General features: G+C 41.9%; 5 protein-coding genes, 3 long non-coding RNA genes and 5 other non-coding genes across 14 annotated transcripts; 6 read left to right on the plus strand and 7 right to left on the minus strand.

Moving 5' to 3' along the window:
* The first annotated feature begins 16,607 nt into the window (after window positions 1–16,607).
* On the plus strand, window positions 16,608–18,577 carry LOC139377256 (lactosylceramide 1,3-N-acetyl-beta-D-glucosaminyltransferase A-like). The gene has a single exon (XM_071120262.1). It carries the CDS (start codon window positions 16,929–16,931, stop codon window positions 18,078–18,080), a length of 1,152 nt encoding a protein of 383 aa, XP_070976363.1. The 5' UTR covers window positions 16,608–16,928; the 3' UTR covers window positions 18,081–18,577.
* A 7,287-nt stretch (window positions 18,578–25,864) lies between these two features.
* LOC139375878 (uncharacterized) lies at window positions 25,865–31,499 on the minus strand. The gene is made up of 8 exons (XR_011627857.1): window positions 31,434–31,499; window positions 29,376–29,538; window positions 28,908–29,086; window positions 28,169–28,309; window positions 27,636–27,770; window positions 27,433–27,522; window positions 27,097–27,166; window positions 25,865–26,991 (listed from the first exon to the last, which is right to left on the minus strand). It is a non-coding gene; the product is annotated as an uncharacterized lncRNA (long non-coding RNA).
* On the minus strand, window positions 27,857–28,036 carry LOC139377790 (small nucleolar RNA SNORA81). Its single transcript, XR_011628260.1, has one exon. It is a non-coding gene; the product is annotated as a small nucleolar RNA SNORA81 (small nucleolar RNA).
* Window positions 28,382–28,562, minus strand: LOC139377789 (small nucleolar RNA SNORA81). Its single transcript, XR_011628259.1, has one exon. It is a non-coding gene; the product is annotated as a small nucleolar RNA SNORA81 (small nucleolar RNA).
* Window positions 29,158–29,228, minus strand: LOC139377792 (small nucleolar RNA SNORD2). Its single transcript, XR_011628262.1, has one exon. It is a non-coding gene; the product is annotated as a small nucleolar RNA SNORD2 (small nucleolar RNA).
* LOC139377793 (small nucleolar RNA SNORD2) lies at window positions 29,610–29,684 on the minus strand. The gene has a single exon (XR_011628263.1). It is a non-coding gene; the product is annotated as a small nucleolar RNA SNORD2 (small nucleolar RNA).
* LOC139377791 (small nucleolar RNA SNORD2) lies at window positions 30,610–30,680 on the minus strand. The gene has a single exon (XR_011628261.1). It is a non-coding gene; the product is annotated as a small nucleolar RNA SNORD2 (small nucleolar RNA).
* A 1,350-nt stretch (window positions 31,500–32,849) lies between the features above and the next one.
* LOC139375880 (DCN1-like protein 1) lies at window positions 32,850–36,305 on the plus strand. Its single transcript, XM_071117827.1, has 7 exons — window positions 32,850–32,951; window positions 33,789–34,002; window positions 34,436–34,604; window positions 34,850–34,980; window positions 35,084–35,166; window positions 35,314–35,410; window positions 35,657–36,305. Exons 1-7 carry the CDS (start codon window positions 32,850–32,852, stop codon window positions 35,731–35,733), a joined length of 873 nt encoding a protein of 290 aa, XP_070973928.1. The 3' UTR covers window positions 35,734–36,305.
* Window positions 36,306–36,513: 208 nt separating this feature from the next.
* LOC139375879 (coiled-coil domain 39 molecular ruler complex subunit) lies at window positions 36,514–56,048 on the plus strand. The gene is made up of 20 exons (XM_071117826.1): window positions 36,514–37,074; window positions 37,321–37,440; window positions 37,687–37,833; window positions 38,045–38,203; window positions 38,380–38,472; window positions 38,713–38,841; window positions 39,239–39,430; window positions 39,725–39,828; window positions 40,088–40,220; window positions 40,657–40,851; window positions 41,484–41,648; window positions 41,929–42,066; window positions 42,215–42,423; window positions 43,138–43,261; window positions 46,552–46,711; window positions 47,921–48,027; window positions 48,442–48,582; window positions 48,842–49,021; window positions 50,006–50,094; window positions 55,697–56,048. The coding sequence occupies exons 1-20, from the start codon at window positions 36,985–36,987 to the stop codon at window positions 55,875–55,877; spliced, it is 2,856 nt and encodes a 951-aa protein (XP_070973927.1). The 5' UTR covers window positions 36,514–36,984; the 3' UTR covers window positions 55,878–56,048.
* A 773-nt stretch (window positions 56,049–56,821) lies between these two features.
* Window positions 56,822–58,421, plus strand: LOC139377257 (uncharacterized). The gene is made up of 4 exons (XR_011627990.1): window positions 56,822–56,970; window positions 57,475–57,585; window positions 57,684–57,760; window positions 57,996–58,421. It is a non-coding gene; the product is annotated as an uncharacterized lncRNA (long non-coding RNA).
* An 11,000-nt stretch (window positions 58,422–69,421) lies between these two features.
* Window positions 69,422–71,154, plus strand: LOC139377258 (uncharacterized). Its single transcript, XR_011627991.1, has 4 exons — window positions 69,422–69,595; window positions 70,102–70,212; window positions 70,311–70,387; window positions 70,729–71,154. It is a non-coding gene; the product is annotated as an uncharacterized lncRNA (long non-coding RNA).
* An 8,393-nt stretch (window positions 71,155–79,547) lies between these two features.
* Window positions 79,548–101,963, minus strand: LOC139375881 (receptor-interacting serine/threonine-protein kinase 2-like). Its single transcript, XM_071117828.1, has 11 exons — window positions 101,166–101,963; window positions 100,194–100,347; window positions 97,411–97,566; window positions 96,680–96,837; window positions 92,715–92,764; window positions 92,228–92,389; window positions 91,705–91,790; window positions 90,877–90,984; window positions 88,974–89,070; window positions 88,465–88,680; window positions 79,548–83,982 (listed from the first exon to the last, which is right to left on the minus strand). The coding sequence occupies exons 1-11, from the start codon at window positions 101,360–101,362 to the stop codon at window positions 83,597–83,599; spliced, it is 1,770 nt and encodes a 589-aa protein (XP_070973929.1). The 5' UTR covers window positions 101,363–101,963; the 3' UTR covers window positions 79,548–83,596.
* A 1,278-nt stretch (window positions 101,964–103,241) lies between these two features.
* Window positions 103,242–111,092, plus strand: LOC139377259 (sorting nexin-16-like). 2 transcript variants are annotated; one of them, XM_071120264.1, is made up of 8 exons: window positions 103,242–104,406; window positions 104,496–104,838; window positions 105,974–106,060; window positions 108,930–109,078; window positions 109,282–109,351; window positions 109,746–109,882; window positions 110,119–110,313; window positions 110,583–111,092. In XM_071120264.1, the coding sequence occupies exons 2-8, from the start codon at window positions 104,512–104,514 to the stop codon at window positions 110,680–110,682; spliced, it is 1,065 nt and encodes a 354-aa protein (XP_070976365.1). In that variant the 5' UTR covers window positions 103,242–104,406; window positions 104,496–104,511; the 3' UTR covers window positions 110,683–111,092. The 2 variants fall into 2 exon arrangements, with proteins under 2 accessions (XP_070976365.1, XP_070976366.1); XM_071120265.1 differs by lacking the exon at window positions 103,242–104,406 and having other exon boundaries at window positions 104,434–104,838.
* The last annotated feature ends 10,804 nt before the right edge of the window (window positions 111,093–121,896 follow it).

The following is a 121,896-nucleotide window of genomic DNA, read 5'->3' on the forward strand; positions in this document are numbered from 1 at the left end:
GTGATTGTGTTAGCTGTGTTGTTGGCTACTCTGAACAAGTGTCCTGACGAGAGAGCTCATTTTCTACACCAGGCGAAATCGCTCATCATTAGCTCATAGCCAAATAAATGCCACTAAGAAACAGCTTAAACGCAAATGCAGCTACTGTACTTTGTTATTTTGGCTTCACTGTTTGACATGACTGTAAGTTAGCCGTAGTTGGCGAGCTAGCAAGCAAGGGATAAGAACCTTGTCAGCCAGTATGGCAATGAAACATTTAGAATAAATGACTAGGTCACGTCCATAGATACAGAACAAAAAGACTGAACGACTGGGTCGCGTCTATGGCAACCAAACCAATAGAACGAATGACCAAGCCCGCTTGGGTAGCAACTCTAGAATTGTGTCGGGACTATATCTTGAGGAAGGATGAATAGTAGGAATACATTTATTAAAATATGTATAGAAATTATATTAATGAATTCTATTATCAATACCTTAGCAATAGTTATTACAGAACGTATTCATACCCATTGTCTTATTCCACACTTTGATGTGTTAGGCTACAACATTTTTTCTCTCACCCATCTATGCACAATACCCCATGATGACAAAGTGAAAACATGTTTATAGAAATGTTTACGCATTTATTGAAAATGAAATACAGAAATATCTCATTTACATAGCTATTCACACCCCTGAGTCAATACATGTTAGAATCATCTTTGACAGCGAATACAGCTGTGAGTCTTTCTGGGTAAATCTCTAAGAGATTTGCCCATCGGGATTATTATTTTTGAAATTCTTCCAAGCTCCATCAAATTAGTTGTTGATCATTGCTAGACAGCCATTTTCAAATCTTGCCATAGATTTTCAAGCCGATATAAGTCAAAGCTGTAACTAGGCCACTCAGGAACCGTCAATGTCATCTTGGTAAGCAACTGTAGTGTATATTTGGAATTGTGTTTTAGTTTATTGTCCTGCAGAAAGGTGAATTTGTCACGCCGTGTCTGTTGGACAGCAGACTGAACCAGTTTTTTCCTAGTCCTTCCCAATCTTTATTTCACTAGGCAAGTCAGTAAAGAACAAATTCTTACCCCAGCCGACACTGGGCCAATGGTGCACCGTCCTATAGGACTCCCAATCACGGCCGGATATGATTCAGCCCGGATTCAAACCAGGAACTGTAGTGACACCTCTTGCACTGAGATGCAGTGCCTTAGACCACTGCGCCCTTGGGTTAATAACTTCACTACGCTCGAAGGGATATTCATTGTCTGCTTGTTTACATTTTGATCTTTGTTGTTTAATCTGTGTTTGCAATTCACTGCTCGATTGAAGGACCTTGCAGATGATTGTATGTGTGGGGTACAGAGATGAGGTAGTCATTCAAAAATCAGGTTAAACACTAATGTTGTACACTGAGTGAGTCCATGCAGCTTATTATGTGACTTGTTAAGCACATTTTTACTCCTGAACTTTTAGGCTTGCCATATCAAAGGTGTTGAATATTTGACTTGATACATGTTTTTATATATATTTTTGTATACATTTGTAAAAATGTATGTGTACGCCAGTGACACAAAATCTAAATTCAATCCAAATTCAGGCTGTAACGCAACAAATTGGAAAAAGTCAAGTGGTGGGAATTATTTCTGAAGTTACTGTAAGGGTGACTCACTTCTTACTGACACTCCAGGAGGAAGTGAATGCAAGGCACACAATGTACAGATTCCTGTAGCACATAGTCAAACATATGCTGTCATGTGCGCACACGCAGATGCCAAACTGATTTGGTCAGATCTACAATAAAGATAAAACCAACATTCACTTAATTCCAGGCAGCACTTTTACTCCAGTGTAAACATAATACGCCAGGAGTCAGGACACAGGTGCAGAAGGTGAGTTTAATAAAGAAATTATTCAGAACGTGAGAAAAAACAATATTACCTAATGACAACTCAGGGCTAAATTAAGAGGGAGTAATCACAGAGTAAATGACCAGGTGTGCGTAATGATGGACGTTGAGCACCTGAGGGAGCGAGGCAGCAGGAGTAGGCACACCCTGCCAAAGGTGCTTCAACAAAGTACTGAGTAAAGGGTCTGAATAATTGTGTAAATGTGATATTTCATATTTGGATTTGTTATACATTTGCTAAAAATTCTAAAAACCTGTTTTTGTTTTATCATTATTGTGTGTAGATTTAGGCGATTACATTTTTTTTTTTACAATAAGGCTGTAACATAACAAAATGTGGAAAAAGTCAAGGAGTCTGAATCCTTTTCGAATGCACTGTATGGTATTTGTGTTTGGTCCACAAACATTGCGACAAACATTGGATATAAAAATGCTTTGTTATAGACAGAGGCCTGTGATTGGTCAGATACAAGTGTCATATTTTCCTAATAAAACACCATAGTTAAACTGTGCTCAACCAGATATTAGCATTAGCATGTAGATTCCGTAGAGCGAAATGGCTTGCGTTGAGTCCCGGGTTCCCACGGACACAGTAGTATTTTTCCTGAGCCTGTGTGACTTAGGATGTGAAATCTGAAAGCACTTGAAGCTAGGATGTCCCTCCTACAATTTCATTTTTTCTTCTAACTGTCCAACTACTGGCTGAAACCTAAACATCACAGCCACTGACAAAGCACATGCTTGCAATCGTTACATCGTAGCGCAGCAGGAGTGTGTTTTTTCATCACGAGTATCACATTCAGAGATTGATCTATAGCCATTCATCTCAAATAATGAATAGATTTGAATCAAAAACAGTTTGTTTGTCATAGAGGGACAATATTAATATGAGATGAAAGGCGAGTTCTTGAGGAGTTCAGGAAGCTAAGCTAGAGCTCTGTGAAACATTCACAGCGATGGGGGCAGACGTTTTGATCAAGAGAGACCTTTAGAAAATATGCACATTTTCTCTAACACTAAACATACAGATATGTATTTTACAGTTATAAGGAAGTTGAAATCGTATACTTAGTCGTGTTTTATAATCTGATCATGCCATATTTAGAAAGCATATAACCTCATTTCAAGCCTTATTCATACACAGTTTTGTTGAATAGGAAATACATCGTATAAAATATTTTCTATTTGTACTGTGTACTTGAACTTGTGTCCTCAAACGTAACTATACCGCAACAATGTATAAACTATGTTTAAGAGAAAGGTGAGATTTTAGCCTTTCTTTGAGTAGGCCTATGCAGCATTACTAGTTATTGTTTATGGCCCTCTCATGATAAATGAAGATTCCATTTAGTTACATTTAACTGGTTAACAAAAAGACCCAGCCGCCCAGGACAGGACTAGACTAGTAGAACACTGAACATTCATTTTGGTGAGAGAGAGAGAGAGAACAGGAAGAATAATAGATGCATGACAGATAATTTCCTTTGTCTTAAAAAAAACAAATATTAGATCAGTATTATTTGTTGGGAAACTCAGATAATTTCCTTTGTCTTTACTTTTACTATATGATAGATGACTTTCTCTATATGATTGGGGCGGCAGGTAGCCAAACCGGAAGATTGCTGGATCAAATCCCGGACCTAGCAAGGTAAAAAAAATATGTCGTTCTGCCACTGAACAAGGCAGTTAACCCACTGTTCCCCGGTAGGCCGCCATTGTAAATAAGCATTTGTTGTTAATAAAAAGAACGGTACTATAGATGATCTAGGGGACATGTTTATGGATTTGATATCGTCAGGGGAAAACCTCTGGTTGAAAATGTTGAGGTGGAAGCAAGCACTTCAAGAGTCTTTCACTCCCTCATATGGCTTCCTACCTCCCTGTCTACACACCCCACAGTGTGTGAGGGCGGGGAGTGAGCAGAGAGCCGTATTCACACGCTCTTGACAGAGTGATGCTGACACACTCAGTTGAACTGGCAGCTGCTGCCGCTGCTGCTGCTTCTAGAAAGAGGAGTGTGTGTGTGTGTGTGTGACTCCACTCCAGGGAGAGTAAGACAGAAACATTTCCAGAGCTATACAAGGAGAGAATCTGTACAGGAGGGGAGAACTCAACAGGAGTCGGTTGACATTGGGATATTATACATAACAGCGGTAAGTGCTGTGTTGCGGCGCGTGCTCGGCAGTGATTCTTTCCAGTTTGAGATCTATTTATACGACTTGTGACCATAGCGGCGGGAAGATGTTTTGTTATTTTATGTAGAATACTAATGATATATTATGTGATCTTCCAAGACATTGATTCAGCTTTGATCTAACTACTAAAAGAGCACCATTGTGAGAAGTGGCAGAGCCAAACTCCATGCGCTCCGGACCGCTGCTGTCCGCTGCACCTACCCAACTATTTTTGCCTCCACATATTTGGCATTTTTATGAAAATCTTAGAATATTTGGCCAAGGAAATGTTTCTGGTTGATCTAAACCAGTAAAACAGGAAAAGAAACAGGTTAAAACGGGATTGAGTGCAGTAGCAGCAAATATGTTGAATGAACAACTAATAAGCATGGAGAGGCTCATACATTTGACCAAATTACCTTATAATCTTTCAGTTTAATACCGCCATTTGCTTATTTGTCATCAGAACAACATATTACACTGCACCGACCTGGTGACAAAATATTTCTATATTTTTTAAAACATGCTTTTTGAAAGTAGTTAGGCCTACTGTCCTCTAAGTTTAGCTGGAGCAAATATTATGGATATACTGACAAGATACAGGTCTCTCCGCCCTAACAAGGGCTATATCAGACTGCTAATACAGGACTACTGAAGGCCCAGTGCACTACATTTGTGAATATTTTAATATATATATATATATATATATATATATATAGTACCAGTCAAAAGTTGACACCTACTAATTCAGGTTCTTTATTTGTACTATTTTCTACATTGAAGAATAGCGAAGACATCAAAACTATGAAATAACATATGGAATCATGTACTAACTAAAAAGAGTGAAACATCAAAATATATTTTATATTTGAGATTCTCCAAAGTAGCCATCCTTTGCCTTGATGACAGGCTCTTGGCGTTCTCTCAACCAGCTTCATGAGGTAGTCACCTAGAATGCATTTCAATTAACAGGTGTGCCTTGTTCAAAGTTCATTTGGGGAATTTCTTTCCTTTTTAATGCGTTTGAGCCAATCAGTTGTGGTGTGACAAGGTAGGGGTGGTATACAGAAGATAGCCCTATTTGGTAAAAGACCAAGTCCATGTTATGGCAAGAATAGCTCAAATAAGCAAAGAGAAAACGACAGTCCATCATTACTTTAAGACACGAAGGTCAGTCAATTCAGTGGCAAAATCCATCAAGCGCTATGATGAAACTGGCTCTCATGAGGACAGCCACAGAAAAGGAAGACAGATTTAACTCTGCTGCAGAGGATAAGTTCATTAAGAGTTATTGCAGCCCAAATAAATGCTTCACGGAGTTCAAGTTACGGACACATCTCAGCATCAACTGTTAAGAGGAGACTGCGTGAATCAAGCCTTCATTGTCGAATTGCTGCAAAGAAACCACTACTAAAGAACACCAATAATAAGAAGAGACTTCCTTGGGCCAAGAAACACCAGCAATGGACATTAGACCAGTGGAAATCTGTCCTTTGGTGATGAGTCCAAATTTGAGATTTTTGGTCCAACTGCCCTGTCTTTGTGAGACGCAGAGTAGGTGAACGGATGATCTCCGCATGTGTGGTTCCAGCCGTGAAGCATGGAGGTGGTGGTGTGATGCTTTGCTGGTGACACCGTCTGTGATTTTAACCAGCATGGCTACCACAGCATTTTGCAGCGATACGCAATCCCATCTGGTTTGTGCTTAGTGGGACTATCATTTGTTTTCCAACAGGACAATGACCCATCACAACTCAAGGCTGTATAAGGGCTATTTGACCAACAAGGAGAGTGATAGAGTGCTGCATCACATGACCTTGCTTCTACAAATCACCCGACCTCACCCCAATTGAGATGGTTTGGGATGAGTTGGACCGCAGAGTGAAGGAAAGAAGCCAACCTGTGCTCAGCATTCCAGGTGAAGCTGGTTGAGAGAATGCAAAGCTGTCAACAAGGCAAAGTTTGGCAACTATCTAAAATAGATTTTGATTTGTTTAACCTCTTATCACGGCAACTACTTTGATACATTCATCCTGGAAGGTAAATAATGTACTTACATTCAGTAATCTTGCTCTGATTTGTCATCCTGAAGGTCTCAGAGATAAAATGTAGCATAGTTTTGTTAGATAAATACATTTTTATGTCCAAATGTAGGCACTGGGATCTACAGTTTGACCCCACTGCTGTCTCTGGCTCCACACCCACCACCTAGATGTGTGAAAATTAGTGTATAAGCTAATGATCTATAATTTATGACATTCCTGGGGGTGTGTAAACTTAAATGTTTTATTACCATAGCATTTTGTATGTTCTCTATAGTTATGTACTTGAAAATGTATCAATTCGGCACATTTGGGCAAACATACAACATTTTGTGCAGTAATGTAATTCTTCACTGGATCAGTTGGAAACTTTGCACACACTGTTGCCGTCTGGTGGCCAAAACATAAATTACACCTAGACTCCTATCTGAAAGTATAGCCTTTCTCTTGCATTTCAATGATGATGAAAGAAAAAAACGCACCTCAATGAGCTGTAAGCTGTATACGTATATGTATATGCACCTCAATGAGCTGTATACGTCCATAAGCAAACAGGAAAACGCTCAACCAGAGGCAGCGCTCTTAGTGGCCGGAGACATTAATGCAGGGAAACTCAAATCTAATTGACCTAATTTCTACCAGCATGTTAAATGTGCAACCAGAGGGGAAAAAAAACCTATAGACCAGCTTTACTCTCCACACAGACGCGTACAAAGCACTCCCGCCATTTGGCAAATCTGACCATCAAATCTGACCATCAAATCCAATTTTATTAGACACATGCGCTGAATAGAACAGGTAGGCCTTACAGTGAAATGCTTACTTATGAGCCTAACCAACAATGCAGTTTAAAAAATACAGATAAGAATAAGAAATAAAAGTAACAAGTAATTAAAGAGCACCAGTGGAATAACAATAGCGAGACTATATACATACCTGTACAGAGTCAATGTGTGGGGGGCACCGGTTAGTTGAGGTAATATGTACATGTAGGTAGAGTTATTAAAGTGACTATGCATAGATGATAACAGAGAGTAGCAGCAGTGTAAAATGGGGGGGGGGGGGGTTGCAAAAAGTTTGGCTAGTCATTTGATTAGATGTTCAGGTGTCTTATGGCTTGGGGGTAGAAGCTGCTTAGTAGCCTCTTGGACCTAGACTTGGCGCTCTGGTACCGTTGCCATGAGTTAGCAGAGAGAACTGTCTAGGGTGGCTGGAGTCTGACAATTTTTAGGGGCTTCCTCTGACACCACGTGGTATAGAGGTCCTGGATGGCAGGAACCTTGGACCCAGTGATGTATTGGGCCTTTCGCACTACTCTCTGTAGTGACTTGCGGTCGGAGGCCGAGCAGTTGCCATACCAGGCAGTTGCCATACCAGGCAGTGATGCTACCAGTCAAGATGCTCTCGATGGTGCAGCTGATCCTTTTGAGGATCTGAGGACCCATGCCAAATATTTTCAGTCTCCTGAGGGGGAATAGGTTTTGTTGTGCACTCTTCACGACTGTCTTGTTGTGCTTTGACCATGTTAGTTTGTTGGTGATGTGGACACCAAAGAACTTGAAGCTCTCAACCTGCAGCCCAGTTGATGAGAACGGGGGAGTGCTCGGTCGTCTTTTTCCTGTAGTCCACAATCATCTCCTTTGTTTTTATCACGTTGAGGGAGGGGTTGTTGTCCTGGCACCACACAGCCAGGTCTCTGACCTCCTCCCTATAGGCTGTCCCGTTGTTGTCGGTGATCAAGCCTACCACTGTTGGGTCATCGGCAAACTTAATGATGGTGTTGGAGTCGTGCCTGGCCGTGCAGTCATGAGCGAACAGGGAGTATAGGAGGGGACTGAGCACGCACCCCTGAGGAGCCCCTGTATGGAGGATCAGCATGGCAGATGTGTTGTTACCTACCCTTACCACCTGGGGGCGGCCCGTTAGGAAGTCCAGGATCCAGTTGCAGATGGAGGTGTTTAGTCCCAGGGTCCTTAGCTTATGAGTTTTGAGGGCACTATGGTGTTGAACGCAAAGCTGTTGTCTTGAGGATTGACCACAAGTTCTCAATGGGATTAAGGTCTGTGGAGTTTCATGCTGAAAGACCCAGCCACGTTTCATCTTCAATGCCCTTGCTGATGGAAGGAGGTTCTCACTCAAAATCTCACGATACATGGCCCCATTCATTCTTTCCTTTACACGGATCAGTCGTCCTGGTCCCTTTGCAGAAAAACAGCCCCAAAGCATGATGTTTCCACCCCCATGCTTCACAGTAGGTATGGTGTTCTTTGGATGCAACTCAGCATTCTTTGTCCTCCAAACACGACGAGTTGAGTTTTTAACCAAAAAGTTATATTTTGGTTTCATCTGACCATTTGACATTATCCCAATCTTCTTCTGGATCATCCAAATGCTCTCTAGCAAACTTCAGACGTGCCTGGACGTGTACTGGCTTAAGCAGGGGGACACATCTGGCACTGCAGGATTTGAGTCCCTGGCGGCGTAGTGTTACTGATGGTAGGCTTTGTTACTTTGGTCCCAGCTCTCTGCAGGTCATTCACTAGGTCTAGGTGTGGTTCTGGGATTTTTGCTCACCGTTCTTGTGATCATTTTGACCCCACGGGGTGAGATCTTGCGTGGAGCCCCAGATCAAGGGAGATTATCAGTGGTCTTGTATCTTCCATTTCCTAATAATTGCTCCCACAGTTGATTTCTTCAAACCAAGCTGCTTACCTATTGCAGATTCAGTCTTCCCAGCCTGGTGCAGGTCTACAATTTTGTTTCTGGTGTCCTTTGACAGCTCTTTGGTCTTGGCCATAGTGGAGTTTGGAGTGTGACTGTTTAAGGTTGTGGACAGGTGTCTTTTATACTGATAACAAGTTCAAACAGGTGCCATTAATACAGGTAACGAGTGGAGGACTGAGGAGCCTCTTAAAGAAGAAGTTACAGGTCTGTGAGAGCCAGAAATCTTGCTTGTTTGTAGGTGACCAAATACCTATTTTCAACCATAATTTGCAAATAAATTCATAAAAAAATCCTACAAATGTGATTTTCTGGATTTTTTTTTCTCATTGTCTGTCATAGTTGAAGTGTACCTATGATGAAAATTACAGGCCTCTCATCTTTTTAAGTGGGAGAACTTGCACAATTGGTGGCTGACTAAATACTTTTTTGCCCCACTGTATATAGTGACGTATTTAGCTTGATATTTTCCAGTACCTTACAGAGTACAACATGACTTTAAACCCATTCCAATCCTGACATTTCCTGAGTAATGTATTTGTATTTATTATGGATCCCCAGCAGCTACTCTTCCTGGGGTCCGCCAGAATTAAGGAAGTTATTAAATTTGAAAAACATTACAATATATCCATTACAGAATTCACAACATACTAAATGTGTGCCCTCAGGCCCATACTCCACTACCACATATCTACAACACAAAATCCATGTGTATGTGTGTGTATAGTTTGTATGTTATCATGTATGTGTGCCTTTGTTTGTGTTACTTCACAGTACCCCTGTTCCATAAGGTGTATTTTTACCTGCTTTTTAAATCTGATTCTACTGCTTGCATCAGTTACCTGATGTGGAATAGAGTTCCATGTAGTCATGGCTCTATGTAGTACTGTGCACCTCCGATAGTCTGTTCTGGACTTGGGTACTGTGAAGAGACCTCTAGTGGCATGTCTTGTGGGGTATGCATGGGTGTCCGAGCTGTGTCCTATTATTTTAAACATGCTGAGAGATTGTCATGAATGTCATTAATGTTAGTTGAGGTTTAGGGTTTAGTGAATGATTTGTCCCAAATAGAATGATTTTAGTTTTGGAAATATTTAGGACTGCAGCTCTTTGTTAAGTGTTGCAGACATTTCAGTCGCTGTAGTAGCTGACGTGTAAAGTGTTGAGTCATCCGCATTCATAGACACACTGGCCTTACTCAAAGCCAGTGGCATGTCGTTAGTAAAGATTGAAAAAAGCAAGGGGCCTTAACAGCTACCCTGGGGAATTCCTGCTTCTACCTGGATTATGTTTGAGAGGTTTCCATTAAAGAACACCCTCTGTGTTTTGTTAGACAAGTAACTCTTTATCCACATTATAGCAGGGGGTGTAAAGCCATAACACATCAGTTTTTCCAGTAGCAGACTATGATCGATAATGTCAAAAGCTGCACTGAAGTCTAACAAGAACAGGATCCCTCTGCCCAACTTTCTCCCCTTACTAGCTCTGACCTTGTTGATAGCTATTTTCTTGAGGAAAAATGGACTTACTATGACATGTGGTTTTCCTACCAAGTTACTGTACCTTAAGATGAATGCCCTAACTGTCAGACTAAATGACTAAAATGTTTAAAAAAAATATATATATATACAAATAATTACTTAAAAGGTTAAACATTAGTAGAAAGTAGCCTAAGTAAAGGTATGGGTCACAACACATATTACAAACCAAACACACCTGTGAGGTAAAGCATATTTGACTTTCAAAAGTCAACAAGAAAACTTGCAGAACAAATAGGCAGTTTTACTGGCAGATGTCAATGATGAGACTTGAGAGGCGAGACACACCTTTGTCTTTGTTAGATGGACATGGTATCGTGGTGATGACACCATTGGCAGGAAAGCCATTAAAGCCTTGTATTTACAATGGAATACCTAAGTGCCTGGGAAGTATACTTAAGCAATAAGGCTCGAGGGGGTGTGGTATATGGCCAACATACCACGGCTGTTGCGTCGTGCATAAAAACATCCATTAGCCGTGGTATATTGTCCATAAACTATAAACCCCGAGGTGCCTTATTGCTATTCTGAACTGGTTACCAACGTAATTATATTAAAAATTAAATGTTTAAAAATTAAAAATAAATGTTTTGTCATACCCATGGTATGCGGTCTGATATACCATGGCTGTCAGCCAATCAGCATTCAGGGCTCAAACCACCCAGTTTATTATCAGTGTCTTATGTCAGACACCAGTTCACACACACGTACATGAAGCAGAAATTAATACATCAAAGTAAGACAATACTGATATCCAGAGCCATTTATTTTAGCATGTCTCTACTTCTAACTGTTGTTTAATTTACCAATGCAAAATGACCCCAGTTTCATATACGGTAAGCGGTGGTGAGTGGAGTAGTGTAACTGAATGTCCCTTTCCAGTTAACTCCAGATTTACTTGAATCAGACAATTTGCAGACGATTGTTTCTTGAACCATTGTCCTTTATGAGAAAATGACACTTATTTAGTAAACACAGATTCATGCAGGCGTGGACTTTACTGTAACACACAGACAGTCAATATTCTCATTAACACACGAGGGGGGGGGGGGGCTGGGGGAAGCTGAGGTTTAGACAAGACAGCAATACCTCATCTTACTCAGGCAAAGAGGGAGTCACAGGAAGAGATAAGGATGGAGAGAGGGGGACATGGAGAGAGGAGACAGAGATAGATACGAGATTCTGAGCAAGTGACCCTATTAGGCAGTGGGTAGCTAATGATAAAAGCGTGGCGATGTGCTGGGAGTCCCAGGCCCATCCATGATCCCCCTTGGTTTATACCCAGGCCAAACGGGCGGAAACAACCTATTCTCATCCCCGCTCTCTCACTGTCATTGTGCTCCCAGAGCTATCCTGATGCCCTCCATTGTGTGCCGAACGCTTTCCACAGCTCTCAGGAGTTGATGGATCGTCGCCATAAACCCCTCTATAATGGGAGAACCCCCAGCACCACATTTGCTGCGTTGGCTTTTACCATTTTGGACTTCTCAGCTAATGTCACACAAAGCCACACTAGGAAATCAGAGGAGAAGCACACAACAGAAGTACTTGTTCTTATGATATGAAACTGATTTAGTTTAAATGATAAGCCTATAGATTTAAAACAGGTATAGAGGGATTGGGTGACTGGAAGGGCAGCTTCTCTGAGGTGTGTGTGGGGCCTCGACTCATCTCACTTCAGTCTCTCGGCGGACCCACTCTCCCCAAGTAGAACCCCACCAGCCACTATATTTTAATTTACGTTTTAGTAATTTAGCTGACGCTCTTATCCACAGCGACTTACAGGAGCAATTAGGGTTAAGTGTCTTGCTCAAGGGCACATTGACAGATTTTTCACCTAGTCATGTCAGGGATTCGAACCAGCAACCTTTTAGTTTCTGCTCCAACACTCTCAACCGCTAGGCTACCTGACCACAATACTCAGCGTGTGTCCGTAAATTCAATCTGGAGTGCCAGTGCGCTCAGAGTGCGCTCTGGGCTTTCATAAATTCCCGAGCATTGTCAGATTGTCCAGAGTGTTTCGCTCTTGGAGCGTTCAGAATGCACACTCTAGACGCGCTGGCCGAGGAGGAGGGCTGATCCGAGCGTTCTGACCTCACATCAGCAGTCAAGCTAACTGGCTAACGTTGGCTAGCCACTTCCAGACACGAATGTGAGAACCGCACTGACCATTTTACTCACCCTAGCAGAGCTGGTTAGGCTGCTTTCATGTTATCCAGAGCGTTGGTGACTAACTGTGCTGCTGGCAACAATTTAAGTGCGCTTTGTTTTACTGATGTTTACCGGCACTGGCCGTATTCAACGGGTGTTGAGCATTCGTAAATTCATCAATTATTCTGCACTCTGACACAGTCAGACGAGAGTACTCTGAAATCAGAGTAGATGGCCAGAGTAAATTTACAAACGCACCCTTAACTGACAGTCTTCCTCCAATATATGTACAATAATACACAGATTGCTTCTACACCTGCATTGCTTGCTGTTTGGGGTTTTAGGCTGGGTTTCTGTACAGCACTTTGAGATATCAGCTGATGTACGAAGGGCTATATAAATAAATTTGATTTGATTTCCGGTACATTAGGAGAGGAGTTGGAGTTTAAAAGTGCGTCAAAGTACAAATAATTGCTAGATTTTTGTGTTGTGTGTTCTGTTAAATGTTTGCTCAGCCCACATGCTCTATATATGTAATGTATACAATAACTATCTCCTGATATACCTGACCATATTGAAAACTCAATGCCACTCTTGCTAAATATAGTTTCAGAATACTCAAATCTCAGGATATAAAATTAACTTGGAAAACCCTAAAATAATGGCAATAGGAAAAACAAACAAATAAAGAAATGTGTCTCATTACTCAACAATATGAAAGCAGATCTAATTAAATGGAAAAAAATCTTCCCATAAATCTTACAAGTAGAATATTTCCTCTTCAGAATGGCATGGCTCTCGAAGTTGTTAATTAATTTCTCGGTTACCACACCGAAGACATTCTTATAAAAAAAAGTATACTCTGTCATAAGACTTTATATGGGCAAATAAAAATAGAATAAAAAGGAAAGTTCTACATCTTAAGTCTGAGGGTGGTGTTACGTTCCCCCAGAAAGAAAACCAAACAGGTCACTCAAACAGAAAAGGGAACTAACAAAGTCACTGACAACAACCAGGTGGGGTTTTAGGAGGGGTTATAAAGACTCTCATAGGGGTGTTCATTGAAAATTGCATAGCAAGAACAACTATGACCTAAAAGACACCCACCGTGAACGCCCACTAAATTTGCCCACACAAACTTAGACAGGAAGCAAACCAAAAAGTTTAGCAAAATGAAAAACAGGGAAGATCAGACAAAGGAATGTTTATCCAGAAATCAAATAGGGAGCGCCAACTAAAGGTGTTGACCCCCCCCCCCCACATCTTTCAAGACAACTGAAGCACTGGGCCAGTCACTCTTAAATGTCATGTCAGCACAGGTGAAACACCTGTCGACTAACGATATGGACAGGCCAGCACAGGTGTAATACATACTGACTAACGAGGTGACACCAATCGGCATACCTTACCTGCAGCCTCTAAATATAATTGGAAAAACCAATACTTGTAACAGTGGTTTTAACCTTCCAGACATGGAATTTAATCAACACGCCACCACCCAGGGCTTTTACTTACAATACATAGGCTCGTTAAATGCACTAAAGAGGAACACTGTACATATTGAAGATGTGCACGCTCATCCCCAGAAACTTTTCACATGTGAAGTTTCAAAGGATAAAGCTAAGAACATATCAATCCCTAAAAACACAACCCTATGGAACAATCATTGGATCATAGCGTTTAAGAATCTACTGATAAATTGGTCCACATTGAAAAGTAAAGGCATATAAACTGTAAAAGAGATCTCAAAAGAGCCAAGATTAAGAATTGTTGCCCTGCATAAAGCTGGAAAGGGTTGCAAAAGTACCTCTAAAAGTCAGTCCACGGTAAGACCAACTGTCTAGAAATTGAGAAATTTCAGCACTGTTGGTACTCTCCCTAGGAGTGGCCGTCCTGCAAAGATGACTGCAAGAGCACAGCGCAGAATGCTCAATGAGGTTAAGAAGAATCCTAGTGTCAGCTAAAAACTTACAGATATCTCTGGAAGATGCTATCTTCTCTGTTGACGAGTCTACAACACATTAAACACTAAACAAGAATGGTGTTCAGGGGAGGACACCATGGAAGGAGCCACTGCTGTCAAAAAAAACATTGCTGCACATCTGAAGTTCGCAAAAGAGCACCTGGATGTTCAACAACACTACTGGCAAAATATTCTGTGGACAGATTAAACTAAAGTTGTGTTTGGAAGGAACACATAACATTATGTGTGGAGAAGGAAAGGCACAGCACACCAACATCAAAACTTCATCCCAACTGTAAACTATGGTGGAGGGAGCATCATGGTTTGGGGCTGCTTTGCTGCCTCATAGCAAACTGTCCAGGCCCTCAGACGGAAAAATGTTTATCAAGACATTTTGCTGGAGAATGTAAGGCTATCTGTTCGCCAATTAAAAGCTCAACAGAAGTTAGGTGACGCAACAGGGCAACAACCCAAAAGACAGAAGTAAATCAACAACAGAACAGACGCAATACGCCTTCTGGAGTGGCCCAGTCAGTCCTGAACTCAACCTGATTGAGATGCTGTGGCGGGACCTCAAGAGAGGTTCAACACCAGACATCCCAAGAATATTGTGGAACTAAACGTTTTTTTTTAAAGAGGAATGGTCCAAAATTCCTCCTGACCGTTGTGCAGGTCTGATCCGCAACTACATAAAACGTTTAGTTGAGGTTATTGCTGCCGAAGGAGGGTCAACTTGTTATTAAATATAAGGGTTCACATACTTTTTCCCAACCTGCACTGTGAATGTTTACACTGTGTGTTCAATGAAGACATGCACAATTATAATTGTTTGTGTGTTATTAGTTTAAGCAGACTGTGTTTGTCTATTATTGTGACTTAGATGAAGATCAGATACAACTGTACGATCAATTTATGCAGAAATCCAGGTCATTTTAAAGGGTTCACATACTTTTTCTTCCCACAGTATATTTATATTTCATCATACTATTTTGTTGAGGTACTATTTCATTATTGGTTTTGTTAATGACATCACTATTGCATGTTAACCTCCCCAGTAATGAATCATCCTTGAAAGCCCTGGCAGGAAATCTATTTATGACTATTAGACACAGTCAGAATAGACACAGCTCAATATATATATATATATTACCTTAACATACATACCGTGGCTTGGACAATGAAACATGTATCTGTGTGCCTGCATGACTAAATGGCCCCACAATTCATCATTATGACACTTTATTAGCCCGACTAGCTTTTTAAAAAATCATGGAGATTATAGAAGCAAAAACTATGCTAAATAAGAGTAAATACTACAACTTTACATTAAAAAAAGAATAGTCAAGTCTTTACATTAAGTTGCTTTTGTACCTGTGTTGTAATTGCTCTAGTAATGATGTTGTATTCAAGCTGCAATATGTAACTTTTTTAGGGAGACCGACCAAATGCACATAGAAATGTGTGAGTTATAGAGCTTTCATTCTCATCATTCGCTATTTCTATGCATCCTGTTCTTTAGTTTAGTTTTTGCATCTTTTACTTTGGGTTTTGTACAACAGCTTCAAAACGGCTGAAAATACAATATTTTTGGTTATGGAAAATATCTTTCACAGCGGTTTAGATGGTATAATATAGTTCAGTGGTTTAGATGGTATAATATAGTTCAGTGGTTTAGATGGTATAATATAGTTCAGTGGTTTAGATGGTATAATATAGTTCAGTGGTTTAGATGGTGCAATGAGTCTCTTCACAATGACTGCTGGTTTTGTCACATCAACTGAAGTTAGGCAAACTATTAGAATTTTATCAACTAGGAAATGGCAGAGCGATTTCTGCACATTGCATCTTTAAATAACAACATTGTATTAAGAACTTAATACATTCTAGTTAGAGTAATTACAGAGTAACTATACAGGTAGAAGAGCAGTCTAACGTAAACAGTTACCAGATGTTTAAGAACTCTATCACACCCAAAGGCAAAATTGTAAAATTCCGTTTCAGACTAGTTGATTGATCGGTTTGTCTGCTTTTCTCTAAGGAGGATTTTATTACACTTAACTCTCACCACATTGGGCCATTAGAGTAAAACGTGTACTCTGTTCCATTTCAGAGCAATGCTCGGCACCCTGGGGACGCTGGATGAGTCTGAGCAACTATGAGGACGGCTGTGTGTGAGTCAGTAACAACAGGAGTGTGAGTGACTTGCCGGACGGAGGCGATGGTTTCCGGGAGGCTCCTCATGTGATTCTCCCTGACACACCCATGCCTCCTGCTCCATGTGGGATACCTAGGATGGAACACACACACTGCTATGCACAGTCACTGGGACAACTGCCTGTGCAGCCACTCTTTCACACACTCTTGACACACATCACCGCCGCCACCACCGCTCAGACTTGACAGAGGAAGAACCCCGGAATTTTCTAGAACCAATTTTCCGGTATGTTTGTGAATCTTCGGCGGATCCGCAAGTGCCAGTGCTTGCAGCTAATGACCACGTGCCTGGTGCTGTCGGTGGTGATGGTGTGCTGGGATGGCAGCGTGTTGAGCCACGTCAAGGCCTACTCCTACCGCTACCTGGTCAACCGTTACACCTTCATCAACAAGAGCTTCACCATCCCGCGGCAGGAGGCCCACATGTTCAGCAACCACCGCTACCTGCTCAACCACCCATATAAATGCTCAGGAGAGAAGAATGTTTTACTGCTGCTGCTAGTCAAGTCCTCCCCAGAGAACATCGAGAGACGGCGAGCCATACGGTCGACGTGGGGCAACGAGACCTACATCCACCAGACCCTGGGGGTGACGGTGAAGGTGGTTTTTGTGCTGGGCCTCCCCAAGCAGCAGGAAGCTGCCCATACTCGGAGGAGCCGAGGGGGCACCCAGGACAACCTTGTCCGTGAAGACCGCTTGAATGGCGACTTGGTCCAGCAGGACTTTGTGGACTCGTTCCACAACCTAACCCTCAAGCTTCTGCTACAGTTTCGGTGGGCGCACGCCTACTGCCCGCACGCCCGCTTCCTCATGACGTCTGATGATGACATTTTCGTGCACATGCCCAACCTGGTGCGCTACCTTCAGGACATAGACAGGAAGGGCGTTACAGACTTCTGGATCGGTCGCGTGCACAGAGGCGCGCCACCCATCCGCCGGAAGGAAAGCAAGTACTATGTCCCATACGAGATGTACCCGTGGTTGGCATACCCGGACTACACGGCAGGGGCGGGTTACGTTGTCTCTAGAGACGTGGCGAACAAAATCTACCAGGCTTCGTTGACCCTCAACGCCTCGCTGTACATCGACGATGTCTTCATGGGCATCTGCGCCAACGCCATGGGCGTGTTGCCGCAGGAGCATGTGTACTTCTCAGGTGAGGGCAAGGCGCCCTACCACCTGTGCATCTACGACAAGATGATGACGTCGCACGGCCATGTGGCCGACATATACGAACTCTGGAAAGCCGCCACAAATCCGGAGGTCAAACGGGTCACGTCAGGACTCTTTGGGAGGTTGTATTGCACAGCTGTGAAACTCACCCTTCTCTGTAGACCTTATTTCTTAAACAGCTACCCCTGCAAGGCAGCCTTGTTGTAGTACAGTAAACCTATGTACTGTGTTTGGTCCAAAATAGAGTGAGGGATCATTTTGTACCAAATTTCTTTCATCGGTCTCCCGTCATTTGAAAAGGATGAAGGAGGGAAGGCCTGTTTTTTTGTGTTGATGGAGGAAGATACTCATGAGTCATATCTATTGCTGTAAATGTGGGTTTTACAGTGACCTATCTATATGGCTTTATAGTGACCGTCTATCTATATGGCCAGCAGTGGTCCAATTCTTGATATCTTTACGATGTATTGAAGAGCAGAGACTGAATGTGATGAATAAGGAGATGCTATCCAAAGATAAGGATGACAAATAGGATTCTAAGTGAATTTCCGCACCCACATCTCCTTCCATTAAACTAATTGAGAGAATGGCCTAAAATGCTGTTATTCTGTTGGTTATGCTGCTGTGGTTTAAAACTAACTGTGGATGGACACAATTGGCTCATAGTCTGTCGTTTCACAGTAAGGTTTGCTAAAGTTAAAAGGAAAATATATATTTTTTTTCAAAACGTACCCAATGTCAAGGATGCATTTGAAACTGACAGCAAGCATTTCAAATGGATGTTGGGGGTTAAATAAGTCTTCAAAACTCTGCAGCCATAAGGTGGCAACTGTCTTAGGTGAAGCAGTACATTAATGTGTAGCATATGTTGGGGTTATTAGTGGTGACTAGTGACATACTGTGCCCGTGGTTGGCATACCCAGACTACATGACAGGGATGGGTTATCATGTGTGAGTGCCAAAAGTGTCTGTTACGAGGTGGAAAATTCCACAGAGATTAAAAGTATTATGCATATCAGCTGATCTCTTATCATTAATGAACATTTAAATGAACATTAATGAATTGTTCTGTAAATTAAAGGAGGATGCAGTTGGGAAATATACAGCTTGTTTCAAGCAATTTCTTTGTATTACATTTGGAAACCCTAACCAAAGCATATAGGAAGCCTTTTCAACCTGTCGCAAAGCAAATAAGAAACAAACAATGAGGTGATATAGACTAACTGTGAAACAAATTAATCTCAGAGAAAGGTTGTTGAACCACAGATCATATCCAACCCCTTTCATGGGTTCTCTCTCTTCACCATAGCAACTGTATGTTGAGCAGCGGGTGGTGGAGTGGGTTAGATGAGTGACACACAAGCCTCACCACAAAGCTCTGGGTTGTGTTCCTGTGGACATTCTGCATGATGGCTGTTGACATGAGTTCACTCTTGATATACAAGCCAGTGGAGGTTCTTCCAGGATGTACGTCTGTAGAAATATTTAATATAATGAAACATAAGCCTGTAAATTACATAATTGTAATCATTATAGCTGTGAACTATTGAGGGCAAGATGAGAATATTAAGCAAACAAATGCCTCATTGCCAGTGTCTATATACAAAAGTATGTGGACACCCCTTCAAATTAGTGGATTCGGCTATTTCCACCACACCCATTGCTGAAAGGTGTATAAAATCGAGCACACAGCCATGTAATCTCCATAGACAAACATTGGCAGTAGATTGGCATTGCCGAGAGCTCAGTGACTTTCAACGTGGCACCATCAGTTCGTCAAATTTCTATCCTGCTAGAGCGTCCAACTGTATGTGCCGTTGTTGTGAAGTGGGAACGTCTAGAAGCAACAACGGCTCAGCCGCAAAATGATAAGCCATAAAAGCTCACAGAACGGGACCGCAGAGTGCTGAAACGCGTAAAAATCATCTGTCCTCGGTTGCAACACTCACTACCGAGTTCTAAATTACCTCTCGAAGCAACATGAACACAAGAACAGAGCTTCATGAAATGGGTTTCCGTGGCTGAGCAGCACACAAACCTAAGATCACCATGAACAATGCCAAGCATTGGCTGGAATGGTGTAAAGCTCACCGCCATTGGACTCTGGGCAGAGAACGCTACCTGCCCCAATGCATAGTGCCAACTGTAAAGTTTGGTGGAGCAGGAATAATGATCTGGGGCTGTTTTTCATGGTTTAGGCTAGGCCCCTTAGTTCCAATGAAGGGAAATCTTAACACTACAGCATACAATGACATTCTAGATCAGTGGTCACCAACCTTTTCTGAGTCAAGATCACTTTTGCAGTCAAAAAGCAAGCTGAGATCTACTGCTCAGATTCTCATTCCTACAAACAGTTGTGTAGGAATGAGGTTTTGGCAGTAGGCCGAATATATTATCACAGCATATTGGCTATATGATGGCCTACCAATATTGTTAATCGACCATATTATATTTCAAAACTTGAGCTTTGATAACAAAATAGATCAATTGGTTTACCATTGTGGAGCATGAATTGAAATAAATTGCTTTTTATTTTACTGGACTGATGGTACCTGCATCTGATGTTCAAGGAGGTCAAATTACGACGCTAGTTATCTTAAGGTCAAAAAGTCGGAGCTCTAGAAAGATGCCCGAGTTTCCGACTTGGAATGGCCGTTCAAAACTATTTTTCCCAACCTCCTCTCACGGTCCCTGCTCTCTCCTTCCTTTCCTCCGGTGAGACTGACCAGAGAGAGGGGACACCGTCTTCCACCAAATGGTGAAATTCAAGTCGCACCGTATCTGCCTCATGAACAAATTAATGCTGTTCCTATGACCAGAGAATGTTAAATATTCCTTAATATTAAAATCAATATGAAAAGCTGCTCATAATAATAAAACGCAGAGCTATCGATACTTGGCTACTCATTCATTGCAGCTGCAGCATGAGAAGCGCGTTTTGTAATAGTGTTGAATAAAAACTGTGACAGTCCTGAATATAAACATGAACTCACTCAGAAAAACAGCAGCTCTTTTCTGTATTCGTTGACAGTCTCTCTGTGGCCATGGTTTTAAAAGTTATTAAATCTGACATAGGCTAGTAGCCTACTAAACTTGGCTGTAGTCAGAGTCATGGAAGCTCTGTAGCCACGGTGATTTGAGCTATCTGATTGGGCAGCACAATAGGTGCACTCGATTTATTCACAGATTTGCCGGTCCGCCGGGTAGGCGGAGTTTGTCTCATGGGAACACTTTGCTTACCCGGTGCGCAGGACTTTTGAATCTAGTGCACCTACCGACAACAGCTCAACGATATTTTTTAAAAACGAGCGCAAGACTTTATCGTTTGTTGGTTTTTCTACAGAAATATTTGGTTATCGACTAGGAATGCCTTGAAGTGATCGACTGGCTGGCGACCACTGTTCTAGACGATTCTGTGCTTCCTACTTTTTGGGAACAGTTTGGGGAAGGCCCTTTCCTGTTTTAGCATGACAATGCCCCCATGCACAAAGCAAGTCCATACAGAAATGTTTTGTTGAGATCGGTGTGGAAAAACCTGCACAGAGCCCTGACCTCAACCCCATCGAACACCTTTGGGATGAATTGGAATGCTGACTGCGAGCCAGGCCTAATTGCCCACATCAGTGCCAAACCTGACTAATGCTCTTATGGCTGAATTGAAGCAAGTCCCAGCAGCAATGTTCCAACATCTCTAGTGGAAAGCCTTCCCAGAAGTGTGGAGGCTGTTATAGCAGCAAGGGGAGGGGGGACCAACTCCATATTAATGCCCAGGATTTTGGAATTAGATGTTCGAGGAGGTGTCCACATACTTTTGGTCATGTAGTGAGTGTATCAGCTTCAAATGTTTTTGTCTTTCCAGATCAGGCTGACTCAAAGATTTGTGGGGGAGAGTTGAAGAGGCACCTAGCCTATTGCTACAGCATGATGTCATGCATGCCTCAGAGACAGTAGCCTCAAAACTATAGCTCTATTGTTGTTGATGTAAAACTTTAACAATTGGGACTGTTCTGTCTCCATAATGTCAGTTACAAATAGTTTTGAGGAAGTGCATTTCTGATCTGTTGCATAAGTAAGATAAGAATTGGTTGAATCGTTCAAAACCAAATAAATTGGTCAGTGCTATGAAGGATACTTGGGACGCCCCTATCCTAAACCATATCCTTAACTTTAAAATGTCAAGTTCAATAGGGGAGATATATCCCAAAATCACGGACCCCAAAAAATCCGCCTTTCTTTTTGTTTTGGGCATATTTTCTCATGGGCCTTTTTCCTTATTTGTGCGTTTTCTTTGTATAATGGCCCACAAGTAGGAATATCTTTGGGATTAGCCATTCTCCAAACATCTGGCCTGTTTCCAAGGCAACTGCACAACAGAATAATTCACACAAATGATTAAGAGGGGCCCAAAACACGGTCCAACAACCTACCTCTCACAATTCATAGCTACTACTGCAGTGCACGTGTAACTTTCATTTTGCCATTGAAAGGTCCTGTTCAGAGTGACACAACTACCCAAATATATTCCATTTTCTTGTTTTTATCACTTTTAAGATATTATCGGAGCTTTACAAAGGTCAACCAGTTTTTCTCCAGCCCTTTGGAAGACTTGATTCTCAATCCGAAAAACATTTAACAATGCAGCAGAACTGGTCCTTGTGGAATCAGCCAATCTCTATCCAAATGTCCAATTAGTTTATTTTTTCTTCTCTCTACCCTCCCAATGCGGTCCTGCCAGCATAATTGCATTGACTTCTGTGAATGTGGGAGTCAAAGAACAAAGTTCATGTGCTAAAAATACATGCATTTACCATATCATAGCCAATTACACATTCACTGAGGTGCTCAGTGCCCCTGAGGTAGACTATAATTATAACTAACCTGCCTGCCTCCAATTTACACAGAGGTACTGAGATATGGAGAATTTATACAAACATGCCTGAGTGCGTATCCACCTAGCTAAATTCAACAGATTAAACTAAAGGCCATACAAACTTGCCTGCTTTATTGCTACAAACGGAAACAGTACTATTGTGTTCTATACAGTGCTTTCAGAAAAGTATTTACACCCAAGACTTTTTCCACATTTTGTGTTATAAAGTGGGATTAAAATGGAATTGTCATCTGTGAATGATCTACACAAAATACTCTGTAATGTCAAAGTGGAAGAAAAATTTTAACATTTGTAAAAAAGTAATGAAAAATAAAACATGAATATATCTTCATTAGATAAATATTCAACGCCCTGAGTTAATACATGTTAGAATCACCTTTGACAGAAATTACACCTGTGAGTCTTTCTGGGTAAGTCTTCAAAAGCTTTCCACACCTGTATTGTGCAACATTTGCCGATTATTCTTTTCAAAATTCTTCAAGCTCTGTCAAATTGGCTGTTGATCATTGCTAGACAACCATTTTCAGGTCCTGCCATAGATTGTCAACCAGACTTATGGCAAAACTGTAACTCGGCCACTCAGGAATATTCACTGCATTCTTGGTGAATAACTCCAGTGTAGGTTTGGCCTTGTGTTTTGTTATTGTCCTGCTGAAATGTGAATTCATCCCCCAGTGTCTGGTGGAAAGCAGACTGAACCAGGTTTTCCTCTAGGATTTTGTCTGTGCTTAGCTCAATTCCATTTCTTATTTATCCAGAAAAACTCCCCAGTCTTTCAACGATTACAAGATGCAGCCATGATGCAGCCACCACTATACTTGAAAATATGGAGTGTGGTACTCAGTAATGTGTTATATTGGATTTGCCCCTAACATAACACTTTGTATTACACTGTGAATTAGATCAGTGCTATGGAGTAACTACAATGTTGTTGATCCATCCTTAGTTCTCGTCACAGTCAATAAACTCTGTAGCTGTTTTAGTCGGCCTCATGGTGAAATCTCTGAGCAGTTTCCTTCCTCTCCGGGAACTGTTAGGAAGGACGCTTGTGTCTTTGTTTGTTACTGGGTGTATTGATACACCATCCAAAGTGTATATTTTACCCATCTACAATGTCTTGAGTGACATATCAGCTAACAGGCACAGTCACTGTAATTTTCAACTGTGCCTTGTCCCAGTCTAATCCCCACATTTTAACATCACTCCAATCCTTCCTGTTCCCAAACTGAGCAATCGGGGGAGAAGGGCCTTGGTCCAGTTTGAACTCTTTGGCCTGAATGCCAAGCATCACATCTGGAAGACTCCAGGCACCATTCTTAAGGTGAAGCATGGTGGTGGCAGCATCATGCTGTGGAGATGTTTTTCAGCAGCAGGGACTGGAAGACTAGTCAGGATCAAGGGAGATGAATGGAGCAAAGTACAGAGAGATCCTTGATGAAAACCTTCTCCAGAGTGCTCATGACCTCAGACTGGGGCGAAGGTTCACCTTCTAACAGAACAACAACCCTAAACACACATCTAAGACAACGCAGGAGTGGCTTTGGGACAAGTCTCTAAATGTCCTTGAGTGGGCCAGCCAGAGCCCGGACTTGAACATCTCTGGAGAGACCTGAAAATAGCTGTGCAGCAACGCTCCCCATCCAACCTGACAGAGCTTGAGAGGGCTCTGTACCGGTACCCCCTGTATACAGCCCCGCTATTCTTATTTACTGCTGCTATTTATTTGTTTTTCTTTACTCATACTGTTTTTTAAATTGCATAATTGGTTAAGGGCTTTTAAACAAGCATTTCAAGGTCTGTTGTATTCGGCGCATGTGACAAATAACATTTTATTTGATCTGCATAGAAAAATGGCAGAAACTCCCCAAATACAGGTTCCAAGCCTGTAGCATCACACCCAAGCAGAAAGCCACATTCTCCAACTCTGACATAATTGACAAACAAAGCATGGGTTTGGTGAGACTGCCAGATCAGAGGCAGTAGGGATGACCATGGATGATCTCTTGATAAGTGTGTGAATTAAAAAAAATTGCCTGGCCTGCTAAGCATTCAAAATTAAACACACTGAGTGGCAGGGAAAATGTATGGAGTAAAAAAAAAAGGGAAGTAGGGAAGTAAAAGTTGGCAAAATCACAAAAAGTACAGATATCCTAAAAAAACTACTGTAGTACTTAAGTATTTAACTTAATTACTTTACACCACTAAGGGGGAAAAACAATCACAATAAGTAACATAAAATGTGGATCAAGTCAGCAGGTCTGAACACTTTGATGGCACTGTATATTGTAGCTGAGTGTACGTTGTGTAGTAAGCTGCTATCTTTGTGCACAGCCTATATGTGCACCAATATTGTAAGAGCTTTCGTTGTCTGCTTATATGCCCCCCTTACCCTACGGTTCTGACTTGGGGTACAGGTAGAAAACTGACGTTCTGAATTCCGGCACTGTACATTTCACAAGTGCTGCCAAATATAGTTGACCACATCCGGCCTAGCTCGCTCATGTCTTAATCAAAATGAACCGTTAAGTCTCTTTTCCACTCATCCCCTTATGCAATAGTATGAACATCAATTGTCAGTAGAAAACACATTTTCCATTAGAAGGTAGTATATGAGGCTGCTATAACTTGCCGTCAGACAAGGCTCCGCTGATAACCAGGTGTAGTAGTCGTAACGATTCACTCCATTTTGAAAAGCTCTGCAGTTTTGTCTTAACAGTTTGTCACCATAGCACAATGCATTGTTTGTGGCTTTGCTGGCACACATCTTTAAAAAAAAATAATAAGTACATGCTAACAGTCAGAAGCCACAATGTCAGCCTGCAACTCCACTAGTTATTTTAATCCGTTGTGTAGCCACAGTGACCCAGTATCCCTCTGTAGATGCCTTGTGTTTTAGACATTTTTCTTAACTGCATTGGTGGTTAAGGGCTTTTAAGTAAGCATTTCAGTTGTATTTGGCACATGTGACAAAAAATATTTTATCTGCAGAGAATGGAGAAACTCCCCCAAAAACAGGTGCTCAGCCTGTAGCGTCATACCCAAGATTCAATGCTGTAGTCGCTGCCAAAGGTGCTTCAAAGTACTGAGCAAAGGGTCAGAATACTTATGTAAATGTGATGTTTATTATAAATTAGCAGAAAAGGCAACCTATGTTTGCTTTGTCATTATGCTGTAGACTGAGGGGCAGTAGTGGGTAAGTACCCATTGTCACTAAATAATTTCCTTAAAACTGCATTGTTTGTTAAGGGCCTGCAAGTAAGCATTTCAGTTTGTGAAATTGTTGGAACCACTGGTCTAGAAGGCTCAAACAACATGCAAATTGTCATTGTAACAAGTAGGTTATTCAAATATTTAACACTACACGGTATCATACGTAGTACAGTGAGTTGGTTTTATTAAGGCTTTCAGTTTTAGGGATAATGGCTACACAAAACAAGTTGAGCAGGAAAAACATTACAAAATAGTCAAACTGAGGATTTGACAAAGCGTGATTGGTACACTCACAAGTCAAAATAAAAACATCCAGGTGAGCCAAATCAATAACACTGGAGCAGACTCATTACACCGCACATCAAATCAAATTTATTTGTCACATACACATGGTTAGCAGATGTTAATGCGAGTGTAGCGAAATGCTTGTGCTTCTAGTTCCGACAATGCAGTAATAACCAACGCGTAATCTAACCTAACAACTCCAAAACTACTGTCTTATACACAGTGTAAGGGGATAAAGAATATGTACATAAAGACATATGAATGAGTGATGGTACAGAATGGCATAGGCAAGATGCAGTATGTTACCATAAAATAATTGGCAGACATAATACCACTTATACCGGTTAGTCCACAAGTAAATACCTAAAACCACACACCTTAACTGTAAAATGAAATAAATTACTGGTAAGAACCATATTGTTTAGTCTTCATAGCTTGTGGTTTCAATCAGAAACTCAAGGTTAGAATCAACTGTCCATGAGACCACCATATCTTACAAAATCAGAAGTCTGATTCAAGATACGCAAATGTATCACACTCACACTCAGTGTTCATTTGAGCATTAAGACCTCTAGCAATGATTCAAAATCCTCAACACCCAGGTTCAAATCAGGTCAGCCACATTCAAAGGCATCTCATCCACTGTTGTATTGTGAAACGTCTTATATCCCGAAGAATACGCTTGTCCTCCTCGCTCAGTCTTTCCTGCCAAAACAGCCACATCGACCAATTCTAGAGAAATGGGGGAGGAACAATCCTTAGGTCCAGGTCTGCTTTCCAAATACAAGACAGTCTGAGCAGGTCTACCATTTATATTTATGCAGGGACTGTACATACCTGCGAATATTATTCTCCCTCTTTGTAGGAAGGTGACCAAGGAACCTGCTGCTGCACATCAATTCCAAGCCTGGATATCAAAGCAAAAAGATATTAAACTCAAGTATAAGTGTAATCAGATTTATAAAACATTTCTGTAAATGTAGTCTGACATTAAGTAACAGATTCCTACAGAGAGAGAAGCCCGTGGTGGAGAACAGACATTTCATCTCCCAAAAGGTGTTACTGCTAAGCCATGAAAGGGCAGTTGCAGAGGAAAACCCATTTGGGATAACAAATACATGTAGCCATGTGAAGTCACGCATGACAGTTAGATAAGAGTGAGATTCTACTCACCAATAAGTCCGTAGCGATGAGTACTCTGCTTGAGCCAGGCCTGAACTCCCTCATGACGACATCCCTCTCCTTCTGGTCCATGTCACCATGCTGGAAAACAAAGTGTTACTTCAACCTACATTTTAAATTACAACCCCATGCCAAACACAACAGTCGTTTTAAATGCATTATAATTCAGGGAGCAATGTGTCTGATGGTCTTACCAGAGCAGAGACCGTGAAGCCCCTTGAGTGCATCTTCTCAGTCAGCCAGCAGATCCTCCTGGTGTTGAGGAAGATGCCTGCCGGAGTAACTGTTGGCATCCCGTACAGGTCTCACAATGTGTCCAACTTCCACTCCTGGAATTAACGTGAGGGTAACAATTTATTTCAGCGACCAGACTCGCTTTACAACATACACAACTTCTAAATGGAAAATAACCAGAAATTGTAGCACAGAATATTGAGACAAAGGACACGGGACATTAAGAAAGAGGTCCACCCAAGCCTCATTTCAACCCTGGCTTTACTGTCCTTCCTTGGTGTACCCATGCTTACATGACCGCAAGAGCCAAGCCCACAGGCTTCGCCCCCACAATTTTAGCAGGGTGCTTTAAAAAGAAGGGAAACACTATACACAATGACTACAGACAATCAATATTTACAAATGGCAGCAGCTAGTCTTCCTGCGGTCCTGAAACATTAAGGCAGGTATATACACGCGCACAAGAGTCATGTATTTTCTGAACGCTACCCACCTCACTCTACATTGATGTAGAACTGCTTAATACTCTCTAGGGAAATTCCTTTTATTTCACCAGAATGCCAATGGGCTCTCGCATGAACTTCTTGGTCACCTCCAGCACATCAGTAGGCATGGTGGCTGACAGGAGGACCACCTGCGCAGCATTTAAAGAAACACCAGTAAAAATCACAACTGGAGGAAATGCACTAATCTGAAGTCACTGATTAATTGTTGCACTGGGCCTCGAGACATGAGGTCAACGAACATTAAGAAAGAGGTTCGACCACAACTCTTTTCCGGCACAGTGCAAAATGCTCTCCTTCCACACAATACTCTGCTAGCATTATTGCCTAAACCAAGGGTTACCTGGATTCTGCAATTTTAGCACAGTTCTTTTATATGGAAGTGGGGTGGCTGGGGCAGAGACAAGCCCATGTTGATTGCCTTGTGGCAACAAGGTTTACCTTCTATTTTCTACAGCAAGGCTCCAGAATTGAATCCAGAAATCAATATATATATTTACAAGTAAAATGGGCACAATTTAAAATCTGCACCGTGGTCAAGCCAAACTAAGACATGAAGCATATAAAATGGACAAGATACATATATTTTCTGAATTTAACTCTGCATTTTTGTTTAAAAGCTTATAATCAAGCATTTCACAGTAATGTTGATCTATACCGGTTGTATTTGGTGCATGTGACAAATACAATTTCATTTGAATACAAGCCAGTCAGATAGCAGATACTTACACTGATGAGTACTTACAGGCGTCACCTGTTAAGCATCAAACATCCAGCCTGGAGTTCCTACCACAATGTGGGGGGACTCAGTCTGCAGCTTCTGCATCTCTTTGCGGGCATTAGTGCCCAACTTAGGCATGGCAGGCCGCCCCCATGTAGTCCCCCAGAGCCAGAAGCCCCTTCTGGATCTAAGAAAACAACAAAAACGTCATGGCGATTTGCTCTTGGCGCCAATGTATTATACAGGACAAACAGTCTTGAGTGATCAGTATAACAGGTTGTCACCATTATCAGGTCTGTCCCGAAAGATGAAATGCCATCATTTCACTCACTTGTCACAGAACAGAAATCCCTTGCTAAGTAGTCAGGCCAACTTTCAGATTAATGCAGTCATTGACAACAATAATCCTAAAAGAGATCGTCACCTCCTTTAACCCAATTAGCTGATTTTGCAGGAAGAATTATGGAAAAATATACCTTTTCAGTTGTAGATTGTCCGAATATGCCGCCTCGGTCTGATAAACATGTACGTTTATCCAGACCTCAGGCACAGCATACCTGCTGAGCCAGGGTCCAATTCTGCAGGATAGAGACGGCAAACATGGCAGTCTTACCCGTGCTTGGGCGATGACGTTGCAGCCTGTGAAGGGAAAAAGTAAAAGGGATTCAGGATCAGCACTTAAATCCTGCGTTGCCCGGTGACAATTGACTTAATGATCAGTAATACGAAAAGTAGTTCTCCATTGCTGTGTCAGTCCCGAAAGATGGTATGGCATCTTGTCACTCAATAGATAAGAATTTAACTTGCAATTATACTAAACCAAAATAACACATGTTAAATGTTGGTCCCATGTTTCATGAGCTGAAATAAGACGCCAGAAAATGTCCATATGGACAACAAGCTGTACTCAAATTTTGGGCATACATTTTTTTTTATATCCTTGTTTGTGAGCATTTATACTTTCCCAAGATAAACCTGACAGGTGAGGCATATCAAGAAGCTACTTAAACAGCATGATAATTACACGTGCACCTTGTGCCAGGGACAATGAAAGGCCACAAATGTGCAGTTGTCATAATGGCAGACATGCACAATTGGCATGCTGACTGCAAGAATGTCAACCAGAGCTGTTGTAACGGATGTGAAACGGCTAGCTTAGTTAGCTGTGGTGCGCGCTAAATAGCGCTTTAATCGGTGACGTCACTTGCTCTGAGACTTTGAAGTAGTGGTTCCCCTTACTCTGCAAGGGTCGCGGATTTTGTGGAGCAATGGGTACTGTTGTTGATGTGTGCAGAGGGTCCCTGGTTCGCGCCCGGGTAGAGGGTAGTTCACCCATGGCTGCACCCCTGCCCAGTCATGTGAGAACCATAGATTAGGGCCTAATGAATTTTCAATTAAATGTACTATAAACTGTAACCGAGTAAAATATTTGAAATTGTGACATATATATTTATGTTCAGTGTATTTTTTTTGCTATCAACAAGCCATTGACTTGCATACCTTCGATACAAGGAACGATTGCCCGCTTGAATGGCTGATGGCTTCTGAAAACCACACTCATACCCTAAGGAGTGTCTCCTTCAGGGGCCATGTCTTCAAAGTTAAGATTAATCTCGTTCCAGATGCTCTGCACAAGAGTATTCTGTTCACACATTTCGATGAGAAGTGTGAGATGACATGGAGTTAACTGCAGGCTTACGCTTGAGGTTTGAGTGATCAGTATTAAAAGTTGTCACCATTATCAGGTCTGTCCCGAAAGATGAAATGCCATCATTTCACTCAACACTCCCCACAGAACTGAAATCCACTATAACAAGTGGTACGCCAAAAGAGTTGCGTCAGATGGAAAAACTGAGAAATCAAAAACACTTGATTAACTTAGTTATTTGGCGAGGGTTGAATCAATTACAGACAAACCCAAGTCGCCACGTGGGAAGTTGGAAAATGTGAGTAAAAATACAAAAAGTTCTCTACATAAGTTTCCGAAAGATGGGATAGCAATATTTAACACATCGTCCAAAAATTCTAAATGACTTGTTGCTTATCGAGTTAGGCCTGTGTTGTCCAATTTCACCAACCTTGGTTGGGCACGTGTCTCGTACGGTAATCTCAGGTGAGGCTGACTGACATACCCCCGAAATTCGACAAGATTAATTTACATTCGCTAATATTTTACTTCCTTCTAAATGTGTATTTTAATCCTGCGGCCAGCCAACTCAGTGCGTCGCAAGTTAAGGTTAGTTTAGCCGAGCAAGCTGGAACTAGGCCAAGGATGACACATTAACTTAGTAGTCATAGGTCTGATTCCATCAGTTAAATGTACAAATTATGTCTTGGTAACTGCTGTAGTTGACTGCATATTCTTTGCATACTAACGTTACACGCAACTACACGAGTCTCACACAATGCGTCCGGCGTAACCCACCTAGTTCCCTCTGAATATCTGCAAGATGCATGGAAAACGAATATCTATAAATACATGTCATTTTAATTTGTTACAATAATTGTAAATTAAACAAGTTTCTTTGTTTTACCTGTTGTAATCAGGAGAGTTGCTAGACATGATCCTTCTCCAACTTCAACATGCGACTGGAAAGACCTACGTGGAGGAGGACAAGCGCTTTTATATAGCCGGACTATTTTCACTGAAATGTAAAAATTCAATTTATTCGACAAGACTTTCTCAACACAACAATACAATATTTTTTAATATACAAATACTTGTGTTTTATGTGTTAATACTGTGAAGTTTCATTCTATAAAGATTTTTATTTTAAAAATTGAGACTATATTTTAGAACGGAATGATATTACAGCACAAATTGCATGTGCTTCGGTTGCTACGGCGTCCTCATCATGTCAAAATTCTGTGAATGGAAAATGTAATGGTAGGTGCTATCTGTATTCCTAGGGACGTCCATACCATAAATCCTAACCCTAATCCTAACCTTAACTCCTACCCTAACCTTAACCCTTACCTAACCCTAACCTTAACCATTTTAAATGTCACCTTCAATGGGGTAGGGACGTCCCAAGGGGCTGGGATAGCAAGGATGCAGGAGTACCTTTGCCAAGACAACATACTGTATCAGTTTTATGAAATAATTTCTAACCTCAATCAGACTCCTATTTTTCTCATGTCAAAATGTCCTGTTTTACCACTCATACATTTGGAATGTTTTGGATTATTATCAAATTAGTTATAGCTGTCCCGGCCCTAGCCCCATGTCAAAAATACAAAACTGAGGCTTAAATGCAAAATAGAGATGTTTATTAAAACATCATTAGTGGCCAAAAAAATCAAATGCATAAATAAAAAACCTACAGCAAACTCAGCAAACTCTGTTTGCGGTTCATTGTGATCATTACTGCATCTTTTAATGAGACTCAATGGAGAACATGGAGTACATTACAAAACATATGTAATTGGTTGGCATTGATTCCAGTGTTTGTGTAATGAGTGGTATAGATAGATCATTATTATACAATATATATTTTGGTGATTGCACACTGCAATATCATGGGAACAGAATACTAATTACAATAGTAGCTGTATTAATAATACCTTTGAGAGATTTTGTAATATATGCAATTTACATATTCTGTATTTTATTCTTATGGTTGGGGCTGGTAAAGTGGTATTGTGTGTCTGTCTATCTGTTCAGGTTGAAATATAAGAATCTGGTATCCGGGCAGGATTAATGTTTTGGGTGGTATCTGATCTAGTAAATTATATATCTGGTATACTAGCATAGCATTTCTGCCCCACCCACAAATAGTGTCCACCACCAACCAACCATTATGTCAATGGTTAAGATACACTAACCAACCATTATGTCAAATAAGATACACTATGCTACAGTCTGTCAACCGTAGTCCGTAGACATGCATACGGACCATGTCTGACTATACATATGGCGACCTGGAAAAGTGATATGTAGCTACACCAACATGACAGGCATCTGTTGTGTCCAAACTGCGCATGAGCGGAAAAAGGTGGAAGAGAGCGAGGCAGCTGGATGGGAAAAAGGGAGTCGGGCAATTACAAACATGGTGAAGAATACGTTTATTTATCTATTTTTTTAATGTTTATTTTTAGTTATGCCATACACCATTGATCAAATGAACACCCTAAACACTGAATTTAAACATACTTGTTTAAAAGGTTATCTGTTAGCGTTGCAAAGGTAACGCTAGCTAGTTATTAGCTATTTAGCTTTTCAGCAACTCGACTGTATTTCGTTTCATTGTCATTGAACAACCTAGGTGGCTTGTCAATACTGCAGCATAGGTAGGTTGTCAGATAGTTCTAGTCAACAACAGATACTAGACAGTCAGTTTAGCGATCTAAAGATTAAAACGTTGCTAAAGAAGCCGGCCAATCTCGGCTAGCTGGTCGTTCAAATGAACATTATGCGCCGTCGCGGATCATAGCTTTGACTAGGCCTGTTTGTTTTGCCTATGAACGCTGTGGATATTGGATAGAATGTGTGAATGTCACAATAACTTAATTGTTGTGCTCAGCCCCCGTATGTCATGCTAATACTTTTCTGCATCCAAACCGTTCATGTATAGTCGATTAAGCAGTTTTGCGTTGTTGTCTTGATACCTAGAGGAAAATCATTAGGCTAAGTAGCTTCCCAAAACGACCTCCGTGGCTACAAGCCAGCTATTATAACATGCATCCAAGATTATGCTTATTGCTTGGCAAGATGACACCAGAAGAAGTGTGCAATGCATGTATTGTCAGGTTTGCAGACTCAAGAGTGTTGCCAGGGATGGAATTTCTACCCAAGGCTATACCGTTTTGAAAGCTCACAATTCTGAGCATGAGGAGAGCTACATTTCTGTCATTGTGTTTGTTCTGTAAACGTCTGTGTTTTTCCCCAGAACAAGCTGAAGTCCTCACAGAAGGATAAAGTTAGACAGTTCATGATCTTCACACAATCAAATGAGAAGACGGCATTGACCTGTCTGTCACAGAATGACTGGAAACTAGATGTCTCCACAGACAACTTTTTCCAAAATCCAGACCTCTACCATCCAAATCTAAAGGGAGTGTTGGACAAGAAAAGGTTAGAACAACTCTACAACAGATACAGAGGTAAATGTCATCTTCTTTTCACATCTCTGTCTATGCAGGATGTACTATAATAATACATGCCATTTAGCAGACCCTTTAATCCATCGTGACTTGGTCATGCGTGCATACATTTTTAAGTATGGGTGGTCCCATCGAACCCACTATCCTGGCATTGCAAGCACCAGGCTCTACCAACTGAGCTACAGAGGGCTTGTCACAAGGGCACAAGATAGTACTATGGTACTGTAAGTAAAAACAATAGCAGTATAACTGACTGTAAAAATAAAAACTGCCATAGGCCATGCATAATGTCGAAACACATAACTTACCTTTGACCACCAAAATCAAATAAAAATGGATATCATCAAATAAATTCATATATTTGTCAGTCAAGTTGCTCAAAAGTGGCAAAGTATCAATTATACACCTTATTTTTGCCTTATCCTTCACTCAGACCCACAAGATGACAACAAGATTGGAATAGATGGCATCCAGCAGTTCTGTGACGACCTGGGCTTGGATCCGGCCAGTATTAGTGTGCTCTTCATCGCCTGGAAGTTCCGGGCTGCAACACAGTGCGAGTTCTCCAGACAGGAGTTCATGGATGGGATGGCAGAACAAGGGTGAGGATGGCCTTTTAAGAGAGAGAGGTTTCACTTCATTTCTGGGGCCAATTTAATTGACAACAAGTGTGTGTGTGTGTTGTGTTAATTCATTTCATCATGTAATTATAGAGGAAATTGTTTGTTGTCGTCCATCAGCCACTGAGTTGTGTAACAGAATGTAGGCTAAGCTCTTCTTTCTCCACATCAGATAGGCTAACCCTTAAACTTGTACTTGGTGCTAAAGCTTATTTTGTTCTCCTCAGGTGTGACAGTATAGAGAAACTAAAAGCCCAACTACCAAAAATGGAGCAAGAGTTAAAAGACCATGGGAAATTTAAGGACTTTTACCAGTTCACATTTAACTTTGCAAAGAATCCTGGCCAGAAAGGTTTGGGTAAGCAATACATTTTGACATTCCTGATCTATTTTCATAGTCTACTCTGCTCATTGGACTTGGATTTCTCTCAGACATATCCTCATTGTTGTGCATTTTCTAGACTTAGAAATGGCAATTGCGTATTGGAATTTAGTACTGGCTGGAAGATTCAAATTCCTGGACCTGTGGAACAAATTTTTAGTGGTAAGTTATTTTCTCTTAATTGAATTGAGTATACTTTATTGATCCACACAGAGGGGAAATTGGATGAGTTTGCTTCAGTTGAATGCTTCAACAAACAGGCTAGTTGTTTCTTTTAATGCACATTTTTTTCTTCTTCTTTTCCCGCAGGAACACCATAAACGATCAATCCCTAAGGACACCTGGAACCTCTTGTTAGACTTCAGCACAATGATAACTGATGACATGTCCAATTACGACGAGGAAGGTTTGTGTTTTTGTGTACTAAGGCTGAAATATAGCAACCCATTGCCTCAGGTCAGGTGCATGACAATGTAATCAGTTGTGAATGGAATATTATGGAGCCAGCCCACTTGTTGCCTCTCCCAACAACCACCAGAGTTGAAAAGTATTTTTTTCTTGCTTAACCCTGTATCTGTTGTGCTTCCTTTTAGAGAAAGCAAGTTGAATTTTATGCATGAAACATCTGTCATTTTTGTCTCCTTCCTCCAAGGAGCATGGCCAGTCCTCATTGACGATTTTGTGGAGTTTGCACGACTGCACATTGGGACCAAAAGCACCGCTGTCTAGGGACCGCCCAAACTCGGAGGAACGTCCATACGTTTGTTTATACAAAAAACACACAACCGAGGCGGAGAAACGGAGCACAGGGGACTGCACTGAGCTGAGATCTATGTTGCCTTTTCCAACCCTCAGGACTGAGATGTTTTACACAACAGACAATATAAAAGGCATATCTCTTCGTCGGTCGTCTTGTGGTGGTTTGGGATTTTATCTTTAGTATGGGGCTTTTTTCGTGTCAACTCTAGCCAACTGGAGAGGAGTCGCCATCCTGGACCTTACAGTTCCTGTCCCAGTGTTTAGTTGACACAGTCGAGGTTCACGTGAAGCAAACCGACACCCCGAAAAGACAAATACAATTGTATCGTATTCTAAACACGATGGTCCGTGAGGGAATGTCATTCTTTAAATATTAAATTAAATTTTAATACTTTGTGTGCATTCCTGCTATGAATATGAATTTTGTTTTATGAGACTTGTGTGACAGAACAGTACAAAAACATTTGATTGTAATTTTTGTTAGTTTTAATCATAATGCTATTCCAGTACAAATGTGTAAGGTAATAAATGTTTCAATTTTATATTTCTTTGATGTGTGCTGATAATGGTGATGCACTCTTGTCTGTCATATTTCTCTCTGCCAAAGCTGATACCTGAAACCTGCATATGAACTTGTATGTCTTATGTTAAAAGGATGTACTATTCTTCCAATTGTTTAATTTTACTCCAGATGTTTCTCAAATAGTGATGGCCTTTGTACGCTACTGGCCTGAGAGTGAATGAACTATTCTTTAATGTGATTATTTTATTTAACTAGGAAAGTCAGTTAAGAACAAATTCTTATTTACAATGATGGCCTACAATGTTAAGTATGTAAGTTGGATAGAAAATAGGCAGGATGGTTTATTGTAAAATAGTAATTCAATTCTAACCTTTTGGTGTGATTCACAAAGTTTTTAGTGGATAAACTGAGTACAGTGACTCCGGTAGCATGCATTGCCAAGTGGTGGTAGTTGTGTGGCCCTCTTGTGACGCGTGCGATTTTATTTTACAACCGGATGATGTGGTAACTAACCACCTGACACGGTTGCTAGGGGCCAGCATTGACAACACGGCGGTTTTGTATCATGTTATGACCCTTTACAAGTTGTCAAAAATAGAACAAAGTAGCAATTTATTACTTATTGTAAATAATTAGTTGGCATATTGGACTGGCTTGATATTCAGTTCTAAAACTTGGAATTTAGTCATACAGAAAAAATGTCGAACATACTTTTATCCGAGGTAGGCTGGGACGAGGGTTTTGCCATCCCAGTTGCCAATGCAGAAAATAAAGGTTTGGAAGATGAGGTAAGTGTCTGTTAGCTAACAGTTTATTAGATTATCTGTACCAGAATATCTGACATTTAATTTGTTTCATCTGTATTTTATATAAATCGAAATATTTTTGCCCCAGTTACATAGCGGACAGTTGGTAGGTATCTAAATTAGTTAGCGAACGTTAGCTAGCTAAAACGAAACAGGTAACGTGACCTGGGATGAACATCAGTCCAATTTGAAATATGACTGTCATTTGCACTTCCTGCCTCTCCACAGCTTCAAATAAAACAAAATCAGAAGTTACAACTGGAGAACAAACTTGGTGGATACAAGGATAGAATACAAGCCATGGCTGAACACCTGACAAATGTTAGGCAGGAGTTATCTCAAACTCAGGTAAAGCTACTTGCCCATTTTGGAATTCCATGAAAATAGACTTCTGAGGTTCTGACCCAAAACTATTTAGCTCATGCATAGATCTACACACATTACTGCATGACTGGTAGTTATATTGCTAAGTAATTATGTTTATGCAAGGATGAATTAATAATGCCATGCAAACACAGGTATGACAGTAATCGTTTTGCAACAACTTTGAAATGCTGTCCTATAACTGGTTTATTTTTATCTGTACTGTATCAGGCTCTGTGCAAAGCCAGGGAGAAAGAGACTGAGTCGGAGATGCATTTCAAGGCCCTGGCAGAGAGAGAGGTGGGCCGCCTGCGTCAGGAGATTGCACAGCTGGACAACGAGCTTGGAGCTCTGAGGGAGAAGAAGAATGCACAAGAGGTTATTCTACGTACCATCAACATCCTGGTCTTTCTGTTCTAAAATAGAGGTCTTTCCTCAAAACAGCATTGGGTCTCTTTCTCTCTCTCCATGACTGAGAATTCTCTGGCCTGTAGTTCTATTTCCAACTGCTAGTATTCACCAGAACATACAATATATTCAGTGTATGTTCCACTGTATTAGATAAATGTCTAGCCATCTGTTTCCTCAGAACAACATCTTCAAAGCCACCCAGAAGCTGGAAGAGCTGAAAAGCCAGCTGAATTGGGACCAGCAGACCCTGGATGCCTGGCTTGAGGAGTCGGCACACAAGGACGAGGACACCATGGCCATCATCAAGTACGCCCAGCAGGACGAGAGCAGGATACGGGTACGTCATGGGTGTTGTGAGTGACTGATGGGGGTACGAAAACCCGGGTACCCTGTGTGGTCTTGGATCTCAGTTACAGTCGCAAGCAACTACATTCCTTTCAGGATCCTCTAGAATGAACAGTTCACTGACAATGGGATATTCTTAATGAACAGTACAACATTCTTTGTTTACAGGAGCTCACCTTGTTGATAGAGAAGATGACGCTTGAGGCCAACCAAAAGCACAAGGCACTGGACAACGAACTGACTGAGACCATATCAGCACAGGTCTAAAACACCAGCTATCTTACAGTTCAGTACATTAACTAGTACAGAACAACACAGGAATATCAGTCAATGTTCAATCACCCGCAACTAAGAATATTTTGTTGACATTTAAGCTACTGTGTGTCCATTGTTGACACACTAGAGATTTATACTTCCCACATCAAACAGAAAGCATTTATTCTTCCTTGTTGATATCCATCAGAGTGTGTCTCATGTATTGTAGTTGTGCTCTGCCAACAGATTGGTCTGGATAAGACAGCAGAAAACTTCCGCCAGGCTCACCTAGAGAGACAGGAGCTGATCCACCAGTGGGAGAACACCATCGAGCAGATGAAGAAAAGAGACAGTGAGATGCAGCAGTGTTCAATGGTAACCACTAGATGGCAGCCTGCAGTCATTACAGTCAGTCAGTCATACAATATTTGAGATGACGATGGGATATCATAGCCTGGATAAACCAGATTGAATGCTACACTCACTTTGCTTCACTATCATTTTGTCAAGTTCAACTAGGCTAGGAATATTATAGCAGTTTGAAACTATTGTAAAGACACTAGTTTACTTTTTCACATAATCACTTGGTCCAGAAACGATTACATGTGTTTTATAGGTATTTTCACCCCTTTTCATATTACGACACCTTCTTAAGATTAGTCCATCAAAATCATAAAAAGGGCTACATGAAAGTGACTGATGTACAACTGTGAAGTTTAAAACAAATAATGGTCTGACAATGTAAGCAATGGATTTTGCTATATATTTCCAGCTCCTCACCCAAGTCAACCAGGACATCAGAGAGAGGAATGGAGTGATCAAGGAGAAGAAGGCCTTCCTGGAGAGCGAGACGGAAAACAACAAGGAGTACGAGAAGAAGATAGCCATGGCCGACCGGCAGGCGGCCAAGCTGAGACGGGAGTTCCAGGAGCAGGAGAGTAACCGCACCAGACTACAGGACGAGGTGAGTCTGTCTGTTGTGTGTCTGTTGTCCCGAGCTTTCTTCCCAGGACGAAACATTAACAAATTAGTATTTCATCATTTGCAAATATTTACAGGCATTATAACATTGCAATTCATCAGCATTTATATGCATGTAATTACATTTATATTGTCTTGTTCAAGAAAGTGATTAAACAAGTGTAACCAAATCATTTAGTCAATGCTTTCTGCTGACAGGTATTTTTTATTCTGTATGACTTCTTTCTATGGGAATGATGGCTTGTCTTATATGTTATTATCACGTATCTTTTTCTAGTTGGAGAGTCTGAAAGGGACAGTGGACAGAGCAGCTACTGATGTCGAGTCCATGAGGTCCCAGCTAGCCAACATGAAAAAGGACATCCAGGACAAAAACAACAAGTGAGACATAGAGATTGGCAGGCCTCAGTACCAGTCAAATAGGAATAATTGGAGGCATCGTTTTGGGGGGAACTAACCGTTTACATTTAAATTAATCCCCTCACAGGGATTCTTTATGTAATTCTGTGGAACACCCACCCTCTCACTAGTTCTGGTGTGTGTGTGTGTGTGTGTGTGTGTGTGTGTGTGTGTGTGTGTGTGTGTGTGTGTGTGTGTGTGTGTGTGTGTGTGTGTGTGTGTGTGTGTAAACTTGGTCCAGGATAAAGGGGGCCAAGCTTCATAACACAGCCCTGGAGGAGAAGCTGAAGACAGTGACTGAGACGACCCTCAGCGTGGAGGAGAGGGCCGCTCAGATGGAGCAAGTACTGAAGGAAGAGGAGCAAACTATCAAAGTGAGTGCACTCTGCATGATAAAACAATGTTTTTGTTATAATATCAGTTTGTTTATCGGAAAGAGTGTCTGCATGGTACTGGGATGGCAGGCTGCGGTTGCGTTGAGCTAACCTGTGCATTTTACCTTGCAATGGTCACATGGTCACAATATGAACTCGATATCGCTAGATATTTAGAAGTATATGAACATTGTATCAGTCAAACTGATACATTAAATCCTATTCTGACTGACTGTATTCTCACATTTAGTTATTTTCATTTAGATGCTCTGATGTCATTCTATTCATTCCCATGAGGAATGTAGTGTTACATTGTGTATTGGTTCTCTTGTCTTTTTTTGGAGCTGGTTGACCTCAGTGTCACATTGTGTTGGTTAATGTACTCATGACCATGTTGTGGTGAACTGTCTCATTCTGCGTCTGTCGTGGGCTGCAGGACATGGACGCTCAGCTGCACCGCCACCGCGAGGTGCTGTTCCGTGAGAGCCAGGAGGTACAGGCCCTGAGGTTGAAGGAGAAAGACTCCATGGCCGTGCTCTCTGGGAGCCGGGTGGCTCTCTCCAACCTGGACAGCCGCCTCAGTAAACTGGACCAGAACTCCCTCAAGCAGCAGGAGATCATCTACAACCAGGCTAGACAGCAGAAACACTAGTCTTTCTCTAGTTGTTATTTTCCTATCACTAACAATATGCAATACCCACCCTGTTTATTATCTATGCATAGTCACTTTACCCCTACCTACGTGTACATATTACCTCAATTACCTCGACTAACCTGTACCCCCTGTATATAGCCTCGTTATTGTTATTTTATTGTTGCTCTTTTATTTTTTACTTTAGTTTATTTAGTAAATGTTTTTTTCTTAACTCATATTTTTCTTAACTGCTGTGTTGGTTAAGGGCTTGTAATTAAGCATTTCACTGTAAGGTCTGTTGTAATCGGCGCGTGTGACAAATAACATTCGACTTGAATAGTAATAACAGCATGGTCATACAACAGACGCTTTCAGATAGCCCTTAGACCACTGTCATATGATCAATATCTATTTCTACCACCATGACCGTTATAGCTAGTGTTCGCCCTAATATCATCACATCTCCCTCTACCATTAGGGTAAACAAATCAAATCTTTTCAGTGTCCTGAGGGGGGGGAAAGGTGTTGTCGTGCCCTCTTCACGACCTATACAGCTGGTCTTGAGGTGTATGCTTGGTGTAGTGGGTACATCACTAACTCCCTCTCCACCTCAAACTTTGCTACTCCAGGACTTCCAGATCCAGCTGCTGGAGAGGAAGATGTTGCGTCTGCGTGGCGAGGTGAACACGGAGGAGAAGCAGGTCCTGGAGAACAAGGCCCAAAAGCTGGCCCACAGGCTGGAAGAGAAGAAGAGGACTGCCACCATGCTCACCACCCAACTCAAGAAGCTCCAGGTGGACAGACCTCTCTTGTACTGTAGAATGTTCTTGATACAATTTTTCCTGATGATTTGGGTATTTCTGTTGTTTTTGTCACCTTAAAAGTAGGAAGACTATTTCTTGCAACCCTATCTTATCATAGAAATCATCAAAAATGTTTGGTGTTTTTTTTCCTCAGATTTTCTATGTTTTCAAATTAGTCTCTATTTACAGTTACCATATAATTACATTTGAACTAATCATAAAAAAATATTTATAGACATTCTGTGATTTTACTGTTTCTGTCGTCTGACAGGATGATATTCGCTGTGTGAGGAAAGAGGCGGAGAAGACAGGAGCTGAGAAGAGTGACCTAACCACCAAGATCGAGGAGCTGCACCTGTTCAACCACATCTCCGACAAGGAACTGAAGAAGCTCCGGTTCAAGAAGCAGGTGAGAACGCAGGCGCACACACACACAGTCACTGTCACTGCAGTTTTACTCAGCCAACCTTGACTTTATCAATCTTATTAAATAAAACGATTATGTGAAACTCATACTCTTACACAGCCACTCGTTGCCTCTGACCTTTGACCTTCAGGACACCATGGTGGAGGACAACATCCTGAAGCTGGAGATCAAGCGTCTGCGTGACCTGCTGTACAACAAGGCGGACAGCGTGCTCTCACTGGAGAAGCGGCGGCTGCAGCTGCAGACGGCCATGAGGGAACGGGAGGAGGAGATTAAAGCGCACCGGGAGATGCTCAACAAGCAGGTCAAGATCACTGACCAGGAGCGCCAAGGACTCAGGTATGTCTAAGACGGGCTCCCAAAAGATACCCTATTACCCATACAGTATAGTGACGTGTTCTTAAAGGGATACTTTGGGATTTTGGCTGTGGGGGCTATTTATCTGATGCCTTTAAACCCTGAACCTGGTCATGGGGGTCCACAGGGTGTGCAGGCTTTTTCTCCTTCCCAGTACTAACATACCTGGGCCCATATTCAGATAGAGTATTTTAGATCATAATGAATAAGATTGTATGGACGGGGGGGGACTGATTCCAGATCAGCACTCCTACTCTGAGATGCTCTCTGAATACAGGGCTTGATGATCCAGTGCCATACGAGGGGGGTTGTGTTTGTTTTGCCCAGGGCTCATATAAAGTGGTAATGCGGCACTTGAAAAGAAAGATGTCAAATGAATTGAACATAGGATAGCTAGACACTTGGTGTTTTGAGCCATTGTGTATACTCTATGTCTAATCAAATCAAGCTTTATTTATACAGCACATTTCAGACATGCAATGCAATGTGCGTCACGGGAAAAAATAAATCAAAACAATGGAAACTAAAATATTTACTACATAAGAATAACAATAAAAACTTCTCTGAAATATGCCTCAAGCTTAGCACATTTTAAATGTGGAGGAAATTTCACATAGGTTTACGGGGGTAGGATTTATCAGGTCGGGAAGAGCACTCTCAAATTATTCTATGCATACATTGATTGGTTAATTTCAGTGCTGAGGTGCATGAGAGACTGTCCAAGGTCGACAAAATGAGGAAACGCTATGAGATTATGACTGTCTCAATGGCTGCTCCCGAGGGAGAAGAGGAAAAATCACAGGCTTATTATGTGATCAAGGTGAGAATTCCTTCAGACACCAAAACAAATTCACCAGCCAACTATTGCTTCAGTTAATAATTGATTTGGCTTATTGTGAAAAAATATATACAGTGTCAAGAAAAAGTACAGTGGGGAGAACAAGTATTTGATACACTGCCGATTTTGCAGGTTTACCTACTTACAAAGCATGTAGAGGTCTGCAATTTTTATCATAGGTACACTTCAACTGTGAGAGACGGAATCTAAAACAAAAATCCAGAAAATCACATTGTATGATTTTTATGTAATTCATTTGCATTTTATTGCATGACATAAGTATTTGATACAGCAGAACTTAATATTTGGTACAGAAACCTTTGTTTGCAATTACAGAGATCATACGTTTCCTGTAGTTCTTGACCAGGTTTGCACACACTGAGGCAGGGATTTTGGCCCACTCCTCCATACAGACCTTCTCCAGATCCTTCAGGTTTCGGGGCTGTCTATTGGGTTCAGGTCTGAAGACTGGCTAGGCCACTCCAGGACCTTGAGATGCTTCTTACGGAGCCACTCCTTAGTTGCCCTGGCTGTGTGTTTCGGGTCGTTGTCATGCTGAAAGACCAGGTCACGACCCATCTTCAATGCTCTTACTGAGGCAAGGAGGTTGTTGGCCAAGATCTCGCGATACATGGCCCCATCCATCCTCCCCTCAATACGGTGCAGTCGTCCTGTCCCCTTTGCAGAAAAGCATCCCCAAAGAATGATGTTTCCACGTCCATGCTTCACGGTTGGGATGGTGTTCTTGGGGTTGTACTCATCCTTCTTCTTCCTCCAAACATGGCGAGTGGAGTTTAGACCAAAAAGCTATATTTTTGTCTCATCAGACCACATGACCTTCTCCCATTCCTCCTCTGGATCATCCAGATGGTCATTGGCAAACTTCAGACGGGCCTGGACATGCGCTGGCTTGAGCAGGGGGACTTTGCGTGCACTGCAGGATTTTAATCCATGACGGCATAGTGTGTTACTAATGGTTTTCTTTGAGACTGTGGTCCCAGCTCTCTTCAGGTCATTGACCAGGTCCTGCCGTGTAGTTCTGGGCTGATCCCTCACCATCCTCATGATCATTGATGCCCCACAAGGTGAGATCTTGCATGGAGCCCCAGACCGAGGGTGATTGACCGTCATCTTGAACTTCTTCAATTTTTTAATAATTGCGCCAACAGTTGTTGCCTTCTAACCAAGCTGCTTGCCTATTGTCCTGTAGCCCATGCCAGCCTTGTGCAGGTCTACAATTTTGGCCATTGTGGAGAGGTTGGAGTCTGTTTGATTGAGTGTGTGGACAGGTGTCTTTTATACAGGTAACGAGTTCAAACAGGTGTAGTTAATACAGGTAATGAGTGGAGAACAGGAGGGCTTCTTAAAGAAAAACTAACAGGTCTGTGAGAGCCGGAATTCTTACTGGTTGGTAGGTGATCAAATACTTATGTCATGCAATAAAATGCAAATTAATTACTTAAAAATTATACAATGTGATTTTCTGGATTTTTGTTTTAGATTCCGTCTCTCCCAGTTGAAGTGTACCTATGATCAAAATTACAGACCTCTACATGCTTTTTAAGTAGGAAAACCTGCAAAATCGGCAGTGTATCAAATACTTGTTCTCCCCACTGTATGTGAACTCTTTGGAATTACCTGGATTTCTGCATAAATCGGTCATATAATTTGACAACAATAGACAAACACAGTCTGCTTAATCTAATAACACACAAACAATTATACGTTTTTATGTCTTTATTGAACACACCGTGTAAACATTCACAGTCAATGGTGGAAGAAGTATGTAAACCCTTGGATTTAATAACTGGTTGACCCTCCTTTGGCAGCAATAACCTCAACCAAACGTTTTCTATAGTTGCGGATCAGACCTGCACAACAGTCAGGAGGAATTTTGGACCATACCTCTTTAAAAAACTGTTTCAGTTCAGCAATATTCTTGGGATGTCTGGTGTGAACCGCTCTCGAGGTCATGCCATAGCATCTCCATCGGGTTGTGGTCAGGATTTTCTTCTGTTGAAGCCATTCTTTTGTTGATTCACTTCTGTGTTTTGGGTCGTTGTCCTTTTGCATCACACAACTTCTGTTGAGCTTCAATTGGGGGACAGAGCCTTACATTCTCCTGCAAAATGTCTTGATAAACATGGGAATTAATTTTTCCGTCGATGATAGCAAGTTGTCCAGGCCCTGGCACAGCAAAGGAGCCCAAACCATGATGCTCCCTTCACCATACTTTACAGTTGGGATGAGGTTTTGATGTTGGTGTGCTGTGCCGTTTTTTTCTCCATACAGTGTTGTGTTTCTTCCAAACAACTCAACTGTAGTTTAATCTGTCCACAGAATATTTAGCCAATAGCGCTGTGGAACATCCAGGTGCTCTTTTGCGAACTTCAGACGTGCAGCAATGTTTTTTTTGGACAGCATTGGCTTCTTCTGTGGTGTCCTCCCATGAACATCATTCTTTAGTGTTTTACATATCGTAGACTCGTCAACAGAGAAGTTAGCATGTTCCAGAGATTTCTGTAAGTCTTTAGCTGACACTAGGATTATTCTTAACCTCATTGAGCATTCTGCGCTGTGCTCTTGTAGTCATCTTTGCAGGATGGCCACTCCTTGGGAGAGTAGCAACAGTGCTGAACTTTCTCCATTCATAGACATTTTGTTTTACTGTGGACTGATGAACATCAAGGCTTTTAGAGATACTTTTGTAACCCTTTTCAGCTTTATGCAAGTCAACAATTCTTAATCTTAGGTCTTCTGAGATCTCTTTTGTTCGAGGCATGTTTCACATCAGGCAATGCTTCATGTGAATAGCAAAATCAGATTTTGTGAGCGTTTTTTATATTCCAGGGCAGCTCTAACCAAAATCTCCAATCTCATCTCATTGATTAGACTCCAGGTTAGCTGACTCCTGACTCCAATTAGCTTTTGGAGAAGTCTTTAGCCTAGGGGTTCACATACTTTTTTCAACCTATACTGAATGTTTAAATTATGTATTCAATATAGGCAAGAAAAATACAATAATTTGTGTGTTATTAGTTTAAGCACACTGTGTTTGTCTATTGTTGTGACTTAGAGGAAGATCAGATCACATTTCTTGACTAATTTATGCAGAAATCCAGGTAATTCCAAAGGGTTCACATACTTTTTCTTGCAACTGTAGTTTTGACAGTTGTTAATTGTTTTGAGAACATGGAACTTTGTTTACAAATCAATTGACAAAAACGTTGTACCATTTTACTTTCTACCGTGGGTGATGTGCTTTTCATAAGGCTGCCCAAGAGAAAGAGGAGCTCCAACGCGAGGGAGACGATTTGGACGCCAAGATCCGCAAGATGGAGAAGGAGATCCGAGCGCTGGAGAACACTCTCCACGTCGTCAACAGCCGCAACACAACCTATCGCAAATCCTTCAACAAAGTGACTGAGTCCAGTGCGTACTGTATGAGGAAAGGTTCCCTGTCAGATAAACTGATTCCAACAAATCAAATCAAATTTTATTGGTCACATACACATGATTAGCAGATGTTCATGTGAGTGTAGCGAAATGCTTGTGCTTCTAGTTCCGACCATGCAGTAATATCTAACAAGTAATCTAACAATTTCACAACAACTACCTTATATACACAAGTGTAAAGAAATGATTAAGAATGTGTACATATAAATATATAGATGAGCGATGGCCGAACTGCATAGGCAAGATGCAGTAGATGGTATAGAGTACAGTATATACATATGGCATGAGTAATGTAGGGTATGTAAACATTATATAAAGTGTCATTGTTTAAGTAACTAATGATACATTTATTACATCCAATTATTAAAGTGGCTAGAGATTGAGCCTCGGACTCTGTGCCTCCCCCCCCCCCCCCCCCCCAAAAAAAAAGATGACACAAATATGCCAGCTATAAATATTGACTCTATGCCATCACCATAGTAACACAAGCATCAATGTTATCAGTTTTCTATATCTATGAAGGGAAAACCCAACATAATCAGATGAGAGGATATACTGTTTATAAACAATTTTATAACTTTAATGTGGTGGTTGTTTTGTACTGTTGTTCTGTTCAGATCCTTTTATACTCTTTGTTTTAGTTTTTTACTCCTTTTTCTCCCCGATTGGCAGTTAGTCTTGTCCCATCACTGCAACTCCTGTACGGACGAGGCGAAGGTCGAGAGCCATGCGTCCTCCGAAACACGACCCCGCCAAGTCGCACTGCTTCTTGACACAATGTCCGCTTAACCTGGAAGCCAGCCGCACCAATGTGTCGGAGGAAACACCTCACAACTGGCGAAGGGTCACTGTGCATGTGCCTGGCCCGCCACAGGATTCGCTATAGCGCGATGGGACAAGGACGTCCTGGCCGGCCAAATGCTTCCCAGACGACGGTGGGCCAATTGTGCGTCACCTCATGGTTCTCCCATTCGCGGCCGGCTGCGACACAGCCCGAGATTGAACCTGGATCTGTAGTGAAACCTCAAGCACTGCAGTGCCTTAGACTGCTGCGCCACTCGGGAGGCCTTCCTTTTAAACTCTGTTTTGTTTTTTTATTTCTTGCTTCATGCTGTAAAGTGTGTTGGTACAACCCTTTAATGTTTTTATAGAAGTTAACAATGAACCCAAAACTCTGTTTTGAAGGTGAGGAGTATCAGGAGAAACTGAAGCTGGATGAGCAGAAGAGAGCTGCTGAGGAGAAGTACAAGTACAAGAGGAGGCAGATCCGAGAACTGCAGGAGGACATTCAGGTACTTCTCCACCAAACTAACCATGACTGGGGTCAGGAGTTTTACTGGACTACTTAACCTGATCAGGAAAACTCCTGGTCCTAGACTTGACGTGAGCATGGGTTTTCCACCAGGCCATCATCTTCTCACATGAAACTGGAGTAGAATCATCTTTTGTGTACTTAATTTCCATGTTGTTACTTTACCTCTCTGTCTCTCTCATGTACAGTGTGTTAGACATGTCCTAAAGCCCTGTCATGATCTCTTTCGTCTTCATCACACGCCTTACATTGGCTGCTCGTGTCCAAGAACAACAGGTCCAATATAGACTTGTCTGACAACTCACTCTTAACTACCAGACAGTGCAATCATAACTGTGTGTGTGTGTGTGTGTGTGTGCGTGCGTGCGTGCGTGCGTGTGATTTAAATCGGAAGGGCATGAACAATACACTCGACAACCTGCTTCAAGAGGAGGCCATTCAGAATGTGAGGACTGAAGAGACCCAGTCACATATCATGTCTCTGAACAGAGAACTGGTTTCCCAGCAGGAGAAACTCCACAGGGTCACTAAGCAGGTTTGATACCACCACCCAACAATTCACACCATCGCAACAAGTGAGTTCACACCATTCTTCAATGACGAAAGAAAAACATGAAATATGAAATGTACTTTACTGTAGCCCCCTTATGTATGCATTCATAAAGCCTTTATAACAGCTACACAAGACGTCTGTCATAGGCAGTCATAAACATTAGTTGGTCATAGGGTCAGGAAAAAATCCTGGCCCTACTTATCACTGCTCTGTGTTCATCCCTTGCTATCCTCCATGACAGTGCTCCAAACTGACCAAAGAGATCCGGTCGGCCAAGAAGGCCAAGGAGGAGACATTTGAGGAGAGGGACATTGAGCTGAGGGAGCTGAAGGACTTCAATAAGAATATCAACAAGATGCTGCTGGTTGCCATGGAGGAACAACCTGACCTCAGATCAGCTCTACACATGTACTTTGTCCAGGTAGCCTTCTTTTCTTTTTACTATAAAAAGTAGGGCCTCCCGGGTGGCGTAGTGGGCGCTGTACTGTAGCGCCAGCTGTGCCATCAGAGACTCTGGGTTCGCGCCTAGGCTCTGTCGTAACCGGCCGCGACCGGGAGGTCCATGGGGCGACGCACAATTGGCCTAGCGTCGTCCGGGTTAGGGAGGGCTTGGCCGGTAGGGATATCCTGTCTCATCGCGCACCAGCGACTCCTGTGGCGGGCCGGGCGCAGTGCGCGCTAACCAAGGTTGCCTGGTGCACGGTGTTTCCTCCGACATATTGGTGCGGCTGGCTTCCGGGTTGGATGCACGCTGTGTTAAGAAGCAGTGCGGCTTGGTTGGGTTGTGTATCGGAGGACTCATGACTTTCAACCTTCGTCTCTCCCAAGCCCGTACGGGAGTTGTAGCGATGAGACAAGATAGTAGTAACAATTGGATACCACGAAATTGGGGCGAAGAGAAAAAAAAAAAAGTATGATATTTTTCTTCATACACCTGATAATAGTCTTTGAAAAAAGATGCCACCTAGAACCAAGATGGGTTCTTCAATTAGTAGAATCCTTTCACTAATACGAGGTTCATGTGAAACCTTTTACCAGTAAATAAAAAAAAATCACAACCAAAGGGTTCTCCTATGGGGAGAAACAAAGAAAAAAATTCTAAAAGTGTAGGTGTGTGAATGATACCTTTTTAGCCTTGTAGAGTTGGGCAAGGCAATGACATTCTGAAATTCTGACAGCGAATTGCCCTGATGATGTTAGTTGATTCCAGGAAATGCAAAATGTAAGGTTTTAGGGATAGCTAGGTTTCAAACCAATCTAATAAATCTAAACTAATCCATTTCTGGCAACTCACTCTAAAAGCAAACAAGAAGTTGACCCATCCCATTAAGTCTCATTTTGGATGGCCTTTTACTCAGGACTTAAAAAGGTCTAATTTAATTTGTGTGTACTGTATGCGTCCCAGGCCAACTTGCCCCTGCCGTCTCCTGCCTCCACCCCTTCCAGCCGACAGAGCTCAAAGACTAACTCTGCTCGCAGCTCTGTCTCTCTCAGGTACGTCACAACTATTTTACACAGTCTATCTAGCTCAGGGGTCTACAATATACACTCTGTAGCCAAATACCCTCTAGAGATACTTTTTGGGGGCCAACGGGTAAAAATGAGAGACTCACAGTTAGGGACATATCTGAAAGCTACATTCCTTTTCTTCCTGACACATTTTAAAACCCCAAAGGTTTTTCCTGTTTAGCTGTTTTTTGGATGCCTTGTTTTTAGATTGCTACAACGGAATTGTCCATACTGTTATTTCTGAATCTCAAAAGTTTCCAATAATATCTCCTGATAATTTACACAGAGTACAAAACATTAGGAATACCTTCCTAATATTGAGTTGAACCCCCTTTTGCCCTCAGAACAGCCTCAATTTGTCAGTGCATGGACGAAAGCATTCCACAGGGATGCTGGCCCATGTTGACTCCAATGTTTCCCACAGGTGTGTGAAGTTGGCTGGATTTCCTTTGGGTGGTGGACCATTCTTGATATACAGGGGAAACTGTTGAGAGTGAAAAACCCAGCAGCGTAGCAGTTCTTGACACAAACCGGTGTCAACCTACTACCATACACCGTTCAAACGCACTTAATCTTTTGTCTTGCCCATTCACCCTTTGAATGGCACACATACAGTGCATTCGGAAAGTATTCAGACCCCTTCCCTTTTTCTACATTGTGTTAGTCTTATTTTTAAATGGATTAAATCAATTTCTACACACAATACCCCATAATTAAAAAAAATATATATATATTTTTTTTTTTTGCCTTTATTCAACCAGGTAGGCAAGTTGAGAACAAGTATTCATTTACTACTGCGACCTGGCCAAGATAAAGCAAAGCAGGTCGACACATACAACAACACAGAGTTACACATGGAGTAAAATAAACATACAGTCAATAATACAGTAGAAAAATAAGTCTATATACAATGTGAGCAAATGAGGTGAGATAAGGGAGGTAAAGGCAATAAATAGGTCATGGTGGCGAAGTAAATACAACATAGCAAGTAAAACACTGGAATGGTAGATTTGCAGTAGGTGAATGTGCAAAGTAGAAATACTGGGGTGCAAAGGAGCAAAATAAATAAATACAGTAGGGGAAGAGGTAGTTGTTTGGGATATTTATAGATGGGCTATGTACAGGTGCGGTGATCTGTGAGCTGCTCTGACAGATGGTTCTTAAAGCTAGTGAGGGAGATAAGTGTTTACATTTTCAGAGATTTTTGTAGTTTGTTCCAGTCATGGGCAGCAGAGAACTGGAAATAGAGGCGGCCAAAGAAGGAATTGGCTTTGGGGGTGACCAGAGAGATATACCTGCTGGAGCGCATGCTACGGGTGGGTGCTGCTATGTTGACCAGCGAGCTGAGATAAGGGGGGACTTTATCTAGCAAGGTCTTGTAGATGACCTGGAGCCAGTGGGTTTGGCGACGAGTATGAAGCGAGGGCCAGCCAACGAGAGCGTACAGGTCGTAGTGGTGGGTAGTATATGAGGCTTTGGTGACAGAACGGATGGCACTGTGATAGACTGCATCCAATTTATTGAGTAGGGTATTGGAGGCTATTTTGTAAATGACATCGCCGAAGTCGAGGATCGGTAGGATGGTCAGTTTTACGAGGGTATGTTTGGCAGCATGAGTGAAGGATGCTTTGTTGCGAAATAGGAAGCCAATTCTAGATTTAACTTTGGATTGGAAATGTTTGATGTGAGTCTGGAAGGAGAGTTTACAGTCTAACCAGACACCTAGGTATTTGTAGTTGTCCACATATTGTAAGTCAGAACCGTCCAGAGTAGTGATGCTCGACAGGCGGGCAGGTGCAGGCAGCGATCGGTTGAAAAGCATGCATTTAGTTTTACTTGTATTTAAGAGCAGTTGGAGGCCACGGAAGGAGAGTTGTATGGCATTGAAGCTCGTCTGGAGGGTTGTTAACACAGTGTCCAAAGAAGGGCCAGAAGTATACAGAATGGTGTCGTCTGCGTAGAGGTGGATCAGAGACTCGCCAGCAGCAAGAGTGACATCATTGATGTATACAGAGAAGAGAGTCGGCCCAATAATTGAAACCTGTGGCACCCCCATAGAGACTGCCAGAGACCCGGACAAGAGACCCTCCGATTTGACACACTGAACTATCAGAGAAGTAGTTGGTGAACCAGGCGAGGCAATCATTTGAGAAACCAAGGCTGTTGAGTCTGCCGATGAGGATTTATTTTTTTATTTTTTTTATTTCACCTTTATTTAACCAGGTAAGCTAGTTGAGAACAAGTTCTCATTTGCAACTGCAACCTGGCCAAGATAAAGCATAGCAGTTCGACACATACATCAACACAGAGTTACACATGGAATGAAGAAAACATACAGTCAATAATACAGTAGAAAAAAAATAAAAGTCTATATACAGTGAGTGCAAGTAAGGTCAAATAAGGGAGTTAAGGCAATAAATAGGCCAATAGGCGAAGTAATAACAATATGGCAATTAAACACTGGAATGGTAGATGTGCAAAAGATGGATGTGCAAGTAGAGATACTGTGGTGCAAAAGGAGCAAAATAAATAAATACAGTATGGGAATGAGGTAGATAGATGGGCTGTATACAGATGGGCTATGAACAGGTGCAGTGATCTGTGAGCTCCAATCTTTGGGAATCTCAGACGACACGAAAGAGAGGTTGAACAGGCTAGTAATAGGGGTTGCAACAATTTCGGCAGATAATTTTAGAAAGAAAGGTTCCAGATTGTCTAGCCCGGCTGATTTATAGGGGTCCAGATTTTGCAGCTCTTTCAGAACATCAGCTGACATGATTTGGGAGAAGGAGAAATGGGGAAGGCTTGGGTGAGTTGCTGTGGGGGGTGCAGTGCTGTTGACCGGGGGTAGGGGTAGCCAGGTGGAAAGCATGGCCAGCCGAAGAAAAATGCTTATTGAAATTCTCAATCATAGTGGATTTATCGGTGGTGACAGAGTTTCCTATCCTCAGTGCAGTGGGCAGCTGGGAGGAGGTGTTCTTATTCTCCATGGACTTTACAGTGTCCCAGAACTTTGAGTTTGTGTTGCAGGAAGCAAATTTCTGCTTGAAAAAGCTAGCCTTGGCTTTTCTAACTGCCTGTGTATATTGGTTTCTAACTTCCCTGAAAAGTTGCACATGTTGATGCAGAACGCCACAGGATGTTTTTGTGTTGGTTAAGGGAAGTCAGGTCTGGAGAGAACCAAGGGCTATATCTGTTCCTGGTTGTACATTTCTTGAATGGGGCATGCTTATTTAAGATGGTGAGGAAGGAATTTTTAAAAAATACCCAGGCATCCTCTACTGACGGGATGAGGTCAATATCCTTCCAGGATACCCGGGCCAGGTCGATTAGAAAGGCCTGCTCGCTGAAGTGTTTTAGGGAGCGTTTGACAGTGATGAGGGGTGGTCGTTTGATCGCAGACCCAAAAACAGAATACACCTCTGAAAACGGCAGAGGTATATTTAGAGGGCAAGTTGGTTAGGATGATATCTATGATGGTGCCCGTGTTTACAGCTTTGGGGTTGTACCTGGTAGGTTCATTGATAATTTGTGTGAGATTGAGGGCATCAAGCTTAGATTGTAGGATGGCCGGGGTGTTAAGCATGTCCCAGTTTAGGTCACCTAGCAGCACGAGCTCTGAAGATAGATGGGGGGCAACCAGTTCACATATGGTGTCAAAGTGAAAGTCAGGTTTTTAGAAATGTTTGCAAAATAAATAAAAAACAGATACCTTATTTGCAAAAGTATTCAGACCCTTTACTATGAGACTCAAAATTGAGCTCGGTTGCATCCTGTTTCCATTGATCATCCTTGAGATGTTTCTACAACTTGATTGGAGTCCATCTGTGGTAAATTCAATTTATTGGACATGATTTGGAAAGGCAGAAACCTGTCTATATAAGGTCACATAGTTGACAGTGCATGCCAGAGCAAAAACCAAGCCATGAGGTTGAAGGAATAGTCCATAGAGCTCCGAGACAGGATTGTGTTGAGGCACAGATCTAGGGAAGGGTACAAAAACAATTCTGTAGCGTTGAAGGTCCCCAAGAACACAGTGGCCTCCATCATTTTTAAATGGAAGATGTTTGGAACCACCAAGACTCTTCCTAGAGCTGGCCGACTGGCCAAACTGAGCAATCGGGGGAGAAGGGCCTTGGGGTGTGTTCATAAATTCAATCTGGAGTGCCAGAGTGGGCTCAGAGTGTGCTCTGGGCATTCATAAATTCAGAGCGTTGTACAATTGTCTGTTCGTAAATCCGGAGTGTTTCGCTCTCGGAGCGTTCAGAATGCACATTGCTAAAGTTGGCTAGCTTGCTAGCTACTTCCAGACACAAATGAGACAACACCTCACTCTAACCATTTTACTCGCCCTTGCAGAGTTATCCAGAGCCTTGGTGACTAACTGTGCTGTTGGCAACAATTGAATTAAGCTTTTTTGCCAATGTTTACCTACACCGGCCATATTCTGCTGGTGTTGAGCGTTTGTAAATTCATCAGTTATTCTGCTCTCTGGCACACTCAGACAATAAAGCTCTGAAATCAGAGGGAATTTACGAATGCACCCCTGGTCAGGGAGTTGACCAATGCTCACTCTGACAGAGCTCCAGAGTTCCTCTGGAGATGGGAGAACATTCCAGAACAACAACCATCTCTGCAGCACTCCACTGATCAGGCCTTTATGGTAGAGTGGCCAGACGGAAGCCACTCCTCAGTAAAAGGCACATAACAGCCCGTTTGGAGTTTGCCAAAATGTACCTAAAGGACTCTCAGACCATGAGAAACAAGATTCTCTGGTCTGATGAAACCAAGATTGAACTCTTTGGCCTGAATGCCAAGCATCACGTCTGGACGAATACCTGGCACCATTCCTATGGTGAAGCTTGGGGGTGGCAGCACCATGCTGTGGGACTGGGAGAGGCAGGGACTGGGAGACTAGTCAGGATCGAGGGAAAGATGAATGGAGCAAAGTACAGAGAGATCCTTGATGAAAACCTAATCCAGAGTGCTCAGGACCTCAGACTGGGGTGAAGGTTCACCTTCCAACAGGACAACGACCCTAAGCAGACAGCCAAGACAACGCAGGAGTAGCTTCGGGACAAGTCTCTGAATGTCCTTAAGTGGCCCAGCCAGAGCCTGGACTTGAACCTGATCAAACATCTCTGGAGAAACCTGAAAATAGCTGTGCAGCTTCACTCCATTTATTTTAATGATTTATTTGCAAACATTTAAAAAAAAATGTTTTTTGCATTGTCATTATGGGTTATTGTGTGTAGATTGATGAGGGGGGAAAAAACAATTTAATCCATTTTAGAATAAGGCTATAATGTAACAAAATTTGGGAAAAGTCAAGGGGTCTGAATACTTTACAAATGCACTGTACACAATCCATGTCTCAATTGTCTTAAGGCTTAGAAATCCTTCCTTAACCGGTCTTCTACTGATCAAAGTTGATTTAACAGGTGACATCAATAAGGGATAATAGTTTTCATCAGGATTCACCTGGTCAGTCTGTCATGGAAAGAGCATATTTTGTACACTCATTGTATATCAATATGTTCTTGTAAAATATAGCTTCTTAAATGTATTTTGTATTTTTCCATTGCAGGTCAGCTGGGTCTTCAGCCAGCAGCAGCCCAAGGGCGGCGTCAGTGCAGTCTCCCCCTGTTAAGACTCTGGAGCTGGGTCTGGGGTTGTCCGTTACGTCCCCTCCTCTCACCTCTCCACGGGACTCCCATCCACCCAGCTCCACCAGCAGCAGCAGCGGTAGCAAGCGCCAGAGCCCATAGAGAAACCCCACAATAGGACAGCCTCACTTACAGCACCAGAAGGCTAATGTGACTGTAGTGCCATTAGGAAAGAGAATGTGTGTCACTGTTCAATGTGTACTGAACAACTGTTTGGTGAGTTGATTTGATTTGCATGTTGTTGTTTTTTTGTTTTTTTTACGAACTGGGACAACTTGGCAGTGATTTGAGAAATACACTTAAATAATATATGATTTACCTTTTCTTTGAAGGCACATATTTTCCATTTGTCAGCTAACCTTTATAGAATTGTATTGTAAATGTGCATAAAAAATATGTACTTTTTCTAAATTAATTTTTACTCCTGGCAATGTGTTTCTGGATATATCCCAATAAAATAGATGGTTGCTGTCAGAATTATCAATTAGTTGATAATACACTTGTTTTGTTTAAATGCCCAATGTAGTCAAAAACGTTTTTTTTCTGTGTTTTATATATATTTCCACACTATGAGGTTGGAATAAGACTGTTAAAATTATGATAATGCCCTTTTAGAGTAAGAGCTGTTTGAAAAGACCACCTGAAATGTAAGGCTTTTTTGGTGGGATGGTGTTTTGGCCTGCCTGGTGACCAAATTCTTGCTTGAGAAATTGCTCTTTGTTAAGGAGCTATTTTTGTTTATTTTTTAAATTTTAATTGAAAACAATCACAGTAAGGTACTTAATTGTTACCCAGAAATTATGTGTAATTGAGATTTTAAAAACGGTTTCATTGGACCTTTAAAAAATACTGGTTGAGGTTTTGACATAAAATGTTGTGAGATAGATATATGGAACAACTTCCTCATAGCTATTAAAATAGTTCAAGAGGAGGTGGTTTGCCCATTTTCTGAAATCACTTGTGCCTCAAATGAATTTTTGAAAACCTGGGCATTATGTAAAAGGCAAATCCCTCCCACGATGAATAGAAGAGTCAACTTCCTCATGCTGAACATAGATTGTCAGACGGACTGGACTCTCTGAACAGAATCTTCCCACATCACAGCTCTGTCGGTGCTCTGTCGTCTGAAACAACATCATGCTTTTCCTATTATTTTGTGTTGGATGTGTTGCTTTGTCTGCAGGGCAATCCTTTGGTAAGTTATCAATTTAACATGTTTTTAATGTTCATGATTTGAAAAGAAAATGATGTCAGAGGTTTAGTCCAGAAAACAATGACGGTTGAAGCATAACCAAACCCAGATATCAGTGAAGATATGTATCTTCCAGTCATTAGTAGTGAGCATGAGTAAGTCAACAACAACAAAAATGATATGTGGAAAAGAATGGAACAATTCAATTGAAAAAAATCAGATGATTAAATGTGGACCAAATGCTGATATTTAAAATATAGTAGGAAGTAGAGAAGTGTGATGACTACTGTGAAAACAACTTTATTTTGTATTTTTGTATTGCTTGTTGTAATCATAAAATATATATACTAGAATGGGTACTAGTCTGTTTGGGCTACCATTCCACTCCTTATAATGTAATGTTTTGTATATGACACGGAGTACAGGGAGTGGAATGTTTGGCTTAAAACAGGTTTGGATTTCAGGCTAATGACAGATACAGCTTCATGTCAATATTTACCCCATCAGCTTCAACACCTACAATGGGACCATGGGCTACCACGACACAGGTGACAACACCTCCAACTCTTACTACCCCTTATGTGGACCCACCTTTTGGTACTAAACCCCTGGAAAGTGGTGGGTATTTAAGCATAAAATAAATACATTGAATTATGATACTCGGCTAATTGTCTTTTATTTACTGAAATCTTTTGAATATTCTTGCCCAAATATAGGATTTGCAATTCTTCAGGTCGCTGTCCAATCTTATCAGGAGCTAAATGAGACTACAGCTGATCCAGTCTTGAGTCAGGTAATATTTAGACCACAGTTGATCCAGTCTGGAGTCAGCTGACATTTAGACCACAGTTGATCCAGTCTTGAGTAAGGTTAAAAAAATATATATATGTTTATATCCCGGGTAGCATATTTTATATAAAGTTCCAATGAATATGATTGATCTATTATACAATTATTTATATTGGAAAATAAGATCTAGATTAGATGAGCTTGAGTTGAACTAAATAGTGATCTATTTTCTCTACTAGATCTACGACATCGTTCGGGCGAAGCGACCTGATCTGAAATTTCGACTGACCGTGAAAACTGTCCAGAAAATTTGATGGATTATGATCCAAGGCATAGCAGATTGAAGTTCTAGTGGTACATCATGTTCTGCAGATGTGAACTATTGTACTGTATTTTCAATGATTTTATGCTGTTTAATATCAGTCATTATATTCATGTTAATAATATATTTGAATGTATAATTTCATTAACTTACTGACTTGCTGCACGTTCCAATCACCATCTGGGGGAGGAGCTGTAATTCAAGAGTTATGTCACAACTTTTCCCACTTTCATAGAATCTTGTCATCTGCTTCCAGTGTTTTCTGATGGATTTGATGTTGGACTGAATAGTCCTAACTACTGTAATCTTTTCTTTGGCTATAAACATGTTACAAATACTGCAACTGTCTGTTCTCACACTCATGTTAATTCAACGGATCTGACTTCAGTCTTTTTTAAATATCAAACATAAGGTGACTTCCCTGAAAAGAACAGTCCAACCCACCCCCCCAAAAATGGTTATATATAAATGTTTCATTCATTAAAAAAATCATGACAATGTGTACAAATTAAGCTAAACCTTGATAACTATTAGCCACATTTTTTATGCAAGCAAGGGGTTTCCCTCCAAAGCTAAATCAATTGGTGTATTAATTTACAACAGAAACATGACTATTATTAAGCGTCATTAATTGAGTATTCACAAATATCAACGTAAAAAATGTACCATGTACATTTTAGAACGACGTTTGAAACTAAGTCACGTAGGCCTATGTTATTATGAACATACAGAACCAGAGGCTCCAGAGAGTGTAGCCTACATTTATTTTATTTTACCTGAGTAGCCAGCAGCATACCATCCTACATCCCACTGACCAGGACCAACCCTGCTTAGCTTCAGAAGCAAGCCAGCAGTGGTATGCAGGGTGGTATGCTGCTGGCAAATGGATATGTATGCAACAACAGTTTAACATTCTCCTTCTGCTACCATTTCTATCAAGCCGTCTACGCAGACAGTTTGACGCATACGTTCGATAAATCCAAGGTATACACCAAGCCGAACGCACTGCATCTGCCTCTGAAACGCAATGCTGCAAGGCAAACGCAGCGTTTCGTTGGAAATGAATGTAATTCTGGTGTACCAAAATGCAAAAACACTGTCGGTGTGATCGAAGCATTTAGTCGCATGTCCGGGACACGCATGGTATACATCCTTCAACGAAATGTTTACTCGCAGGTTCCTTCTTTACAATGCAACAACAATGAGAAATAGTAAAAAAAATAAGAATATGAACATAAAGTAAATGGCAGTAGAATATTGGACATTACCAGGGACGTTACTGGATAAAGTAGTAGGGATATACTCTTACCTACAATCAGGTCTTTGAGGCTGCAATAGTTGGCTATCCAAGACTCTGAGATGGCATCACCCTGGTAAAGAACAGAAGTGTCACCTGAGAACATGCAAGAGGCCACAGTGTGTGGAAGGGAAGAATAATTGATGGATTGCTTTGCGATGGAGACAAAATGACCTAAATCCTCACAATATGTCACTTTGACCAAATGTGCTCCTGGTGACCTTTGGGGACCTTTTTCTAGCTTACCGACATGCAGCATGTGGAAGTCTTCTCGGTTTGATAGAGGGTGAAGGTGAGGCCATTCACATTTTTGGTGCTAGGTGACATTTTCTTGGCTCATATGGGGTCACAGAAACCAACTGAGGAATCAAAGTGCAGATTTCATTAAATACACAAAACCAGCAAATGGATCTCAACCCCTCATACAGATAGTGTTAAAGGACATGGAATTTAATGAAATAAATACTGTAATCAAACTCGTATACTGCAGGCATGTGTATGTGTTTGGTGTTCAGGACATGTGTTTGGTGTTCAGGGAATGTGTATGTGTTTGGTGTTCAGGACATGTGTTTGGTGTTCAGGGAATGTGTATGTGTTTGGTGTTCAGGACATGTGTTTGGTGTTCAGCGAATGTGTATGTGTTTGGTGTTCAGGGAATGTGTATGTGTTTGTTGTTCAGGGCATGTGTTTGGTGTTCAGGGCATGTTTTTGTTGTTCAGGGCATGTGTATGGTGTTCAGGGCATGTGTATGGTGTTCAGGGCATGTGTATGTGTTTGGTGTTCAGGACATGTGTTTGGTGTTCAGGGAATGTGTATGTGTTTGTTGTTCAGGGCATGTGTATGGTGTTCAGGGCATGTGTTTGGTGTTCAGGGCATGTTTTTGTTGTTCAGGGCATGTGTATGGTGTTCAGGGCATGTGTATGGTGTTCAGGACATGTGTTTGGTGTTCAGGGCATGTTTTTGTTGTTCATGGGCATGTGTTTGGTGTTCAGGGCATGTGTATGTTTTTGGTGTTCAGGGCATGTGTTTGGTGTTCAGGGAATGTGTATGTGTTTGGTGTTCAGGACATGTGTTTGGTGTTCAGGGAATGTGTATGTGTTTGGTGTTCAGGACATGTGTTTGGTGTTCAGCGAATGTGTATGTGTTTGGTGTTCAGGGAATGTGTATGTGTTTGTTGTTCAGGGCATGTGTTTGGTGTTCAGGGCATGTTTTTGTTGTTCAGGGCATGTGTATGGTGTTCAGGGCATGTGTATGGTGTTCAGGGCATGTGTATGTGTTTGGTGTTCAGGACATGTGTTTGGTGTTCAGGGAATGTGTATGTGTTTGTTGTTCAGGGCATGTGTATGGTGTTCAGGGCATGTGTTTGGTGTTCAGGGCATGTTTTTGTTGTTCAGGGCATGTGTATGGTGTTCAGGGCATGTGTATGGTGTTCAGGACATGTGTTTGGTGTTCAGGGCATGTTTTTGTTGTTCATGGGCATGTGTTTGGTGTTCAGGGCATGTGTATGTTTTTGGTGTTCAGGGCATGTGTTTGGTGTTCAGGGAATGTGTTTGGTGTTCAGGGCATGTGTTTGGTGTTCAGGACATGTTTGGTGTTCAGAACATGTGTTTGGTGTTCAAGGCATGTGTATGTGTTTGGTTTTCAGGGCATGTGTTTGGTGTTCAGGGAATGTGCTTGGTGTTCAGGGCATGTGTATGTGTTTGGTGTTCAGAGAATGTGTATCAGTGGCGGTCAGTGCCATTGTATATGAGGGAGGACAGTGACACATGGACAGATAGTGACATTCAATACCGCCTTATACACTAGTGCCTGCATCAACTGATATGGGGTGTAATCATTAGTCCAACAGTTGCAAACAAGTGTAGAGCTGTGGCGGTCACAACATTTTTTCAGCCTGTGATTGTCAAACAAATAACTGTTGGTTTTACGGTAATTAACATAAACACATTTAGCATCTCCTGGCTTCCACACAAGCCATTTTAAAAAGTCTAATAAATCCATGTAATATAGCCTAAACCTTCACAATAAATCCATTATTTATTTTAGACATGTCTAAAGAAGCATGATTTGAAGAAAATGTAGTACATTTCAGAAGAAAAGAATAACATACTCTGAGTTATCCTTATGTTAGGTCCTGATCTGACTATGCCAAATGGCTGTGGGCTACACTAGTTCATTTAGCAGACAATATTTGCTTATAATAATAACCAACAAGATGACAAGGCATAACGAACAGCAAACTCACTAGCCTATGTCAATCTACTATCCCCCATAGTACAAAAGTTGACCTATTCTGTGCAAAAAAAATAATATTCCAAACATTGTCTGGGACAGTTGTAGGATGCGATAGGTCCCAAAATAATACAACGACTATCATCCACCCAAAAATGTTTAAGCTATGTGGCTGACGCAACATATCAGAACATTTAGCTTAAAATGTTGATAAACTATTTGGCTATTTCTTCACATTATAAGCGCAGCAATGCACACATGGTAGTAGGCTATAAGCACAAATGTTCTATTAGCAGGAAAACACCATTATCAAAAGTGACCGCAAATGCAATTATGCTCTTTTATTATAAAGGTGCATTTTTATGGTGAAAATGAACTTCCCCAAACTTGAAACTCACGTGCTGCTTATATCTGCTTATATATGCCTGTTCGGCTCCACACCCCTTGTAAAGCGGATTAATGTGCTTCATTTTAAGACGTTATTTGGCCACTTTAGTTGTGATACAAACCTTATTAAAACATATAGGCCTATGGGCTAGGCTACATGAGGTGTGTGACTATGATTAAAAAAAGTCACAAAAAAAAGTATTTGTTTCTTATGCTGGGCATCATTCACAAGTAATAATATATAATTCACAAGTCGTAGGATAATATTGTCACCCATCAGACTATTCTTGATTTAATCTTGTCTTTACATATACTACATAATATATGTGTGTAATTTGTTTCGATTTAGAATGGACGCTTTTTAGAATGGACGCTTTTTCCCAAGGTTTATTTTCATGCCAGCCAGATAGTCTATACTCCTGTTGCAAATATAAGAAATGTGCTTAATATTAGGAAAGTTGAGAAATAAATATAGTGGTCCCTAGCATATAGAAAGTTGATGGAATCCTCCTCTTTTTATTAGCAGCCATCACTCTGTTTTCTCACGCAATTGCATAGCCTATAGAAATGTTGCGCAACATGAGCTCATGGGCTCTCATGAAGTGTTTGATTAGATTTTAAAATACATTTGCATTGCTGTCAGATTGATTAGAGGGACAATAGAGTAATGAGTACCAGGCAGTTAGCAAGTTTGGTAAGCTACTATTGACCAGCATCAGAGCTTGGAAAAACCTAATTATCGTGACTAAACGGTCATCTAGAATTTGACTGCCTTCATGACTCGTGACCGCAGGTGTGGCGGTAATATGGTCACCCCAACAGCCCTAAACGAGAGTTTCTATTGGAGAAATTCAGGTATGTTTATCTCCGTTTTTTTCCATTTGCTTCCGATTTAAGAAACATTTTTCAACAGAATCGGCAGAATGGATACAACCCTGATCATGCATAGGTAGAGCTGCCGCTTTCAAGGAGTGGGATTCTAACCCGGAAGCTTATACGAAATCGCTATGCCCTCTGACAAACCATCAAACAGGCAAAGCATCAATAGAGGACTAAGTTCGAATCGTACTACACCGGCTCTGACGCGCGTCGGATGTGGCAGGTCTTGCAAACCATTACAGACTACAAAGTGAAGCACAGCCGAGAGCTGCCCAGTCACACGAGCCTACCAGACAAGCTAAACTACCTCTATACTCGCTTTGAGGTAAATAACACTGAAGCATGCATGAGAGCACCAGCTGTTCCGGACAACTGTATGATTACGCTCTCCGCAGCTGATGTGAGTAAGACCTTTAAACAGGTCAACATTCACAAGGCCGCAGGGCCAGACGGATTACCAGGATGTGTACTGCGAGCATGCGCTGACCAACTGGCAAGATTCTTCACTGACATTTTCAACCTCTCCCTGTCCGAGTCTGTAATACCAACATGTTTTAAGCAGACCACCATAGTCCCTGTGCCCAAGAACACTAAGGTAACCTGCCTAAATGACTACCGACCCATAGCACTCACATCTGTAGCCATGAAGTGCTTTGAAAGGCTGGGCATGGCTCACATCTACACCATTATCCCAGAAACCCTCGACCCACTCCAATTTGCATACCGCCCTTTCCCACCTGGACAAAAGGAACACCTATGTGAGAATGCTATTCATTGACTACAGCTCAGCGTTCAACACCATAGTGCCCTCAAACTCATCACCAAGCTAAGTACCCTGGGACTAAACCATTCCCTCTGCAACTGGATCCTGGACTTCCTGACAGGCCACCCCCAGGTGGTAAGGGTAGGTAACAACACATCCGCCACACTGATCCGGGGTGCACTCAGGGGTGCATGCTCAGTCCCCTCCTGTACGAGACAGCCTATAGGTAGGAGGTCAGAGACCTTGCCGTGTGGCACCAGGACAACAACCTCTCACTCAACGTGAGCAATACAAAGGAGATGATTGTGGACTACAGGAAAAGGAGGACCGAGCATGCTCCCATTCTTATCGACGGGGCTGTAGTGGAGCAGGTTGAGAGCTTCATGTTCCTTGGTGTCCACATCACCAACAATCTAACATGGTCCAAGCATACCAAGACAGTCGTGAAGAGGGCACGACAAAACCTATTCCCCCTCAGGAGACTGAAAAGATTTGGCATGGGTCCACAAATCCTCAAAAGGTTCTACAGCTGCACCATCGAGAGCATCCTGACTGGTTGCATCACTGCCTGGTAGGGCAACTGCTCAGCCTCCGACAGCAAGGTACTACAGAGGGTAGTGCGAATGGCCCAGTACATCACTGGGGCCAAGCTTCCTGCCATCCAGGACCTCTATATCAGGCGGTGTCAGAGGAAGGCCCTAAAAATTGTCAAAGACTCCAGCCACCCTAGTCATAGACTGTTCTCTCTGCTACCGCATGGCATGCGGTACCAGAGCGCCAAGTCTAGGCCCAAGAGGCTTCTAAATAGCTTCAACCTGCAAGGCATAACATCTAATCAAATGGCTACCCAGACTATTTGCATTGTCCCCCCCCCTTTACACTGCTGCTACTCTCTGTTATTATCTATGCATAGTCACTTTAATAATTCTACCTACATGTACATATTGCCTCAAATACCTCGACTAACCGGTGCCCCCTCACATTGACTCTGTACCAGTACCCTCTGTATATAGCCCCGCTATTGTTATTTTACTACTTTAATTGTTTGTTACTTTTATTTCTCTCTCTTTTTTTTAGGTATATATGTATTTTTTTAAATTTTTAACTGCATTGTCGGTTAGGGCTTGCAATTAAGCATTTCACTGTACACCTGTTCTATTCGGCACGTGACAAATACATTTTTATTTGATTTGAGACACAGTTCACTTTCATAGAAGCCACGTTGTATTCCTTCTAGCATCTATGTGCTCTTCTCCTCTCACCTCTTCCCTTTGCTTGTGGACTTGCATAACACATCAACTGTATGTGACCAGGCGAAAAAACCTTTCCATGCCAAACCGCTACACACACCATAGTAACTAAAGTAACGTCATAGTCAGCATAGCTAATAGAACTAACCCGTTTGTAAACCCGCTACAATCATGCAGTAACGTTACATTGTACAGTCAAGTAAACAGTTACACCAGCGGGCCCCCTGTGGCAAAAACAATCGTAAAACCAAAAGCTTACCTTGACTTGGAAGAGTTCCAGTGCTGTGTTTGGAAAATCATAGCCAACTAGCTAACATAGCATCCCTCTGTTTGAGCAGGCTGTTTCAGTGGGCTAAACTAGCTAGCTGCATTTGCTAGCTAAGTAAGTGAAACTGAAAGGGGAAAAAATACACTATTTCTCTCTTGCTTCTCCTTCATTTTGGAAGAAATTGATTTGTTGAAAACTGTTCAACTACTGTCTTTCTCTCTCTTTGAGTCAACTACTCACCATATTTGATGCCCTGCAGTGCTAGCTAGCTGTAATTTAGGCTTTCAGTAAGTACTAGATTAATTATCTGATCCTTTGATTGGGTGGACTACATGTCAGATCATGCTGCAAGAGCTCTGATAGGTGTGTCCTCCGGAAGTTGTCATAATTACTGTGTAAGTCTATGGAAGGGGGTGAGAACCATGGGTTTTGTACTGAAGTCAATGTACCCAGAGGATGGAAGCTAGCTACCCTACAGAGTGTTGTTGATGCTACCGTAGACATTATTTGGAAAATAGTGTGTTTTAATCAATTCTTTGGTGACGTGATTATATTTAGTATCGTTTTTTCTAAAAAGGATAACTTGAATGTTTTACCATTTTTATTTTTATGAAATTCACTGAGGAGTGTCCACTGATGTGTATGTGTTTGTTTTTCAGGGCATGTGTATGTGTTTGGTGTTCAAGGTGTTACCGTTAGGATTTTTAAACAAGACCGCAAGAGACAAATGTCCATTTCACAATGGACAGAGGTACTATTCTGTATGTAGTCTCTCTCGACAGACGAGTTGCCTCCCACAATGTAACCAATGTTCCAGCAAACACTAGGTCTGGAATTTCCGAGACTATGGGGAATGTAGTGTTAGTGGGAAAAGTGTACTCTTTCGTATGGGGAATGTAGAATACCTAGTCAGTTGTACAACTGAAATGTGCATTCCACATTTAACCCAACCCCTCTGAATCGGAATAGACTTCATTTATCAGAACAAGAATAGACTGACGAGTTTCAGAAGAAAGGTCTTTGTTTCTGGCCATTTTGAACCTGTAATCAAACCCACAAATGCCGATGCTACAGACACTCAACTAGGCTAAAGAAGGCCAGTTTTATTGTTTCTTTAATCAGCACAACAGTTTTCAGCTGTGCTAACATTATTGTAAAAGGGTTTTCTAATGATCAATTAGCCTTTTAATAAGGATCAACTTGGATTAGCTAACACAACGTGTCATTGGAACACTGGAGTGATGGTTGCTGATAATGGGCCTCTGTACGCTTATGTAGATATTCCATACAAAAATAAACCGTTTCCAGCTACAAAAGTAATTTACAACATTAACAATGTCTACACTGTATTTTTTATAAATTTGACGTTATTTTTCTGTACAAAAAATGTGATTTTCTTTCAAAAACAAGGACATTTCTAAGTGACTCAACTTTTGAACGGGAGTATATACAAAAACGTATTCAAATCATTTCTTTGCTCAAGTCATAATATTTTTTTTTAAAAATCCATCAAAGTCTGTCTGTTTAAGATAGAGATATCTGTTTTTTGATCGGGCTGCGTCTCAATCACGACCGTATCTATATGAGAACATCAAGGATCTCTGTAATTTTTCCTAATTTGAAAAAAAGTAGATTCATAAAAATATATATTTTGTATACAAAGAAAATCAATTATGGGTCAGTATCTAAATATTGCTCCCGGCGTTGATCAAAGCTCAGAACGCTTATATTCTTGGGGTGTGTTCATACATTCGCTCTGGGCGTCTACTCCGATACCAGAGCACTCTTGTCTGAGTGTGCAAGAATGCAGAATAACTGATGAATTTCCGAAAGGACAATCTGACAATGCTCTGAATTTACAAACACACCCTGAGTTCTAATCACGCCGCCTTTGCAAACGACTGGAATGATGTACAGTAATTTGTTCATTATGTTCTCCTGCGTCCCCTGGATTTGTTTTTTAGCAGCAAATTCACCACTCTCTCAAACGGCTAACTCTGCCCTCTCACGGCACAGGCCGAACAAACTACCCCAGCTCGGAGTAGGCTCACAAGAGAAGTAGTTAATGGATACAGCTCTGATAGTTTAAAACTATCAAGAGCAGTGAGACATGGTTGTTCGCTCTCACTTTATTTATATCTAATTGGAATTGAAATACTAGCTATAAAGTTGATAAATAATATAGAGATCGAAGGATTAGACATGTATGGTTTTATGACCAAGATTTCTACCTTTGCAGAAGATGCCACCTTCCATCTCTGTCCTCGAGCGGCCTGCATAAGTGCCCTCACCAAAGATTTAGATGGTTTTGCCAATCGGGATCTTTAAGGAACTCCAACTTTGTATTATCATGTAATGTACCAAAGATGGGCTAGTAAATGTTCTTGTAATACATACAGTGCATTAGAAAAGTATTCAGACCCCTTCCCTCTTTCTGCATTTTGTTACATTACAGCCTTATTCTAAAATTTATTAAATTAAAACAAATCATCATTCATCCACACACAATACACCATAATATTTTTGTTGTTGTTGCAAATGTAAAAAATAATAATACAGAAATACCTTATTTACATAATTATTCAGACCCTTTTCTATGAGACTCCAAATTGAGCTCAGGTGCATCCTGTTTCCATTGAGGAGTCCACCTATGATAAGTTCAAATGATTGGACGTGATTTGGAAAGGCAGAAACCTGTCTATATAAGGTCCCAAAGTTGACAGTGCATTAACAGAGCAAAAGCCAAGCTATGAGGATGAAGGAATTGTCTAAAGAGCTCAGAGACAGGATTGTGTTGAGGCAGAGATCTGGGGAATGGTACCAAAACATTCCTGCAGCAGCATTGACGGTCCCCAAGAACACAGTGGCCTCCATCATTCTTAAATGGAAGAATTTTGGAACCACCAAGACTCTTCCTAGAGCTGGTCACCCGGCTAAACTGAGAAAATGAGGAAGTAGGGCCTTGGTCAGGGAGGTGACCAATAACCCGATGGACACTGACAGAACTCCAGAGTTCCTCTGTGGAGATGGGAGATCCTTCAGGAAGGACAACCATCTCTCTAGCACTCCACTAAATCAGGCCTTTATGATTGAGTGGCCAGACAGAAGCCAATCCTCAGTAAAAGGCATATAACAACCTGCTTGGAGTTTGTCAAAGGGACCCTAAAGTCTCTCACACCATGAGAGACAAAATTCTGTAGTTTGATGAAACCAAGATTGAACTCTTTGGCCTAAATACCAAGCATCACATCTAGAGGAAACCTGGCACCATCCCTACGGTGAAGCACGGTGGTGGCAGCATCATGCTGTGGGGATGTTTTTCAGAGGCAGGGACTGGGAGACTAGTCAGGATCGAGGGCAAGATGAACGGAGCAAAGTCCAGAAAGATCCTTGATGAAAACCTTCTCCAGAGTGCTTAGGACCTCAGACTGGGGCAAAGGTTCACCTTCCAACAGGACAACGACCCTAAGCAGACAGCCAAGACAGCGCAGGAGTAGCTTCGGGACAAGTCTCTGAATATCCTTGAGTGGCCCAGCCAGAGCCTGGACTTGATCCCGATCAAACATCTCTGGAGAGACCTGAAAATAGCTTGTTTTTAGTTTTTAGTTTTTTAGTTTTTAAAAAAAAATGCACATATTTTCCATTTGTCAGCTAACCTTTATAGAATTGTATTGTAAATGTGCATAAAAAATATGTACTTTTTCTAAATTAATTTTTACTCCTGGCAATGTGTTTCTGGATATATCCCAATAAAATAGATGGTTGCTGTCAGAATGATCAATTAGTTGATAATACACTTGTTTTGTTTAAATGCCCAATGTAGTCAAAAACGTTTTTTTCTGTGTTTTATATATATTTCCACACTATGAGGTTGGAATAAGACTGTTAAAATTATGATAATGCCCTTTTAGAGTAAGAGCTGTTTGAAAAGACCACCTGAAATGTAAGGCTGTTTTGGTGGGATGGTGACCAAATTCTTGCTTGAGAAATTGCTCTTTGTTAAGAACCAATTTTTGTTTCTTTTTAAATTTGAATTGAAAACAATCACAGTAATGTGCTTTATTGTTACCCAGAAATGATGTGATATTGAGATTGTAAAAAAACAGCTTCATTGGGCATTTAAAAAATACTGGTTGAGGTTCTGACAGAAACTTCCTCATAGCTGTTAAAATAGGAGGCGGTTTGACAATTTTTCTGAAATCACTTGTGCCTCAAATTAATTTTTGAAAACCTGGGCATTATGTAAAAGGCAAATCCCTCCCACGATGAATAGAAGAGTCAACTTCCTCATGCTGAACATAGATTGTCAGACGGACTGGACTCTCTGAACAGAATCTTCCCACATCACAGCTCAGTCGGTGCTCTGTCGTCTGAAACAACATCATGCTTTTCCTATTATTTTGTGTTGGATGTGTTGCTTTGTCTGCAGGGCAATCCTTTGGTAAGTTATCAATTTAACATGTTTTTAATGTTCATGATTTGAAAAGAAAATGATGTCAGAGGTTTAGTCCAGAAAACAATGACGGTTGAAGCATAACCAAACCCAGATATCAGTGAAGATATGTATCTTCCAGTCATTAGTAGTGAGCATGAGTAAGTCAACAACAACAAAAATGATATGTGGAAAAGAATGGAACAATTCAATTGAAAAAAAATCAGATGATTAAATGTGGACCAAATGCTGATATTTAAAATATAGTAGGAAGTAGAGAAGTGTGATGACTACTGTGAAAACAACTTTATTTTGTATTTTTGTATTGCTTGTTGTAATCATAAAATATATATACTAGAATGGGTACTAGTCTGTTTGGGCTATCATTCCACTCCTTATAATGTAATGTTTTGTATATGACACGGAGTACAGGGAGTGGAATGTTTAGCCTAAAACAGGTTTGGATTTCAGGCTAATGAGAGATACAGCTAACATGTCAATATTTACCCCATCAGCTTCAACACCTACAATGGGACCATGGGCTACCACGACACAGGTGACAACACCTCCAACTCTTACTACCCCTTATGTGGACCCACCTTTTGGTATTAAACCCCTGGAAAGTGGTGGGTATTTAAGCATAAAATAAATACATTGAATTATGATACTCGGCTAATTGTCTTTTATTTACTGAAATAATTTGAATATTCTTGCCCAAATATAGGATTTGCAATTCTTCAGGTCGCTGTCCAATCTTATCAGGAGCTAAATGAGACTACAGTTGGTTCTTTCTTCAGTCAGGTAACATTTAGACCACAGTTGATCCAGTCTAGAGTCAGCTGACATTTACACAACAGTTTATCCAGTCTAGAGTCAGCTGACATTTAGACCACAGTTGATGTCTGGAGTCAGCTGACATTTAGACCACAGTTGATCCAGTCTAGAGTCAGGAAACATTTCCTCATTCAATCATGGTGTTTTTTTTATATTATTTAAATGTTTATCTATATCCCAGGTAGCATATTTTATATAAACTTCCAATGCATATGATTGATCTATTATACAATTATTTATATTGGAAAATAAGATCTAGATTAGATGAGCTTGAGTTGAACTAAATAGTGATCTATTTTCTCTACTAGATCTACGACATAGTTCGGGCGAAGCGACCTGATCTGAAATTTCGACTGACCGTGAAAACTGTCCAGAAAGTTTGATGGATTATTATCCAAGGCATAGCAGATTGAAGTTCTAGTGGTACATCATGTTCTGCAGATGTGAACTATTGTACTGTATTTTCAATGATTTTATGCTGTTTAATATCAGTCATTATATTCATGTTAATAATATATTTGAATGTATAATTTCATTGACTTACTGACTTGCTGCACGTTCCAATCACCATCTGAGGGAGGAGCTGTAATTCAAGAGTTATGTCACAACTTTTCCCACTTTCATAGAATCTTGTCATCTGCTTCCAGTGTTTTCTGATGGATTTGATGTTGGACTGAATAGTCCTAACTACTGTAATCTTTTCTTTGGCTATAAACATGTTACAAATACTGCAACTGTCTGTTCTCACACTCATGTTAATTCAACGGATCTGACTTCAGTCTTTTTTTAATATCAAACATAAGGTGACTTCCCTGAAAAGAACAGTCCAACCCACCCCCCAAAAAATGTATACGTAACTTTTCATTCATATAAAAAAATAATCAATGTTGTGTAAAAATTAAGCTAAACCTTGATAACTACTAGCCACCTTTTTTGTGTGTAAGCAAAGGGTTTCTCTCCAAAGCTCAAAATCAATTGATGTATTAATTTACAAACAAACATAAATATTGTTAAGAGTTTTTAATTGAGTATTCACAAATCTCAACGTAAAAAATATTCAATGTACATTTTAGAACGACGTTTGAAACTAAGTCACGTAGGCCTATGTTATTATGAACATACAGAACCAGAGGCTCCAGAGTGTAGCCTACATTTATTTTATTTTACCTGAGTAGCCAGCAGCATACCATCCTGCATCCCACTGCTGGCTTACTTCTGAAGCTTAGCAGGGTTGGCCTTGGATGGGAGACCAGATGCTGCTGGAAGTGGTTTTGGAGGGCCAGTAGGAGGCACCTTTTCCTTTGGTCTAAAAAAAAAAATATCCCAATGCCCCAGGGCAGTGATTGAAGACATTAAACAGGTGTCCTGACTCTCTGTGGTCACTAAAGATCCCATGGCACTTATTGTAAGAGTAGGGGGGTTAACCCTGGTGTCCTGGCTAAATTCCCAATCTGGCCCACATTCCATCACGGTCACCTAATCATCCCCAGTTTACAATTGGCTCGTTCATCCCCCTCCTCTCCCCTGTAACTATTCCCCAGGTCATTGCTGTAAATGAGAATGTGTTCTCAGTCAACATGCCTAGTTATTTATGTAACCAGGTAAGTCAATTAAGAACAAATTCTTATTTACAATGATGGCCAAACCTGGACGACACTGGGCCAATTGTGCGTCGCCCTATGGGACTCCCAATCGCGGCTGGTTGTGATACAGCCTGGAATCGAACCAGGGTCTGTAGTGACACCTCTAGCAATGAGATGCAGTGCCTTAAACCACTGCACAACTCGGGATCTGTATAACATGAGTGTTCCTTCCCAAATCCTTCTGCTGAAAAGCTTAACTGTACAGTTGGCTGATTCATATGTGAGGCAAATCCAGTTGTTGGTGTAATCCTTGAATTTTACTGAGCCCACTTCCTGCAAAGGTATTAGACAGGCAAGGCTAGAATCAGATTGTGGAGTATGTTTGACATTGGGTGTGTTCGTAAATTCAATCTGGAGTGCCAGAGTGCGCTCTGGGCGTTCGTAAATTCAGAGCGTTTCGCTCTCGGAGCGCACACTGGACGCCCTGGCCGAGGACTAGGGTCGATACGAGCGTTCTGACCTCACAACGACAATCAAGCACCCAAGCTAACTGGCTGATGTTGACTAGCTACTTCCAGACACGAATGAGAAAACAAATCTCACTCTGAACATTTTACTTGCCCTAGCATAGCTGGTTAGGCTGTTTTCATGTTATCCAGAGCGTTGGTGACTGTGTTTGATGTTTGTGATTTCTGATACTCATCAGTCTATTCTTCTTCTGCGAAATGAAGGCTATCCTATGCGAGAAATTGCCAAGAAACTGAAGATCTCATACAACGTTGTGTACTACTCCCTTCACAGAACAGCGCAAACTGTCTATAAGCAGAATAGAAAGAGGAGTGGGAGGCCCCCGGTGCACAACTGAGTAAGAGGACAAGTATATTTGTCACGTTGTTCGTAATAATGGTCGGACCAAGGCGCAGCGTATGTAGAGTTCCACATATTTATTAAAGAAGAAAGTGAAACTTTAGCAAAGACAAAACAAATAAAGAATCAACGAAACGTGACGACAATGCAGCGCTAACAGGCTACTAAACATAAACAACATCCCATAACCCACAGGTGGAAAAAAAATGCTACTTAAGTATGATCCCCAATTAGAGACAACGATAACCAGCTGCCTCTGATTGGGAATCATACAAAATCCCCCAACATAGAAAATAAACATAGAATCTCACATAAAAAACATAAACTAGAACAACCCCCCCAGTCACGCCCTGACCTACTCTACCATAGAAAATAAAAGCTTTCTATGGTCAGGACGTGACAATATTAGAGTGTCTAGTTTGAGAAAGACGGCTCACAAGTCCTCAACTGGCAGCTTCATTACCCCCAAAACACCAGTCTCAACATCAACAGTGAAGAGGCGACTCCGAGATGCTGGCCTTCTAGGCAGAGTTCCTCTGTCCAGTGTCTGTGTTTTTTTGCACATCTTAACATTTTCTTTTTATTGGCCAGTCTAAGATATGGCTTTTTATTTGCAACTCTGCCTAGTAGGCCAGCATCCCGGAGTCGCCTCTTCACTGTTGACGTTGAGACTGGTGTTTGTGAGCTGTGAGCTGGTGTGTTTTTCCCTGCGTGGAAATCATTGTTGTTTCTTTTCGACTAAAGTACGTATTTTACTCAGTTATGTGTCCTGCGCCTGACTCTGTCCTAACCGCTGCACACTGACACTTGACAGTAGTGTATCAATTACATGGCCAGACGGGCTAGTAAATGTTCTTGTAATACATACAGTGCATTAGAAAAGTATTCAGACCCCTTCCCTCTTTCTGCATTGTGTTACATTACAGCCGTATTCTAAAATTGATTAAATTAAAACAAATTATCATTAATCTACACACAATACCCCATAATTCTATTTTTTTTTTGCAAATGTAAAAAATAATAATACAGAAATACCTTATTTATCTAATTATTCAGACCAGGCACATCCTGTTTCCATTGATCATCCTTGAGATGTTTCTAGAACTTGATTGGAGTCCACCTGTGGTCAGTTCAATTGATTGCACGTGATTTGGAAAGGCACAAACCTGTCTATATAAGGTCCCACAGTTGACAGTGCATGAACAGAGCAAAAACCAAGCTATGACGTCGAAGAAATAGTCTAAAGAGCTCCGAGACAGGATTGTGTTGAGGTACAGATCTGGGGAAGGGTACCAAAAAATGCTGCCTCCATTATTCTTAAATGGAAGAAGTTTGGAACCACCAAGACTCTTCCTAGAGTTGGTCACCCGGCTAAACTGAGAAAATGAGGGAGAAGGGCCTTGGTCAGGGAGTTGACCAAGAACCCGATGGACACTCTGACAGAGCTCCAGAGTTCCTCTGTGGAGATGGGAGAACCTTCCAGAAGGACAACCATCTCTGTAGCACTCCATTAATCAGGCCTTTATGGTCGAGTGGCCAGACAGAAGCCACTCCTCAGTAAAAGGCACATGACAGCCTGCTTGGAGTTTGTCAAAGGGAACCTAAAGGACTCTCAAACCATGAGAAACAAGATTCTGTAGTTTGTTGAAACCAAGATTGAACGCTTGGACTAAATACAAAGTGTCACGTCTAGAGGGAACCTGGCACCATCCCTATGGTGAAGCATGGTGGTGGCAGCATCATGCTGTGGGAATGTTTTTCAGCGGCAGGGACTCTGAGACTAGTCAGGATCAAGGGAAAGATGACTGGAGCAAAGTACAGAGAGATCCTTGATGAAACCCTTCTCCAGAGCACTCAGGAGCTCAGACTGGGGTGAAGGTTCATCCTTTCAACAGGACAATGATCCTAAGCACACAATCACAATGTCCTTGAGTGGCCCAGCCAAAGCCCGGAGTTGAACCTGATATAACATCTCTGGAGAGACCTGAAAATAGCTGTGCAGCGACGCTCCCCATCCAACCTGACAGAGCTTGAGAGAATCTGCAGAAAAAAATGAGAGAAACTCCCCAAATACAGGTGTGTCAAGCTTGTAGCGTCATACCCAAGGAGACTCGATGCTTTAATCGCTGCCAAAGGTGCTTCAACAAAGTACTGAGTAAAGGGTCTACAGTGCATTGCGAAAGTATTCGGCCCCCTTGAACTTTGCGCCCTTTTGCCACATTTCAGTCTTCAAACATAAAGATATAAAACTGTATTTTTTTGTGAAGAATCAACAACAAGTGGGACACAATCATGAAGTGGAACGACATTTATTGGATATTTCAAACTTTTTTAACAAATCAAAAACTGAAAAATTGGGCGTGCAAAATTATTCAGCCCCCTTAAGTCAATACTTTGTAGCGCCACCTTTTGCTGCGATTACAGCTGTAAGTCGCTTGGGGTATGTCTCTATCAGTTTTGCACATCGAGAGACTGAAATTTTTTCCCATTCCTCCTTGCAAAACAGCTCAAGCTCAGTGAGGTTGGATGGAGAGCATTTGTGAACAGCAGTTTTCAGTTCTTTCCACAGATTCTCGATTGGATTCAGGTCTGGACTTTGACTTGGCCATTCTAACACCTGGATATGTTTATTTTTGAACCATTCCATTGTAGATTTTGCTTTATGTTTTGGATCATTGTCTTGTTGGAAGACAAATCTCCGTCCCAGTCTCAGGTCTTTTGCAGACTCCATCAGGTTTTCTTCCAGAATGGTCCTGTATTTGGCTCCATCCATCTTCCCATCAATTTTAACCATCTTCCCTGTCCTTGCTGAAGAAAAGCAGGCCCAAACCATGATGCTGCCACCACCATGTTTGACAGTGGGGATGGTTTGTTCAGTGTGATGAGCTGTGTTGCTTTTACGCCAAATATAACGTTTTGCATTGTTGCCAAAAAGTTCAATTTTGGTTTCATCTGACCAGAGCACCTTCTTCCACATGTTTGGTGTGTCTCCCAGGTGGCTTGTGGCAAACTTTAAACAACACTTTTTATGGATATCTTTAAGAAATGGCTTTCTTCTTGCCACTCTTCCATAAAGGCCAGATTTGTGCAATATACGACTGATTGTTGTCCTATGGGACAGAGTCTCCCACCTCAGCTGTAGATCTCTGCAGTTCATCCAGAGTGATCATGGGCCTCTTGGCTGCATCTCTGATCAGTCTTCTCCTTGTATGAGCTGAAAGTTTAGAGGGACGGCCAGATCTTGGTAGATTTGCAGTGGTCTGATACTCCTTCCATTTCAATATTATCGCTTGCACAGTGCTCCTTGGGATGTTTAAAGCTTGTATCCAAATCCGGCTTTAAACTTCTTCACAACAGTATCTCGGACCTGCCTGGTGTGTTCCTTGTTCTTCATGATGCTCTCTGCGCTTTTAACGGACCTCTGAGACTATCACAGTGCAGGTGCATTTATACGGAGACTTGATTACACACAGGTGGATTGTATTTATCATCATTAGTCATTTAGGTCAACATTGGATCATTCAGAGATCCTCACTGAACTTCTGGAGAGAGTTTGCTGCACTGAAAGTAAAGGGGCTGAATAATTTTGCACGCCCAATTTTTCAGTTTTTGATTTGTTAAAAAAGTTTGAAATATCCAAGAAATATCGTTCCACTTCATGATTGTGTCCCACTTGTTGTTGATTCTTCACAAAATAAATACAGTTTTATATCTTTATGTTTGAAGCCTGAAATGTGGCAAAAGGTCGCAAAGTTCAAGGGGGCCGAATACTTTCGCAAGGCACTGTATATACGTAATAGTGATATCAGTTTTTTGTTAATACATTTGCCAAAATTTCTAAAAAAATGTTTTTGCTTTGTCATTATGAGGTATTGTGTGTAGATTCATGAGTTGCAGTTCAAACGGGGAAATCAGTCAATTGAAATACACTGCTCAAAAAAATAAAGAGAACACTAAAATAACACATCCTAGATCTGAATGAATTATTAAATACTTTTTTCTCTACATAGTTGAATGTGCTGACAACAAAATCACACAAAAATTATCAATGGAAATCAAATTTATCAACCCATGGAGGTCTGGATTTGAAGTCACACTCACAATTAAAGTGGAAAACCACACTACAGGCTGATCCAACTTTGATGTAATGTCCTTAAAACAAGTCAAAATGAGGCTCAGTAGTGTGTGTAGCCTCCACGTGCCTGTATGACATCCCTACAACTCCTGGGCATACTCCTGATGAGGTGGTGGATGGTCTCCTGAGGGATCTCCTCCCAGACCTGGACTAAAGCATCCGCCAACTCCTGGACAGTCTGTGGTGCAACGTGGCGTTGGTGGATGGAGCGAGACATGATGTCCCAGATGTGCTCAATTGGATTTAGGTCTAGGGAACGGGCGGGCCAGTCCATAGCATCAATGCCTTCCTCTTGCAGGAACTGCTGACACACTCCAGCCACATGAGGTCTAGCATTGTCTTGCATTAGGAGGAACCCAGGGCCAACCGCACCAGCATATGGTCTCACAAGGGGTCTGAGGATCTCATCTCGGTACCTTATGGCAGTCAGGCTACCTCTGGCGAGCACATGGAGGGCTGTGCGGCCCCCCAAAGAAATGCCACCCCACACCATGACTGACCCACCGCCAAACCGGTCATGCTGGAGGATGTTGCAGGCGGCAGAACGTTCTCCACGGCGTCTCCAGACTGTCACGTGCTCAGTGTGAACCTGCTTTCATCTGTGAAGAGCACAGGGCGCCAGTGGCGAATTTGCCAATCTTGGTGTTCTCTGGCAAATGCCAAACGTCCTGCACGGTATTGGGCTGTAAGCACAACCCCCACCTGTGGACGTCGGGCCCTTATACCACCCTCATGGAGTCTGTTTCTGACCGTTTGAGCAGACACATGCACATTTGTGGCCTGCTGGAGGTCATTTTGCAGGGCTCTGGCAGTGCTCCTCCTTGCACAAAGGCGGCGGTAGCGGTCCTGCTGCTGGGTTGTTGCCTTCCTACGGCCTCCTCCACGTCTCCTGATGTAATGGCCTGTCTCCTGGTAGCGCCTCCATGCTCTGGACACTACGCTGACAGACACAGCAAACCTTCTTGCCACAGCTTGCATTGATGTGCCATCCTGGATGAGCTGCACTACCTGAGCCACTTGTGTGGGTTATAGACTCCGTCTCATGGTACCACTAGAGTGAAAGCACCGCCAGCATTCAAAAGTGACCAAAACATCAGCCAGGAAACATAGGAACTGAGAAGTGGTCTGTGGTCACCACCTGCAGAACCACTCCTTTATTGGGGGTGTCTTGCTAATTGCCTATAATTTCCACCTGTTGTCTATTCCATTTGCACAACAGCATGTGACATTTATTGTCAATCAGTGTTGCTTCCTAAGTGGACAGTTTGATTTCACAGAAGTGTGATCAACTTGGAGTTACATTGTGTTGTTTAAGAGTTCCCTTTCTTTTTTTGAGCAGTGTATATTCATTAGGTCCTAATCTATGGATTTCACATGACTGGGAATACAGATATGCATATTTTGGTCACAGATACCTTTAAAAAAAAAATGGACCTCACAATAGGCCTCAGGATCTTTTCAACCAGCCTCGTGTCTGTGTGTCTATAGCTCTAACCCTTACCATTTCATTTACCAATAAACTTGGGCCTCCTGTCTTCAGGCAGGTATTTGGCCACGTACTAGAAAGGCACACCAGACAGGGCTAAGCCGACCCTTGTGAGGTAATCCAGAAAATTGTGGAAAACAGTGACACACTCAGGCAGAAAACAGGCCCATCTTTTCAAAGAAAACACAATTGAATGATATCTCTATTTGAGAAAAATAAGTAGTTTTGTTGTGATCACAAGAAAATCCTAATAATTCAGGTAAAGAGCTCCACAGTCAGGCAGTAAAATCAGAAATGTTCTATCATAATGTTTCTCTGGCTGATATGGCTGCTACTTAGACATACTATAACAGTTGATGAATAGATGGCATTCACTGCTATAAACCTGTCTCCAATATAATCGCATAGTTTACCCAGGCCCACCGTGGACATCTACACATACACTGAACAAAAATGTAAACGCAACATGTAAAAAGTGTTGGCTCCATGTTTCATGAGCTTAAATACAAAGATGCCAGAAATGTTCCATACGCACAAAAAGCTTATTTCTCTCAAATTTTGTGCACAAATTTGTTTACATCCTTGTTAGTGAGCACTTCTCCTTTGCCAAGACAATCCATCCACCTGACAGGTGTGGCATATCAAGAAGCTGATTATAAACAGCATGATCATTACACAGGTGCACCTTGTGCTGGGGACAATAAAAGGCCACTCTAAAATGTGCAGTTTTGTCACAACACAATGCCACAGATGTCTCAAGTTTTTGAACTGCAACTCTGTAAAATCTTTGAAATTGTTGCATGTTGCATTTATATTCAGCATAAATGTCAGTGTGAAAAGGTGTCCCATGGTCTGTTTTTAATCAATGAACTCAATGTACTCCAAACACTGGTGGTAACCAGATGATCCCAATAATTTATGTAGCCCAGTAAACGATGCCCCCCTCTGGTATGTTCTATTGCAAACTGTCTGGAGCTTCTGGTTTCCTACTCAAATATATTATACTTATTAAACCGGCAATATGTAACCAAACAAAAATCAGAAAAAAAACAGGTGGAAGGATCACACACTTTAATGACACAGCAATAAAGCGTAACGGTATCAAAAACATCATGCAATACATATACAGTAAATATTGAATTATACTTCTGCCAAAAGATGCTTCAGTGCTACATATTACACTGAGTATACAAAACATTAAGAATACCTGCTATGACAGACTGACCAGGTGAAAGCTATGATCCCTTACTGATGTCACGTGTTAAATACCCTTCAAAAATCAGTGTGGATGAAGGGGAGGAGACAGGTTAAAGAAGGATTTAAAACCTGGAGACGATTGAGACCTGGATTGTGAGTGTGTGCCATTCAGAGGGGTATTTAAGTGCCTTTGAACGGGGTATGGTAGTAGGTGCCAGGTGCACCGGTTTGTGTCAAGAACTGCAACGCTGCTGGGCTTTTCACACTCAACCGGTTCCTGTATGTATTGATAAGGGTCCACCACCTGTGGCCAGCATACCTGTGGAACGCTTGGCACATTGTAGCCCATGCCCTGACGAATTGAGGCTGTTCTGAGGGCAAAAGGGCAACTCAATTTTAGGAAGGTGTTCCTAATGTTTGGTATACTCAGTGTACACATTATGTATACAGGATATTTAATATTGTTGCTAATGATATGAAAAAAAAGTACACAAGTATATGGATAAAACAGAACACTGGCCCTGAATATGGCAATGTTGACGGCTGCTTGAAGGAATTCCATGTAAACAATGATTTCTTCAGACACTTTTCTAACTAACACCTCATGATTTAGAACTAGGCAAGAATTCAGCTAAAGATAAATAGAATAGAGCAATAAGAAGACTGTTGTACATATACAACATTTTGTCCAAAAGTATATCAAGAAGATTAGGAATGTAAGAAAAATGTCATTTGATAACATCTGGAGTTTTGTGCAAATATCACGTGAGAAAAGAATTGTGGTAAATGATCAAACATTTTTGAATATATGAGGCACAGTATTGAAAACAAGGCAGTAAAAGTCCAGAGGATTTTGGAAGAGTTTCTCTCCTGGCTGGCTTTGGCTTGCCAGTTGCCACCCTATACCACTGACACAGCACATGTTCTAATTCAACAAAAGCTGATAAACTTACAAAGAGCACCCTCATGATGGGGGCAAACAATGAACGTAGTTTTTTCTGCAGCACAAATAAAATAAAAATAGGTAAGAACACCTAGATTAATAAATAAAAAAAACACTAAAACCCATCAGCCAGTGCTCTTCAATTTTGAAGGGTCACAATTGTGGGGGCACAGACCCTAGGTAATGATACTTAGCCACGGTGCCTCCAGAACTCATTTAAGGAAGTGCATTGACAGTAAGGCTTCTAGAAACTACACGTCTCTGATTTAGTGGCGCTCTTGGTTCCCTATGTGGAGACATTGCATGCACACATCACTGACAGAGAGAAACAGAAACGATGGTGAGGTAACTACGGGAAAAGTTGTTTTATCAGGAAATTGCTTAACTACAGTGTATTTTGGCACTTAGTCATTTCTGGATATGTATTAGAAGAGGAGAGATCCAAGGTGAGAAACAGTCGTAACACAGGGTCCCTGCTGAGGCTTCTCCAGGCGATAGTGTGCATTGTTGACAGCTAGCTATAGCGCCAAGATTGAGGGTACATTGTAGCTAGCTAGTTATAGCGCTCAGATTTAGTTGGCCCTTATGCTTGCTCCAACTACAACCTCAAGGCTGAGAATGACCACCTACCTAGAGCAGATAGTTAGTTACATTTGACTGTGACCTTAAAAAGTGTAATTACTTTGCGGTATATAGATTTAATTTGTATAAAAGCTATAGTACGATTCAATTTCCAATGTGTCCCAAGAAGTGCCCTTCGCTACTCGAGACCTGTCATGTGCTGACAAAACTGAGGATAGATCACTGAATGAAATATGAAGTCCATGCAATTCATGAAGTGCTTAAGTGTTCTACGTAAAACCGTTTGCTTTGGCCCACTTTAGACAAACATACACCAGTCTCTTCAGTGTGCTTCCCTGGCGTCTTCTTCTGTGACCGGTTTCTACTGTAGGGATCCCCCTCCCCTGGCCTAAAGCCCCGGATGATGGAAACTTTAGGTGGGAAAAAACAGCTCTGACTGACTCTACTTTAGCATCACACACACCCAGAGTGCCACAATCTGAGGCTGAATGTTTTTGTCAAAGTGCAGGATAACCAACCACAGCTCTAAGCTGCTGAGGGACATGTTACTATATTTAGCACTTGGCTCAATGACTAAACCCTGCTCTATCCATTCACTGGTCTTGTACCAAAACATGTAGAGCAAACAGAGATTTATATAAGTATGGGCCATGACCTCTATCGCAAAAAACATGTCTACAAAAACCACCCATAACGGAGACCATTGAGTCCAAGGAGAGTACCAAAATAGCTACAGACGGATCCTGGTACACTCTGATCTACATTAGCTACATGACCTTATTTTCTGCTTTCTGGCTACAGTGTTATTGTGTCTGTCACAATATGTAAACTTGTCAAGATGACGACCAAGGATTAACTCTACAGTAGCGACATCTACACACCAAACCTAAATCCACTGACTTGGCCCATCCTCTGTCAATGTCAACGCAAGCTCCTTTATAAGATAAATAAAATCTGTCTTGAAAAGGCAGTTGTAAAAAAAAAAAAATACAATGTAAGATAGAAAGCTACAGTAACTTCAAAATGGCAGAAGTCCAGTCGAGTATCTTATCAGACCTGGATATTTTATATATATATTTTTTTTAAAGAAGGGAGATCTGGACCCGAACAGACCCGAGAACAACCAGACGTAGACCAGACCCATACCTTAAGGGGTCAGGGTCTAGACCAGATCCGATTGTACCAGAGTGACAAATTTATGTTAATCAGCCAAGTTTATCTTCCGGCTAATAAATAGGTCTTTATATGTTGGCTCTCCATAAGTCAATAGATTCACCTTATTAGAGTAAAATAAAACATTTTTAGGTAATGCAGAGACGTGGTCAGATCCATTCATGTCCACTCTGGTCTATCAGCTGTAGTTACATAGACCCGGATCAGAGGGTCAACTACAGAATTTCAGTCACAGTAATTGGGTTCCACCCAGACCCATAGAGTCTAGACCCTTCAAACTCAACTTTGGACCTCGAAGCCAGTCCCACTATCTTTTTTCATTGTTCCCACTTAAATCAGGGACTGATTTAGACCTGGAACACCAGGTGGGTGAAATTAATGATCAGGAATAACAGAAAACCAGCAGGCTCCAGACCTCGTAGTGTAAGAGCTCAATACCCCTGTTCTAGAATGTCCACTCAAAAGAGTGAAATCAGAGCCTTAGATCAGTATGATGTTATACAGTCTCTCTCTGGATATACAGTATGTCTGTCTCTGGATATAACCATTCAGTGCAAAGGGGGGACAACAATAACAGAAAGATGCATAGAAGCAGAACTCAGGCCCATACCCCGATCACTCAGAATATAGGGAATGCTTCAAGAGAACGAGATGATTTACTTGTCAAATTACATAAAATCCATAATATCAATTCTTCAAAGCCTGGATTAAATTCTAACAGGTTTTTGATTATGATTGCTAATCCCAACCAGTTCTCTGCTTTCAGAGAACAGGTGAAATTTAGTGAATACTGGTTGTTTTTCCAAAAGGCATCTTTACCTTCAAGTTCTTAAGCTCAGCTTCTAGGCACCTTCAGTTCAATGAACAGTAGCAACAGAGAATGTCCTGTGTGAGTGGGCAGGAAAGTAGGTACCACGATGAGCAATATGAAACGACAGCTGGGCTTCACCCTACCACACTAAATTCAAAGTTCACAGTCAAAACCCAGGGTCGTAATTCACTAGTGCACACCGTAGCAAAACAATGTGCAAAGGAAAACAAGTGTCTTATTGGACAAGTTTAGGTAGTCCCTCCCTGTTTCAGTTAGTTTTCTTCCATTTGGTGCCTAATGAATATAACCCAGGACTAACAGACCGTAGAGGCTTCTTCCACTACCTAGCTCAAAGAGCTAAAAGTCTTGGAACAGTTTAGTCTCTAGTCTAGTTCTGTTCTAGTATTTCCTAGGGTTGTTGTAGGACACAGAGAGTGGGGGTGCGCTGGGGCTTGGCACGGCCACAGGGGAGCTGAGCTCTGGGGGGTACGGCTGCAGGCCCATTTGCTTGTTGTCCTGGAGCTTGCGGACCACCACGCGGCAGAAGTCCTCGCTGTGGCGGTGGCAGGTGTCAAGGAGCTGGCGGACCTTGGCGGTACGCGTGGCCCGGTTCACCACCAGCTCATAGTCCTCGAGCATCAGGAGAGAGCGAGCCAGCAGGGCATCCAGGCTCTGGTTCAGACAGGCCTCCGTCATCTGGGAAACGATATCCTCGCGCCGCACTGCGATCCAGCGCGCCACAGGGCCCAGCGTTAGGTCGGGGGGATCCGAAGATGGGTTGAAGTCTGGAGGGTTTGGGTAAAGCCAAAGTAGGTATTAGATTAGCAGTGATATAAATAATTGGAACAGTAGTGGCCTGGAACAGCACTGAGGAACATGAAAACATACCTTAGATAGGACAAACTTTTCAGTGTTCCTCAAGGCTCTGTTCTTGGACCACTGCTGTTCTCTCACACAGTGTACAAAACATTAGGAACACCTTCCTAATATTTAGTTGCAACCCCCTTTGCCCTCAGAACAGCCTCAATTCTCTACAAACTGTTGAAAGCGTTTCACAGGGCCCATGTTGACTGCGATGCTTCCCACAGTTATGTCAAGTTGGCTTGATGTCCTTTGGGTGGTGGGCCATTCTTGACACACACGGGAAACTATTGAGTGTGAAAAACCCAGCAGCATTGCAGTTCTTGACGCACTCAAACCGGTGCGCCTGGCATCTATTACCATACCCCATTCAAAAGGCATTTAAATATTGACCATTTACCCTCCGAATGGCTAGCTGGGATACACACAATCTATGTCAAGGCTTAATTTTTAAAATATATTTTTTAACATGTCTCCTCCCCTTCTACACTGATTGAAGTAGATTTAACAAGTGACATCAACAAGGATCATAGGTTTCTCCTGGATTCACCTGGCCAGTCTCTTATGGAAAGAGCAGTGTTCCAAATATACAGTACCAGTCAAAAGTGGGGACACACCTACTCATTCAATGGTTTTTCTTTATTTGACTATTTTCTACATTGTAGAATAACAGGGAAGACTTCAACACTATGAAATTACACATGGAATCATGTAGTAACCAAAAACAAAAGTTAAATCAAAATATATTTTATATTTGAGATTCTTCAAAGTAGCCACCCTTTGCCTTGACAGCTTTGAACACTATAGGCATTCTCTCAACCAGCTTCATGAGGTAGTCACTTGCATTTAAAATTAACAGGTGTGTCTTGTTAAAAGTTCATTTGTGGAATCTCTTTCATTCTTAATGTGTTGGAGCCAATCAGTTGTGTTGTGACAAGGTAGGGGTGGTATACAGAAGATGGCCCTATTTGGTAAAAGACCAAGTCCATATTATGGCAAGAACAGCTGAAATAACCAAAGAGAAACGACAGTCCATCATCGTTGGTTCCCACCGTGAAGCATGGAGGCAGAGGTGTGGTGGTGCTTTGCTGGTGACAGTGTCAGTGATTTATTTAGAATTCAAGGCACACTTAACCAGCAAGGCTACCACAGCATTCTGCAGCAATACACCAGCCCATCTGGTTTGTGCTTTGTCCTGTTGAAAAACAAATGATAGTGGGACTATGACTCAACACACCTCCAGGATGTTTGACCAAGAAGGAGGGCTATTTGATCAAGAAGGAGAGTGATGGAGTGCTGCATCAGATGACCTGGCCTCCACAATCACCCAACCTCAACCCAATTGAGATGGTTTGGGATGAGTTGGACCGCAGAGTGAAGGAAAAGCAGCCAACAAGTGCTCAGCATATGGGGGAAATCTTTCATAACGGTTGGAAAAGCATTCCAGGTGAAGCTAGTTGAGAGAATGCCAAGCGTGTGCAAAGCGGTCATCAAGGCAAAATATATTTTGATTTGTTTAACACTTTTTTGGTTCCTACATGATTCTATAGTTTTGATGTCTTCACTATTTAACAATGTAGAAAATAGTAAAAATAAAGAAACTCTTCAATGAGTAGCTGTGTCCAAACTTTGGCTGGCTGGCTGGCGGTCTGTCTCCGTCGGTCTGTCTGTCTGTACAAACGTATGTCGACACCCTTCAAATTAGTGGATTGGGCTATTTCCACCACACCCGTTGCTGACAGGCTTATAAAATCGAGCACACAGCCATGCAATCTCCATAGAAAAAACATTACACGCATAAACAGTGCCTTCGGAAAGTATTCAGAATCCTTGACTTTTTCCACATTGTTACCAGCCTTATTCTAAAATGGATTATATAAACAAACAAAAATCCTCAGCAATCTACACACAATATCCCATAATGACAAAGTGAAAACAGATTTAGACATTTTTGCACATTAACTAAAAATTAAACAGAAATATCATATTTTCATACAGTTGAAGACAGAAGTTTACATACACCTTAGCCAAATACATTTATACTGAGTTTTTCACAATTCCTGACATTTACTCCTAGTAAACATTCCCTTTCTTAGGTCAGTTAAAATCAGCACTTTATTTTAAGAACGTGAAATGTCAAAATAATAGTACAGAGAATGATTTATTTCAGCTTTTATTTCTTTCATCACATTCTCAGTGGGTCAGAAGTTGACATACACCCAATTAGTATTTGGTAGCATTGCCTTTAAATTGTTTAACTTGTTTTGGGTCCAATTTTTTGGGTAGCCTTCCTCAAGTTTTCCACAATAAGTTGGGTGAATTTTCCCCCATTCCTCCTGACAGAGCTGGTGTAACTGAGTCAGGTTTGTAGGCCTCCTTGCTCGCAAACACTTTTTCAGTTCTGCCCACAAATGTTCTATAGGATTGAGGTCAGGGCTTTGTGATGGTCACTCCAATACCTTGACTGTGTTGTCCTTAGGCCATTTTTCTACAACTTTGGAAGTATGCTTGGGGTCACTGTCCATTTGGAAGACCCATTTGCGACCAAGCTTAAACTTCCTGACTGATGTCTTGACACGTTGCTTCAATATATCCACATAATTTTCCTTCCTCATCTTGCCATTTATTTTGTGAAGTGCACCAGTCCCTCCTGCAGAAATGCACCCCCACAACTTGATGCTGCCACCCCCGTGCTTCACGGTTGGGATGTAGTTCTTCGGCTTGCAAGCCTCCCCCTTTTTCCTCCAAACATTATGGCCAAACAGTTCTATTTTTGTTTCATCAGACCAGAGGACATTTCTCCAAAAAGTACAATCTTTGTCCCCATGTGCAGTTGCAAACCGTAGTCTGGCTTTTTTATGGCGGTTTTGGAGCAGTGGCTTCTTCCTTGCGGAGCGACCTTTCAGGTGATGTCAATATAGTACTCGTTTTACTGTGGACAAAATATACTTTTGTACCTCCAAAGGATGCCGTTTCCTCCAGCATCTTCACAAGGTCCTTTGCTGTTGTTCTGGGATTGATTTGCACTTTTTGCACCAAAGTATGTTAATCTCTAGGAGACAAAACGCGTCTCCTTCCTGAGCGGTATGACGGCTGCGTGGTCCCATGGTGTTTATACTTGCGTACTATTGTTTGTACAGATGAACGTGGTACCTTCAGGCGTTTGGAAATTGCTTCCAAGAATGAACCAGACTTGGAGGTCTACAATATTTTTTCTGAGGTCTTGGCTGATTTCTTTTGATTTTCCCATGATGTCAAGCAAAGAGGCAATGAGTTTGAAGGTAGGTCTTGAAATACATCCACAGGTACACCAATTGACTCAAATGGTGTCAATTGGCCTATCAGAAGCTTCAAAAGCCATATAATTTTCTGGAATTTTCCAAGCTGTTAAAAGGCACAGTCAACTTAGTGTATGTAAACTTCTGACCCACTGGAACTGTGATACAGTGAATTATAAGGGAAATAATCTGTCTGTAAACAATTGCTGGAAAAATTACTTGTGTCATGCACAAAGTAGATGTCCTAACCGACTTGCCAAAACTATAGTTTAACAAGAAATTTGTGGAGTGGTTGAAAAACTAGTTTTAATGACTCCAACCGTAATGTATGTAAACTTCCGACTTCAACTGTATGTATTCAGACCCTTTGGTATGAGACTGGAAATTGAGCTCAGGTGCATCCGGTTTCCATTGATCATCCTTGAGATGTTTCTACAACTTGATTGGACTCCTCAATTACAAGTGTGCCAAGCTTGTAGTGTCATACCCAAGAACACACCTGCGGTAGGCTTGATCACCAACAACAACAAGACAGCATATAGGGAGGTCAGAGACCTGGCTGTGTGGTGCCATGACAACAACCTCTTTCTCAACGTGATCAAGGCGAAGGAGATGATTGTGGACTACAGGAAAAGGAGGACCGAGCACGCCCCCATTCTCATCGACGGGGCTGTAGTGGAGCAGGTTGAGAGCTTCCTGTACCGGTACCCCCTGTATATAGCCTCGCTATTGTTATCTTACTGCTGCTCTTTAATTATTTGTTACTTTATTTCTTTTTTGTTGTTGTATTTTTCTTAAAACTGCATTGTTGGTTAATGGCTTGTGAGTAAGCATTTCACTGTAAGGTCTACACCGGTTGTATTCGGCGCAAGTGACAAATAAAATTTGATTTGAAGAAGAGGCTATAATAGCTGCCAAAGGTGCTTCAGCAAAGTATTGAGTAAAGGGTCTGAATACTTATGTAAATGTGATCGTTTTAAAATGCTTATATATATATATATAACATAACCAAATGTGGAAAAAGGCAAGGGGTCTGAATATGTTTTACAGTAGCTAGGTAGGTAGTGAGACTAGGAGTTTAATGTTAGTCGTGTCATGTGATTTCATTTGGAACTTTAACTATGTTACCTGGCTGGGGTTGGTATGGCTGTGGCTTCAGGGTGAGGTTGTCCAGGTATGTCACACACTCTGTTTCAGGCAGATCTGGTTTGAGGGGAATGTTGAGCTCATCCAGGGGCCTGGCGCTCTGGGGGTAGTTGTTGAGGTTGTTGTCCCCCGGGCTCTGCTCTCTGAGGGGCTGCGGAGGCTCCAGTGTGTGGGGCATGAACAACGAGGGGGACACTTCTAGGAGGGGTTGGGTGGAGGGGGGCAACAAGGAGAGGTGGGTGTCAGAGGAGGCTTTTCTCCAGGGAGAAAGTTCCTCCTCATTAATTAAAAAAATTATTTGAGGGAGAAGAGAGAGAACTGGGTATCAATGCAACTCGTATTCAACGCAGAAACAGACTAGTACTCAGGAAACTCGCTATTTCCCTTCAGGGCAAAAAGTTAACTGTTAATCACAGCTGTCAATCACAGCTGTCAATCACAGCTGTCAATCACAGCTGTCAATCACAGTCTAGGAAAGTGGGCAGATTTACCTTTAGAAGGCGGAGCATTGGTGCTAGTGAGGGAGCTTGGTTGGGAGATGTCCGTGTCCTGGGAGGAGCAAGACCCAGAGCCAGAGGTGGAGCTTCCCTATGGCAGTGACAGAGCTTGTTAAAAACATGCACACACACACCGGAGTGCTCTACATAAGAGTAAACTGGCCCTAAAAGAACAGATACACAGCTCTGGAAAAAATTAAGAGACCATTGTAAAATGATCAGTTTCTCTGGTTGTACTATTTATAAGTATGTGTTTGGATAAAATTAACTACTAACATTTCTCCCAAATGCCAAATAAAAATATTGTAATTTAGAGCATTTATTTACAGAAAATTACAACTGGTCAATGTTGTCAGTAGTTTATAGAATAAAACAAAAATACAGTGCCTTCAGGAAGTATTTAGGCTGTTGGTTGACAAATTTTATTGTTAAGTGGTCGCAAATATATATATTTTTTTCATGGCACATAAGACACCTACCTGTCTGATTCGTGCCTGGACTAATCCATTGCGGAGGCGGCACAGGCCATCACTCTCAGACAGGCATCGGCAACACAAGGCATGCGTGCCATGAGGCTATTTGCCTTGGCACGCCAAGCAATTTGATTTTAAAAAAAAAAGTGAAATTGCATTGGTTTTTCCATAGATGGCTACTGCTTTGGACCTGCCACAGTTCATGAGAGTATTCCTTAGGCCTATAGTATGTGAAGATAAAATTATACCCAAGAAAAATTAAATGTTGAGTCAAGAAAACTTCATTGTGTAAATTGTTTGCCCTCTGATAGACGCTAACTATCAATTCCCCATTACATACAATATATCACCAGTTGTACATTTACCATTAATCCCAATCATTTCTAATCTACAATGTTTGTTATGGTAATTTCTGATAATGCATTCAATATATTAAAATTATTAGTATTAGAGTGGACACGTTGTTTGCAGAGTTCACAACCTGGGACGGCAGGGTAGCAGGGTAGCCTAGTGGTTAGAGAGTTGGACTAGTAACCGGAAGGTTGCAAGTTCAAACCCCTGAGCTGACAAGGTACAAATCTGTCGTTCTGCCCCTGAACAGGCAGTCATTGAAAATAAGAATTTGTTCTTAACTTGCCTAGTTAAATAAAGGTAAAATAAAACCTATGCTAGGTTGAGAAACAAGTTCTGCCAATTAATTCATTGTCTTTTGTTTGGAGCGCTCCTGTCAATGTTGAGTAAGGACCCGATTAGGCCTAGGCGCAAATGTAAAAACTTGCCCATTTAGGGATGTCTGATAGTATTAACTTACCATAACTAATGAGCAGTGGAGCTACGCAAAATAATTATTTAAATCAAGTAAACAAAGTCTGTTTTTACATCCATTGAGAATGACAATAGCTCCTCAATGTATTTGTCAAATCTTTCCAGCTCTCTCCCTTTTGAGAACCACCGAGCCTCGGCGCGAATGGAAAAAATGTCATGCTCTGATCCAGTGGAAACCTGATTACTTCTCAACTTTGCGCAAATACAGATGTCTGTCCGGATCTCACTGGCGTGGGAAACAGAGCTCAGAATAGTTGATTCAATGTTGCTAGGGCGAGCATCAGGCCTGACAGTTGATAGTTGATACGATTCACTTTCATGTTCGTTGCAGACAGGCGGAATAGATGGATGAACGTGATTGAAGAACATGAACAAACTGCCACATTTGTGCATCTTAATTATTTCATCAAACAGTGCCCTTAAAGCATCAGACAAGCTCTGTGCCTATAGTTTATTGTATTAATAAACACACAGGGTGTGTCTATATAATGAAAAATACACGTTCGAAAATGTTGACCTATCAATTGGTAAAAAAAAAAGAGGACTCTCGGTTGACCCAAAAAACGTTTTTGCCGGGGACAGCCGGTCATTATACTCACTGGCCAGGGACTGGGGTTGTTCTTCAGAATGTTCAGAGACTTCTCCTCTTCCCTCCCCCTCTCACACACCACAGGTGTGGCAGAGTAACAGCTTGCCCGCCTCATCAGCTAGAGAGAGAGCGAGAGAGAGAGAGAGAGAGAGAGAGAGAGAGAGAGGGAGAGAGAATGTATGCTGCTTTATAAACTGGGTGATTCGAACCCTGAATGCTGATTAGCTGACAGCCATGGTATATCCGACCGTATACCACAGGTATGACAAAACATGTATTTTTACTGCTCTAATTACGTTGGTAACCAGTTTATAATAGCAATAAGACACCTTGGAGGTTTGTGGTATATGGCCATTATACCATGGCTATGGGTTATATCCAGGCACTCCGTGATTCGTTGTGCATTAGAACAGCCCTTAGCCATGGTATATTGGCCATATACCACACCTCCTCATACCTTATTGCTTAAAAATAAGCAGATGCAAATCATTGTGTGCATTTCTTTCCACGTTAAACGGTGAATAAGGAAGTGAAAGTAGGGGTTGGATTATTTCTACCAAAATGTGAAGTCATACATTTGTCTCTCTGTTCGTCATTTGTCAAGTCATCCATCTCAAGACATATCAATGAGTCACGATGCGCCAAACCCTGGTCAAGTCTGAAGTCATCAAATTTGGGGCTATCACAAACAGAACTAAAACATTAAACAATACACAGGGAGGTCATATGAGCCTGGGGATGAGGTTACTTGAGTCATAGTGAATGACTTGGGACTGTATGTTTCCTGCCAAACCTTTTCCTTTTGAGCTGTGTACTGGACAATCTCGCACTGACTGACCTTTGACTTCTTGACCTCCAGCACGGCCTCCAGGACGTTGATTTCATCGAACCTCCTCAGCATTGGCTCCAGCTCCATCACACACTCTGCACAAGACAAGTAGAGACTGTTATGGCTCTATAGTTTTTAGGGACAAATGTATACTTGCAACACCTACATAGATAATACATTGACATCAATGTATTAATTGTACAAAACATTGAGTTAGGTATATTGATCATAAGGGAGGTTTCTGTGCCAAGTAACAAGATAAGGTTGAATGGCATCTGTCTGAGTCAGTAAAGGTTACTGTGAGTTAAGATGAAAGGTGAGGGGTGATCTCTTACTGAGAAGAAAGAGGTATTTGTTGGCTGTGAGTAGAAGTCCCCATTAGGCACAGATCCAGAATCAGCTTATTTTTCCCTAATCCTAACCATAAACATTTGTGTCACGAAAGCGCCAAACTGTTCTGAGGTCTAGGGGCAACTTCAGCCTATGTGAAGGTAACGAGTTGAGGTCAAAGGTTAGAGGTCATGTCTCTTACGGAGGAAGGATTGCCGTTCGTCGGGGTTAGCGGTCCAGCCGAAAGTCATGAGGTTGATGAGTGTCTCCCTGCTGGGGATGTCCCCTGGCAGACAGTCCAGGCCTGTTTCCGGACGTGCCCCCCGCAGCACGCTGAACATGATCTGCATGGGGTTGGTCGCCTCTGTACAGAAATACAAATGCTCACTCAGTTTTTTTTAACTTCTGAATGAAGATTTAATATCACTTGCGTCTGGAAATCCCACCACTATTTTTGAGCATGCAGAGGACTATAAATGTTAACTCATGAGTTTGGTATATGTCACTGACAAGAAACAGTAAGGTCATGAGGCTAATCTAACGTGTATGTATAGCTGACAACATTTATTTTGAATGAGGTTATATGATTCCATAAAAGAGGTTATTAACATCCATAAAAAACACATTGCTTTTACAAACATTCTATACTGCATTCCACCAGTAAAAACAACATCTAAACCTTAAATTACCTTCAAATGGTATCCTCCTGGCCAGCACCTCCCACATAATGATTGCATAACTAAAATGGGAACATAAAAAAAAAGAAGCTTTATTTGACCCACAGTTAGAATAGCAGCCTCTGGGGAGAAAAATAAATATTGATGTCAGATGAGCATTCCCCTCAAAGGGATGTCTAATACTAAGAGTCAGTCATGAATCTCATTTCCTCAGTCGTACACAAAAGGCCAATACACTTCCCAGTGGAGGCATGACTCAGTCCCCATGACAGTCTACTGCCCAAAAGCCCCAGTGACTGTGAATCAGTCAGAGGTTAGGGGAACTTGAAGGGCTAGTCTCATATCTCTTTTCAGCATTTCCTTTTGTGACATCTTCACTGAAACAAGGAGTTCCTTTAAGGGGGTGTTCATCTAGAAAGGGCAAGCACCTTAGAGACGCTCACTGAGATCAATAAAATTGAAACTTAACAAAGTACTTCACCGTTTGCTCCGGGAGGAATGTGGATTGATTTACCTAAGGCTAAATACTACACTTGCCTTGAAATACAATCTTCTATTAAATAGCAACTAAACATGATAAGCAACTTCTCCTTTTGAAAATGGCCTGTGGCATCGATAGGAGTCAGACATTTATTATAGAAAGTCAAAATGGACTACAAAGTCTAAAATAGGATAATTTGTCAGTCAGTCTCGTCCAAAACTGAGATTTGCGAGATTATTTCTTATTATGGTATGTCACGGAATTAAGGGTACCGTAACAGTTTATTTCAATCCTGCCCACAGCACCCAAGTAATCATCAATTTGGAAAGCAGCTGCATGCAACCCAATTATAATGCCCATGGTACATTTTATTTGACATCTATGGGGTTAGTTAGGGACCATCAGTAAATTACATAATGTACATGGGACAATATTTTTTAAATGTCAATAGCTCCAAATTTCAATTACTTAAAAACCTCAAACCAACTAAATTGTAGAAATCCATATACAAATATTGAACACATTTAATGAGAACTAAAAAGTTGTGCAACATGAAAATATTGTTCCATTTACATTGTGCAATTTATTGACGGTCCTTAACTAGCCCCACAGACAGGCAATCCAAAGTCAAACCAACTTTGCCACTTTGCCACCAACTTTGCTTGAAGTTCTCGACCCACTCCACTACAGCCCGGTCGATGGAAGGGCCGAGCATGCCTCCATTCACGTTTCCTGAAGAGCACGATCAGCTCTTTTGTCTTGCTGACATTGAGGGAGGTTTTTCTCCTGGCACCATACTACCAGGTCTCTGACCACCTCCGTATAGGCTGTCTCACTGTTGTCAGTGATCAGGCCTACCACCGGTGTCGTCAGCAAATTTGATGGTGTTGGAGTCGTGCGCAGATACAGTCATGGGTGAACAGGGAGTACAGGAGGGGACTAGGCACGCACCCGAGACCCTCGTTTTGAGGGTCAGCATGGCAGATGTTTCCTACCCACACCACCTGGGGGCAGCCCATGAGCAAGTCCAGAATCCATTTGCAGAGGGAGGTGTTTAGTCCCAAGGTCCTTAGCTTAGTGATGAGCTTGAAGGGCACTATGGTGTTGAACGCTGAGCTGTAGTCAATGAAAATCATTCTCATGGAGGTGTTCTTGTTGTCCAGGTGGGAAAGGGAAGTGTGGAGTTTAATGGAGAGTACCTCCATCTGTGGTGGTAGGAGAATTGGAATGGGTCCAGGGTGCCTGGGACGATTGATGTGAGCCACAACTAGCCTTTCAAAGCATTTCATGGCTACAGATGTTGAGTACTATAGGGCGACAGTCATTTAAACAGGTTACCTTGGCAATCTTGGGCACATGGACTATGGTGGTCTGCTTGAAACATGTAGGTAATACAGACTGGGTCAGGGAGAGATTGAAAATGTCAGTGAAAACACTTGCCAGCTGGTCAGTGCATGCTCGGAGTACGCATCCTGGTAATCGTTCTGGCCCTGTGGACTTGTGAATGTTAGCCTGCTTAAAAAGTTCTTATGTCGGCTACAGAGATCTTGATCACACAGTCGTCCAAAGCAGCTGGTGCTCTCATGCATGGTTAAGTATTGCTTGCCTCAAACCAAGCATAGAAGGCATTTAGCTCGTCTGATAGGTTGCATCACTGGGCAGCTCGCTGCTGGGTTTCCCTTTGTAAATCGTGATAGTTTGCAAGCCCTGCCACATTCGACGAGTGTCAGAGCCGGTGTAATAGGATTCAGTCTTAGTCCTGTATTGACGCTTTGTCTGTTTGATGGTTCATCGGACGGTGTACCGGGATGTCTTATAAGCATCCAGATTGGTGTCCCGCTCCTTGAAATCTGCAGCCTTTAGCTCAGTGTGGATGTTGCCTGTAATCCATGGCTTCTGGCTGGGATATGTATGTGCAGTCACTGTGGGTGATGATGTCGTCAATGCACTTATTAATGAAGAAGGTGACTGATGGGGTAAACTCCTCAATGCCATTGGATGAATCCTGGAACATATTCCAGTCTGCGCTAGCAAACCAGTCCTGTAGCTTAGCATCCACTTAAAAAAAAATGTGTTGTAAAAACTCTTGTTAAATGGTATGGCCTACAGCTTATCATGAGGTATTCTAACTCAGGTGAACAGAACCTTGAGACTTCCGGAATATTAGAGATTGTGCACCAGCGGTTGTTAACAGAGACACACACCACCCCCCTTGAGTTTACCCGACGATGCCATTCTGTCTTGCTGATGTATAGAAAAACCTACTAGATTTATATTTTAAATGATTTTGTTCAGCCACGACTGAAAAATATAGGATATTACAGTTCTTCAGATCACGTTGATAGGATAGTCTCGAATGGAGCTCGTCCAATTTATTTTCCAGTGATTGCACGTTTGCCAATAGAACGAACGGAGGGTAGAGGCGGTTTATCCACATGCCGACGTAGTGTCGTTGGGTATCCCGCACGCCGGCCTCTATAACACCGCCTCTTCCTTTTTTGATCGTCGGGAATTTGGGCCTGGTCCGGGATGAGCAATATGTACTTCGCCGCCAACTCATTGAAGTAGAAATCCTCATCCAAATCGAGGTTAGTGATCGCTTTTCTGATGTCCAGAAGCTCTTTTCGGTCATAGGAAATTATAATGGAAACATTATGGACAAAAAAAAGTTACGATCAGCACAACAACCCAACAAAAAAAAATAGCACAATTGGCCAGGAGCCCGTAAAACGTCTGCTATTCCCTCCAGCGCCATTCTTCTATTCATTCCGGCTTTGATGCCAAGAAGGAAATGGTCTGTTACAGAAATAGTCAAATAATATTGGATGAATGTCATTGTTTATTTCAAGATATGTCTTTATTTTTGCTGAACTGCCTGATCTTTATTGGATATAACTTGCAGGATATCATGGTAGCCAATGTTTGTGTTAGCCATTATATATGGATTTACTGCTGCCAGTAGTAGCGGCTCTCAGGTTAGCATGTGGCTAGCTATAGCTCCCATTGGCCAACAACAGAGTGTTAGCCAGTTTGGTCATAGACGTCAAATGTATATTATGATAGAAAATGTTCATCTTGATTTTGTGTAACAGTAGGAGAAATGCTGAACTGCTAATAAGTGATGTGTTTCAAGGCTGCTAGTGGTTAGCTAGTAGGGGGAAGCCAGGGGTGGAAAAGGGGCTATGCTAAAAGCCTAAACGCTGTATTGTGATCAAACATTTTTAGCTGATACAGAATAAAGAAATCACAGGATATGGTCAGATGATAAGTTGGCTTTAGACTTTTTAGAGGCTCTTTAAGATAGTGGACTGAACCTAGCTACAGTATGTTAATATTATTCATGACTTACAGGTTGCCTGGGTGCCATATCACTTTGGGCTTTAGCATAGTGCTCGGTTGTTCATTGTCATGCCATGCATATAGCAGAGGGACTGGCTAAAGCACAAACCGATCTGGCCAGGTCCTTTAACTCAAAACCTGGTTCTTGTTGGCTCACCTGTACATGTCGTGTTTGGCGTCTGCCCTGCGGCTCTTGGAGGGTTCGTAAGCTTCGGGTGGCATGTAGATGACGGTGCCCCCCATCTCAGGTGGCTTGGATCCTGAGCCTTTACTGATAGACAGCTGACGCCACTTAGACAGGCCAAAATCTGCTATCTGGACACAACAAGGACAACTGGGTTTTGAGAGCAGGATTTTGCAACGAAAAGTGAAAATTCTTATTGAACAGGTAGTACTTCCCTGTTTTCAAACATGTTCTCCCTACAAGAACACAACCCTGAACTTCCAAGGAGACATTGATCATCAGAGACATTCAAATATGTAGGCCTAGGCTATTTCTCAGGGAAATTCGAAAATTCTGTTTATTTATACACAACCAAAATGAATCTGGGCCATTACGACTTTAGTCAGTTAAAAGCCTCATTAATACATGAAGCTTAATAGGGGCAGATGAAGATTAGATTGGTTCATGCAGGAGGGTTGAGCTGGATGATGGAGAGCTGATTCATATTTTAATCCTCTCCTGCCCCCGTTTTCAGTATGACCAAACAGTTTAATTGGAACCATGAATACTTCGGTCATATTAAATGGAAGACAAATTGCCTTTGCAAACAAAATCAAATGTTATTTGTCAACATGCTTTATAAAACAATAGGCGTAGACGAACAGTGATTCAGGGGACTATATAATATGAAAACTGCTAAGTAAGACAGAGGTTGACACACACACCTTGACATGAAACTCTCCGTCGAGCAGAATGTTCTGCGTTTTGAGGTCGTGGTGCAGGAGGGGTGGGGTCATGTTGTGTAGGAAGTTAACCCCTAGAGCTATCTCGTACAGGACACGCAGCCTCAACGACCAGGCCAGCAGGGGGTACACTGTCTTCTACAGAGTGTGGGAGGAGAGAAGGGAAAGTACTACCAGTAGCTCGCAGCCCACCTAAGAGTAACTCGCCAAACAATTCTGAAAGTACATGACATTTTCAAATGTTCTACCGCAAACAGTCATAAACAAATCTCACAAGTATCAGACACTGCAAGCTGCCAGCTACTATCTAAAAAAAATGCAACATTGACATCATCCCAACCCTGGTTGGCCACTATTTGCTTAAATTGCCAAACCTAACACAATATCTGCCAATTAATTTCCAGCAATATTGGCCGTCTGTCTGTGTGATGCGCACGCGTACCACTTTGTGTAGCCAGTTGATGCGATAACCGTCTTGTGGTATGACAGAAATACTTTCCCCAAAATGTTCTCAATTAAAATGTTAACTGCAAAGTAGGCTTATCTGGCAAAAGCATATCATGAGTAAGTAGTGCATTCGGAAAGTATTCAGACCCCTTTTCCACATTTTGTTACGTTACAGCCTTATTCTAAAATTGATTAAATTTGTTTTTTCCCCCCCTCCATCTACACAAAATATCCCATGACAAAGCAAAAACAGGTTTGCAGAAATTTTTTCACATTTATTTTAAAGAATGTTAATGAAATAGCACATTTACATAAGTATTCAGACCCTTTACTCAGTACTTTGTTGAAGCACCTTTGGCAGCGATTACAGCCTTGAGTCTCCTTGGGTATGACGCTACAAGCTTGGCACACCTGTATTTGGGGAGTATCTCCCATTCTTCTCTGCAGATCCTCTCAAGCTCTGTCAGGTTGGACGGGGAGCGTCGCTGCACAGCTATTTTCAGGTCTCTTCAGAGATGTTTGATCGGATTCAAGTCGGGGCTCGGGCTGGGCCACTCGAGGACATTCAGAGACTTGTCCCAAAGCCACTCCTGCGGGGTCTTGGCTGTGTGCTTACGGTCGTTGTGCTGTTGGAAAGTGAACCTTAGCCCCGGTCTGAGCTCCTGAGTGCTCTGAAGCAGAATTTTATCAAAGATCTCTGTACTTTGCTCCGTTCATCTTTCCCATGATCCTGACTAGTCTTCCAGTCTCTGCCACTGAAAGACATCCCCACAGCATGATGCTGCCACCACCATGCTTCTCCCTAGGGATGGTACCAGGTTTCCTCTAGAAGTGACACTTGGCATTCAGACCAAAGAGTTCAATCTTGGTTTCATCAGACCAGAGAATCTGGTTTCTCATGGTCTGAGAGAGTCCTTTAGCTGACTTTTGGCAAACTTCAAGCAGGCCGTCATGTGCCTTTTACTGATGAGTGGCTTTTGTCTGGCCACTCTACCATATAGGCCTGAAAGGTAGAGTGCTGCAGAGATGATTGTCCTTCTAGAAGGTTATCCCGTCTCCACAGAGAAACTCTGGAGCTCTGTCCCTGACAAAGGCCTTTCTCCGATTGCTCAGTCTGGTAGGGCGGCCAGCTCTAGGAAGAGTGTCTGTGATTCCACACTTCTTCCATTTAAGAATGAGGGAGGCCACTGTGTTCTTGGGGACCTTCAATGCTACAGACATGTTCTTATCCATCCCCAGATCTGTGCCTCGACAATCCTGTCTCGGAGCTCTAGGGACAATTCCTTCGACCACAGGTGGACTCCAATCAAGTTGTAGAAACATCTCAAGAATGATCAATGGAAACAGGATGCACCGGAGCTCAATTTCAAGTCTCATAGCAAAGGGTCTGAATATTTATGTAAATAAGGTATGTTTTTTTTATGCTTGCTAATTTGTAAAAAAAAAATCTAAAAAAAACAGTTTTCCCTTTGTCATTATGGGGTATTGTGTGTAGATGGACTTTTACATTTAAATTATTTTTTTTTAAATCAATTTTAGAATAAGGATGTAACGTAAGAAAATTTGGGAAAAGGGTTTCCAAATACACTGTATAGAATTTGTTCCTATTATTTGCAAACCTTGGCATGAAATGAGCAGTACAGAACCATAGCGAGACTGTGACATTAGACATCACATTCCTCACTCGCTAGATGCTCAATGAAAAATAGTCTTCAGATGTGATTTAACCATTGACATGGACTCAGAACATCCAATTCCATTGTTTCTCTATGATCAATTGTAATTTTGAGAGTGAAATAAAATTAACAATCTAAAACCAGGAACATTTTTACTGAGTTGTTTATTAACCATTCTTTTACTTGGTATATCGACAGAAAAAAATAGTGCACTACTTTATCTTGTACACTAAGGACCTGGGGAAGAGTTGCAGGGTAGTGGAGAAGAGAATGTGCCTATTTAAAAAAAAAGTTGTAGCTCAGGATGTTTCATTGTATTAAAAGAAGCTCTAAATGCTAGAAAATGTAGGAGACCCCTGGACTGGGGGGAATGAGAAGAAATGCCAGTGCTAAGTATTGTGCCGACATCGCAGCGCTCACATTTTTCAGTCATAGCGAGAGTATAGCAATCTGATACCAAAGCCTGAATGACATCCTTCTTCATTCAAAATGATAGTGGTAAACACTATGCCTATACTCTGCTTCGAAACAGTTGTGGGAGAAGGAAATGAAAAGCCCCTAGACTGGTATGGCAAGATTCTTGTGCCTCAGTCCCAACTCCCTTGTTTGAACGGGTACACTGTTCTTACTAACGGTGTGTACCTCGTGAAGCAGCTGATCCAGAGAGCCATTGCTCATGTACTCAGTGACGATGCAGAAGAACTCAGGCTCGTTGCACACGCCAAAGATTTGGATGATGTAGTTGAACCTGGCCTTGTGAAGCACCTCCGCCTCCTTCAGTAGGCAATTCCTCTCCCTGTAAACACAGTCATGATGAGAACATTTTGACATTAGTCATTCAAATGACACAGGAATTGAGATTCATATTGAATCTTTGTGTGTATTGAAAAAAATAAGGTACATTTCTGAGTGATAGAAAACAATGAAATTAATGTATTTTCTATTCAAATTGGCACATAGCCATGAGGCTCGTAATATCTACTTCTCCTTTAGCCCAATATTGGACTAGAGAGCCTAACTTTACTTCTTAGTCCAAGGACCTTACTTGTTCTATTTAAAAAGGGCGAAATGCCTCGAAGCCAAATCCCTCTACTTTCATATCAAAAATAATTTCACAAATGCAAAATACACACTGTTTTTAACACAGTTTCAGCCGACAGTATTTTTCCCTGACAACACGTTTGTGGCGCCTGTCTTCCGTCTACACACAGACGTTCGGAGACGCAGAGAGCTAATTAGCACAGGTCAGTTAGTCACGGTCTCCTGTAAACAAACGCTGTAACATGGAAATGTGCCCGTGTGGGAACCCTATAAAAAAAGGTGTATCAATTTAAACCTTTTGTATTTTGAAAATCCTTTATCGCTGACATGAAAGATATGGTTCTTATGGTTGCAAAGCCGTACCGCAAACAACGCATGTTAATTATCCATGGCAATGCTCAGATTTAGTGTCGGGGATATTAATGAAACTCCCCTGTACAGAACACGTATTCGACTAATGACTTATGTGTAATGTACTGGAACTTTGAGTCATGATCATGGCCTATCTAGTCGATACATTAATCAAATCTGACAAGGCAATGATAGATTAGATCTTGATTTGAACAAACATACCTTTCGCCAACAGGCGAATCCAATTTCAGACACTTGATGGCAACGGTGGTCCGCCAATCGCAATGCTGTGCCTTGAACACGGTTCCGAACCCACCTTTACTCAGGTAATGCAAGTCCGTCAGCTTTTGATAGGGGATCACCGGTAGAGTGCTCGTGAGACTACAAAGGTTCACACAGCCCGTGTGCTGCTGCTCCATAATTATTGTGAACCTACAATAAGGAGCTCTTGAAAAAAGCTTGTCCTCCTCTGCCTAAAAGAGAAAGCGGAATTGAGAGTTCCTGTTCCCGATGCAACGAAAAGACCCTGGTGGCTTGACAGAGCCGAGTACAGATTCATAAATGTTCCATTAAAAAGGTAGCTACGTGATGACGTTTGACTTGCTGGTTTGATATAATGTGCTCGCGCTGCCAGTGTTAATGATTGCAACTGGACGTCGGAAGAAAAAAAAACAGTGACTTGAATTGTTGCTAACAAAAAAATGTTAAGACTGTCCTTTTCTGTCAATGTATCCAACTCTCTAGCGAGTAACGTTAGGGACTAAAAACCACTCCACGCCAAAACAACCGGTGACTGATTTATACTTGTAAGCTAAAGACACGGCATTGGGGCATATTCTTGACCCTGTAGAAGTCCGTCATTAGTTAGCTAGTAGCGTGCTACAAAATAACTGACTGATTAAAATAAGGACAGCAATGTTTACATTTTACGTTTAGGTAACTACGAAAGCGGTGGTTTCTGTGTCCGTTGTTGTAATTTTGTGAAGGGATAGGATGACAAGACCCTTCCGGGTTTCTTTTGAGTTACATTCAGGATCCGAACGTTATGGCGTTGTGATTGGGCTCGTTCGAGCGGACCAATTTTGTCAAGTCTCATTTCAAAGTGCGATATATTATGGGGATAAAAACGGTCCGATTTGCTCCTTACATCGACTTCATGAACGTCACAAAAACCATGTGATCAAAGGTCATGAAGTTTCGACTGCAATGTTCAGTTGTTGTTTGTTTGACCCACGCGAATTTGACCGAAGATGTGACCCGCATTCATGTGGATATGTACAATTTAATGTGATATGAGGCTCTCTCGCTAAACAATTAAAAATACAATGTACACACATATTTACAGTTTGTGTGTAATATGGAGGTTTGAGATATGTTTATTTCGAAATGACAAAGAAACACTTTATAAAACAATGGCAACACTGCCATGTTGCACTGAGCCATCATTGTCCGACTCAATCAATCAATCAAATTTATTTATAAAGCCCTTACATCAGCCTATGTCACAAAGTGTTGTACAGAAACCCAGCCTAAAACCCCAAACAGCAAGTAATGCAGGCGCAGATGTACTTTCCCCAGCTTTCCTTCTGGACTTTCTTCTGCACTCGGTTGCTTCAGCCTTACCACTAAAACAAGCTCATTGACTCTTCAAAAAGGACTGCAACATTCTGGCACCATCTGAAGTACTTTGCTATAATTGGTTTGACGTGTCAAGTAGCAAATATATACCATCGTATTTAATAACGCGGCAAAAAATGAAAGTAAAACACGAAAAAGACAAGTTGAAATATATAGGTTTTGCTGCCCATATATTTACTTTACGGTATCTTTGAACGCCTTTGCTGGGAAATTGGCATGGAGGGATTTAGACACGCCCACATGCGACAATCGTTTTTTGTGACCACAGAGAGACAATAAATATATGTAATATATTGTGGACAGTAAAAAAAATAAAAAATTACAATCAATTGTGTGTGTATGAAAGTGTGTAGATATACGTGAATGCACTCCTTTAGCGCCCCCACCCCTCTCCCCCTGCACAGTTGTGAGCTATAATTTTAATGACGTTTTTTATCTTTTATTTATTTTTATTTTTTTAAAGTAAACACCACAAACTCATGCCGGGAAAAGAAAAAGGCGAAACTAATCTACGCCCGTTCTGATAAAAACCTTAGAGCATCTAGCCTCGGGGGATGCCTTGCTTGACCACACCCTCTTCCTTGCTCCTGCCCTGCCTCTTCCACCAATCCAATTGTTTCTTATGGACAGACAAGAGCAGAAGCTCTGAGCTGTCGGATCAGGTCCATTGTCTTGTCTACTGGACGCATTCAACTGAAATGCGTCTTCCGCATTTAACTCAAACACATCCATGTCTGGTTTGTCATTGATAGTTTATCCCCCCCAAAACTAGTATACAAATACATTTTGGTGATGCATTTGTAAGAGTTTATGTTTTCGCTTTTTGAGAAAGGACACTGGAGCAAGATAGAAAACTCAAGCAAGCGGATTGTAGATTTTCCAATCTATTTGGGAATTTCCTAGATATTTGGGTATCATGACGTGATTGTTTTCAAATAACTTTGAAGGACATGGGTCTCTACAAGGGAATTTTGCTCCAATGTTGTTTGTGACCGATTGTGAAAGAGAAGTGCGCGTTTATGTCTAGCTGACGTGAGAGGGAACCAAATAAAATTGGTACACATCTACAGTTTCCAAACTAATGCCGCGTTCTTATGCTAGTCGGAACTAGGAAACTCGGTATTGTCAAACTTGCTGTTTCGTTGAACGCGGCACGTGTATAGCTAGAAACAGTTGGCATGTCGGGATTTGCGAGTTTCCTAGTTCTATATGAACGCGGCATCATACTGTAGAGGCGTGAATTGTCAGAGCTGTCCCACTTGATACAGACTGTAATTCAACGTCTATTCCACGTTGGTTGTTGTGGAAACAACGTCAATTCAAACAGTATGCCCAGTGGGGAGGGTCTTTGCATAAACTAGCTAAATGGAGAAAAACAAAAAAAAAGTTAGCCAAAGTGTAATGATTTTGATCTAATAATTATTTTGTGACCACTCAAAGTAGGCTACAATAAAAGCATCGAGTGATAAATAAACCAATTTGAGTCGGATATTCACATTTTGAACTTTCTAATATGCTCGGCAGGAATGATCATGTTTACGTTAGCGTATCCGTCTGCCCATGCCCGGAAGGGGTCATTTTCCCGTCTTGTTTCGCTAGGATAATGCGGGAAGTGAGTGATTGACAATGCAGATGTTCTGTCCATGAACTTCATCTGGTATGCATACGTCGGTGATTCCAGAGAATCTGACCGGAATTTCTTAGTTTCTTTATCATCTACAGCTGTCAGGCATGCGGACTATCTTCTCCGATCTGTCCAGTATCCACATCTCCTTCTCCAAATCAGAGCAATTCGTTTCTAAAAGCCAGGGATAGGCTACAGTATGTGAGTATCCAAATATCTCTCTCTCTCGAACAGATAATGGATCACAATGTAACAACTCAAGCTCCTGTTTCTCTGCTTCATTATTCAAGAAGGTAAAGAGGTAAGATGGCCACCCCCTTTGTCCCAGTGCCTGTCCCCATGGAACGGACCCCGACCTGGCCCAAGAGGACCCCCCCCCTGGGAATTATCTCTAGCTCTGGCTTTTCACCTCCTGGAAAGTCCCCCTGGGTGAAGGCCACTGGGTCCTGGGGGGCCACGGTAGCCTGTCCGAGCCTCCCCCAGGCGTGTTCCAGCCCCGAGGGGTACAGGACATCCAGAGGAGGGGAGCAGGGGTCGGTCCAGGAGGATGGTACTCCAGGGGACAGTTGGGAGAGGCCCCTCACCCCTACCCTGCTGGGCTATGAGGTCATGGAAGAGAGGGCAAAGTTCACGGTAAGGAGTCACCCATATGATTAATTGATTGTAATTCTATGATCACAACTTATTTGATTAAACAAATTAGTTGAAGCAGGTGGTACTTAGCTGGGACAAAAAATCCTGCACACGTGATGTCAGGGAACTTGGTTTAAAAGTTCCATCCATGTTTCAGGTTCCCATCAGTTATTAAATGGTAGTTACTGTCGTATGCAGCATGTTGTTTTAAAGAGTTATAGGAGGCACATTTAATAATCAACATCGAATCTGGTTGAATTCCATACGATTTTGTGACTGCCTCTATCATGTGTGCTCTCATTCATGGAAAAGGCTGAACTAATAGTGTGTGTGTGTGTGTGTGTGTGTGTGTGTGTGTGTGTGTGTTGTTAAATGACCAGAGATAGACAACCAGTCACAAGGAAGTGACTCTGTGGAGTGTGATTCAGTTAGGTAGGGTAGCTGTATTTTATTCTTACAACCACAATCTCCTTTTAGAAAGATTGATGCTGCTTTGTAATTTCTATCTTCCTTTTCAGAGATATATATATATATTTTAAATGGCATCAGATACTGTGTTTTTGTGTGTAGTTGGCTTGGTTTTATAACACACTCACTAAAGTAGTATCTAAAGATTAGGGGTGCTGAGAGATACAATAAGTGTCTGATAAGAGTATACCTTTAACAGAACTGAACAAACATTGTGTTATGGCTGCGGTTACTTACATCCATGTCTTTGTGTGTATACAGCAGAGTTGCCCAACTGGCAGCCCACGGGCCAAAGTGGTTTTCGGCCCCCCACGTTTTCTATTAAAAAAAATAGTTTGTCCTCGCTGTAAATTTTTTATTGTTGGACATAAAAGACTGCAAAAACATCAGGAAATCATCACTTAAGTAATTTCAGATATCTGTTCAAGTATTCCCACACATAATAGGGAGACATGCCATCATATACAAATGTAAGCAAGGTTTCAAATGATGATGTTTTAGTCAAACATTACATCTGTTTGGGCTTCTTGCGCTCAATTTTCAGTAATATGTAATTATGTTCCTGTCCCCCGACCATCCGCTCAAGAAAAAATAGTTCCGTCGCTATTGATGATCCCTGGCATAAAGTATATGATACAAAAATAACATGGTCTATTTTTCACTGCAGGTGTATAAAGTCTTGGTGAGAAGGAATGAGGAAGAGAACTGGGTGATCTTCAGAAGGTACACAGACTTCGCCAGACTCAACGATAAGGTGAGCTTCTGCAGCAGACACCAGGGCTCAATTCTGAATAGTCCCTTCCACTGGATGAACTGGCCATTCTATTTCTATCAAGTCCAATTGTATTTGTCACATGCGCCGAATACAACAGTTGTAGACCTTACAGTGAAATGCTTACTTACAGCCCTTAACCAACAATGCAGTTTTAAGAAAATACCAGAAAAAAGTAAGAGATAAGAATAAGAAATAGTTAAAGAGCAGCAGTAAATAACAATAGCAGGGCTATATACAGGGGGTACAGGTACAGAGTCAATGTGCAGGGGCACCGGTGTCGAGGTATTTGAGGTAATATGTACATGTAGGTAGAGTTATTAAAGTGACTATGCATTGATAAGATAATAACAGAGAGTAGCAGCAGCATAGGGGGGAGGGGGGGGGGCAATGCAAATCGTCTGGGTAGCCATTTGATTAGCTGTTCAGGATTCTTATGGCTTGGGGCTAGAAGCTGTTAAGAAGTCTTTTGGACCTAGACTTGGTGCTCCGGTACCGCTTTCTGTGTGGTAGCAGAGAGAACAGTCTATGACTAGGGTGGCTGGAGTCTTTGACAATTTTTTTAGGGCCTTCCTCTGACACCACCTGAGATAGAGTTCCTGGATGGCAGGAAGCTTAGCCCCGGTGATGCACTGGGCTGTACACACTACCCCCTGTAGTGCCTTCCGGTCAGAGGGCAAGCAGTTGCCATACCAGGCAGTGATGCAAACCGTCAGGATGCTCTCGATGGTGCAGCTGTAAAACCTTTTGAGGATCTGAGGACCCATGCCAAATCTTTTTAGTCTCCTAAGGGGGAATAGGTTTTGTCGAGCCCTCTTGGTTTGCTTGGACCATGACAGTTTGTTGGTGATGTGGACGCCAAGGAACTTGAAGCTCTCAACCTGCTCCACTGCAGCCTCGTCGATGAGAATGGGGGTGTGCTCGGTCCTCCTTTTCCTGTTGTCCACAATCATCTCCTTTGTCTTGATCACGTTGAGGGAGAGGTTGTTGTACTGGCACCACACGGTCTGGTCACTGACCTCCGGCTGTTTCGTCGTTGTCGGTGATCAGGCCTACCACTGTTGTGTCACCGGCAAACTTAATGATGGTGTTGGAGTCGTGCCTGGCCGTGCAGTCATGCGTGAACAGGGAGTACAGGAGGGGACTGAGCACGCACCCCTGAGGGGACCCCGTAATGGGATCAGCATGGCGGATGTGTTGTTACCTACCCTTACCATCTAGGGACAGCCTGTCAGGAAGTCCAGGATTCAATAGTGAATTTGAGATTAGGGTCAATGTCATTGAGTAGTGCCATAAAATCTGACAGCTCAGCTCAGTTCAGTTCCTTCCCATATGCAAAAAATGTAGTCAATATATCGATACCACTTCAGGACTTTATTCAAAAATGGATTTTCGTTTTCATTATTAACAAAACGTTCTTCAAAAAGACCCACATGAAGGTTTGCATAACTCGGAGCGAATGTGGAACCCATCGATGTTCCATTCGTTTGGAGGTAGTATTCATCATCAAACCTGAAATAGTTTTACTTCAAAACATATTCTGTCAGCTCTAGAATTAAGTTTGTTGGATATTCACTAGTATCTCTGTCTCCCAAATAGTGTGCTAGTGCTGACAGCCCCCCCACATGAGGAATGCTGGTATATAGACTCTCGACATCTAATGTGACCAGAATTCTGGTAAATTACTATTGCAGCTGGAAACGGCAGATTTTTCTTCAATGGAAGATTGCATCATCTGTGATCTGTTGGGGCGGTATGCAAATTGGAGTGGGTCTTGGGTTTCTGGGATAATGGTGTTGATGTGAGCCATGACCAGCCTTTCAAAGCATTTTATGGCTACAGACGTGAGTGCTACTGGTCGGTAGTCATTTAGGCAGGTTAACTTAGTGTTCTTTGGCACAGGGACTATGGTGGTCTGCTTGAAACATGTTGGTATTACAGACTCGGACAGGAAGAGGTTGAAAATGTCAGTGAAGACACTTGCCAGTTGGTCAGCGCATACATGGAGTACACGTCCTGGTAATCCGTCTGACCCTGCGGCCTTGTGAATGTTGACCTGTTTAAAGGTTTTACTCACATCGGCAGCGGAGAGCGTGATCACACAGTTATCCGGGAACAGCTGATGCTCTCATGCATGTTTCAGTGTTACTTGCCTTGAAGCAAGCATGGAAGTATTTTAGCTTGTCTGGTAAGCTTGTGTCACTGGCCCGTTCTCGGCTGTGCTTCCCTTTGTAGTCTGTAATAGTTTGCAAGCCCTGCCACATTCGATCTTAGTCCTGTATTGATGCTTTTCCTGTTTGATGGTTCGTCTCAGGGAATAGCGGGATTTCTTATAAGCTTCCGGGTTAGAGTCCCGCTCCTTGAAAGTGACAGCTCTACCTTTTAGCTCAGTGCGAATGTTGCCTGTAATCCATGTCTTCTGGTTGGGGTATGTCCGTACAGTCACTGTGGGGGCGACTTCGTCGATGCACTTATTGATGAAACCAGTGACTGAGGTGGTATACTCCTCAATGCCATGGGAAGAATCCCGGAGCATAGTCCAGTCTGTGATAGCAAAACAGTCCAGTAGTTTAGCATCTGCTTCATCTGACCACTTTTTTTAGACCGAGTCACTGCTGCTTCCTGATTTAATACTTGGAAGCAGGAATCAGGAGGATAGAATTATGGTCAAATTTGCCAACTGGATGGAGATGGCGTGCTTTGTATTTGTCTCTGCGTGTGGCTCCCTGTGACTCATTTAATTGTGCCAAATCAAGGGCCAAATTGGTGAGATCATACGAGGAGATCAATAAATGTGTGAATTTATGTGAATAAAATATTGAACTGCTCTCTCTCTGTGTTTTTCTCTCAGCTAAAGGAGTTATTTCCCAGGTTCAGACTAGCCCTTCCACCCAAGCGCTGGTTCAAGGATAACTACGACATGGAGTTTCTGGAGGAGAGACAGTTAGGCCTACAAGCCTTCCTACAGAACCTCATAGCACACAGAGATCTCACCAACAGGTGGACTTCAGCATTTCCCCTTCCCCTTTATTTTATCTAGGGTTGTCTCACATGTCGTTTTCAAGAGAAATCAAGAGTGTGTCTTTTGTGTGTGCGTGTGTGTTTGGTACTACTCTTGAGTGTATCTGCAGTGAGTGCACAGATCGTAATTATATTGGAGGATGTCCATGTCGTCTTTCTGACCTTTGACCTTTCCCCCACAGTGAAGCGGTCAGACAGTTCCTTTGTCTGGATGACCCGCCAGGCCCCTTTGACAGCCTGGAGGAGAGCAGGGTGAGCTATCTCTACAGTACTTTTTTATTATCATTAACCTTTTAATAATCCAGGTTAGTCTCATTGAGAACACATGTATTTTGCTAGAGAGATCTTATCAAGATAGTAGACCTACCAAATACTTAGCTGGCTCCATGCTATGGTCTCGGAATGTCAATTGTGAATAATTTAACAATTGTGTGGCAAGCAGCATACTTCAACCAACTGAGCCAAATAGAACTAGGGTTGTGTTCAGTAGGGCATATGACAGGAAATGTTATTAACATTAAACAAAAATGAGCTTTTCTTATTGGACAAGTCTAGGTAGTTCCTCTCTGTTTTATTCAGTTTTCTTCCATTTGGTGCCTCATGAACATAATCCAGGTTCGGTTTATTGTGGCAATCTTGCTGACAGGCTTTCTGTGAGACGCTGGAGGAGACCAACCACCGTCTACAGAGGGACCTGTCGGAGAAACAGCGAGAGATTGACTCTTTGAAAACAGCCCTGGATGAGAGACAGACCCACATTGGGCTCCTGGAGAAGAGAGTGAAGTGAGGATTTGTTCTTTCTCAGTGTCTGAAGACCTAGAAATCAGGCGATTGTGTGTTTGTGTGTCTGAAAAGGGTCCTGAGTTCTCGTGGAAATTGCAAGATGTACTCCCCATCTCCCACATGATCTGACCACACGATCCAGTTGTGTGTGTGTGTGTGTCTGTGGGCTTTTAGGTGTATGTATTGTGTATGTGTTTGTACAGTATGTGTGTTAACATGGTGTCCCTCTGTCTCAGTGGTAAGTCCCCCAGCCCAGAGGGCCTTACTCCGGAGAGCAGCAGACTATCAGCCCTAGGCAGTGAGAACAGCTCTGACACAGACACTGCCGCAGACAGACACAGAGACACAGACGGAGAGGCGGACATAGACACAGACAGGGGATCATCCACTGCATTGGAGGCTGACCAGGAGACATGTCCTGAAAGAAGAAGGTACCTCGTTGACATCTCGTGTCTTTAGACACACAACCATCTCTCCTGTCCACAGAGCTACTTGTGCCAACCTGAGCTAGATGTTATACAGGTTATCTGACCTGTAAATAATCTTAAACTCCAATTAACAGACCCATATGATGTACAGATCACTGTTTACCTCCTCTCATGGAGACATAATAGGATATTTCATCTATGTCTCTGTGCTTTGTGATGTAACAGATGTTTAATTTGACCTCTGACCTTTTACCTACTCTCTGTCAATCCAGCTCAGAAATCCAAGGGCCACTCAAGGGTCATGGGGCGTACTGGTCATCTGCGGCCATTGATTGTTCACCAGACGCTTTTATAAATTCAACAACTCCATAGAATGTGGAATTCTGCATTTGATTCTGACCTGGGACCTGGAAAAGTATATGATTCCAAGATGGACTGATGATGAGCTACGAGTGTATAGACTTCATGTACAGATTCTTGCTTGTAGTGACTGCGTTAATGGGTGATTGAAGTTTTCATATAAGGTGTGTGTGTGTGTGGGGGGGGGGGGTTCTGTGTGTCTAAGGATTCTAGAAATATACTGTATATGAGTATTGATTTCCAACACTTGTTCTGCTCTCATCTAATGCCTTGGTTGTAAAATAATCAAGTGAAGATATACTGCAATATGTGTCTAACTGCCTTACATCAATCTCTTTTCTACAAAGCTAAGTACTGTAGTACTGTACTCAGGTTCTCCTCCCTGCGAAAAGCAATACTAATAAACTTGATTGATCTTAAAACGCTTTATGTTCTGTCATTGAGTCACACACAACACAAACCCTTTACTTCAAGAGACATTAACACAAAAATCAAGGAACAAATGTAGTTCCACAGTTTTTTTTTTCAGACTTCACCAGCCAATGGATCATCCTCTTCTACCTGAGATTTAGATTTGATTTTGAGAAGGTGCTGGTAGGCAAGTAGAAATAATATAAAGACCCCTGTTTCACCACAAGGTGATGCTGTTAACACGCCCAGTCAACCCTAGGCTGAAGTGTCGGGAACATAACATTCACTTCCCACCACCCATAAGTGGAATCATTCCAGCTCCGAGTAAAACTCTTGGAAGAGGACAGGAACAATTTGACACAGAAATATCTAACACGGGAAAAATAGAGAGCACTGGGCCTTAGATGTAGGACATTTTGAGGGAAGAAAACAGAAACCGCTCTGTCACAAACGCTAATTTATGTTTTGTTGTCACATACCGATAGGTGCAGTGAAATGTGTTGTTTTACAGCACCCCTGGAGCAAATTTAGATTAAGTGCCTTGCTCAAGGGCACATAGACAGATTTTTCACCTTGTCGGCCCAGGTATTCAAACCAGTGAACCTTTGGTTACTGGGCTAACCGTTAGGCTACCTGTTACCCTTGGCCTAATAGCGGATACTGACATAATAGCCCTCAGGAATATTAGGCCCCTCATTTATTGCCCCCCCCCCCACACACACACACTTGTAGGCCAAATACGCCACAAACAGTATGAAGAACATATTCACGGCCAAATCCACAGGGCTTATTTTTAGGTAATAAAAAGGGTCAATTTAAATCACTCACTTAAATGAGGTGAAGTACATTATAATGGACAAACCGCCTGTTAGTATTTTCATATTATTTTCCAAATATCGTTCCATCTTACAGATACCTAAAGCTTCCAGCTCCATGTGCTTCCCATGCAGTCACAGCATGGGCTTAAGAACAGGAAACACTACTTTGAGAGTACAAATGCAATGGGGATATATATATTTCACCACCGGGTGCCAAGAGGAATCACTCCCAAGATGTGCACTTGTGATAAAAAGTACAAAGATTTGACACGGTTAGACATTTTTTAAGCAGAATGCAGTTGAACTCCTTTCCTGCTGTTTCGACTAAAAAAGATACACAATGTCCTGGTTATACAGATGTAGGATCTTAATTTGAGCCAGTTCGCTACAGCAGGAAAATAATCCTGCAGCAACAGGAAGTGTGAATTATTATGTGGATTGTAATTAATGGACTTTTTCTATTGGTTGATATATTTTTCATTAGGGCAAATTTGAAATGTTAAAGTGGAAATTACAAATCTCCTCAGCTTTTTTAAACCTCAAATACATGACATGTTTTACATTTTCTGCATTGCAGGAAGGTTCTCCCACAACAGGGTTATTAAATTAAGATCCTACATCTGTAAATTATGTTCTTCCCCTTCCCCATGCTCTCCGGCCCTATACTTTACACTACACATTGCTGGAGATCAGATTCCTGATTGTCAGATTTGTGTTCGGTTTTGTATGTGAGGACTGAGAGGAGGCCATGGAGGATAAATGTTGGGCAATAGCTACCGTGCCCTCAGAAAGCAGTCATACCCCTAGACTTATTCCACATTTTGTTGTGTTACAGCCTGAATTTAAAACTGATTAAATAAATATTTTTCTCTCACCCAGCTACACACAATACTCCATCATGATGAAGTGAAAACATGTTTTTAGAAATGTTTGCACATTTATTGAAAATTAAATACAGAAATATCTCATTTCCATAAGTATTCACACCCCTGAGTCAATACTTTGTAGAAGCACCTTTGGCAGTGATTACAGCTGCTAGTCTTTCTGGGTAAGTCTCTAAGAGCTTTTCACACCTGGATTGTGCAACATTGGCCCATTATTCTTGTCAAAATTCTTCAAGCTCTGTTAAATTGGTTGTTGATCATTGCTAGACAACCATTTTCCACTCTTGCCATTGATTTTCAAAAAATTTAAAGTAAAAAATGTGACTCGGCCACTCAGGAACATTCAGTCTTTGGTAAGACCTTTCAGTTTCGCCAGGCGGCCAGCTCTAGTTCTTCCATTTAAGATTTTTTTCTGAACTGACTTGCCTAGTCAAATAAAGGTTGTTTCTGCTTTGTCATTATGGGGTATTGTGTGTAAATTGATCAGGAAAAAACAACAATTTAATACATTTTTAGAAAAGGTTGTAATGTAACAAAATGTGGAAAAAGTCAAGGGGTCTGAATACTTTCCGAATGCACTGTATATACAAAAGTATGCGGCCACTCCTTTAGTGGATGTGGCTATTTCCGACCACACCCGTTGCTGACAGGTGTATAAAACAGAGTACACAGCCATGCAATCTCTATACACAAACATTGACAGTAGAATGGACTTACTAACGAGCTCAGTGACTTTCAACGTGGCACCATCATAGGATGCCGCCTTTCCAACAAGTCAGATCGTCAAATTTCTGCCAAGCTAAAGCTGCCCTGGTCAACTGTAAGCTATGTTATTGTGAAGTGGAAACGTCTATGAGCAACAACGGCTCAACCGCGAAGTGGTAGGCCACACAAGCTCATAGAACGGGACAGCTGAAGTGAGTAGCGTATAAAAATCATCTCTGGAAGCAACGTCAGCACAAGAACGGTTTTGAAATGGGTTTCCATGGTCGATGGCAAACAGCACCACAGAAGCGTCGGCTGGAGTGGTGTAAAGCTCACCTCCATTGGACTCCATTGGAGTAGTGGAAACGCGTTCTCCGGAGTGATGAATCATGCTTCCCCATCTGGCAGTCCGATGGATGAATCTGGGTTTGGCAGATGCCAGGAAAACACTACCTGCCCCAGTGCATAGTGCCAACTGGATAGTTTGGTGGAGGAGGAATAATGGTCTGGGGATGTTTTTAATGGTTCGGGCCCCTTATTTCCAGTGAAAGAAAATCTTAATGCTACAGCATACAATGACATTCTAGACAATTCTGTGCTTCCAACTGTGGAAACAGTTTGGCGAAGGCCCTTTCCTGTTTCAGCATGACAATGGCCCTGTGCACAAAGCGAGGTCCATACAGAAATGGTTTGTCGAGATCGGTGTGGAAAAACTTGACTGGTCTGCACAGAGCCCTGACCTCAACCCCATCGAACACCTGGGATGAATTGGAATGCAAACTATGAACCAGGCCATTTCACCCAACATCAGTGCCCGACCTCGCTAATGCTCTTGTGGCTGAATGGAAGCAAGACCCTGCAGCAATGTTCCAAAATCTAGTAGAAAGCCTTCCCAGAAGAGTGGAGGCTGTTACAGCAGCAAAGGGGGGATCAACTCCATATTAATGCCCATGATTTTGGAATGAGATGTTCGACGAGCAGGTGTCCACATACTTTTGTTCATGCAGTTTAATCATATCTGGCATGGTAGGTTAAATTGTAAGATTCTCCAAACTTCTATAGCAGGGATCATCAACTAGATTCAGCCACGGACACTTTTTTCTTGAGTAGATGGTCGGGGGGCAGGAACATAATTACAAATCATTTGTAGACTGAAAATTGACCGTAAGTAAACATTGCTTCCATTTGTATACGATCATATGTGTATTATTTGTCCAACCACGAAAAAACAAACAAACAAACAAATAAAACCACCCGCGGGCCAAATTCATCCCGCGTGGGCCGCCAGTTGGGGTACCCTGGTCTATGGTTTTTATTCTAACACCCGTTACCAACAGGAGGTCCCGTGAAAAACATGGGCCCGCCTATAGAAATCAAATTCCTGTCCAACTGATTTGTTCTGGCGCCGGCCCTGCAGGGCAGTTATGGTTGGCTGTCGACTCTGAGCTCAAGAACATCTGGACTGAGGGAGAAATTCAGATAAAAATGTAATTCCTACAGTTTTCAGTTTGTTTTTTTATATACATTGGCCTCATGAGTCCTTTTGTGGAGCTTTTGAACCTTATTTTTAAAGCCTTTGAAAAACTCACTTCTGAAAGCCCAGTGCAGAAATACAGTTATGTGCAACGATTGAATTACAGTCTGATTCTTGTACTATGAACTAAGATGTGGGTCTTTTATAACCTGCACAAGTAACCCAGCAAGCAAAATATTGCACATGATGTCTTATTGATGTCATTTTCTGGTTGTAAACTGTTTTTCTGGCTGCGAAGACGTCATGTAACCTGATTACAACCAGCTGCTCTCTGTTATAACCAGATAAAGCCATCCCAGCTGACTCACAGCTTCCCCTCGGAAGCTCCACTGAAATGACTCCTTCTTCTGCCCCACCAGACTCACCAACTGCTGGAGCAGTAACATCTCTCAAGTAGTAGAAAGGACAGCTGAAGACAAACTTTTAATGGTTTTTCCTAAGAAATTTGGATCAATATAACATTTACACGTCAGGTAAGATCACTTCACAACAGTGTCAACTGTGACCCTGAAACCACACCCCCATTAACTCCTTGTAGCTGGGCATGTAAACTCAATACATAACAGTTCACATAAAGTATATCCACAATGATTGATGTATAGGTAAGGCCTATGATAGTTTTTTTTGGCTTGACAGAGTAACATGCTGATCGGGTCCACAGCCTCTTCAGATTTAAGTCATGATAAAAAGCTCTGCTCCTATCGATCTTCTGAATGGTAATTTATTTATTTGTTTATTTGGATCCCCGTTAGCTTTTGCAGAGGTAGCAGCTATTCTTCCTGGGGTCCACAAAAAAACACAAAACATGACAAGTAACAAAACACTGATACACTGATAGGCAAGGACAGTCACACACATTTAAAATACAACAATATACAAACAATACAACCAAAAATGAATACTAACAATACAACAACAACAACAACAAAAATGTGTGTGTTAAAGTGTGTCTGTGTGTCTGTGTGTCTGTGTGTGCCTGTGTGTCTGTGTGTCTGTGTGGGTGTATGTGTGTGTCTGTGTGTCTGTGTGTCTGTGTGTGTCTGTGTGTCTGTGTGGGTGTATGTGTGTGTCTGTGTGTCTGTGTGTCTGTGTGTCTGTGTGTCTGTGTGTGCGTGTTTGGGGGTATGTGTCCCCTCACAGTCCCCGCCATTTCATGAGATGTCTTTTTTTAAAGGTCATTTTGCTGTTTTCTTGAGTAATTGGAGATGGGAGTTCCATGTGATCATGGCTCTGTATAATACTGTGCATTGCTGTGAATTCGGTTTTTGACTTGAGGACTGTGAAGAGACCCCTGGTGGCATGTCTTGTGAGGTATGTATGGATGTCTGAGCTTAATGTTATTTGTTTATGCAGATCATTAAATTCATCTATCGTCAACCTTCAACCAGGAAAGACTGGCATGCATGTTGTTGATGTTAGTTCTGTGTGTGCAGTTAAGGGCAAGGTGTGTTGCTCTGTTTTGAGCCAGCTGCAGCTTTGCTGCGTCTTTCTTTACTGCACTTGACCATGTTACTGGACAGTAATCAAGATGGGACAAGACCAGAGCCTGAAGAACTAGCACAGTTGATTTTTGTGTCACCCCTCCCCATCTTTACAACAACTTTGTCAATATGACTTAACCATGATTTGTCAAATATATTTTTTAATTGAACCTTTATTTAACTAGGCAAGTCAGTTAAGAACAAATTCTTATTTACGATGACGGCCGACACCGGTCAAACCCGGACGACCCTGGGTCAATTGTGTGCCGCCCTAATTGACCATCCAATGTCATTGTTCAGCTTCCTCAACTTGCTAAATGGTCACACCCTTTATCTCCAGTTGAGGTTTAGAGCTTAGAGAATGTTTTGAACAAAAGACAATGGTTTTTAGTTTTAGTTGTATTTAAGACCAGTTTATTATTAATCACCCATTCTGATACTGACTGTAACTCCTTATTTATAATTTCAGTGAGCTCTCTGGCTTTGTGGCAAATCATTTGTAGAGAAGAGTAACAACAGCCCAAGGTAACTGGGGGGGGGGGGGGGGGGGGGGGGGGGGGGGCAAGGCTAATCGCCTGGGTAGCCATTTGATTATCTGTTCAGGATTCTTATGGCTTGGGGCTAGAAGCTGTTAAGAAGTATTTTGGACCTAGACTTGGTGCTCCGGTACCTCTGACATCGCCTGGTATAGAGGTCCTGGATGGCAGGAAGCTTGGCCCCAGTGATGTACTGGGTCGTACGCACTACCCTCTGTAGTGCCTTGCGGTCGAAAGCTGAGTAGTTGCCATACCAGGCAGTAATGCAGCTAGTCAGGATGCTCTCGATGGTGCAGCTGTAGAACCTTTTGAGGGAGGTGTATAGTCCCAGGGTCCTTAGCTTAGTGATGAGCTTTGAGGGCACTATGGTGTTGAACGCTGAGCTGTAGTCAATGAATAGCATTCTCACATAGGTGTTCCTTTTGTCCAGGTGGGAAAGGGCAGTGTGGAATGCAATAGAGATTGCATCATCTGTGGATCTGTTGGTGCGGTATGCAAATTGTAGTGGGTCGATGGTTTCTGGGATAATGGTGCCGATGTGAGCCATGACCAGCCTTTCAAAGCACTTCATGGCTACAGACGTGGTCGGTAGCACTCAAATAGACAGCTACGAAGAATATAGATGAAAACTCTCTTGGTAAATAGTGTGGTCTACAGCTTATCATGAGATACTCTACCTCAGGCGAGCAAAATCTTGAGACATCCTTAGATGTTGTGCACCAGCTCTGCACGAAATCAGCCACCACCCTTTTCTCCCTTTGTCTTACCAGAGGCGGCTGTTCTATACTGCCGAAAAAGGGTAAAACCCGCCAGCTGTATGTTTTTCATGTCGACGTTCAGTCACGACTCTGTGAAACAAGATATTACAGTTTTTAATGTCCCGTTGGTAGGATATACATGCTCGTAGTTTGTCTATTTTGTTATCCAATGATTGTACGTTGGCTAATAGGACCGATGGTAAAGGCAGATTACCCACTCGCCATAGGATCCTTACAAAGCACCCAGACCTACGTCCCCCACATCGCCATGTCTTTTTCATGCGAATGCCTTGTCGGGTGTCTGAAGTAAATCCTTTGCGTCCAACTCGTTAAAGAAAAAATCTTCTTCCAGTACAAGGTGACTAATCGCTGTCCTGATATCTAGAAGCTCTTTTCAGTCATAAGAAACGGAGTCAGACACATTATGTTCAAAATAAGTTTCAAATAACGCAAAGAAACACAAACAATAGCACAATTGGTTAGGGGACCGTAAAACGGTAGGCTTTTCCTCCATAGCCATTATCACAGTTATCATCAATCCAGAGGGCTCTAACAGTTCTTACAGTTCATTCTTAACAGAATTAACAGGAGCTTGTCAACAATTGGCATGAATTCTTTAACAAATACTTCCAATGCTGCATTTGGATTCACTTCCTCTTACACATCACACGTTTTACACCTTCAACAAATAAGATATTTTGTATGATCACTTAGAAATTACTTTAGGCCCAACCTTTGGCACTTTTGCTTTCCGTGTTATTTCCACAATGTTATGGTCACTTCTGCCAATGGGAACTGGTATTGATTTGGAGCAAAGCTCTGCAGCATTTGTGAAGATATGATCAATACAAGTGGATGTCATAGATCCAACACGATTGGTATACAGTTCAGTTGGTTGAGTGATACCCTGTGTCATATTACAGACATATTACATCAGTCACAGTTAGAAGCTTCTTATTGAGAGGACAGCTAGCTGCTAACCAGTCAATGTTCAGGTCAATGTTCAGGTCAGCCAGAAAATAGACCTCTCTATTAACAACACATATACTATCAAGCATTTCCCACATATTATCCAAATACTGACTGTTAGCACTTGGTGGCCTATAGCAGTACCCCAAAAGAAGAGGCTTTAGATGAGGCATGTGAACATACAACCACAACACTTCAACAATATTTGCTATGAGATCCTCTCTACGCTTCACACCGGCCGATATTACATTTTTGGCCGATACCGATATCTGATATTTTCCTTGCCAAAAAAAACAACCAATACCGATAACTGATATTACATTTTTTTTGCGGCCTTTTAAGCATTCTAGTACAGTTAAATAGTTAACACACACATGGACGCAGGGGTCTAAGGCACTGCATCTCAGTGCAAGAGGCGTCACTACAGTCCCTGGTTCGAATCCAGGCTGTATCACATCCGGCCGTGATTGGGAGTCCCCTAGGGCGGTGCACAATTGGCATAGCGTCGTCAGGATTTTGCCGGGGTAGGCCGTCATTGTAAATAAGAATTTGTTCTTAACTGACTTGCCTAGTCAAATAAAGGTTACACACACACACCACACTGACCAAAAATATATTTTGTTGGCATTTACATATGTCCCCATTACCAGGCTTTCATCAGTACAAAAACCTTGTTGACCCACTGTGCTGTCAGCATGCTGCATCATGAGCATGCAGCATTCAGCATGCTCATGGGGCTGACATCGCTGGTCCAAATGTCAGTCGTGAAGCTTACAGATATATCGTGCATTCCTAGTAATTCCTAATTTAATCCAACCAGAGTTAGGATATCTAACAATCTAACAACCTGCATTCAGAATGACTTCCAGGGCAGGGAAGATTAAATACTGAGACTACCTCAATCATCTAAACTGGAACAACCATCTCAGTATAGGGTGCAATAAATCCAATTACTAACAGAATAGATTAGTTCAGAAAACTGTATGTTATTTATCTTTGTATAGCATAAAATTATACAACCAATCAATGTACATTCATAAACACTGATGTTAGAGTAAAACAAATCATTCTGAAAAGTTCCCTGACGTAGAGTATGCTGGGAAATATTATACAGTTGAAGTCGGAAGGTTACATACACTTAGGATGGAGTCATTAAAACTAGTTTTTCAACCACTCCACACATTTCTTGATAAAAAACTATTGTTTTGGCAAGTCGGTTAGGACATCTACTTTGTGCATGACACAAGCCGTTTTTTCAACAATTGTTTACAGACAGATTATTTCATTTATAACTCACTGTATCACAATTCCAGTAGGTCAGAAGTTTACATACACTAAGTTGACTGTGCCTTGGAAAATTCCAGAAAAGAATGTCATGGCTTTATAAGCTTCTTATAGGCTAATTGACATCATTTGATTCAACTGGAGGTGTACCTGTGGATGTATTTCAAGGCCTACCTTCAAACTTAGTGCCTCTTTGCTTGACATCATGGGAAAATCAAAAGAAATCAGCCAAGACCTCAGAAAAACAATTGTAGACCTCCACAAGTCTGGTTCATCCTTGGGAGCAATTTCCAAACGCCTGAAGGTACCACGTTCATCTGTACGAACAATAATACGCAAGTATAAACACCATGGGACCACGCAGCCGTCATACCGCTCAGGAAGGAGACGCGTTCTGTCTCCCAGAGATTAACGTGCTTTGGTGCGAAAAATGCAAACCAATCCCAGAACAACAGCAAAGGACCTTGTGAAGATGCTGAAGGAAACAGGCACAAAAGTATCTATATCCACAGTAAAACAAGTCCAGTATTGACATAACCTGAAAGGCCACTCAGCAAGGAAAAAGCCAATGCTCCAAAACCGCCATAAAAAAGCCAGACTACGGTTTGCAACTGCACATGGGGACAAAGATCGTACTTTTTGGAGAAATGTCCTCTGGTCTGATGAAACAAAAATAGAACTGTTTGGCCATAATGACCATTGTTCTGTTTGAAGGAAAAAGGAAGAGGCTTGCAAGCCGAAGAACACCATCCCAACCTTGAAGCACAGGGGTGGCAGCATCATGTTGTGGGGGTGCCGCGCTGCAGGAGAGACTGGTGCACCTCACAAACTAGATGGCATCATGAGGAAGCGAAATTCAGTGGATATATTGAAGCAACATCTCAAGACATCAGTCAGGAAGTTAAAGCTGGGTCGCAAAAGGAAGAGGACGAAGAGCCGGATGCCTCGTCTGGACCCCGCAGAAGACAACTAGGAAAGCTGCCGTTACCGTCAATATTACTCGCCAACGTGCAATCATTGGACAATAAACTAGACGAGGTACGATCACGAATATCCTACCAACGGGACATCAAAAACTGTAATATCCTGTCCTTCACGGAATCGTGGCTGAATGAGGACATGGATATTCAGCTACACCGGCAGGATAGAACAGCACAAAGGGCGAGGGGGGGGGGGCGGTCTGTGCATATTTGTAAACAACAGCTGTTGCACGTAATCTAAGGAAGTCTCTAGATTTTGCTCGCCTGAAGTAGAGTATATTGTGATAAACTGCAGGCCACACTACTTGCCTGGAGAGTTCTCAGCTATACTTTTCGTGGCTATTTATTTACCACCACAGACAGATGCTGGCACTAAGACCGCACTCAGTCAGCTGTGTAAGGAAACAGGAAAACCAGAGGCGGCGCTCCTAGAGGCCGGAGACTTTAATGCAGGGAAACTTAAATCAGTTCTACCAAATCTCTATCAACATGTTAAATGTGCAACCAGAGGGGAAAAAATTCTAGATCACCTGTACTCCACACACAGAGACGCGTACAAAGCTCTCCCTCGCCCTCCATTTGGTAAATCCGACCACAACCCTATCCTCCTGATTCCCGCTTACAAGCAAAAATTAAAACAGGAAGCACCCGTGACTTGGTATATAAAAAAAATTGTCAGATGACGAAGATGCTAAACTACAGGACTGCTTTACTATCACAGACTTGAACATGTTCCGGGACTCTTCCGATGACATTGAGGAATACACCACATCAGTCACTGGCTTTATCAATAAGTGCATTGAGGACGTTGTCCCCACAGTGACTGTACGTACATACCCCAACCAGAAGCCATGGAAGGGCTTCCG

This window comes from Oncorhynchus clarkii, chromosome 20 (assembly GCF_045791955.1).
Source record: "Oncorhynchus clarkii lewisi isolate Uvic-CL-2024 chromosome 20, UVic_Ocla_1.0, whole genome shotgun sequence".
NCBI lineage: Eukaryota > Metazoa > Chordata > Actinopteri > Salmoniformes > Salmonidae > Oncorhynchus > Oncorhynchus clarkii.

Bases quoted from the DNA above. Each gene is read 5' to 3' on its own strand.
- LOC139377256 (XM_071120262.1), top strand. From the start codon at position 16,929: ATGTTTGTGAATCTTCGGCGGATCCGCAAGTGCCAGTGCTTGCAGCTA.
- LOC139375880 (XM_071117827.1), top strand. From the start codon at position 32,850: ATGACAGGCATCTGTTGTGTCCAAACTGCGCATGAGCGGAAAAAGGTG. The intron at 32,952-33,788 runs GTGAAGAATACG...GTTTTTCCCCAG, and splicing joins GTCGGGCAATTACAAACATG to AACAAGCTGAAGTCCTCACA. The intron at 35,167-35,313 runs GTAAGTTATTTT...CTTTTCCCGCAG, and splicing joins TGTGGAACAAATTTTTAGTG to GAACACCATAAACGATCAAT.
- LOC139375879 (XM_071117826.1), top strand. From the start codon at position 36,985: ATGTCGAACATACTTTTATCCGAGGTAGGCTGGGACGAGGGTTTTGCC. The intron at 37,441-37,686 runs GTAAAGCTACTT...GTACTGTATCAG, and splicing joins AGGAGTTATCTCAAACTCAG to GCTCTGTGCAAAGCCAGGGA. The intron at 49,022-50,005 runs GTAGCCTTCTTT...TATGCGTCCCAG, and splicing joins TACACATGTACTTTGTCCAG to GCCAACTTGCCCCTGCCGTC.
- LOC139375881 (XM_071117828.1), bottom strand. From the start codon at position 101,362: ATGGAGCAGCAGCACACGGGCTGTGTGAACCTTTGTAGTCTCACGAGC. The intron at 100,348-101,165 runs GTATGTTTGTTC...CTGTGTTTACAG, and splicing joins GATTCGCCTGTTGGCGAAAG to GGAGAGGAATTGCCTACTGA. The intron at 96,838-97,410 runs GTGTGTGTGTCA...TGTTGTGTCCAG, and splicing joins ACGGAGAGTTTCATGTCAAG to ATAGCAGATTTTGGCCTGTC.
- LOC139377259 (XM_071120264.1), top strand. From the start codon at position 104,512: ATGGCCACCCCCTTTGTCCCAGTGCCTGTCCCCATGGAACGGACCCCG. The intron at 104,839-105,973 runs GTAAGGAGTCAC...TTTTCACTGCAG, and splicing joins AAGAGAGGGCAAAGTTCACG to GTGTATAAAGTCTTGGTGAG. The intron at 110,314-110,582 runs GTACCTCGTTGA...CTGTCAATCCAG, and splicing joins ACATGTCCTGAAAGAAGAAG to CTCAGAAATCCAAGGGCCAC.